At 39.6% G+C, this 103,005-nt stretch overlaps 2 protein-coding genes across 2 annotated transcripts; one reads left to right on the forward strand and one right to left on the reverse strand.

Annotated features, from left to right (window-relative positions):
- Window positions 1–14,841: 14,841 nt before the first annotated feature.
- On the forward strand, window positions 14,842–88,741 carry DYTN (dystrotelin). The gene is given in 13 exon segments (XM_065928926.1): window positions 14,842–14,860; window positions 29,349–29,423; window positions 32,249–32,450; window positions 34,330–34,415; window positions 34,938–35,038; window positions 40,194–40,265; window positions 40,528–40,691; window positions 46,916–47,027; window positions 48,437–48,585; window positions 72,156–72,236; window positions 72,238–72,307; window positions 74,464–74,977; window positions 88,638–88,741. Coding segments are annotated over 13 exon segments (1,749 nt in total).
- Window positions 88,742–91,736: 2,995 nt separating this feature from the next.
- FAM237A (family with sequence similarity 237 member A) lies at window positions 91,737–96,098 on the reverse strand. The gene is made up of 2 exons (XM_065930959.1): window positions 95,687–96,098; window positions 91,737–91,876 (listed from the first exon to the last, which is right to left on the reverse strand). The coding sequence occupies exons 1-2, from the start codon at window positions 96,096–96,098 to the stop codon at window positions 91,737–91,739; spliced, it is 552 nt and encodes a 183-aa protein (XP_065787031.1).
- Window positions 96,099–103,005: the final 6,907 nt, after the last annotated feature.

Raw genomic sequence — 103,005 nt, forward strand, 5'->3', positions numbered from 1 at the left:
GGCTACAGTCCATGGGATCACAAAGAGTCGGACACAATGAGAGACTAGCACTTTGACTTTCATATCCTTTCATTAACTTCCTTTCACAGGCAAGGCTATGGAACAGTAACAGATCAAATCAGGCCAATTATAAGATTATTTGGTAGCATAATAAATACAGAAAGACTATCAGTATCTATATTTTGTTGTTGTGTAGTCGCCAAGTCCTGTCCAACTCTTTCCGACCCCATGGACTGTAGCCCATCAGGCTCCTCTGTTGATGGCATTTTCCAGGCAAGAATTCTGGAGTGAGTTGTCATTTCCTTCTCCAGGGAATCTTCCTGGCCCAGGGATCAAACCCATGTCTCCTGCACTGGCAGGCAGGTTCTTCACCACTGAAGCACCAAGGAAGTCTGAATATCTATATTCAGGAAAGAATAATTTGAAAGATTTACTTCAGTCTTTAGGTAATATTATGCTAGACAGTTCAGTATCAGTGACAGCACACACACAGTCAGTTCAATCATTTTGTATTACCTGGATCCATTGATATGTTTACTTGTTGCTGTCTCTGCTCTGCCCAGTCACTTCAATTGTGTCTGACTCTCTGTGACCCCATGGACTGTAGCCCGCCAAGCTCCTCTGTCTGTGGGATTTTCCTGGAAGAATACTGGAGTGGGTTGCTGTTTCTGTACTTTCTCCAAATAATTTGGTACCAACTGCTGTTTTTTGAACTACGCTAAAATAGAATTGTCAGTCATTGCATCCTTGCTTATACAGCCTGAAAGAACCTGTTCCTCCCACAGACCAACCTTGAGACATGGGCCTACGTGGCCACGTTTGCTCAAATGTCCTTACCACATCAGCCTCCCAAATGGACACACCCGACTCAAGGAGAAACAATCAGGGCTTTTTCTTGCTCTCTCAAGAAATTTGAACTCAGCAAAATGGATGAGTAGGTCGGTGTGTGAGTGATAGCAATGGTAGTGAACAGAAGGAGGCCACGAGGTTGTGTCTGTGAGGTCTGTAGATCTGGACAGGCTCACTGCCTTCATAAGACTCAGCTGGGCACTGTTTTCCTTGGTATAAGTATCATTATAACAAACCACACTCTTAGTCTAGATTGAATAGATTCTGTCTCTTGACACCACATGAAGCCAGGGTAAACTGCATTTTGAAAGAAAAGCACAATGTTAGACCTGGGCTTCCCAGGTGACACTAGCGGTAAAGAACCCGCCTGCCAATGCAGGAAACCTAAGAGATGCAGGTTCAAACCCTGAATTAGGAAGACCCCTGGAAGAGGGCATGGCAACCCACTCCAGTATTCTTGCCTGGAGAATCCCATGGACAAAGGAACATGGTGGGCTGCAGTCCATAGACTCGCAAAGAGTTGGACACGACTGAAGCGGTTTAGCGCACATGCATACCTTATAATTCTATGGTTTAAGAAAAATTACAGTCTTTTATCAAAGTAGTAGTAGTCATGCCAGTCTGCTCAGACAGTTCAAGCTTTTGTTGTTGCTTAGTTGCTAAGTGTCTGACTCTTTTGCGATTCCATGGAGTGTGGCCTGCAAGGCTTCTCTGTCCATGAGATTTCCCAGGCAAGAATGTTGGAGTGGGTTGCCATTTCCTTCTCCAGGGGATCTTCCCAACCCATTGATTTAACTTGCATCTCCTGTGCTGACAGGAGGATTCTTTAAGTTTTGAAACACCAAGATTCATGTTAAAAACTGCGGATACTTGTGCTTTCTCTGTAGTTTTAAATGGTGCTTAAGGTACAAATGACTCTCTGAAAACTCAGGGAGATTTCAGATGCTTCTATGATGCTTCTGTACTTTCATAATAAAATGTATGATTTTAAAACCATGGCTAATTTTGACTTTTTTTTTTTAAGTCAGCATCTCATTTATAGTGAAGAAAACTTAATGTTAAGGACTTCAAGTGAGGTCTTGTGCCCTAATCCTACCACTTCCCCTGCCTCTTCTCGTGGGGTTCTCAACCAAAGCAGCAAGACCACCAAGGACAGTAACTGGAGGAGAACTTGCCTGTCCTCAACACACAGTGAGGCATGTGAGAGTTGGCCCTCAACATGCAGGGTTTCTTCACGGTAAAGCTGAACTAGATTGGAACGTGGAACTCAGACTAAGAAACTGAAGCAGAGCGTCCTGTTCCATTCCCCTGGAGTCACTTTTGCCCATCAGTTATCAGCCAGAGCTAGGAGGGAAAGTCAGTGAATACAACCATGGACACACGCCACCTTTCAAGCTAGTGGCCCTGCCCTTTAGTGAGACTCTACCCAGTGGGTGTCAAGCACTAACCGATCAGATGATCAGCTGCTTCTCCAATAGGTGGACATCTAGGAAGGGGTGAGAGAGAGCCATGGGCAGAGCTTCTCTCTGGGGACACTTGTAGGAAACATTCAGCCTCATCTCCAGCAGGCTGTATTTCCCAGTATGAATCAGAACTATCACTTGTTTGAACCACTGTGGGGTGACGGGATGCTCTACGATAAACGCCTATAGGAGAAGAGAACAAAGTGATTTTAACCACTATACCTACTACCATACATCTGTTCAAAATTAATATAAGATACAGCATTATGGGAGGAGGAAAGTATTTGTGTTTGCTATTGGTTTAAAAGTAATCGTGCCATTTCAAAACTAATATCAGAGAATTACTATTTTGTTGTGTTTGTTTTTCAACTGCTGCACTGGTTCTCAGGGTAGCTTATTAGATGTAATGAACCATCTTGGAAAACTCTCAAGTCTGGTCTTCCCATTAGGAGTCACTTTAATATGAGATTATTAAAAGATAATTTCTCCATGTTATTAAAACTGTCCGATAAAGGCATGAGGGAAGAATATTTAGTTGGAATTTTGGAGTATGACTCAGATAAAGTCATTATATATATAAAGTGGTTACTTTATTGGTAACTGAAATATAGATTAAGTGTACATCCTTGTAACTGTAGCAGGCACTCTTAGTTGCCCTCTCTACAGCCCTGCTGCCTTTCTCCTGACTAGCTGAACTTTGATTTTGTTGGGATGGTCAATGGGCCCAACCTTCAGCTATGAATCTTGATAGATCTAATATAGTCTCATTTACCAGTGATTGGTCTAGGGGCAGGCATGTGACCCAGTTTTGTACCATGATACATGAGGAGAAGTTGTCTTCCAGAGGGGCCGTATGTGTGAAAGAGAGAGGGGTGAGGTGGGGTGGGGTATGGAGATGGGGAGGGCAGAGAGAAAGTGAATGCATGAATGATATGCAAGAAGAAAGCACTTTGACTTCCACCTACGTCCTTCCTGTTTAAAATGTTCTTCTACCAGAATGTAATGCTTGCAACTTGGAGAATCATTTTGTGGCAGTAAGGACAGACATCACTGGCAGGATACCACCAGGAGGGCAGAAGTGTAGAAGGAGGAAAAAACCTGATGCCTGAAACCAAGGCCTCAATGATGTCAAAAAGCCTCAGAGCCAACCCTGGATCAACTTCAGAGTTTCTATCAAACCAATGACAAATATCATTTAAGCCCCTGTTGTGGTTTCTGTCACTTAAACAGCCAAAAGCTATATAACTTGATAGGGAAATAGCTTTTATTTTGTTATTGTTATTGGGAATGAATAGGAAATATATTTAGATAATTTAGACAATTCTCCCACTCAGGTTCCAAAGCCGTATTGACTTTCATATTTTTAGTGTTCTCAGTTCCAGTTAGTAAATGTTACCAACCTAGTTCAGTCCTAGACCAGTAGTTTTCAGTGTTAGCATGAATCAGAATCATATGTCAAAAACACACTGCTGGGCCCCATCTGCAGAGTCTCTGATTCAGAAGGTCTTATGTGGGGCCTGAGAATCTGCATTCTTCACAAGTTCGCAAGCGGTGCTGATGTTGCTGATCTGGGGACCACACTTAGATAACCACTGCCCCAGCCAATGGAGCTTCCTAAATCAACTGCCTCCCCAATTCCCTTTATCCACACCTATAGTCCTGAAGCTGTGGTTTTTCCAATAGTCACATATGGATATGAGAGTTGGACTATACAGAAAGCTGAGCGCCCAAGAATTGATGAAGACTCTTTAGAGTCCCTTAGAGGGCAAGGAGATCCAACCAGTCCATCCTGAAGGAAATCAGTCCTGATTATTCATTGGAAGAACTGATGCTGAAGCTGAAACTCCAATATTTTGGCCACCTCATGCGAAGAACTGACTCATTGGAAAAGACCCTGATGCTGGGAAAGATTGAAGGCAGGAGGAGAAGGAGACAACAGAGGATGAGATGGTTGGATGGCATCACCAATGCAATGGACATGAGTTTGAGTAGGCTCCAGGAGTTGGTGATGGACAGGGAGGCCTGGTGTGCTACAGTCCATGGGGTCGCAAAGAGTCAGACACGACTGAGTGACTGAACTATAGTCTTGACACTCACTTTCTGGCCGAAGGATTCCTCCCCACACTGACCAGCCCAGTGTTTTAAGACTTCTTCATGACACCCAGACTGGTCCACCACAATCCTCTGAGCTTCAGTTTTGCAGCCTCCCCACGCTCTCACAGACCACTGGCCCTGCCTAGAGTCTTATCTCACTGAAGCCTCCTTGGGTCTGTCACAGTGGGGTGACCTTCCTTCTCCTGGACAAATCACTTTTTATCTCAGAAAGAAGGAAATTATGGAATTCCAACAGACAGAAATATATTAAAGAGGCTTTTCCGCCCTCTACTCCCTGCCAGGTGGGAAATAATGTTGTATACAACCTTCATTTGCTCCTTTGCTGGCCTTAACATGAGTGTCTTTACCTCTAAAATGGTCCTTGCCTAGAGCTGAATGCTTACTCATTCTGCAGAGGACATGGAAATGTTACCCACACTGACAACTGAGCTATTGGAAGCAGAGCCTGTAACCCTCCCAAGCCTGAGCAGCTGCTCTGTGCCTTAGATTAATTTCTTCTGGGAAGAAATTATAATCCTTCAGAGATCTCTGATCACAAGCTTCTCACTTCATTGGTCCAAGGAAGCATGATTTCTATACAAAGGGCCATAAGCAGGGTTTTGCAGAAGCGTGGTTTCCTTCTTTCCTGTAGGTACAATACCTGTCTCAGGGAAAGTGGCCCCAGATCCGAGTGTCTCTTGCCGAAGAACAGCAGGCAGTAGTCACTCAAGTAACGCCACCAAGTCAGGTTTTCATCCACAGCCCCCAGAAGTCACTGCGATGATTGAAAATTTTCATGATGCATCCTCAGTCCTCATACAGACTTGACCCATCAGCCGTGTTTGATGTGGTGGATCATTTCCCTCTCTTCGTATCACTTGCCTTCCGGGGCAGGGCACTCCCATGGTTTTCTTCATACTTTATCCCATGAGGTGCCCCAGTTTTTCTCTGTACTCTTTGCTCATTCCCCCTCTTCTCTTATAAGGTTGGAGTGCCCCAAGAGTCTATCCTTGGTTATCTTCTCTATCTACACTCATCTGTCAATAATTCCATTTAGTTCCATGGCTTTACATTCTTTCTGTGTGTAGGTAACTATCCAACCTATATCAGCAGACTTTCATCTCTTCCAAAGTTTACACTTCTCTATTTTTCTGCAAATTCCCGGTTAAATAGCAAGTAGGCAAGTAAATTGACAAGTCCCAAATTTCTCTTTTATTCCAACATCTCACACCTCAGACTTGTTCCTTCCACAAAATCTCAGTGAAGAGATTATCCAATTGCTCTAACCAAAATCACTGGAGTCATCCTTTACTTCTCGTTCCCTCACGTTCTACATCCAATCTCTTAAGAAATCCTATTGACTCTAACTCCGAAGTATGCTCCTGTAAATCAGATAGTACTGAAATGGATCTGGGTTGTATGGTCCTGGCCACCCCAGCATGTCTTCTGCCTGCCTTTTGTGAAAGAGTAAGTTTAATCAGAGAAGTGAGAAGTGCTGAGACAAAGGAAAACAGTCAAAGAAGACTAAATAATAATAATGTAGTCATTAAGCATAGTCAGGGGTGGCTACAGTCTGTGGGGCTACAAAGAGACAGACATGACTGAGCAAGTAATACACACACAAATATGTATACCAAGTGCAATTCAAACATACTTAGGGCTTCACTGTAGCTCAGTTGGTAAAGAATCTGCCTGCAGTACAGGAGACCCAGGTTCAATTCCTGGATCGGGAAGATCCTCTGGAGAAGGACATGGCAACCCACTCAAGTATTCTTCCCTGGAGAATCCCATGGACAGAGGAGCCTGACGGGCTACAGTCCATGGGGTCGCAGAGTTGGACACGACTTAGCGACCGAACCACCACCACTACCAGGGACCTTTAGCTCTTTCTCAAGGGCTGTAGATAATATTCTGGGCCATATCCTGTGAGCTGTCTTATAGATACCAAAACACCAGGTGGAGGGGTTCACTGCATGATGACCACACTGTACCCAGGACATGAGTGCCACAGTTCTGAGAATTGACCGCAAAGAAATGGGAACAAATGGACCCTGGAACTAAGGATTAACTGTACCTAAAACAGTCAAAATGATGCTGGTCAGACCACTGATGATCAATTTGAAGATGACTGTTCGAGATGACTGTGCTATTTCTTCATATAACCTCTCATCCCTGCCTATAAAAGCTCTCACTCCCTGCTTGTCGGGGGTGGGGGGGGTGGGGGAGGGAGGCTGGCCTTTGGACAGATGTCTGCCACCCTCCCCCCTCCCCTTTCCACCAACCTGTCCTGTTTATTGGCTTTTGAGGGCCAAGAGGCCAGACCCAGAAATTCCTTTTGGTAATAGTATTTCATCTATGTTTAAAAGTCTGTAGAGGCTGTCTGTTTACTTCAGAGAAAAGGTCAGAGGATGAGGTGGTTGGATGGCATCACTGGCTCAGTGAACATGAAACATTGAGTTTATGTCCGGGAAATGGTCAAGGACAGGGAAGCCTGGCGTGCTGCAGTCCATGGGGTCACAAAGTGTTGGACACGACAGAGTGACTGAACAGAAAGAAAAGGTCAGATCTTTACAATGGCCTCTCCCCATCCCCAATCTTACCTTCGCATCTCTCATCTCTCCTTGGAGAAGGAAATGACAACCCACTCCAGTATTCTTGCCTGGAAAATTCCATGAACAGAGAAGCCTGGCAGGTCATGGTCCATGGGGGTCACAAAAAATAGTCAGACATGACTGAACGACGAACATCTCTCCTATTTCTCTCTTCCAGGCTCTTCCCACTTGGCTCTGGCCACACTGGCCTCTTAACTACAAGTTACATCTGCCAAGAACTCTCCCTCGTCAGACTCTACCTGGCACACTCTTTCTCTAAATGATGCTTAGCCAACACCTTCACATCCTTCAAGTCTTTGCTCAACTTTGACTTACTGAATAGAGCCTACACATGCCACACTATTTAATACTGTCATACTCAGCAGTCTCAAATCTCTTTATCCTGCTCTACTTTTTATTATATTCTATGGCACTTGTAACAATCAGTATTATTATTTGTTCATGTATTGTTACTAATTATATTGTCCATCTCCCATACTAGGATGGCAGGGTCATCATCTGTTCTCTGATCTTTTCTAAGCACCTAGAATAATGCCTGAGACATAATTGTGACCAGTATATGTTTTTGTCCCTCTCTTATAAATTCTAATGGCAATCGTTACTATTTTTTGAAGTATATATAAAAAAGGAAAACCAGTAAATCCAAGGAAGTGAGCAGCTTTTCTTCCAGGGTGATATTACCTAGGTAGAATCCAGCACCAAAGCCTATCTTCATCCTTGCACAATAAGAAGTATAGTTCTGAGGCAATATTAATCATCCTCAAAAAAAACAACCAAAACTAATGATAGAACTAGAATGCCAATTTATAAGTCTTAGGTTTAAAATAGAACCATCCAGGATACCAGATGTCCACAGTCCTGAGAGTGAGTTTACTTCCTATGCAAGCTACATGGGGACACAGATTATAATCAGAAGACTTGGAGTCAGAACAAGGAAAAGTATTTAGATGAATTGGAAATCTGAAAACTTCAGACTCTAATTAACTTTATCTCCACAGTAGAGCCATATGCCATATGGAGTGTTTGAGACCACTGGCAGGGTACTCTCTTCCTACACAGTGCTAACTAGTCTCTCCTGACTGACTTATCCAACACATTTCTTGGGTGCTTACAACGGCTCATACAACATGGGAAACAAGTACGCAGGATACAAGGAATAACTCTGCTACCAGTTCTGATGTGCGGGGATCTTCCCCACCACTAAAATATTCTCTGAGATCAGCCACACGTCCTATGATTCAGCTCAGTTCTTAACGCTGTCCACCTGGAGATCGGCTCAGATCCCACAGGCTGAGAGCTCAGTCCCAACACACACACACACCCCACTTCAGACACCAATCAAAAGGTCAGATTGTCACCAGTGCTTCTGACCAACGGCTGTGTATCAGCAGTTCCAACGGCTCCCTCCTTGGGTGAGGTTGGTTTCTCTGGCAACCAGTCCCCAATCCTTAAGTGCTTTGGAAAGTCACCTCATTAACATAACCAAAGACAATTCCACATTCTCATCCCTTAGGAAATTCCAAGAGTTCAAGGAGCTCACTGCCAGGAGAACATTTGGAGGAGGAAATGTCAAGGTAGGCTGCAGTCCATAGTGTCACAGAGTCTGATACAACTAACCGACTGAGCGCTGAGCGTGCCAGGAAAGGAACAAAAGGACAAAACCCAAATGTGCACATTTCTCAGTATGAGTCACAGCATCACACAGAGAGGAACAAAAGACCTCTCATTCCTGCCTCTGAGGAGTTTGTTTTCTAGTAGAAGCCAATAGTAAGTTAACAAATAAAGAACCAAGATGACCACAGGTTGTGCTAATAGTTATGAATAAAATAGAGTTATGTGTTGAAGCTACTTCAGATCAGGTGTTCCTGGAAGACCTCAGGGCTTCCCTGGTAGCTCCATTAGTAAGGAATCCACCTGCAATGTGGGAGACTTGGGTTCAATCCCTTGGTAGGGAAGATACCCTGGAGGAGGGCATGGTAACCCACTCCAATATTCTTGCCTGGAGAATCCCCGTGGACAGAGGAGCCTGGCGGGCTGCAGTCCATGGAGTCACAAAGAGTCAGACACGACTGAGTGACTAACCACAGCATGGAAGACCTCAGGGAAGCCTGAAGAATGAGTTTGTACCCTTAGATCAATATCCCCCTTTCGCTGCACATGTCCTCCCAACCCTCCCGTCAGCCCCCAGCCTCTGTAACCATCACTCTACTTTCTGTTACAACGAGGTTGACTTTTTTCTTTTTAAATTCCACAGGTGAGATCATGTGACATTTGTCTTTCTGTGTCTGTCATTTCAAATTCACATAATATTCTCCAGGTTCATTCATATTTTCACAAATAGCAGGATTTCCTTCTTTCTTAAGGCTAAATAATATTCCATTGTATATATATACATCCCATTTTCTTTATCTATTCATCCATGGTTGAACGTTATTGTTGTTTCTGCATCTTGCCTGCTGTGAATAATGCTACAATTTACATGGAAGTTCAGATATCTCTTTAAGATATTGATTTTATCTCCTTTGGATATAAACCAGAAGTAGCATGGCTAGATAACAAGGTAGTTCTATTTTTAAACATATTGTTTTCCATAATGGCAGTACAAATTTATGTTCCCACCAACAATGCACAAAGGTTCTCTTTTCTCTACTTTTTCTTGAGTCAACTTCGGTAACTTTATTAAAAGAGTTCATTTTGTATGTAAATATGTATGTAAAATTATCCTGTAATTTATGTTAAGGGACTACCTACACATTTTAGTGTGTGATGTATCAAGGATCTTCCTTGTCTCTTGGGAGTTAGAGTCTTCAGATGTATGTATAAAGAGCTATCAGATATCAAACAGAATGTTGACTGCTTCAAAAAATAGTTTCCATCACAATAAGGAGCAGTCACCAGTTTCTGATTGGTGTGGAGTCTGTCCAAATCAGGGCAAGTTGTGATGGTACAGGCAGATGGAACCCTCTTCTCACCTGCTTCCTCACGGTGGAGCCGCTTTTTTCCGAAGGTAAAGACATTGTGAATTACAAACTTGTGATTTACAGGCACTACCACCACAGTGGGTTTCCCAGATGACAAGAGCAGTGAAGAACCTGCCTGCCAATGCAGGAGATGTTAGAGATGCAGGTTCGATCCCTGGATTAGAAAGATTCCCTGGAGGAGGGCAAGGTAACCCACTCCAGTAATGTTGCCTGGAGAATCTGATGGACAGAGGAGCCTAACAGGCTACAGTCCATGGGGTCACAAAGAGCCGGACATGACTGAAGCAACTTAGCATACACACGCGCACTGCCATACTAGTAAAAAAATGACAGCTTGTCAGTTATCTATAACGTTGAAAAAATATAATGACTTGTTTTGACTTATAACCCAAACAAAGTATGAAAAAGAAAAAATGTGACTAAGTCTATGTGAACTTGAACCAGGAGGTGCAACAGTAATTAAAAACTCCCAGTTAACAGAAGTAAGTGAAACTAAAACTGTCCTCGGACCTTTCATCTTAGCTATCCAAAACCATCCAGGCTCAGGACTATCAATTGCTGCTTAAATTACTTTCCAACATCCCCTAGTTCATTCTCATGTACTTAAACATTTCTCTATTCAATTATATCATTTGCCTGGAACTTCAGACTATCAGGCAACCTTCTTTTGGGGGGAGGGCAAGATTTTTGATCCATATAATCAATCAGTGCCAGAGATTGGCTCAAATCTCAACATGGCAGGATTCAGGGAAACATTTCAACCCTCCTCTTTTGCCAGGACCTCAAGTATTATGCTGTCTTGTTGCACATATAATGAAATTTAAAACCTTTAAAATCTGTTCTCAAATTTAAGTCTATATCACTCAAACAGATTTCCAGTGAGGCAGATTTTCTCTGGTCCTAAATTGTCTTATCTGCTCCCAGAAAATCAACAAAATTTGTATAGAGAAAAATAAATTATACACTTTCCTCTCTCTACTTTATCCCATTCTTGTCCCGTTACTAATCAATTTTCATTTTTCAAATGTCCCAAGTTTCTGATTTTACAAAACCAGTAGTGCCATACTAACACTTTTTGAGAAGAAAGGAATAAATTGGCTTTTGTTAGAGTTGATACTGATTTTTCTCATGGTGTCTTCTGAAGTGTATTGGTGACCACTTATTGTTGTACCCACGTGTTCCGGGAAACAAACTCACTCAGAAGGACAATGCAGACAGTGAAGTGCAATTTATTACACCGGCAGGCCCGTGGCAGAGTCTCCTCTTAACCAAGGACCAGTTTTTGTGAAAACCTTATATACCTTAAGCATAAGTGCCCAAACCCACCTCCCCAAATTCCCTGAAACTAGTCTGAACAAAGGAAAAAGAAAGATACAATCAAAGTTAACTCGTGATTCATATGCCTTAAGCCTAGGTGGTTAACAGTGGACAATTATCAATAGGCTTGTGGTCATACCCCAATAAGCATAATGGAATGTATTATTCTATTCGGTTACACAGATAATTCGGGTATTCTTTTAGGGGATGGAGGGCCCTGGGGCTCTTCCTTTCGGAGGTCTGGTTTTCCAGTTGGTATGTCGTTTCCATAGATACTGGGCATATAGCTCACAATCCGGTCCAAGATGGAGTTCTGCTTTCAAGATAGAGCCTGTTCTGTTTCCTCCTTCGTTATAATAATTGTCTTAGGAGCATCAATTGTGTTACAGGGAAGAGCCAATGCTGACTCTATCTTGGATCTGTTACTTTAGCCTTTGCTTCCTGTTGCTTTTGTTCACTAAAAGGGTACCGTTTATACATAATCTCCTGCCCCAGGGAACCCTACCCCTTTGCCTGAAAATTGATCCAAAGTGCCTTTGTTCAGGACCACATTCACCTGTGGATAGCTACAGGAAGGAAGAAATTAGCGCATCCCCTCCTGGAGGCTTGTCGTTCTAGGAGATATTTGTAAGATTAATAGCCTTTTTACTTTGTTTCCTCACCTCCCCCCATCTCCGTTCTATATAGGTGGTATCCAGACCCCTACAAGATGGTTGTTTTGAGAGATTCATGCTGAGAATGCGAATAAAGTCATATTCCATGCCTCAACACTTCACCTCTCAGAGCAGAGCGAGCTTGGACTCGGGGACAGTTGGGAGCGAGGACTCCCTGACGCTCTGGCTCTCCCGCACTGCTCTTAGAGTCATGTACCTGTGAGGCTGCCAGGGTTAATTCCATGACAGGCAGCCTGGATTAAGCTTTAGCTTCCCCCGAAGTGGTAAGATTCCCTACCCCCATCAGGTAACCTGGAGCCAGCCAATCAATATGCGCCCAGTAAGAAACAAAGGGAGAGCTGAAAAGCCCGCGAACGCCCAGGTTTGAAAAAGCCCGCGAAAGTCTGTACCAATAGAATTGCTTTGCAAACATGTAACCAATCCGCTTAAGCCAGCTACTAATTGTTTATGCATATCTTATAAATTTGCTAACAGCTTGGGCTCGGGGCTTTTCTGACCCTGCACCACTATGATGGGTGAGGCAGAAGGCCCTGGCTTGAGTCAGTAATAAACTTCCCTTTTTTTGCGAGTTGCATTGTCTTGGAAGCCTTCTCTCTTCCCGCTCGGGGATTCGGACATCGGGCATAACAGTACCATGCGTTGCATTCCACCCCTTCTGAAAGACAGGCCTCCAGTCGCCTGGTGACATTAATGGTAAAGTTCTAATACATTTGGGTTCTTATGACATCATTTTTAAAAACAAAACCTTATTAGGATTACAACAGATACATTTTTAATTTGAACTTAAAAAGTGTGTTTTCAGATTATACTTATAACTTAAGAGGACATGTGCATTCATAAATTATTATTATCCTTTTAAAGTCATATTTGGTGCCTTAAAAAAATCTATAGCTCTCTCTCTGTGTTCCTAAAAGAACTAATAATCAAATGAATTAGGTTCTATTCCTAGGTCACTCTTATTACCTGGGATGGTTAGTAAGGTGGCTCTTACCCAGGATGTGGGGCTGTTCTTATTGTCTCCTAATCTCTACGGTAACCCCTGCTCTGGACAGCACACAGTTGAAGTTTTACTTGTCTCTCCCCCACACACGAAATCAATATGAAATAGCCCTTTGAAACAGAGATGTAGGAGTGGCCTTAAATTATTCATCATCTTTATTACTAATGAATGCACCTCTGTGAGCCCTTAAAAACAGGGCAGCCTCAGCGTCAGTTTCTTGTGTCATTGCTGGGCAGTCAGAACAGGACATTGACTCTCCAAGGAATGCCACGTCTGGCAATGTTACTACTCAACTTGTCCTTCTTCCAAACCTGCTGAGTAACCACTGCAGAATGTTTGACTAAACTGAGTCCCCAAGGAAACTAAGGAAGGTAAGGACCTGGCAAGGAGGCAGATGCACTGTATTTCCAGGAGCATTGTTGATAGGATGGCAGGCTGGACCCTTCTGCACCTACCTGAGGACTTCAGGATGGGCTCAGGAGAACACCAAGAAGCGTTCTAACCTGATGGCCCTTGCTACAGCTTTTCAAAACAAGCTATATTTGGAACTTTCCTGGTTTGGGGCCAAATCTGGTATTATAACTGTTGCTATCATATTTTTAAAGAAATAATGTAAATCAATTTTGTTTTGGTATCTCTCTTTGTAAAGTGTTGCTTATCTGCCCAATAATTTGTACCTTAATTAATATACTCATTAGAAGTAGAAGTCCTTTCTAAACCTAATTATCATATAACTTTTAAAGACATTTTTCAACTGCTCATATTTAGAAATGTCTTACTCTTAAAACTGCTTAAGGTTTTATTATAAAATAACTTACTCTTTTTGTTGAAAACAAACTGATACTCCATATACACACACGCACATAAATGCACACACATATGCAATAATGTGTTCAAGTAGATAGTATTTTTCAGGTATTTATTTTTTATTTTTTTTTCAGGTATTTAATGTGTAGAATTATTTAATATAGTGCTATTAGAAATTCAAGCATTGAGAACTTCCAAATTTTGTCCTTCAAAATTCAAGTAAATTTCTACTTTCTTGAAGTGAGAATCTAGTCCACTCTTAAAATTATAATGTCTGAAAAGTTCTAAGTATTCACCTACAGCATGATGACTATAGCTAGCACTACTGTATCATTTTTGAAAGTTGCTAAGAGAGTAGATCTTAAAAGGTCTCATCACAAGAAAAAAAAATGTATAACTGAGTATGATAATGATGTTAAACCTATTGTGGTGATCATTTTGTAATATATACATTTATCAAATCATTATGTTATATACCTTGGATTAATATAATGTTGTACGTCAATTATATCTCAGTTTAAAAAAAAAGTTCCAAATATTCACCGTATTAGTTTAAGGATCTGTTTCCAGTTTCTGAGATACAGTTCGAAATCCCTAGAGATGCTGCTGTCGCTGGGCAGTCAGAACAGGACATTGACTCTCCATAGGAATGCCACGTCTGACAATGTTACTACTCAACTTGTCCTTCTTCCAAACCTGCTGAGTCCGACTCTGTGCAACCCCGTAGACGGCAACCCATCAGGCTCCCCCGTCCCTGGGATTCTCCAGGCAAGAGCACTGGAGTGGGCTGCCATTGCCTTCTCCGCCCTAGAGAGGGGGCCCATAGTAAAAACCATCCCCTGCTTTCCTATTTTTTATCCTCCAGGAGATTTCGGTCTCTCTGAACACCTTGTAGTCATTGCTGCACAGGTAAAAGGACTTTGCTTAGTTGTCTTTTTGCTTCCTATCCCACTTGAACCACTTCAAAACCTCCTGCTTAAAATATTGGTTTGCTTCCAGTTACACGGACCTTCTTCCCAATTGTCTTTCCAGGAAAGTCCTAAAATGAACCCAGATAAACAAGGTAAGTATTATTGTTAAGTCTCTGACCACAGTTCAAAACAACACAGATGTATTTTCAGACTTCCAAGTTGCAAAGGAGTGACATTTGGCAAATGCCTGGCTGATAAAGAAACTGTTGGGGATAGAGAAGATTTTTTCCTTTTTCTAAACAGAAATTCATAATATGTTGAGTATTTGGTCTGTGGCCCCCATAGCACCAAAAATAATTTAACAAAGACTTGATCTCAATGTAATTGCACTTTAAATTGCTATTCAAATACACAAAATAGCTCATCTCATTTATATATGTCTTAGTTTTTTATTATTAAAATGACATCATTGTAGGTATTTTAGTTTCACAGGTAAGTTTACAGTGCTACGTGAGGCCAACATTGGAAAACAGAGTTCCCTGGTGATCCAGTGGTTAACACTTCACCTTCCAAAGCAGGGGGTGTGGGTTCGATCCCTGGTTGGGGAGCTAAGATCCCACATGCCTCACAGCCAAAGAAACAAAACATAAAACAGAAACGATATTGTTAACCCACGCAATAGAGGCTTTAAAAATGGTCCACATCAAAAAAAAAAAAAAAATCTCAAAACAAAGTTGGGAGAAAAAAGCTCACAGCTGTTACTATATGAATATTTGACATTTGATATATGGACAGGGGGAAACTGATTCCCTCTGCTTCCAGCATCTCTGAATGCCAGGGTAGACCCACGATCAGCATGTGGTAGTTTTATTTCAGGATCTAGTAGCAGCCTTATTCCTCTGGCTAAAATCTAGATTAACTTGGCTGTTTTATGTAAAATTCTGCATGCTCCTAAGTTATTTATCTAAAACAGCATTCTGAATATTTCAAATTATCTTTGAATTTCTAAAATTGGGTCTTCATACTAGTTAAGCTTCACACAAAGCAGTAGATAATGTATTCAAAGCCCACTTTTCTCTCTCTAAAGGAGTTTTCCTACATGTAGTATGTCTGCATCAGAATCGCTGGAGGATTTGTTCAAATGCTGGGCTCTACCTCCAGTGTTTGTGACTCAGTAGACCCAGAGTGGGGACTGAGAACATGCATTTCTAACTAGTTCCCAGGACATGCTAATGCTGCCCACCTAGGACCACACTTGGAGGACAACCGGGCTAATATATCCTTGGATCATCCAACTACATGAGGGACTGCTGAAAGAAATTTTTATTCCATTCTTAGTATCTGTAGAAAATGACACATATTTATTTGGCTAAGTTAAAATATGAGTCGTTTAAAGCAAAACTTGTTCTCCAGTTAAATTGCTTCCATGAGCAAGACCATATGTAGCTTATGTTATTATTTCTTTGAACATTGCACATTATTTTGTTTATAGCTTTGGGTCTGATACATCCAGCAATTTCTCTTCTTTTCTTGAGTTTTCTCCTACCAGCAGGAGAAAAAAAAGAAAGAAAAAGCCTTGAGGAAGCAGGACTGCTGGTGAATCACCTGGGATACTCATTCATTTTCCCCACGTACTCTATCACAGCTTGCCATGTTATGCTGCATAGCTTCATCAGATGACACTGCAAAACATAATTTGACAGGAGTGTGATGGGCCAGATGGTGGAGTAGCCGTAGAATCACTCTTCCACCACGAGCAGCATCTGGGAACCTGCAGACTCCCTAGTTTCCTGATTCTTTGTGTTCATTTGGTGCATCTGAGAGGAATCAGGGCACGAAACTTGGCCACTTTCCAAAAGGAAAACCAATGTTGTACATTACATTTTTATAAGTCATTTCCACACGATGGTGGCTACTCTCCATGTGTTTTCCTTCTCCAGACATGGAGCAGAGAGGGGTGACTTCTTCCCTTCTCTAACACTGGACTCTTAACTGAAAGCTAAGCCTTTTTAAAACTTCAGGAAATAGTAAACAGAAGAGTTAAACTGTAGGTCTCTGATATGGTTATACCTGTTCAAAAAAGAATTTTAAAAATATGGAGGGTTTTAAAGTAAGCTATCTTGTTTAATGACAGTGTTAGGCACAGCCCACATTCCCCAGAGGTAGGTGTCTTTGGGACTTCCCTGGTGGCTTAGATAGTAAAGAATTTGCCTGCCATACAGGAGAACTGGGTTCGTTCCCTGGGTCAGGACTCATGATCGTATATTGATCATTGAATCAGTGTATGTTTAGAAACAGGTCAGAGGTGTGCTCCAAGGCCTCAAGAGTGGGTCTGACCTGGTTCAGTGCCATAACACCCTTGAGTGGCTTAGAATAGTGCCCAGCACTCAGTATCCACAGGTGGAACAGTTAGGACTTTAAGCCACACCACTCAAGGGCAAGAAACATCTGCTTGTTTGTTTGTTTTTTACTTTTTGGCCTCGCCCCATAGCATGTGGGGTCTTAGTTACCTGATCAGGGGCTGAACCCATGCCCCCTGCATTGGAATCATGGAGTCTTAACCACTGGGCCAGCAGGGAAGTCCTGAAACAGTCCTTTCTGAACCAAAATCAAATCATCGCTTGGTATGAAATTTAGACTGAGTTGTCTGGGAAACAGCCATCTTATAACAGAAATAACTCAGATTTTAATCCTGAAAATCTGGTCTCAAGTGTTCAAAACATCTGGTCTGAAGTGGCATCGTGGCTGCCACTCACCCTGCTCTTTGCCTTTGGAATCCACTTGAAGACATGGGACTCCATGTCAAGACTGGACACAGAAATCCTTGCCAAGCCTAGTGGCTGGTCTCCCTGGTGACACCACACAGTCATTCCCTCCACCCAGGAAACTGCTCATAATAGTAAGGGCAGCCCTGGAATCAGCCCACAGATTTTAACCCCAGTTAGGCATCTCCCACTTACCTGTCCAGCAGTTAGCTTCTTTCCCACCCCAGGGAAAAGAGAGTCATAGCTAGAACAACACTAACATCAAGATTGGTTTTCAAAGGCAAGGGAGATTCTAGAATGTCTGGATGTATATGGGTTAGGGCTGAGGGGCCAGGACAGTGGAAGAGGTTGAGATTCAGGCTGTGGGCGAACCAGCCAGGTGATATTTACCACAGAAAAGTCCCTCTCAGAGGCAACCTGCTCTGCTGACCGTCCTGCATCCAGTCAGTTTCTTCTGGTGAAGCAGTGCACCTATTTTCTTGTGGAAGAACAACATCCCCCTGCTCTTAGCCCATGTAATTGTAGTAGTGTTGATTCCAACTCTCCCGGGCGTGGATGGCATTGATTCTTGGATGGGCCTTTCATACTAAGGCCTGAGTGGGTTGAATTCGGGGTGGCCCCCTAAGCCCTGGCCCCTTAAAAGATGGTAAGGAGTAAAGAGAACTTAAGCCTCGGAACACACACAGAAATGGAGGTGGAAACATTGCCTTTTCATTCTTTTAATTCTCCCACTACTGTGAGAACAAGGAAGGAATTAAAATCACCATAATTTATCCTGCTACATGTTTTTGAACCAATGAAATCTCCCTCCTTCCCCCCAATAAGTCCTTGTTTTGTTTTGTTTAGCGCCTACTGTGTTTCTAGTCACAAACACTTCTCTAGCACACAGACCACTTATTCCCAACTGCCTGAGTTTTATAGTAATCAGCTGACAATACGTTTGAAAATAGCTTTATTTTCCTCAAGGCGTCTTCCCTTCAGCATAATCAATACAAGTCACTCCTGGACTCAAAGCTTGTGTGCATCTGAAATCTTGCCTGGCGGTTCTTTCCAAAGTGTGTGACTGGTCGCCTCTCTCAACGGCTGCCGCACCAATTTCAAATCTTCATCATTCCTCAAGTTTTCTGCTCACCGCCTCCTCCTAATTCTGAGTGAATTTGTTCCTCACCTCAAAAAGAAAACAGAAGCCCTTAGAATGCCCTCTTCTCCCTAGCCATCATCATCTCCATATATTTCTTCCTCTCAGGGAATGAGCTTCTCACCAGAGCTAATTCCTTCACCTATGTATCTTCTCCCAACCACTGCCTCTACCTCAGGGATTGTATCAGTTAGCTGTATTGCAATGGCTTGTGGGAGAAAACAGCTCAAAGAGGCCTTATTACCTTGTTTAATTAATGACCCAAGGGAGGACTAGCTTGCTCTGCTGCTTTCTTTGGCTTTCCCTTCTTGTCCTTCCTCTTGGGTTTCTCTTCCTCCTGTTACTTAAGTGATTATGTTTCTCAGGCATACTGTTACTTAGCCTAATTTTATCTTCACTTAAAGCATTTTTCTTAGACAGCCTAATAGTTGAACATGCTTTTGCCCAAAGCCAGCGCCGCTGACTCCTAAATTCTATCCCATCCCAAATAGCAACCCTGACCTCCAGACACAGAATCAAAAATCGAGGCCTGTTCAGCACCCTAAACAGCTCTCCTCGCCCAGCCAGTATTCTCGAAAACTGAGCTGTCAGCCTGGTAGCCACTAGCCACATGTAGCTATCAAGCCCTTGAAATATGGTTAGTCCAAAATGAGATGTGCTACAAGTGTAAAAAAGACAGGAACAATAGAAAATATCTTAATAATTTTTATGTTGGTTACATCAGTTCAGTCAGTCGCTCAGTCGTGTCCGACTCTTTGAGACCCCATGGACTGCAGCACGCCAGGCTTCCCTGTCCATCACCAACTCCCAGAGCTTGCTCAAACTCGTGTCCATCGAGTCAGTGATGCCATCCAGCCATCTCATCCTCTGTTGTCCCCTTCTCCTCCTGCCTTCAATCTTTCGCAGCATCAGGGTCTTTTCCAATGAGTCAGTTCTTCACATCAGGTGGCCAAAGTAATGGAGTTTCAGCTTCAGCATCAGCATGTTGGTCACATGTTAAATAATAACTTGATAGACTGCCTGCTTGCTTAGTCGTGTCTGAGTCTTTGTGACCCTTTGGACAGTAGCCCGCCAGGCTCATCTGTCCATGGTGTTTTCCAGGCAAGAATACTGAAGCGAGTTGCCAGTCCCTTCTCCAGGGGATATTTCTGACCCAGGGATCAAAACTGAATCTCCTGCATCTCCTGCATTGCAGGCAGATTCTTTACCCACTGAGCAAAGATTAGATCAAATGAAATACATTAAAATTAATCTCACCTGTTTCATCTTAAAATGTAGCTGCTAAAAATTTAAGCTGGCATATTTGACACATACTGTATTTCTCCTATTGGACAGCAATATTCTAAAAGGTTCTCATGGCTACTCATGATGCTAGGAAATCTCTTTAAGCTTCTTATTTTCCCCACCGTGTGGAACCTTCTGGCTGTAGCCCAGCATTCCCAGTTTCTGACCTGTTACCTTTCGCCTGGCCTCTGCTTGATCTCCAAGCCTTCTCAGAAAGACATCTTGACCGACATGTATACCTGATCTCTCAGATCACCTTAGTTCCAGGCTCTGCAGTTCAAGGACCATGCCCTGCATTTCAAGCCCAGGCCTCAGGGGCCAAGTCCATGTTCCACATTCCTGGATTCCCAAGTGTCTGAGAGGAGGTTCCAACTGCCTACTAGACATCCCCATTCAGCTGTCTTGTAGAAACCTCAAACTCAGAGGTTAAAAAATGAATCCCCCTTCCACCTCTATGTGCAAACTTTTTCCTCCCCCATTATTTCCTACACTTGAACTCCCTCCCACAATCAATCAGCCATAAATCCCTGTCAATTTCACTAGCAAATTATGCCTCATATTTCCCTGCAATTTTCTCTCACTAGCTCCATTCAGATCCCTATCATGTTACAGAAAGTAAAAAACTAAACCCTTCCCATAATGTACTCCTGTCCCCAGATAAATAAAGTTTGATAGAGAGTTTTACAAATTCATGTTTAACTCTGTAGTACATTCTGGTATTATTTTTGTTTATGATCTGAACTGTGGTACCTATATCATGTTTTTTGAAAGAGTTATACATCCGATAGTCTCAACATTATTATTAAATAAACTATCATTTCCTCATTGGTATAAACCACTGATATAAACCACCAATATAAAAGGAAGTTGTTGATTCTCATTGAGTTAAAATATCATATTTATCATATGCTAAAACCCTTTGTATACATAGGTCAGTTTCTGATTCCTTCCTATTCCATTACCCTATCTTTCCCTGAAATAAATACACATTGCATTTATTCTTACAGATTAATTTTATATTGTTTTGTCAAGTTCCAAATGATAACTGGAATTGGGGTTGGAATTGCCTTAAATTTTGGGTTTCCCTGGTGACTCAGTCAGTAAAGAATCTACCTGCAACGTAAGAGACTGCCTGCAATGCAGGAGATCTGGGTTCCATCCCTGAGTTGGGAGAAACCCCTGGAGAAGGAAATAGCAACCCACTCCAGTATTTTTGCCTGGGAAATCCCATGGACTGAGGAGCCTGGGGGGCCACAGCCCTTGAGGTCATAAGAGTTGAACACAATACAGGTACTAAACCACCAACCACTACATTAGTTTAAATTTATAGATTCATTTGGAGTAGAGTTCACATTTTTGTGATATTGAGCTTTCCTATCCAGGAATATCCAGGAATGGAGGAAGTAGATGTCTCCATGTATTCATATTATCTTTAATGTCTTTCAATAAAACTTTATAAGGTCTTGTACATTGTTTCCTGTACTTTAGACTTTTTTAGATGTTAAAATTACCTATTCTAATTATTGTTAGTTTAAAACAATAGTCCTCAAATTATAGTTCCAGGACTGAAAGCACAAGCATCGCCTGAGATTAGAAATGCAATTCCCAGACCCACTCCAGACTCTGGGGGTAAGATCAGCAATCTGAGGCAAGATAAATTTGAAAACCACTGATACAAAAGGAGCTCTTGATTCTCCAGCAATTGTCCTAAATCCAACCAACTTGCAGATGATCATCATGAATTATCTAAATAGAGATCATCCATAAATCTCTTCCTTCCCGAAATTCATAACTCTTTTTTTTTTATGTTTCTGTAGATTAGAATTCCAAAACAAGGACAGCAAATAAATTCCTACTCTATTATTACGTACCAGCTCCAATGGACTGATACTGACATTCTGGAGGGCTGTCCTTCAAGATCTACCCAGGAGACTCTGCCCCGTCTGGCACAGTGTGGAGGGCACAGAGGTGGCCCTGATGCCCTGAGGTTTGTCTCTCTGCTTCAGACTAGTACAGGCTCATAGTGGTGACATGGGCGTGGGGCCAATTCTTCTCCTAGTTGAACTGGGGTATCTTTTGTCTACCACATTTATTAAAATTTGTCTTTTATTTCTGACATTTTAAGTATGTTTCCTTCTCTTCTGAGATCATGTCCCATGTATCATGTATCAAGATCAGTTTTTAAAAATCAAAGTGGCTTTAACCAACATATTCTGAGAATTCACTGATTCAATAGGTTTTTTCCTTCTTTTAATATATAAACCAACTGTTGAATAAATTTTAAATTCCTAAAATAAATCTTTATATATACTGGAACATAATTTTTAATATGTTCTTGAAAATGTTTGATATGTTTATCTTTGCTTTCACCTTATATAAGATATGTTTTTTTTTTTTATATATCTGATTTAGGGGAAAGTTAGATGATACATTAGACTTTTGAGTTGATACTGGAACAATTCCATATTAGACAATTTTCCTTGGCCAGTTACACCAATTTCCTTCAAAGCTTCAACCCAGAATTTAATTCAGTTAAATTTTTCTCAGTTATAACAGTGTAATTTTTTCAATAAATCTTTATCAGATATTAGTATTACAGTTATGTCAGTGTCCTAAAATAAACTGGGAAATTTTCTGAGTATTTCCAGTTTTTAGAAGAGTTGTATAAAACTAATTCCCCAATTCCTTGAAAGTTTAAAGGAATTTGCCTGGAAAACCATCTCTTCTTATGGTTGTTTATCTTTGAAGGCTGTTTCTCCTTGTTAAAAATCTTCTGTAGTAACTAATCTTTCAACTATTTTTAGTGAATTTTGATGATGTCTATTTTCTATTGCATATATGTTTTCAAATTTGTTGGTATAAAATTATACAGAACTTCTTTCCATTTTAAAATATTATCTGTATCTGTAAATATAAAGATTTTCTCATTTCTAATGTTTTATATTTTTTCCTTCTCTATTCTTGTCAATTGTTTGCTTAATTTACTTTCCTTACCAAAAAAGTCAGTTCCTGTCTCCCCCAACCAATTCTATTACTATTCTGGTTTTGCAGCTTAGATACTTATAGTATTGAGAGTCATTTTTTTTTCATCTTTTTAGTCCCTAGATAGTGCTAAATTTCAACTTTGATTTCTAAATTGACCTCATGATATTTAGAAAAAGTTTAAAATATGTTTCACAATGACAACTTTAAAAAAAAATCTTTTCATTGATTATTTCTAGTTTTATTGCATTGTGGGCCAGAGAACGTGTCATTTCTCTAGTTCTGTAATATTTCTGCTACTTTTGAAATTCATTAACTTTTCCTTGTGGCTGAATTATGATCAATCCTATCATCTGGACCTGAGTCATTGAAATAAATTCTTATTTCTAATTTCACCAGTAATCTGTTCTTCACAGCTGATGGAGTGAGCTTTATAAAGTTTCTATCAATCCCCAGGAGGACTTCCTTGGTGACTCAGTGGTAAAGAATCTACCTGCCAATGCAGGAGATGCCGGTTCGATCCCTGGGTAAGGAAGATCCCCTGGAGAAGGAAATGGTAATCCACGCCAGTGTTCTTGCCTGGGAAATTCCATGGACAGAGGAGCCTGGGCAGGCTATAGTCCACAGGGACACATGACTTAATGACTAAATAACAACAGCATCAATCAATTCCATGCTTGCAAGAAAACTGCAAGCTCTTTAACGAACTCACACCAACCTACCCCATGCCATCCCTCCCCCAGTTCTCTGATCAGCCAGACTAATCTCCTTGGTCCCCATACACCTGTGCCTTTGCACCAGCTCTTCCTAGACCTGGAAAATGCCATTCCCCCAAACCCTTCACCTGACTTAATGCCCTGAAGATTTCCTATTTCTCCTTCAAGAGTCAGCTCTCACTTCATCTCCCCTGAGAAATCATCTGTCTGCACTCCTATGTGTTTAGTCCTATTATCAGTTCAGTTCAGTTGTGTCCAATTCTTTGCAAAACCATGGACTGTAGCATGCCAGGCTTCCCTGTCCATCACCAACTACCAGAGTTTGCTCAAACTCATGTCCATCGAGTCGGTGATGCCATCCAACCATCTCATCCTCTATCATCCCCTTCTCCTATTGCCATCAATCTTTCCCAGCATCAGGGTCTCTTCAAATGAGTCAGTTCTTCACATTATGTGGTCAAAATATTGGAGTCTCAGCTTCAGCATCAGTCCCTCAAATGAATATTCAGGACTGATTTCTTTAGGATGGACTGGTTGGATCTCCAAGGGACTCTCAAGAGTCTTCTCTAACACCACAGTTCAAAAGCATTAATTCTTTGGAACTTAGCTTTCTTTATAGTCCGACTCTCACATCCATGCATGACTACTGGAAAAACCATAGCTTTGACTAGATGGACCTTTGTTGGCAAAGTAATGTCTCTGCTTTTTAATATGCCATCCAGGTTGGTCATAGCTTTTCTTCCAAGGAGCAACAGTCTTTTAATCTCATGGCAGCAGTCACCATCTGCAGACCAAAAAAGAAAGTCTGTCACTGTTTTCATTGTTTCCCCATCTATTTGTCATGAAGTGATGGGACTGGATACCATGATCTTAGTTTTCTGAATGTTGGGTTTTAAATCAACTTTTTCACTCTCCTCTTTCACTTTCATCAAGAGGCTCTTTAGTTCTTCTTTACTATCTTCCATAAGGGTGGTGTCATCTGCATATCTGAGGTTACTGATATTTCTCCCGGCGATTTTGATTCCAGCTTGTGCTTCATCCAGCCCACCATTTCTCATGATGTACTCTGCATATAAGTTTAAAAAGTAAGGTAACAATATACAGTCTAGACGTACTCCTTTCCCAATTTGGAATCAGTCTGTTGTTCCATGTCCAGTTCTAACTGTTCCTTCTTGACCTGCATACAGATTTCTCAGGAGGCAGGTCAGGTGGTCTGGTATTCCATTCTGTTTGAGAATTTTCCACAGTGTATTGTGATCCACACAGTCAAAGGCTTTGGCGTAATCAATAAAGCAGAAATAGATGTTTTTCTGGAACTCTCTTGCTTTTTCTATGATCCAACGGATGTTGGCAATTTGATCTCTGCTTCCTCTGCCTTTTCTAAATCTATCTTGAACATCTGGAATTCCACAGTCCATGTACTGTTGAAGGCTGCCTTGGAGTATTTTAAGCATTATTTAGAAGCGTGTGAAATGAGTGCAATTATGCGGTAAATTGAACTTTCTTTGTCATTGCCTTTCTTTGGAATTGGGATGAAAACTGACCTTTTCCAGTCCTGTGGCCACTGCTGAGTTTTCCAAATTTGCTGACATATTGAGTGCAGCATTTTAACAGCATCATCTTTTAGGATTTGAAATAGCTCAACTGGAATTCCATCACCTCCACTAGTTTTGTTTATAGTGATGCTTCCTAAGGTCCACTTGACTTTGCATTCCAGGTTGTCTGGCTCTAAATGAGTGATCACATCATTGTGGTTATCTGGGTCAAGAAGATCTTTTTTGTATAGTTCTTCTGTGTATTTTTGCCACCTCTTCTTAATGTCATCTGCTTCTGTTAGGTGCATACCATTTCTGTGCTTTATTGAACCCATCTTTGCATGAAATATTCCCTTGATATCTCTAATTTTCTTGAAGAGATCTCTAATCTTTCCCATTCTATTGTTTTCCTCTATTTCTTTGCATTGATCGCTGAGGAAGGCTTTGTTTTAATCTCTCCTTGCTGTTCTTTGGAACTCTGCATCAGATGGGTATATCTTTCCTTTTCTCCTTTGCCTTTAGCTTCTCTTATTTTCTCAGCTATTTGTAAGGCCTCCTCAGACAGCCATTTTGCCTTTTTGCATTTCTTTTTCTTGGAGATGGTCTTGATCACTGCTTCCGTGAACCTCCGTCCATAGTTCTTCAGGCACTCTGTTTATCAGATCTAATCCCTTGAATCTATTTCTCACTTCCACTGTATAATCGTAAGGGATTTAATTTAGGTCATACCTGAATGGTCTAGTGGTTTTCCCTACTTTCTTCAATTTAAGTCTGATTTTGGCAGTAAGGAGTTCATGATCTGAGCCACAGTCAGCTCCTGGTCTTGTTTTTGCTGACTGTATAGAGCTTCTACATCTTTGACTGCAAAGAATATAATCAATCTGATTTCGGTGTTGACCATCTGGTGATGTCCATGTGTAGAGTCTTCTTTTGTGTTGTTGGAAGAGGGTGTTTTCTATGACCAATGTGTTCTCTTGGCAAAACTCTGTTAGCCTTTGCCCTGCTTCATTTTGTACTCCAAGGCCAAATTTGCCTGTTACTCCAGGTATTTCTTGACTTCCTACTTTTGCATTCCAGTCACCTGTAATGAAAAGGACATCTTTTTAGGGTGTTAGTTCTAAAGGTCTTGTAGGTCTTCACAGAACTGTTCAACTTCAGCTTTTTCAGCGTTACTGGTTGGGGCATAGACTTGGATTACTGTGATATTGAATGGTTTGCCTTGGAAATGAACAGAGATCATTCTGTTGTTTTTTAGATTGCACCCAAGTACTGCATTTCAGACTCTCCTATTGACTTTAATGGCTACTCCATTTCTTCTAAGGGTTTCTTGCCCATGGTAGTAGATATAATGGTCATCTGAGTTAAATTCACTCATTTCAGTCCATTTTAGCTCACTGATTCCTAAAATGTTGTTGTTCACTTTTTGTATCTCCTGTTATAACCCTATTATAAACCTATATATTTTGTTTCTCTCTTGACATTGAGAACTCCTGTTTTTCTGTAATGCCCTCAGTACCCAGCATAATACCTAGGACCTCATAGTCACTCAAATCTTGGGTATTTTGTGTACACGAGAGGGGGACAAATTAATGAATATATAAACAAATATGAATAGCTATTTTATGTTGCCTTAACTACAGATGTCTCTATAAGCAAGCTTTCACACATAGTAGAAACTTGAGAGATACTTTCTAAATTTGTGGTGTTTTTTTCTACAACTATTCCTTCAGACATTCATTTAACAAATATATATCATCTATTCCTTTGAAGACACAGATGATTCAAGCAAGAAGATCCCATCAAAGATTGGCCACTAGAGAGAAATGAGCATAAGGCAAAATAGAGAAGGCCATGGGCTGGGAGAGAGGTCAGCTGTGGCAGTGTGGGAGTGCCGAGTCAGAGAAAGAATAATCATGGGCTTTCATGGGTCGCCACCACCATTTCTACCAGCATCATCTAAAATGATAGCAAGCACCTGTAACGTCCAAGTGTGACTTGCAACCCATTTATGTGTCATGAAATCAGTTTAAATGGTTAAACTAGAACTTTTTTTTTTCATGTTTATGTAGGTTATTTATTTATTTATTCTAAATTTGAGAATTTTAAGTCTAGATAATATGAATTCAGTGGTCAGTGGCATTCTTTTAGATTTTCCTTTTTCTAGAAATGAAGACTAATCATTTCAGTCTCAACCAATCAAAAGTTCTATTTTGAGGTTGTTATATGTCTCTTAAACAAAATTCAAATTTGAAAGATCAGTGAAACAAATTAAATTGTAAGTCTTCAGCAGAAGTAAGAGAGATGATTATCTGTATTTTCTTTTTTAAATCATGTGAATACCCTAGGAGGAGAGTAATGTGATCCCTGTTAATCTGATGAATACACTGAAGATCAAAGTAAACTAGTTTCCCCAAAGAAAAAAGGAAAGAATGGACCTAGATATGGCTCCAGCACTTTCTCTTCTCCACACTGTGAAAGGGGTGAATACATACTCAGTGCCTGGTAAGTGCTCAGAAATGCTAGCCACTTTTGTAGTGATGCTGGTGGTGTTAAAAGAAGGTATATTAATAATTCTTTTCTGATTATAAAAGTAACATGTGCTCTTCACCAAAAATTTAGGTAATATTGACAAGTAGGAAGAAAATAACCAAGAATTCTAGCACTCACAGATACAGTGTTAACAATTTTGATGAATGCCACTAGAAATTAAGCTCCTTGTGGCAAGAATTTTTATCTGTTAACTGCTATGTTCAAGAGCCTGGACTTCTGCCAGGGTCATATAGCAAGAACTCAAAAAAATATGCTAAATGAATGGATGGATAGGTTTTTAGTCATTTTCATAGGTGCATAAATATGTGTGTACATATGAGTAGAATATGCTAACAATTTATATTCTACAGATAGTTTTTTGTCTTATTGTTTTGTTTCACAAGGTCATTTTATTTTTATATAAAAAGCGGATGGCTTCATAGAGGAGCCCTCCTCGTTGGGGGATTGCTTACTTAATGTGGGGCACTGAGGTTGCTCTCTAGAGCCACCTGCAGCCTAGGATAGTGTTGCTGTTTAAGTCGCTAAATTGAACCTATGGAGCATATAGCTCACCAGGCTCCTCTGTCCTTGGGATTTCCCAGGCAAGCATGCTGGAGTGGGTTGCCATGTTACAGGTGTTTGCTATCATTTTAGATGATGCTGGTAGAAATGGTGATGGTGACCCATGAAAGCCCACGATTACTCTTTCTCCAGGGGGTCTTCCTGACCAAGGGATTGAATCCATGTCTCTTATTTCTCCTGCATTGGCGGGAGGGTTCTTTACTGCTAACACCCCCTGGAAACCTTTTTTTTTTTTTTTTGGATCGCACCTCATAACTTTTTGGAGAAGGAAATGGCAACCCACTCCAGTACTCTTGCCTGGAAAATTCCATGGATGGAGGAGCCTGGTGCACTACCGTCCATGGGGTTGCAAAGAGTCAAACACGACTAAGCAACTTCACTTTCTTTCTTTTCTTTCATAACTTATGGGATCTTAGTTTCCTGACCTGGAATCGAACCTGGGCCCTCAGCAGTGAAAGCACAGAGTCATAACCACTGGACCACCAGAGAATTCAAGGATACTGTAGAACATTATTATTTGCTCCCAGGTAGGAAAGAGCAATGGGCTTCCCTGACGGCTCAGTGCTAAAGAATCTGCCTGCAATGCAGGAGCTGCAGGAGACACGAGTTCAGTCCCTGGGTGGGGATGATCCCCTGGAGGAGGGCGTGGCAACTCTCTTCCAGTATTCTCGCCTGGAGAATCCCATGGACAGAGGAGCCCGGTGGTCTACAGTCCACAGGATTGCAAAGAGTCAGACATGACTGAAGCGACTTAGTACCAGGAAAGAGCAATAGCCCTTGTTTTCCTCACTTGCAAAATAAAGCAGGGCTACATGCTCTCTTGCCTTTCCAGGTGGCTCAGTGGTGAAGAATCTACCTTCCAATGCAGGAGATATGAGTTCAATTCCTGGGCAGGGACGATCCCCTGGAGAAGAAAATGGCAACCCACTCCAGTATTCTTGCCTGGGAAATCCCATGAACAGAGGAGCCTGGGGGGCAGGGGGTACAGTCCACCAAGAGTCAGATATGATTTAGTGACTATGCAGCGTAACATGCTTGCTAGGATTTCCTTGCAAGATTTATCTTATGGGAGAGTCCTTTATCTATGATATTTCATGTTTTCTTTACAGATGCCCTTAATAGTATTGAGAATTCCACTTATAGAACGGCCTTCAAATTACAATCACTGCAAACCCTGTGTCAATGTAAGTACAGGCTTTCTTGAAACATTGAAATAATCTGACCCTGATACATAAAGTAAAATGCACAGAGAACCAAAAATTCCCTCATGTGAGTGACTGCTGAATCCAGAAGGTTGGACCTGTGCATGTACCCCCCTTGTAACAGAGAAGATGAAGTTGGTAAGATACTCCTGTGTATTCAGACTACATGCAGCTTTGCTAATTGTTTGTGGATGAGAATTTTAATTCTTAAAAAAATTTTTCCTACTTGTTTCTGGAATTTTTTTTTTTTTTTTGGTTTATTTTTCAGGATACCATTACGGATACAAAATAAAATCACAAAATAACTTAAACTTGTAGATTCAAATATAAACATTTCTAAATTCCTCCTACCACTTAAAATTTGCATTTTTAAGCTGTTCCTCCTATCTCTTTCTGAACCTGCAAAAGTAAGTTTGGAGGAATAATCCTCAAGCCATAAAGTTTAAAATTTTCTTGAGAATTTTCTGAACTGCTCTTTTGCATCAAATTTTATCTGATTGAATGTCACCATTTCTTCTCCTATATGGTTATAACTAGGTAAAACATGGTAAAATATAGTAAAATGTTTATCCTGTAAGAATTCTCCAAAACAAAATGACTTGGGTCCTGACTATGAAAAACAGGCATTCAGCATATCTAAAGTGTTGATTTCTAATAAGTTTTATATTGCATTTAAAAATCACTTCATGTGAAATGATTTATGACATTTATTATAGCAGATCTAAATGAAATTTTTTTACATATATATATATGTGTATATATAAAGGTTGAAATTTTTTTATATATTGCTTTCTGCCTAATAGGTTAGATAGACTAGTGGTTTCCAAACTGCTTCAGAGTGGACATGGGTGTGAAGTAGGATAAGAAAGTGTCAGCAAAGCAGGAAAAGGAAGTACAGGCAAGCCAAGAAAACCCAAAAGACCAACAAAAGTTGTTCCTGCACCAGAAAAATTCTGTTTTTCTCTATCCTTCATACTGCACTTCTGTGAAAGAATCCCTTTGAAGGAGGAATTCTTGGCCTAAAATTTTTTTATTCATGGATATAGATAAATCACTAATTCCAGAAATTCACAAAAGACAGAATACGCTCAATAAAAAATTCACCCTCAATTATGCTGTTTTCCTGGAGATTGTCTCCTAGTAAAGAAATTTAGCAGCCAGTGTTATACGAGCCTTCATCATTAATGCCTGTAACTGATGCAGTGTAATCTGAGGATGTACCTTTTTCAACTTTTTATTATACCTGGCATCAGAAACAGTGAGTATAAATAATACTCATGGGAAATAGTAACAGTACACACAGGAAGAAGCTGGAAACTTCTACCTATAGAAGATAGCCACACAAAAAATGGAAAACAAAAAGAAAAGTCCCAGACACCAAGATAAAGTGTATCGTGAGCTCCAGGCGGCAGGATCTGGGGAGCTAGAGAGCGTTGCTGCCCAAATCTGGTGGTGAGATGAATGGGCACCACTATTATCTGTTTTGCTGTAGTATAGAACTCTCTGCGGAAGACGCAGCCTCCTGTGTACTGAAAGCCAGGCTGAGGTGATAGGTTTTGCGATTGAATAATGATAAAAGAGTTTGCAGCCTCCACCACCTACAGCCAGGTTTTTATTAAAGTCACATCCCCAAACCTACCCCCTCACTTCCTTAGACTCTCCCCTTAAAAGCGATATCAGAGAGCAAATAAAAAATTTTATTATACTTGCTAGATTTCTCATCTGTGAGGTTGATTTACGAAGTAGACAGAAACGCGGGGTTTTATCACTGCACAAGCTGAAGCATTTTAAATGCCAGCAGCTCTTGGTGCCACTGACATCCCCATCTCTCAGATGGCACGAGTGGGTGTTTATTCATTTTGTCTGTCATTCTCCATCTGCAAGAAACCATAGGGTTAGTTCTATTTCATTCTCCCTTATCTTCATTGCCTTGTAACATTTTTAGGAGAATGTGATAAAAAATAATATGTAAGAAATAAACCATTATTTTTTGTAAGCAACCTTGGTTTTATTAAGTGCCTTCCAGGGTAGTAATACTAACGGGACCAAGAGCAAAAAAAATAAATATTACTAAGGCAAGAGTGAGACCTAAAGAGTCTGATAATTCAGCAACTGTTCTCTTATAAAGATCACTGGGTTTTTTAAGTAATACAAGTGTGTTTTAACACACAATATTCCTTCTCGAGCTAGGCTATGCACCAAGAAAAAAAGTTATGTAAACATGAAAGGTGAATTTTCTCAATCCACTTAATAAAGAGTATAAAAAATGCTTTCCCCAACTTATCACCAGTATTCTAATTTCCTCAGAAAGCTGTTTTTAAGCTTTTCATTTCTTTACCTTTTAATTTCCTACTTTAAAGTCACATCTTAGAGGTTATACTGGGAATATTGTTCTAACTTTCCTTCGCTAACAAACGCACTTTTCCAAAATCAAATCAACTGTCAGCATAGGAATGCCTTAATTATGTACAAGATGGTGACTCAGATGGTGAAGAATCTGCCTGCAATGTAGGAAGCCCAGGTTTGATCCCTGGGTGGAGAAGATCCCCTGGAGAAGGAAATGCATTCCAGTATTCTTGCCTGGAGAATCCCATGGAGAGAGGAGTGTGGCAGGCTTAGTCCATGGGGTCACAAAGAGTCTGACAGGACTAAGCGGTTAATACACTGTATCCAAATTGTGGTCATATGTAACTCCCTTAAAAACTAGCTGCCATAAAGGAATGTCTTATAGACTAGATGCTGTTTACTTTTTTTGAAGCCTTTTGTTCCCATCATAGATGACGCAGTGTTTTCTTTGCTTCCTGCAGTGGACCTGATTGGCAGTTCTCTGATTCAGCATGTCCTACTACGTCGGCGTCTCTGGGAGGCAGGAGAAAGCACCCTCTCTCTGCAGCAGCTTTTTCAGGCTCTGCAGGAGATGTTCCAGAAAGTCAGAGTGGAAAAACCAGGACAGGTGCACCCCAGGGCTTCGGAACTCACTCTGAGCCTTCTCACTACGATGTTTGACAGGTGAGAGATCAAGCTGTGATCTAACAGGGGATGTGCAGTTGCCTCCGGTCATTGACCAGCTGAGGATGTCTAATATTTGCTCAGGGTTTGAGGTCTAAGAAAGCTTCTTTGTTTTCCTCAAATGTATTATTCATTCAGAAGGGGAACAAAGAAGTCCATGCTTAACAACCTCACTAACATAAATGACTCATGCAAAGCAATAAGGAGGAAAATCCACATTTTTCATAAAAACTGCATTTCCACTCTAGAGAAGCATGCACACCTTTTTCTAAGGCAGTTACGCATCTATAGATACTAAAAATTACACTTTTTCTTGTTCAGTCACTAAGTCGTGCCTAACACCTTGTGACCCCATGAACTGCAGCATGCCAGGCTTCCCTGTCCTTCATTATCTCCTGGAACTTGCTTGAACTGATGTCCATTGAGTCAGTGATGCCATTCAAGCGTCTCATCCTTTTTCCCTCCCTTCTCCTCTTGCCTTCAATCTTTCCCAGCATGAGTTCCCGGTAATTTACTTCTTTGTTTATTTCTTTATAACCATTTGTTAGTTTCTGTTTGTGGGATAAGGTTGAATAACTCGCGCATAAATGGCTAACCTCTGTCTTAGTCTGCTTGGGTTGCTATACAAAAATATCATAGACCAGGTGACTTAACAGACATCTGTTTCTCACAGTTCTGGAGGCTAGGAAGTCTAAGATCAAAGGCAGCTGCAGACACTTGGGTCTGGTGAGAAACCACTTGCAGGCACTCAGAGGTCCGTCTTCTGGCTGTGTCTTCACGTGGTGGAAGAGAATGAAAGAGCTTTTGGGGTCTCTTTTATAGTAAGAGTAATCTAGTTCATGAGAGTTCCACCTTTGTGACCTAGTCATCTCCCCAAATCCTACCTCTAAACAGCCTCTCCCTGGGAGCTAGGATTTCAACATATGACTTGGAGAGGGAAGGTACATAAACATTTCCACCTTGTCAAAGGCTTGATTGTGCATGCTCTGGAGTCAGTGATGTTGTGTGTGTGTGAGTGTATATGTGTTTCACTGAACCCGAGTTTATCACTTTTTTGCTCCACTTCAACTCTGTTTATCTATGTGGTCTTGACCCAGTTGGCTTCATCTTGTAGAATGGACTTTTAAAAACTCGCAGTGAATATAAAACAATTGGAAAGTGCAGAAAAGTGTAAGGAAGAAGCAATATCACCCCAAAGCCTGCATCCTAGAGACAAGGACAGTTTAACCATTTGGCAAATTCCTTACTAGTTTATTGTTTATTTTTTGTCGTGCAAATAATATATAAGTATGTCCTCAAGTGATTTTTTTTTTTTCTTGATTTCAGCCTCCTTAAGTATTAAGCTTTTGGCTGTCCTTTCTATATTCAATGCCTGCCTCTAACAACCCACCTGCCTCTGATACATTGTTCTGCAACTTTCGGAACTGCATAGCTGGTGGGTGCAGGCTGATGAGGCTCTAGGTAGTGACCTGAGAAGAGGCAGATTTTTCTAACATAAAGGTTTGCTCATTCTGCCTCCCCTTTGGTCTTTGTCTCTCTTGTTTGTTTTCTGGGCCCATGAACCCTAAAGAAAATGAGAGCACCTGGTCAAGGAAGAGAGGGTGCACCCCTGGGTCCCCAGCGCCTAGGCTAGTGCTTTGTACCGAGAAAGCACCCAATAAACATTTGTTGAACACATGAATGGATAAATAATGGAGGATGAAATATTTCTATTCAATTCTTAGTCCTGTCAAATTCAAGACATAGGAAAACAGACCATGAAGAGCGCGAACTTGTAACATGATGTCAGAAATGTTCATTCATAGTCATGGTTTTTAGAGAATAACCCTGCCTTTCCTATCCTTGCCTCTGTTGTTTTTTTGTTGTTGTTGCCATGCAGCACAGGAACGGGTTTTCTCAAGCTTGCACCTGCAGCCGCCGCTCTGATCACCCTCTCAGGGGACAGTCCTCTTACGAAATACAGAGGTAACATAAGTAGGAGTTTAGAGTGTCTGAAGTGTGGTGACCACCAGACCTCTCCAACACATGACCGTCTTCACTCACTCCTGTATCCTCACTGCCGCATGACTCTGGTTCAGCTTGTACCCAGCAAAACTCAGAATTTTCCAAAATGTTGATCTGTGTGTTCTAACTGTTCATAATTTGGTTATCCTTGATATTTATTTGTATAGAGATTATTCAGACACCAGTAGTTCTTATTCTCTTAAAGCAGTCCCTACTCCCATCACCATTCACCAAACTCGTGGTCTTTGCCATCGATGTGCTCAATTATAAAAAATTAGAAATGTAAGTGGATCTTCATTACTTTTCAAGTTACTTAGTTTGGGAAGCCTTCAAAATAGCAAGCGGATAATCAAGAATTATAACTTACCCCTCTTTCCCCCATTAGACCCTAAAAATTAAGTGTTTAGGATTCAAAGCACATACTCTTCAAAGATAAATGGCAAGTATTCAATTAAAGGTTTCTCTTCCCCCTTATATGTCTAGCTCTTTTTCAGCTCTATGCAGAAAATAACAGGGGAGGTCACGATTTGGGGGCACGCATGACTCGAAGGGTTTTGAGAAACCTACTAACAGATCTACAACAGGTAAATCTCTAATGCTCAAGAGTTCTAAATGTGTTCCAGTTATATTTGTCATATTAATTATTAAAGGATCTTATTCTTTCAGCGTCGATTCTACCTTGATATAGTTCTCCAAGCAATCTCTCTCTTCTCTAGCCACTGGTAATATCTGAATGTAGTCTGACCTATTGCAATTATTTTCTAACTGGTTTGCCCAACTCAAGCCTCTCCTTTCTCCAACTCTTCCTCCACACAGCAGCTAGTGACTCTTCCAAATGTCAATGTAAATGCCTAAAATTCCTCACTGGCCATTTCTGGCTATAGAATAAAACCTAAATTCCTTAGTATCACAAGCAAAGCTTTCTCCAATCTTATATTTTCAAAAAGAGGTAAAATCATGATACTTATACACATTTAAATGAATGCAAGCAAATAAATATTTGTAACTCAAATATGGGTAACTTAAAAGTAAATAAATATAAAAATGTATTCAATTTTTTATTTATTAACTATAAGAGGGCTCCAGTAAGATGTCACAACAAGTTGAAAGAAATAACTAAAGAGCAAACTGATAGATTAAGAATGTTGTAATGAATTTGCAGGTGGACCCAAGAGTGGCTTGGGTAGGGGTGGGAGTTGTCACTCAACCAGGAGAGAATTCATTTGCATGTCCATAAATAGGAATTATTTGCATTGCGATCAGTTGTCAACAAGTTGACATTAATCTCTATAAAATTATAAGGTAGCCTAGTCAAAGAGAGTGATGCACATCTCTATAGGTTCAGATAACCCTCAATGAAAAGATATCCAGTGGTTTCCTTTGTGTATTAATTTTTCCTTAAACTCCTTCCAGCTTTGTCTCTCCTGCATATCAAAATCCTTACTGTACCTGACATGCTCCACTCCTGGCTTGTGCAGGTACATCTATCCACAACACACTGCCTCTCCTTTACTTGACAAATACTGTTTGTCTTTCCAGTTTACTCAAAATATTAGTCTCCTCATCACTGAAAACTTCTTAAACTCCTTGCATATAACTTTGTTATAGCACTTGTCAAATTTTGTTGCAATCATGCCTTAGATATGTGCTTTTCCCACTGGGCTGCTTCTCAAGGGCAATGATTATATCTCAGTGATCTTTATGTCTCCAATAGCTTGAAAAGAGCTTGACACTAAAGTCTTCACGTGTGCATACATATGTGCTAAGTCGTGTCTGATTCTTTGCAATCCAGTGGACAGTAGCCCACCAGGCTCCTCTGTCCATGGGATTTTCCAGACAAGATTACTGGAGTGGGTTGCCATGCCCTCCTCCAGGGGATCTTCCTGACCCAGGGATCGAAACTGCATCTCCTGAAGCTTCTGCGTTGCAGGCAGATTCTTTACCTATGAGCCACCAGGGAAGCCTACTAAGGCCTTTAACAAGTGCTTAATGAAGACATAGATGAAATGCAGCCCTGAAAACTCGATAGTTGATTTCCATCATTTCCTATGCTTTAAGAATGTGCAAATATAACATTGTTTTCATCCAATTAATAAGGAATCTAACCTCCTTAATGTAAATGTGCTTCTTAATTGTAAAAAATGATGTAACCAAGCAAGGTCTTCTGCAAATGGGTTATGTAGGCTCTGGATTATTTTGTGTACAAGTGATTACTGTCTCTATATATTTTACCCCTGCTTTAAGGATGTTTCTATTATTCTTCAAGCCCCTGTGAAATCCTCAAACTAGGTTTTCTGCACTGTGGAACTATAGTAATTTTCTGTCCTTTTCCCCCTGGTTCTGAACTGTAGGGAAGAAAAAAATTCTTTTTCCCTTACCCATCTTAAGTTCTGTGTCTGGGGCCCTGTAAATTAGACGTTTAAAAGAATTAACAAGAGAAAAACAAACCAAAGTTTATTCACATGTATGGTGCATGGGAACACCCAATGGTGAGTAACTCAAAGAAGTAGATACAACTCAGGCTTGTAAGCTATTTTACAGTAAACAAAGGAAAGGGGACTCTGGGCTTCTAGGTCGGGGAGGCAAGTTTATGAGAAGATGATCAGGAAATAGATGGTGAACAAGGGTTGTTTAGTAGGGTTTGTTTGTTATGCACATTTAAGTCTGTGATTTCTCCACTAACAAGGGTTGTTAAGAGTCCTCCTCTTCCTAGTAGGTAGAGGCAGACACTATTGGTAAAAACAAATTTCCTGTATAAATGTAAGTTACCTTTACAAAAGGAAAACCTGTGTCCTATTTTTAGAGCTTTTTCTGCTTCTATTGGCTCTCAATGACTTTTAGTTCAAAATAATACAAATGCCCAGGAGGTTTATTTGGGGGTGGCATATTCTGGTACACTGGAGAACCAAGGATTCTGAACAGGGGATTATTACAGTAAGAGTGGGAGGTGGATAAGGAGAAAGATTATCAGCAAGGAATATGATTTAGGAAAACCTATCCAAATTACCTTACTTCCCTGGTGGTCCAGTGGTTAAGACTCCACACTTCCACTGCGGGGGATGGGTTTGATCTCTGGTCGGGTATATCCTGCATGCCTGGCATGCATTGCAGGCCATGCAGTGTTGCCAAAAAATAAAATTAAATAAATAAAATATAATTACTTTTCCCCAAAACAATAAAAATTTTAAAAGTTACCCTTACTTTGATTCGGTCTTAATATTAAAGAGTTTATGTTCATACTGATTGCAATAATTAGTATTTAATTTATTCTGTAAATTTTAAACATTTAAGATGCTCATATTTCTTAAGTGGAGCAATGATCTTTTTTCATTTCTAAGGTTCAAACCTCAGATGTAGTTTTCAAAGAGCTCTTCTGGTGGTTGCCCCAGCACATGGATCCTGTCACCAGTTTTCTACTGACTCTCAGGCGTATCTTAAGAAGCTACTACCCCAATAATCCCCGCATTTGGGGGGGAGACTGGGAAAATCTGCCCATCCATTTATGCAATCAGTCTAGTTAGACTGAAGTGGTGAAGTGGATGTGATGAAAGAAGGTGGACGGAGGGGCATCTTCCTTCTGAAATCCTATGCCACTTCCTCACTAGTACAGCTGGCCCCAGGCTGGCTCCCCACCCAAGAGGCCCTAAAAATCTGCCCTTGTTTCAGGCTCAACCAAGGTCAACGAGCTGCTGAAATGGCAGCTCCTGCTGCGCTGTCTCCCCCTCATGCATCAGTAGGCTTCTGAGAAAGCTGTTAGGAAGCTGGAGATTTGCATAGTAAATTATCATCCCATTGACTTCCATTAAGAACACCGAGATGGGTTCCCATAGAAGACTCCGGGGCCCCTCTGTGTGATCCCACCCCCTCCCCCGAGAACCCTAATTATCATTTCAAGTGCTGTTCTGCCTATGCTGCAGGCCCTCTAGCCACATTTAATTCTTCCTTAGATTATCTGCAAGAAATTAGTCAAATGGGCATAAAATCTTTGTGCACACACTTAAGAGCCAAAAATGTAGGTTAAAACCCACAACAGAAGTAAATTTTCTTTTGACTGATATCAGAATCCCAGAACTGGCTAGTGGATCCTCTCTGATTCACTTTCCTTACTGTACAAATGAGGCTAAACCTCTTTTCCAGGGCTCAAGATACCATCCAAATAAGCGGTTCAGTTAGTTCATCAGTATTCACAGGCCAAAGTAGGGGTAATGAGTTATTTTTTCAGACAAAAGCCAAATAACACATCATGTTTAGTTCAGCTGGTGATGGGGTTATTATTAATTTAAAGTACAAGCCATCTTGTCACGATTACACAAATGTTTGTTGACTTCTGCCTGGCTAATTGTCAGCAAAGTGGTTCTAAGTGCCACTTTCCTGATTAGAAGAATGTTTATTCGAGTTGATGGACTCAGCAGGGGGGTCTTTGAAATTACTTCTGAGCTTGGGAGCAATGCCTGCTGACAATCTGCTGTAGAAGGCATCAGACATGAAATTAGGACACGTGACCAAATGGGCATAAATGGAGGTGACAGGTACGTGTATCTGTGCATATAGTTAATGTCAGGGCCAAGTCCCTGGCCATCTCAGCAGTCACAGGGTGTTCTCGGTCCCTTAGTTAAACTCCTTTATGTGGCTGAGTGAAAGATGGAAACCACTGAGTGAGGTAGTGTTAAATCAAGCCACTGGAATACATATCAGGTCCAGGTGTGACAAAGCTTTGGGAGAACCCCTCAGCAGAGTAGAGTCTTGGAGGGAGATCTCATTTGTATAGTAATTCAAATCTATTTTGTTTGTTTGTTTTACCTTGAGCAAAATATCAGATCTCAATTATTTCTTGTTGTAAACAAGGATAATAATAGCCCGGCCTCAAAAATTGGCACTTATTAAAATGAGATGATGTGTGTTTGAAATGATTTTCCTTAAAACTGCCCTGAACTTTAATATGGTATCGTTGTTATATGTAACTCGTAGGTGAACGAGGGCAAGTTCAGTTCAGTTCAGTCACTCAGTCATGTCCGATTCTTTGAGACCCCATGGACCACAACACGCCAGGCCTCCTTGTCCATCACCAACTTCCAGAGTTTACTCAAACTCATGTCCATTGAGTCAGTGATGCCATCCAACCATCTCATCCTCTGTCATCCCCTTCTCCTCCTGCCTTCAATCTTTCCCAGCATCAGGGTCTTTTCCAGTGAATCAGTCCTTCACATCAGGTGGCCAAAGGTTTGGAGTTTCAGCTTCAGCATCAGTCCTTCCAATGAATACTCAGGACTGATTTCCTTTAGGATGGACTGGTTGGATCTCCCTGCAGTCCAAGCAAAGAAAGGTTAAATAATTTAACTGGGATCACAAGAGAAACATGGAAGCCCTCCCTGTATTGCCCTCATTGCCAGAACTTCTTACTCTCCTCGTCCCAGCAGTCCAACGGCAAAGAAAGGTTAAATAATTTAACTGGGATCACAAGAGAAACATGGAAGCCCTCCCTGTATTGCCCTCATTGCCAGAACTTCTTACTCTCCTCGTCCCAGCCCCATTTCTCCCCACTTGTTCATTCTTTGTCTCTATTCATACACTGCACAAAATCCACACACGTCTTGTTTGCCTAATTGAAACAGTTCATCCAGCCTCAGACACCAGATATGTGTGACTCTTTGGCCATAAGTGCCACTGCTCAGGTGTGACTAGCGGCCACCCACTTCTCCATTTCTTAATCACTGACACAGGGTTTCTTGCTTCTTGTAGATTCCAACTGTCGTTGGGGAAAGTCGTGCTCTGTGCTCTGTGGAGAGTGCTACACGCAGCTGTTTCCAAGGGGTGAGTGCCACGCACATGTCCTTGGGAACTGGGGGCAGACACAGCTGCTGACCCATTTCAATCACAGACCTACTACTCCACACGCATCCCAGACAACCTAATTCAGGAGGTAAATTCACCTAATTCACCTTTGCATGAGATAAACTTCTTCAGCAGAGTCAACAGAAGCAGAGCCAGAAGAGAAGATGAAAACACATTTTTATCTCTTCAAGAGACTGCAGTCCTGCTTGGACACATATTTGACTGTGCCACTGTTTTTCAGGTGTTGAGCCCAGTAATCAAAGAAGAGAAATTCCTGTCTTGGTTGCAGTCTGAGCCTCCCATCCTCTTATGGATCCCAACCTGCTACCGACTGTCAGCCACTGAAATGGCCACTCACCCTGTTCGCTGTAGAATCTGCAGGAACTTTCCCATCACAGGACTGAGGTACAGTCACTCATCACTGTTACACAGACCATCACTCTCCAAATGGATCTAGAGTTGGAGCTTCTTCTCTCCAGATTCTTTTGGTTGTCTAACTCACACTTTTAGAACTCAACTAATTTGGTGGGGGTGGATAATAATTTTCTGTATGAATGATCCTGCCTATATTTTATTTTGCTTTCTATAATTAATGGAATATTAAGTTCTAGTGACACACATTCAGACCACTAGATGTTTTTATTCCTTAAAGGGAAAATGTTTTGCCTTTTGCTACCAAAACTCTTTTAAATATTTTATAGTTAACCATAACAATAACAATAGTTTACATTTTTTGTTCTTTAAAAATATTTTTGAAGTATAATTGATTTACAGGGTTGTGTTAACTTCGGCTGTACAGTAAAGTGGTTCAGTTATACATACATGCATTCTTTTACATATTCTTTTCCATTATGGTTTATCATAGGATATTGACTATGATTCCCTGTGCTATAGGACCTTGTTTACGCTTGCTAAATGTTCAACAAATATTAGGTTGTGTGGTTCACATGGATCATTTGTGGAAAACGTTATAACTCCATATAAAAATGGTGTTATTATGCCTAATGGCGGTATTATTATTTTTTAGCAGAGAAGCTAAGTAACCTAAGCTTAAGCTCACATGTTTAGCAAGTGGCTGAGACTGCGGCCCGAATCCAGAGTCCCTGCTCTGCAACCGTGATGCTCTGCTGCCTCCTTGTGCGGACAACTGAGAACATTCCTTGAAACCGAAGAAATGATGAGGCTTTATGGGAGCTGCTCATGTCAGAGCTTCTCTTTTCCTGGAGGAAAAGGCAGATTTGAAAGCTAGGTTTGGACATAGGAAATTCAGATCTTTCCATGGTTTTGAGATGACAGTCAAAATCCCATCTTAGGAAAAGGGTGTTGTAGGTTTCCTCTAAATAAAACAATAAAGAAGTAAAATTTGAGATATTATTAAAGATGGGGAGAGAGAAGGAAGCCAGCAAGCAAGGGCCAGGCAAGTGGGTGACCATCACCATGGTGGATGAACACAGGTATAACAGGGGCTAGTGATGTGGTGGAACTGATGAGCTAGGACAACCTGGGAACTCAAAACTGGTTTTAAAAGGGGGTATGCGCAGAAGGGGCAGGAAAAGTGACATAAAATACGTCTGATATAAAATAGGTCTGTTGAGCTCACTCAGAACTGGAAATCAGGTTTTAATTTTGCTGAGGAAGTGAATTGATTTTGCAGAGAATTCTGAGGACACAATGAAATTTCACTCATAGAAATTCTTCACAAATAACACAAGTTGAAACAAAAAAACATACCAATGACCCCAACTGTTGGTAACCAAGCAAGCTAAACCAAAGAAATATCCACACTACAATGAAAAGTAAATTCTTTTTTTAATTGGGCAGTGGGAAAACATTAATATGATTTTTCTTATTACAAGTATATCATAATCATTTACTCAATAAACAAGCATTACATAAGCGGTTACACTGTGTCCTGTACTGGGCCAGAGACAGAATTCGTTTTTGCAGTTACATAAAATACAACTTTAACATTGACATATTTTTTTCAAAATCATTATGTATAACATAAAGCATGTATTATTATTTTTATTTTTTCAAGGAGTCTTAGAATGTGAATGACTTGCTTAGGTCATTCAAAAAAAAAAAAAATAGCAAAAGCATGGGGCCAAATATGCCATATTGTAAGTTTTAGGTTGTGTCCCTACCTACTAAGAGTAAGATTAAACTTCTTTTTAGAAATGCCTCTGTGTGACCCATCTTTCCTCCTAGAAATCTAAGGCAATGTACAGTTCTCCTATATGCAGGCAGCCGAGTCATCTGGGCATGACCTCAAGCTTCTCTAGACCACAGTTTCTTTGTAAGCAAGAGAAGGATAGGTGAATCAAAGGATGACTTAGGCTTCTCTTAGCTGTAATCATCTGAGCTTATTAGAAAGTGCTTGAATACATTACAGGTCTAACCTTAAACCTGTGGTTTTGACTCTCAGAAAACCCCAGCTATGGCATCAAGGCTTTTAGTTTCAGTGAGAGTCATAAAGTCATCTTAAGCAGAAGTGTTCACAGATCTGGAGTTAGCAAGAAGAGGCAAGACTTGGCCTCCTAAAGTCGGAGGGAAAGACCAGAGATTGTTCCTAAACTGAGGGTCCAATTTTAGCAGGATGTGTCACACTTATACTCCTGAATAGCCATATAAGTTTGAAATGAGATTGGGGGAAATAACGTGGTCCTTTGTGAGTAAAAGCATCAACAACAGACCAGCTCATCCACACTGCACCCTTTCTCATGCCTCTGTCGGTAGTTTCAGAGCATGGAGGAAATAAGCCAAGGTTAGGATCACCATATTGTCCTAAGGAATCAACTGCAACCATACAGTAAAGTCAAATAAAGCAGCCAGTACAGATGGCTTATCAAATCATCTTAGTAGAAAATACTTCATGTTATACACATCACGTCTCCCCGAGTACGCATGTTGAATAATTTTCAAAGTTTTGTAAAACTTTACAAAGGCCTCGGCTTCCCTGGTAGCTCAGACGGTAAAGCGTCTCCCTGCAATGCGAGAGACCCAGGTTCAATCCCTGTGTCGGGAAGATCCCCTGAAGAAAGAAATGGCAACCTACTCCAGTACTCTAGCCTGGAAAATTCCATGGACTGAGGAGCCTGGTGACTACAGTCCATGGGGTCGCAAAGAGTTGGACACGACTGCGCGACTTCACACTCTTACAAGGCCTAGAGGTCAGGATTTACTAGCCCCATTTTCCTCCCTGAAGAAACGAAGTCATTCATTTAACTCAATCAATAAATGCTTATTGAAAACCTACCATGTGCCAGGTATCTTCAATGAACTTAAGTTTCTGTTTCAAGGTCATCTTGTAATAGTGACATGTGACTCTAACCAAGTCTCCTGCCTTGGTATTCTATTTTATATATACATTTGGTGGTGGTTTGGTGGTTCAGTTTGCTAAGTTGTATCTGACTTTGTGTGACCCCATGGACTGTAGCCCACCAGGCTCCTCTGTCCATGGGATTCTCCAGGCAAGAATACTGGAGTGGGTTGTCATTTCCTTATTCAGGGGATCTTCCCAACCCAGAATTCAAACCCAGGTCTCCTGCCCCTGCAGGCAGATTCTGTACCAACTGAGCTATAAGGGAAGCCCTTGTATATACATGTATTTATTTATCGTTTACTTACTTGGTTTAAGCAGGTCTTAGTTTCAGCACACAGGATCTTTTAGTTGCAGCATGTGATCTCACAGTTGCAGCACATGGGATCTAGTTCCCCAACCAGGGATTGAACCCAGGTCTCCTCCATTGGGAGTGTGTGGTCTTAGCCACAGGACCACCAGGGAAATCTCCCCTTGGTGGTCTATTACATGGGTTAAAATAGCTGGCTCTCCATTCAGATGGTATCCCTGGGCTCAAAGCCTAATTAAACCATTACCAAGTCATCGTGTAACTTTGTGTGTTTGCTTAAGATGTCTTTGAGTTTTAAGAACTGATTTAAAGAAATCAGTTTCTTCAAATGAGGGTAACAATAAGAATGCCTTCCCTTAAAGAACTTTCATGGGGATTAACTATGTCAATGCATGTCCCCTGCCAGCTGCATAGTGAGGGCTCAAAAATGTTTTCTATGCTACTGTGATAGCCCTTCAACACTCTATTAATACCCCCACTGTGAGTCTAGGTGTCAGGGACAGCAGTGAACAAGGGCCGTGAGAGCTGGCCTCATGGCCCTTGATTTCTTCTGCTTTGCCTTCCAATGACTTTGTTCAAAAACCCGTCTGCCATCTGGCCTCAGGAACATTCCAACTTTTTATTCCTCTGTTCTCCAGAGTTATCTGTAGGTCTGATAGATCTGACAAGCTCTAAACCCTTCTTCACCCCAGTCTGCATTACCTCATACCTCCTCTTCTTTCCACCTGGGATTTCCTTCACCTTAATCTCCCACCCAGCGTTCTACACTCAGCACAAGCCTCACTTCTTCCATGAAGGCTAATCAGACCATCCCATCCCCGGGTGTCTTCGCCTCTCTCTCCTCCTGCATTTATTTTCCATGCCTCTCACTCTGCATTTCATCACACAGTACTTAATTTTGCTAGTTAGTATACCTCAAGCTTCCCCATCATGTCTTTGCATCAAGATACAAAACTTGTATAGGAATCTTGTCATAGTTTTTACTTTTGTAACTTTGGAAACAGGAATTGAAAATTGTTCTGGGGCAAGACGAGTATATAAATGAGGGGAAGATGCTAGGGAGGAACTGTCCTAAAGGAATAGCTGCCACTTTGCCCTCGCCCATTGTTGCCACTGATGGGGAAGACACAACTTTATGTCACAGAATCTGTAGTTGAATATCAGTTAAAATATCGGGAAAAAGGTATAGATAGAGAAGGGAACCTTCCTACACTGTAGGTGGGAATGCATATTGATATAACCATTATAGAGAACAGTATGGAGGTTTCATAAAAAACTAAAAATAGAGCTACCAAATGACCCTGCAATCCTGGTCCTGAGCATATATCTGGAGAAAAACATGTTACAAAAGGATTACATGCACCCCAATGTTCTTTGCAACACTGTTTACAATAGCCAAGACATGGAAGCAACCTAAGCATCCATTCACAGAGGAATGGATAAAGATATTTTGTGTGCATATATACATATAATATAATGGAATATTATTTATATAATGGAATATTATATATATAATTGAATATTATATATATATTCCATATATAATGAAATATTATTCAGCCATTAAAAAGAATGAAATTATGCCATTTGCAACAACATGGATGTACCTAGAGATTGTCATACTGAGTTGAAGTAAGTTAGATAGAGGAGAAATATTGTATGACATCCCTTACATGCAGAATCTAAAAAGAAATGATACAAATGAGAATTCCATGGACAGAGGAGCCTGGCAGGCTACAGTCCATGGAGTCGCAAAGAGTCGGACACAACTGAGCGATTTTCACTTTTGGGAGATACATGTACACACTGCTATATATAAAATGGATAACCAACAAGGTCCTACTGTATAGCACAGGGAACTCTGCTCAATGTTATGTGGCAGCTTGTTGGGAGAGGAGTTTGGGAGAGAGTGGATACATGTATGTGTATGTCTGACTCCTTGTCCACCTGAAACAGTCACAACATTGTTAATCATCTATACCCAAATACAAAATAAAAAGCTTTTTTGGAAAAAGTATAGATCCTTGATATTTTACAAATGGTATGATCCTATTCATCCTTGAAAGTTGCTAATTCTTGATTGTGTGGTCTCACCAGCAACGCTCCTGAAAAGCACGACATTTTCCCTGAGTGCCTAGAGACACCCTTCCTTAGCAGAATGTCTCAAGATCTCCTCTCCTCTGACAGGTGATTTAAGATTGTAACTGTTCATAATAGAGAGTCTGCAGAGCTGATGTGTTAACAAACTTGGCTGTGTTTGTCACTCAGTCTTGGCTGTTCGAGAAGGAAATGGCAACCCCCTCCAGTACCTTTGCCTGGAAAATCCCATGGACGGAGGAGCCTGGTAGGCTGCAGTCCATGGGGTCGCAAACAGTTGGACAGGACTGAGCGGCTTCACTTGGACTTGGACCTTGGCTGATGGGGAACTCCCACTCTTCACTGTATTCCTTCCTGCATGCAAATTTCTAAAAAATGACACATTTATTTTAGACACATTTATTTTATCTATGATTTTATTTTCCCCAATACCACACAGGAATGCAGGCCCAATATCATCACATCTCACAAATTATCAAGAGAATTTAGAATTCTAACTTTTTGGAAATCTCCCAGGTTTCTTTAAGTTGGCAATTACATTGAAATTGCTCGAACATTTTGTGCAGCTACCCAAAATGTGGCCGCAGACTTCAGAGTGTATCCTAAGAGTTGTTGCACACAGTCCCATGCGTATAAAAGACACTTGGTATTTTTTGGTGGGGGAGAGGATAAATCAGGCCTCTTTACTATAGTTTGTTGACAAAATTATATTCATTTAATGTCATATTATAAAAATGACAAAATAAAATGAATGATAAAAAGAAGATCTAACTGTACACTCACTCAATAGCTCAGATCCTCAGATATCTCTTATTTATCTTAGGATGCTCCTTCTTCTGACTAATATTTTCTTTGCTCACCTATGAATAGTGATGTAAGTCACACTTCCACTTTAATTGGCAGATACCGCTGTCTGAAGTGTCTCAACTTTGACATCTGCCAAGTGTGTTTCTTATCTAGTCTTCAGGGCGAGTCCCACCAGAAGCCTCATCCTGTGGTTGAGAACTGCATCCAGGTAACATTTAACGCAATGTACCAAGCTATTCATAAGTCTTATCAGTGAGAGCTACGGCAATGAAAAAAACATTCCCATCAGGAAGACCACAGATTCTACTCCTTTCATACATTACAATATTTAAGATTAAAGAAGTGGCAAGCTCAACCTTAAATATCTCTCAATATACTTATACTTTACACTGTAGATTTTAATAAAACCTTTTGGAGACAATGGGCCAGAGTCTAATCCGAAGCCACTGACCGGTACTACGTGTAAGAAAATATCTGAGGAATAAGAGCGGAGAGTCATCGGAAATAGATACAGATTAAAAATTTAAAAACTCTCATTTGGTTAAAAAAAAAAAAAAACGATGCAATGAGGCCTCTAGTTGCTAGTGCATTTCAGGATAAGTTTTCTCTTTTAACATGTCTTTTCCTCGGCACTAAAATTCAAGTATATTTTCCTTAGTAAAAACAAAAGAGAAAGATTACTATCTCAGTTTTGACTGGAGCCAGTATAAAACTAGACTTTACAGCTGACTTTCAAAAAAAATTTAAAGAAAACTATAAATATGCAGGAAGAGAATTCAGCTCATGGTAATAACAAAGAGAAATAGGATACTTTTAAGGCAGAGAGCATTTAAGATTTTCCAGAAATCTCTTAGTAGAAATCAGTTTCTCCATGCAGTTGGTCTCACTCTCAAATTCCAAATAGTAAAAGCTGTTGACTAATTACCTTTATTGAGGACAATTTTCCCTCATGATCTCTTTACCATGAATGGTCCACCAAAGTCAAGTGCCTTAATCTTGCCAAATAATTTTCAGAGGATATTGCTGTACTAAACTTTATTAACTCAGATTCTCAGGTTTATTAGCATATGATCCTCCCACCTAGGGGAAAATAGGACTTATCGATGTTAGACTGACACCATGTGGTCATTTTGTTATTACACTTTAGATTTCAAGAGTTGAACATTCTAAAACTTCTCATTACTTTGTTTCTTTTTGACTTACATGTGGGGTCCATGGATGGACTTCAGGTGGCCTGTGAATCCACTGAACTTTTACGGAAAATTTAATTTATAGGCATTTTTCTGGAAATAAATTTCCAAAGAATCCCTCCAATTAGCATCCATAGACACAGTTCTCTTTCACATTCTCTTTTAGCTTTAGAATTCCACATTCCAGAAGAGGAGTTATTGTGGAAGTTAGGGGGTATTTAATTTGGAAATAGATATTATATGTATGTGAATAGAGAGAGAATGTGAAGAAGTTCAGATAGGACGGAAGTAAGATGATTTTTCTGTGGACATAAAAATTAGTGAAATAATCTCAGAAACTTTCATGGCGGCCAGTCCACCCAAGTAAGGAAAGAAGATCACGTTTAAGCTGATCTGATGCCCTTTGTACTGTTGGTCATCCCAGCAGATGTCAGCAAAGGACAATACAAAACTCATCCTCAAGACCCTCAGAAACAACCTGCTCCAATGGCGCTGTAGGAGGAAAGAAGCTGCGAGAAGGCAATGGCTCCTGGACAAGATGAATCCAAAGGATGTGGCTAACTGTGCACGGGCCAGGTGAGTGGATTCCTGCAGGGTGGCAACCCGAAGCCTGGTACTGGGGTTATGCAGCCAGCCCAGGGCATCTGCAGCAGCGGAAGGGGTAAGATGCTGTTCCCCTCTAGAAACAACCTTTAATTTTAAAGTAGAACAAGAGACAAAACTACCTTTAAGTGGCCCATTCCATCATTTAGTTATCCCAGCTGAAGACCTCAGACAGATTTTTAATATTAGGATTTGAATAACTTTCTCCAACATCTTTCTTTTTCATTGGTTTACTTCGGAAAGCCTAATTCAGAATTAATATTTTCTTTTAAAAAAGGAAAAGAAAGACACATTCCATCACTCACAACCATATGCTGTTCACATTTCAGTATTACCAAATCAGGAATTAGGCTGTAGATACAGATTTTCATTCTTTTTTCCATATACATTAAATAGAGAGCATTTGTCCCGTCATTAGTGGTGCTAGTGGTAAAGAACCCACCAGCCAATGCAGGAGACAAAAGAGAGGTGGGTTCAATCCCTGGGTCAGGAAGATCCCCAGAAGTAGGAAATGACAACCCACTCCAGTATTCTTGCCTAGAGAACCCCATGGACAGAGGAGCCTGGTGGACTATAGTCCGTAGGGTCGCGGAGTCATACAAAACTGAAGCAACTTGACATGTAGCTTCCATCATTTCAATGACCACACTCTCATCCTTATAAAGAAGTGCCATAATTTAGAAGCAATCCCTTAACATTTTGATTCTTTTCAAATTTTGCCCCCCACTAAAATTCTGTAGTCAATATCCCTATATGTGCATTTTCCTATATGTTTAATACTTCATTAAAATAAACTCACCCAAGTAAAACAGTTGCATTAAATGTTGTGAATTTTGTTAATCCGCAAAATTCAGAATGCCAATCTGTGTTCCAGAGGGCTACTCAAAGGACACCCATCACCCTGGTAACTGAGATCATCCATCACACACCTGAGTACCAGCCTAAAGATGACCTTTTAAAAGTCATCATGACCTGAAAGTTTGAAGTCACTATTTCTTTATAATTTAAAACTCCAGAAGATACAGAAAGAGGCACTATTTCCATGGGCTTATGATCATGAAACTTTTGGGAGGAAAGCAGCCAGAATAATCCATGCACTCTTATTTTATCTACCAGAAGTGTAAAAATAGATCACTTTAATCAAATTGATATTAATTTGTTAATTTCTTCTGTAATTCCCTAAACTTTTCTCAGACATCTATCATATTATGTCTCAATCCTAGACCCTATTTGTGTGGTCATTTTGTCACTTTATAGTTTGGTGTAATTTCATTTATTTTTATAGCTCTCTGAAAGGAAAAATACATATTGACCTGGAAATTAGATACCATGCCTACACCTGTACCACACTTACCTAGCAGGTGGTTATCACCGGACTCATAAAGTTAGAGAATTTGGCTAACTCCAGTTCATCTTCTCTTTGGCTGCGCTGGGTCTTGGCTGCTTTTGCGGGCTTTCTCTGGTTGCGGTGAGTGGGGGCTCTTGGTTGTGGTGTGCGGGGCTCTCATCGTGGCGGCTTCTCTTGCCGTGGAGTACAGGCTGTGGCTCTCCGGCCCAGTCGTTGTAGCATGGGGTTTAGCTGCGCAGAAGCATATGGAATCTTCCTGGACCGGAGATCAAACCCATGTCCCCTGCACTGGCAGGCAGATTCTTATCCACTGCGCCATCAGGGAAGTCCTGGCTATTATCTTGATGTATATCTTCAACATAGCACAAATAATTTAAATTTAAAAATAAAAGCAAAGAAATCAGGTAGCAACTCATCTGTCATCTTCAAGCCATTTATTTCACCTTTCCCTAGCAGAGTAACACTAAACTCTGACAATTAGTCAGCTGGATTTATTGCATACTTGAAATCTTCTCCAGATCCCTCCATTCTCATAGTTAGAACTCCAAGATTGATGCTCTTATTTGCATTTCTTTTGGCCACAGAAGCCTGGCTGATCTTTAAAAAAAAAAAACAAAATAAGATGGTATTCCTCACGCATTCATTTCTCCCAAACTTACTGTAGGCCTTAAGCCCCTCCATTAGCTTCGCATTGTTTTTAAGCTAAAGACTGAACATTGTAAGATGACTTAGAAAACTCCTGCGTGTTTGAACCACCCTGGGAACCTCTCCAGGTCCATTCTCCCCTCCACACCTCTGTTCTCCGGTTCTGCTCCTCCCTCCTCACCATAGGACTAAGCCGTAGCCCCCAATCTCACAATTAAAACCTTTACTTTAAAGAATTGGTATCCTTAGACCGCCTCTTTGCATGGCTGGACTGCTTACCTCTTAAATACTCGCAAAAGGTCTAGTCAGATGTCATCTCATCCTTAAGGCCCTGCCTGACTACCTATTTACCATTTTATCCCCTGTCCCCACGCTGACACTCCCAAACTCCCTCCCTTGTTTTATTTCTCTTCAAAAGTATCTCATCAGCATCTGATGTTCTATATACTCACTTTGTTCGCTTTAATGGAAACTCCATCAGGGGAGGGAACTTTTATTGTTTCCAGTTGTATTACCAGAATTTACAGCAGCATCTCAGTATGATAAATGCACAATAAATATTTGCTGAATACTCATGGACTGAATAATAAAATGAGTGGATGCATGATAGAGGTATTGATGGATGGTTGGATTGATAACATGGGTCTCTTAAAATGGAGTATGAAGTGTCACAAGGAGTAATTAATTATCCAATGTTGGAAGACATTCAGTTCAGTTCAGTCACTCAGTCGTGTCTGACTCTTTGCGACCCCATGAATCCCATCATGCCAGGCCTCCCTGTCCATCACAAACTCCCGGAGTTTACTCAAATTCATGTCCATTGAGTCGGTGATGCCATCCAGCCATCTCATTCTCTGTCGTCCCCTTCTCCTCCTGCCCCCAATCCCTCCCAGCATCAAGGTCTTTTCCAATGAGTCAACTCTTCATATGAGGTGGTCAAAGTATTGGAGTTTCAGCTTCAGCATCTGTCCTTCCAATAAACACCCAGGACTGATCTCCTTTAGGACGGACTGGCTGGATCTCCTTGCAGTCCAAGGGACTCTCAAGAGTCTTCTCCATAACCACAGTTCAAAAGCATCAATTCTTCGGTGCTCAGTTTTCTTCACAGTCCAACTCTCACATCCATACATGACCACTGGAAAAATCATAGCCGTGACCAAATGGACCTTTGTTGGTAAAGTAATGTCTCTGCTTTTTAATAAGCTACTCAGGTTGGTCATAACTTTCCTTCCAAGGAGTAAGCGTATTTTAATTTCATGGCTGCAGTCACCATCTGAACTGATTTTGGAGCCCAAAAAAATAAAGTCTGACACTGTTTCCACTGTCTCCCCATCTACTTCCCATGAGGTAATGGGACCAGATGCCATGATATTAGTTTTCTGAATGTTAAGCTTTAAGCCAACTTTTTCACTCTCCTCTTTCACTTTCATCAAGAGGCTTTTTAGTTCCTCTTCATTTTCTGCCATAAAGGTGGTGTCATCTGCATATCTGAGGTTATTGATATTTCTCCCGGCAATCTTGACTCCAGCTTGTGCTTCCTCCAGCCGAGCATTTCTCATGATGTACTCTGCATATAAGTTAAATAAGCAGGGTGACAATACACAGCCTTGACGTACTCCTTTTCCTATTTGGGACCAGTCTGTTGTTCCATGTCCAGCTCTAACTGTTGCTTCCTGACCTGCATACAGGTTTCTCAAGAGGCAGGTCAGATGGTCTGGTATTCTCATCTCTTTGAGAATTTTCCACATTTTATTGTGATCCACGCAGTCGAAGGCTTTGGCATAGTCAATAAAGCAGAAATAGATGTTTTTCTGGAACTCTCTTGCTTTTTCGATGATCCAGCGGATACTGGCAATTTGATCTCTGGTTCCTCTGCCTTGTCTAAAACCAGCTTGAACATCTGGAAGTTCACAGTTCACGTATTGCTGAAGCCTGGCTTGGAGAATTTTGAGCATTACTTTACAAGCATGTGAGATGAGTGCAATTGTGCGGTAGTTTGAGCATTCTTTGGGATTGCCTTTGTTAGGGATTGGAATGAAAACTGACCTTTTCCAGTCCTGTGGCCACTGCTGAGTTTTCCAAATTTGCTGGCATATTGAGTGCAGCACTTTGACAGCATCATCTTTTAGGATTTGAAATAGCTCAACTGGAATTCCATCACCTCCACTAGCTTTGTTCTAGTGACATTTAAACCTGGGACAGAAAGACAAAGAAGTCTTGTTCTTATCCAGTGAGTGGCCTCGGGGAATGTTTCTAAGACTTTGTTTTTTTCACCTGATGACAGAGATAACTTGTTCTTCCTACTCCCAGAGTAGTGTTTGTGGAGATAAGATGAAAAAAAGGGAATTGTAAGCCCTATGCAAAGCTAGGACTTGCCAATATCCATTGGATCATAGAAAAAGGAAGAAAATTCCAGAAAAACACCTACTTTTGCTTCATTGACTAAGCTAAATCCTTTGACTGTGTGCATCACAACAAACTGTGGAAAATTCTTAAAGACATGATACCAGACCACCTTACCTGCCCCCTGAGAAACCTGTATGCAGGTCAAGAAGCCAACAGTTAGGACCAGGCATGGAACAGTAGACTGGTTCAAAATTGGGAAAGAACTCTATACATCTGTATACAACTTTATACATCAAGACTGTATATTGTCACCCTGCTTATTTAACTTATATGCAGAGTTCATCATGTGAAATGCTGGATTGATGAAGCACAAGCTGGAATCAAGATTGCCTGAGGAAATATCATAACCTCAGATATGCAGATGAAACCATCCTTATGGCAGAAAGTGAAGAGGACCCTCTTGATAAACGTGAAAGAGGAGAGTGAAAAAGCTGGCTCAGTATTCAAAAAATGAAGATCATGGCATCCTGTCCCATCACTTCATGGCAAATAGGTAGGGAAACAATGGAAACAGTGACAGATTTTATTTTCTTGGGCTCCATAATCACTGCAGATGGTGACTGCAGCTATGAAGTTAAAGGACACTTGCTTCTTGGGAAAAAAAACTATGACAAACCTAGACAGCATATTAAAAAGCAGAAACATTACTTTTCAGCAGTCATCTAGTAAAAGCTATGGTTTTTCCAGTAGTCATGTATGGATATGAGAATTGGACTGTAAAGAAAGTTGAATGCTGAGGAATTGATGCTTTTGAGCTGTAGTGTTGGAGAAGACTCTTGAGAGTCCCTTGGACTTCAAGGAGATCCAACCAGTCTATCGGAAAAGAAATCAATCCTGAATATTCATTGGAAGGACTGATGCTGAAGCTGAAGTTCCAATATTTTGGCCACCTTATGCAAAGAGCTGGTTCATTAGAAAAGACCCTGATGCTGGGAAAGATTGAAGGAAGGAGGAGAAGGGGATGATAGAGGACAAGATGGTTGGATGGCATCAATGACTTGGTGGACATGAGTTGAGCAAGCTCTGGGAGTTGGTGAAGGACAGGAAGCCTGGCATGTTGCAGTCCGTGGGGTTTCAGAGTCAGACACGAGTGAGCAACTGAACAACAGCAACATGCAGAGCTAAAGGTTCTTAAAATGTCATTGTGTTATATTCTGTTCACCAGAAAGTGTCGGCCCCGTAAACACACAAGTGCAGTGTACCACAGAGTAATCACTTATTTTCTTATACTGTAATTGCATTCTGTAAAAATAAGTGCACTATGTCAGAAATGATTGTATTTGTCTGTTCATTAGACATAAATTCTCTATGAGCAGGGAGTTCTCTTGTTTTTTTTTTAAGTCTTTTTTGTCTGCAATAACTCAAGATGGTAAGATACTTTAAATAGTTTTTGAATGAGGGAATGAAATTAAATGCAGTTGTATAAAACGAAATATGCCTGGCCGTAAACTACTCTACTCTATGCTCTTTTAGCTATGTTGGTAATAAACACATGTCTGCACTTACCCCTAGTGTCTGACCTGGACAGGATGACCTGGGAGATTTTCTGTAGTCATCCCTGAACTTCTTTACATTTCTAGATTATCAAGAGGGAAGGGAATGGAAGTTTTGTTCCTCTTGTTGGTTAATTAGCTCCATATCAACTAAGTCGTTGAAAGAGAGAGAGAGCACAGAGAAAAAGCTGAACTACTCTGTTGTTATTTTTTTTATATTAGATTTAATAACCGACTTAACATTTTCTAACAAGATTCTCCTCAGTGTCACACCTGATCATTAAAACTTGTTACAACCTCTCATAAAATTCTACTTTTATAACAGGCTCTCCATTCAGTGTAATAGATCTGAAGTACCAATGCATGAGTGTACAACTGAACCAGTAGAAATAGCAGCCTCAGAGACCTTCAAACAAAAGCTTCAAAGACTATCTCAGGCTCAGCAAACCAATGGCAGCAACCCACATCATCAGGTGAGACCAAAGAGGAAAAGAACAATCAAAGCACAATTAATCTGGACTTGCATTGGTGTGGTGAACTGCCATGGGCCATTCCTTAATTTAGGGAATATTTTCAAGCTGCTAATATGATCAAAGAAAAATCTAGGAGCGTCTTTCTTTTTTGAAGCTCATTATAAGCTGTTTTTATTGTCATTCAAGCTTCAAAATGATCACCACAGCTAAGAACTAGGTCAGTAGGTTTTCCTTCTTCTAATCCACCATTAGGAATGTATTTCTTAAAATAGCTTATTTCCAGTCATAAAGTGCTACATATTTATTGTAAAGTTTGGAAAATTCAGAGACGAGCAAAGAGCAAAATTAAAACTGCAATCAATCTCTAACTATTGTTAATATTTTTGATTTCTCATTTTCTCTGCAAATATTTCAAATATAACTTACATCATACTGCAGAATGTGTTGATCATATAGTTCTATAACTGTAAGTTATATTGTGGGTGTTTTCCCAATGCTGTTACAATTCTTCAAGAACATCTTAATGGTTGTATATTTTTTACTTAAATGGACTGAGCCATATTTATCTAACCCCTCCTCTGTTGTTGGATATTTGGATTATTTCCAACTTTTGCTATAATTTCTACGTTTACTACTGAAATCTTCATACCTTAATCTTTGTACATGGCTCCCCACTTAGTTCATGAGTGTATATTTTGTAAAGTGGAATCACTAAGTGAGAAGTGGGAACATTTTAAAGACTCTCCATACAAAATTGCTATTTAGAAAGGATATACCAAATTACACTCCCAGTGAGTTCAAGTAACTCTCTGAATCTTTGTTAATATTAACAATTTTAAATTTTGTTAATTTTATGAGGAGGATATAGTTTATTTGCCATAATTTCTGTTTCTCTGATTAAGGGTGAAATGAAACTTCCTTTTCCCCACATAGTTTAGAAGGTAGTTATATTTCCTTTCTGCTATTTGCTGCTTATTTGTACTGATGCATAAACTTGATTTATTAATGGATTTTAACTTTTTAAATGTTAAGCTTAACTGTGCAGAACCATTCTTTATAGTTATTTTCTTTAATCTTATTTATAATATGTCTTGTTATATAGACATTTTCAATTCTTATGAAAGTGCTCTCAATCTTAACATTCCTGACTTTTTACACAGCTTTATGCTAGGAAAGTTTTTACCATTAAGAAATCAAATGACTTTTAACTGTATTTGTTTTAACACTATTTGATTGCTTTTTAACATTTAAAGTTTAAATATACCTGGCTGTTATTTTGATACATATTAGAAAGTGAGGATATTCCCTTACTCTTACTTTGCATTTAAATAGCCAGTTTTCTCTGACTTCAAATTAATCTTTTCCTTTTTTTAAATTCTATGTAGTGGTTTATTTAGTATATATTATAAATTTTACCATTTTAGAATGTATTTTATTGCCATCTATTTGGCTCAATTGCTTTTATTTTTAACACAAGAATATTTTTTAATCATTCTAGCTTTAATGGCAACCCACTCCAGTGTTCTTGCCTTGAGAATCCCAGGGACGGGGGAGCCTGGTGGGCTGCCACCTATGGGGTCGCACAGGGTCGGACACGACTGAAGTGACTTAGCAGCAGTAGCAGCTTTATGATACCATTAGCATATTATAGAACAAATTTGTTTTCTTTAATTCAAAATGCTTTCATTATGATCTTTCACACCATCAGTTTAACTCACATGGGATAATTCACAAAGTAACCCAAAGTTGATAGTTTCCATTTTTGTTTGTTTGTTTTCCCTATTGAGATATAATTGATATATAACGTTACATTAGTTGCAGATGTACAGCGTAATAATTCAATGTATGTACAACTGTGTTATGCTCACCATTAGTCTAGTCAATGTCCTCCACCACACATAGTTACAAACAGTTTTTCTTTCAATAAGAATGTTTAAGATCAACTCTCTTAGTAACTTTTGAATATACAACTAACTATATTAGTAACTATAGTCACCATGCTGTATCAGAGCTTATTTATTTTTTAACTGGAACTTTGCATCTTCTGATCACCTTCATCGGTTTTGTCTACCTCCTACATCCTGCTTCAGCAATCACTGGTCTATTTTTGTATCTATGTGCTCAGTTTTTTTGTTTGGGAGTGTTTTTGCTGTTGTTGTTTTTTTTTAATTCCACATACAAGTTAGATCATGCGGTATTACTCTTCCTCTGTCTAAACTATTTCAAAGAAAATAATGCCTTCAAGGTCCATCCACGTTGTTGCAAATGGAAAAATTTCCTCCTTCTTATGGTTCATTTATATATTTTATATATACACAGATAGATATAGATATATCACATTTTCTTTATCCACTCATTCATTGGTGGACATTTATGTTGCTTCCATGTCTTGGCTATTGTAAACAATGCTGCAGTGAAAATGGGTGTGAGACTATCTTTTTGAGTTACTGTTCTTGTTTCCTTTGGATAAGTATTCAGAAATGGACTTTATGAATCATTTGATAGTTCTATCTCTGATTTTTTGAGGAATCTCCAAACTGTTTTCCATAGTGGCTGCATCAATCTACATTCCCATCAATAGTGCACAATGGTTTCCTTTTCTGCACATCCTCACCAACACTTGTTACTTCTTGTGTTTTTGATAATAGATGTTCTAATAGGAATGAAGTGATATCTCATTGTGGTTTTAATTTGCAAGTTCCTGATGAGTGTCTTCTCATGTTCCTGTTGGCCATTTGTATGTCTTCTTTGGAAAAGTGTCTATTTGTAGAAATTCTGTTCATTTTAAAAATTAGGTTATTTGTAGTTTTTGTTAGTTATAGGACATGTGTATGTATCTGTCTGTCTATCTATATGTCTGTGTGTCTGTGTACATTTTTTTTTTTTTGACCTTTGTGTTAGTTCAAACTGCTGTCTTTGTTTTCTGTGTTCCCTAGGCATCTAAAATGCAAAAGTAGGAAGTCAAGAAACACCTGGAGTAACAGGCAAATTTGGCCTTGGAGTACAGAATGAAGCAAGGCAAAGGCTAACAGAGTTTTCCAAGAGAAAGCACTGGTCATAGCAAACACCCTTTTCCAACAACACAAGAGAAGACTCTACACATGGACATCATCAGATGGCCAACACTGAAATCAGGCTGATTATATTCTTTGCAGCCAAAGATGGAGACGCTCTATACAATCACCAAAAACAAGACTGGGAGCTGACTGTGAGTTCCTTATTGCCAAATTCAGACTTAAATTGAAGAAAGTAGGGAAAACCACTAGACCATTCAGGTATGACCTAAATCAAATCCCTTAGGATTATACAGTGGAAATGACAAATAGATTCAAGGGATTAGATCTGATAGACACAGTGCCTGCAGAACTATGGATGGAGGTTCGTGACATTGTACAGGAGGCAGGGATCAAGACCATACCCAAGAAAAAGAAATGCAAAAAGGCAAAATGGTTGTCTGAGGAGGCCTAACAAACAGCTGTGAAAAGAAGAGAAGTGAAAAGCAAAGGAGAAAAGGAAAGATATACCCATTTGAATGCAGAGTTCCAAAGAATAGCAAGGAGAGATAAGAAAGCCTTCCTCAGTGATCAATCCAAAGAAATAGAGGAAAACCATAGAATGGGAAAGACTAGAGATCTCTTCAATAAAATCAGAAATACCAAGGGAATATTTCATGCAAAGATGGGCACAATAAAGGACTGAAGTGGTATGGATTTAACAGAAGCAGAAGATATTAAGAAGAGGTGACAAGAATACACAGAAGAACTATACAAAAAAGATGTTCATGATCCAGATAATGATGATGGTGCGATCATTCACCTAGAGTCAGACATCCTAGAATGCGAAGTCAAGTGGGCCTTAGGAAGCATCACTATGAAGCTAGTGGAGGTGATGGAATTCCAGTTGAGCTATTTCAAATCCTAAAAAATGATGTTTTTAAAGTGCTTCACTCAATATTCCAGCAAATTTGGAAAACTCGGCAGTGGCCACAGGACTGGAAAAGATCAGTTTTCATCCCAATCCCAAAGAAAGGCAAACTCAAACTACTGCACAATTGCACTCATCTCACATGCTAGCAGAGTAATGCTCAAAATTCTCCAAGCCAGGCTTCAACAGTAGGTGAACTATGAACTTCCAGATGTTCAAGCTGGATTTAGAAAAGACAGAGGAACCAGAGATCAAATTGCCAACATCTGTTGGATCATTGAAAAAGCAACAGAGTTCCAGAAAAACATCTATTTCTGCTATTGACTATGCCAAAGCCTTTGACTGTGTGGATCACAACAAACTGTGGAAAATTCTCAAAGAGATGGGACTACCAGAACTCCTGACCTGCCTCTTGAGAAATCCGTATGCAAGTCAAGAAGCAACAGTTAGAATTGGACATGGAACAACAGACTAGTTCCAAATTGGGAAAGGAGTAAATCAAGGCTGTATATTGTCACCCTGCTTATTTAACTTATATGCAGAGTACATCATGAGAAATGGTGGGCTGGATGAAGCAGAAGCTGGAATCAATGCTGCCGAGAGAAATATCAATAACCTCAGACATACAGATGATACCACCCTTATGGCAGAAAGTGAAGAACTCAAGAGCCTCTTGATGAAAGTGAAAGAGCAGAGTGAAAAAGTTGGCCTAAAACCCAACATTCAGAAAACTAAGATCATGGCATCTGGTCCCATCACTTCATGGCAAATAGATGGGAAATAGTGACAGACTTTATTTTGGGGGGCTCCAAAATCACTGCAGATTGTGACTGCAGCCATGAAATTAAAAGATGCTTACTCCTTGGAAGAAAAGTTATGACCAACCTGAGCAACTTATTAAAAAGCAGAGACATTACTTTGCCAACAAAGGTCCATCTAGTCAAAGCTATGGTTTTTCCAGTGGTCATGTATGGATGTGAGAGTTGGACTATAAAGAAAGCTGAGCACCGAAGAATTGATGCTTTTCAACTGCGATGTTGGAGAAGACTCATGAGAGTCCCTTGGACTGCAAGGAGATCCAACTAGTCCATCCTAAAGGAAATCAGTCCTGAATACCCATTGGAAGGACTGATGCTGAAGCTGAAACTCCAGTACTTTGGCCACCTGATGAGAAGAACTGACTCACTGGAAAAGACCCTGATGCTGGGAAAGATTGAAGATGGGAGGAGAAAGGGGACAGCAGAGGATGAGATGGTTGGATGGCATCACTGACTCAATGGACATGTGTTTGAGTAAACTCTGGGAGTTGGTGATGGACAGGGTGGCCAGGCATGCTGCAGTCCATGGGGTCGCAAAGAGTCGGACAGGACTGAGCGCTGAACTGAAGACATCTAGAATGTGATGAGACAGGTTAGACAGAAGCCACTGCATTAGACAGAAAAAAATCAGAATAGTGTTCTGTGGTCCAGACCTTTCCTTTCTTCTCCAGGCAGAAGCCGAATTGTTCTTGTGTTGTAGTTCAGTCACTGTATCTTGATGGGAAGGAGGATCCAGGGCTTGCTTTTCCACCATCTTGATAGCATTCCTCTTATTTTTAAAGTGTTGTTCAGTCACTCAGTTGTGTCTGACTCTTTGCAACCCCACGGACTGCAGCATGCCAGGCTTCCCTGTCCTTCACCATCTCTTGGAGCTTGCTCAAACTCATGTCCATTGAGTCAGTACTATTATTAAACAATTATTCTTCTAGGAAATCTTTAAAATCATTTGTAAGGTGCCAAATTAGTCAGTTAGTATTTCATTTAGACTTGCATTAAACCTATATGTTGTTGTGAGAATATCTGTCATCTTTGTGGTATTTAGGTCTCTACTTTTTTCAGCTCTTATTCTAGTTCTCAGTAAAAGGTTATATGTAGCTTACTTCTTATCATTCTGTGTTTCTCACTGGGGACACCCTGGGTATCACATATTTATTGCTATTGTGAATAAAGGTTTTTCTAATTTTACCTTTTTCGTAGCTAGATCGACGACGGTTATGGATTTCTGAATTGGTATCTTGTAAAGAAAAACCTTTCTGAACTCTTAGTAATTTCAAATATTGGTTTAGCTTGAATCTCTTGCTTCTAGGTAGGCAATCAAAAGGTTTGTTTCAGTCTCTTTCTTTCTAGTATCTAAACCTCTCATTTCTCTTTCATGTCTTCATTCCTGGGAGGCTCCAGATCTTTCACAACAAAATTGAGCAATGCAAGAGATGATGGGGCTTGTATCAGATATCTTAAATTGGATCAACTTTAATGGAGTGTTCTTCTAGTATTTCTTCATTAAATACTATGGTGTTAGTTGTCTGTTTGATATTCCTTCTAGTATGGGGAAAGTCATTTTCTTTTTCTTTTTTAAGAAGTTTTTTGGAGGTATGCAGTCAGAATTGATTTTGAATTTATTTGTTTTATATCCCATGTTTTCTCTTCTTGAAAGCATTGTACTAATAACATCCCTGATAGTAAATATTCCTGGAATTGTGGGGACTAAAAGCTAAACCTGTTGATAGTGAATTATTCTCTAACTACACTTTAGATTTTATTTGCTCATTTTTTATTTAGAATTGCATTATTTATGAATCAGAATAGTCTCTTTTTCTCTCTCAATATGATTTTTGTTGGTTTTGATCATTTGAGATTTGGTAGCTACATGTTAGCTACTAGTTATTATTCATCTTAACAATTTTTCTAACATAAGGACCATTTATTTCTTTAGACCAAGTTCAAGAGTAAAAGCTTAGGACATGGGGACCTTTATAATATTTAGATAAAATTTTCAGTTCACAGTTCAAGAGTTAAATAGACACAATTCAAGAAGACCCGAGGACACTGGAATCTTTATAGTATTTAGATAATGTTTCCTGTTTCTTCAAGCTTAGTAATCTCTTCATACTTCTTCATACTTTCTTCAGTTAACTTTGATAATTTAATTTTCTTGAAAAAATTATCTACTTCACGATTTTCAAATTTAATAAAGAAAGATATTTTAAACTTATCATTTCATTCATTTTTCAAATCTTCAAATTTCTTTTAATTCAACTCAAATATTCTCAGCTTTTACCCCAAGAGAAAAAAGTGGCATTTGTATCAGAAGGGTCAAACTAAATATGTTAGGAAAACCTGTAATACACTCAAAATACAAAACTGCGTATCTGTCTTTGGCCTATTTAATACACTTAATTGCATAACTTTTCCTGAAGATAATAGATCAGGTTAATCTGATGTTCGCAAGGATCAAGTACATCATAACTTTTCTATCCAGTTAAGAACTATGAATAAATGACAATAGCGGTATATGCAATTAATTACAGTATAATTTGTATTGCCCATTTGCAGTATTTTTAGAAGACTGCATAGTGCATCCTTAAGCAGATACAAACCTGTCCTCATTTCCATGTAGCTGAGGAACATAAATGTTCTCTTACCTGTTGCCCCCTAAAGAGTGAGCAGTTCCAATCCCAACACACGCTACCTCTGACGTACAACTGTCATGTTCACTGCCTTAGTAGATAAAGTTTAACTTTGAGAGGACTCTGCCTATTCAAGTTTGATATCTTTAAATTACTCCAGTGTCCATAGATAATAAGTCTCCTCCCAAAACTTCAAAATAAAGCTTACATACAGACAAGGCTTTCTTCTGCCCACAATTCCTTAATTTGACAACTCAGTATCCTAAGATTCTATGTATTATAATTTAAAAGTCGGGGAAGGGGGGAAATTAGTTCATCTGTACATAAAGAATGGAGAAGGCAATGGCACCCCACTCCAGTACTCTTGCCTGCAAAATCCCATGGACGGAGGAGCCTGGTAGGCTGCAGTCCATGGGGTCGAGAAGAGTCAGACACGACTGAGCGACTTCACTTTCACTTTTCACTTTCATGCACTAGAGAAGGAAATGGCAACCCACTCCAGTGTTCTTGCCTGGAGAATCCCAGGGACGGGGGAGCCTGGTGGGCTGCCGTCCTTGGAGTCGCATAGAGTCGGACACGACTGAAGCGACTTAGCAGCAGCAGCAGTACATAAAGAAAATGTTCAGGAGTTTTCAAAGGGAAGAGTTGAGACAGGAAAGTGAAAGAAACATAAAAGAGAGGAAACTTAAAAAAGCAAAATCCCAGTGAAATATTTTTCATCAAAGGGATTAGAAATGCTTCCTGTTTTTTTTTTTTAAAGTGTACATTCTGCAACTACTTTATCATGTTTCAATCAGTTGTTGATTTGCCCTCCCATGTGTAACTCCACTTGTAGGCGTTCCTTTCATCATCGTAATCAGTACAGTCAGATCCTAAGGAAGGTCTTCAAAATATGATCATCTGTGATGTTTTTCAATCAAAGAGAAATTAGAGTTCCCATATTGCAGTTGCTCTGGGTAGCAGCGCGGGTGGAGAGGAAGCCTTGTGACCACCCAGGAGGGGGCTGTGCCGCTGCCTCTGGGCGATGGCCTTTCAGATCCGCGTGCGTTTTCAGCAGCAGCTCAGGCAGCCGAGCCCCTGACTGCCTCACCTCACACCCAGCAAGGCTTCTGGCTGGAGTTAGGCATGGGGGCGACCAACGAGGAGCTGCTCCACTTCCCACATTGAATAAAAGCGGAAGAAAAGTCATTTTCACTAAGCAGTTTGTTTCACTTTTTAAATTTTTATCTTTTTTTAATTGGAGCATAATAGCTTTATAATGTTTTGTTCCTTTCTGCTGTACAATGGAGTAAATCAGTTATATGTTTACATAAATCTCCTCCCTCTAGAGCCTCCCTCCCACCCCTGCCCCATCTCAGCCCTCCAGGTCATCTCAGAGCCCTGAGCTGAACTCTGTTCTATACGGCAACTTCTCACCAGCTATCTGTTGTACTCATGGTCATGTATATATCTGAAGAAGGGAATGGCAACCCACTCCAGTATTTTTTCTGAAAGTCCATGGACAGAGAAGCCTGGTGGACTACAGCCCATGGGATCGCAAAGGGTCGAAACACTAACACTTTCACTTTTCAGTGTATATGTATCAGTCCTACTCTCCCAATTCATCTCACCCATCCCCTACTGTGTCCACACATCCATTCTCTACGTCTGCACCTCTATTCCTGCCCTGAAAACATTTAAAATTATACAAATAAGACTTGAATCTGTTTGCCTTGTATTTTAAAACAGTTAAAATATTACAGATAAGGGTAAAGTCCTTTTCAGCCATAATTCCCAGCCCAAATCTGGTCCCTAGTTTTCTAGAGGTTATCGGTTTGGGGTATATCTTGCAGACACATACAACTATTCAAATATTCATTTGTGTGTGTGTGTGCCCAAAGGAGACAAATAGCTTTTATCTATTAAACTTAATATCTTGGGGAAAAAACTTAAAACCTGGAACTTGCACATATATGCACAAGAAGGTGTGAACCACTTTGTTCACTGAAACACTGCTTATTAATTCTGAAAAGTTGGAAACAGAAGAAAAGTTGGAAACAGGAAATATCCTTCCATTGCCAATGACTAAGTCATGTTGCCTGTTCTCTGGATATACCATGATACATCCATATGTGCTAACCTTTAATGCTTCTCAATTGCAGGACGGTATGTACCATATGATAACATTGATATTAATGATGTAGATTTCGCTGATTCACCATGACCTATGCTAGGCATGTAGAAATTGTTTGAATATTTGAATGAAGAGGTAGACAGGCACGAGTCACTCAGAAGGGCCACAAAGAGCAGGTACCCAACCAGACAATGTGACTTCAAGTCTGTAGCTCACTTTTTTTCCCTGCCCCACCCTCTTTCTCTTGTAGGCTATTCTATGGAAGAACGTTCCCCAAGTGCCCAGTCCCTCTTCAGATTATTAATAGGGAGGAGAGAAGGCCACAGAGCATAGCCACAGCTGCCTATCAATGTAGAATAATGAAATCTAATCTCCCATACAGACCTGTGGGCTGGTACATGGTGCCCCAGGAGCCTGGGCCAGGCTGGGTCAGGTCAGGACTTGCTCTTAGGGTGCAGTTCAGGAAGCAGCTAAGTTTGGTGAGAAAAATCCTGTATGAGAACTGAGCTGATGATTATTAACTCAAAGAGACTCGGTGAATGCCAAGAGAAATGATGAATCTCAATGCACAAGAAATGGAAAGATAAGAAACTTTCAATAGAAGGTACAAGTGAAAGATTTCTTGAGCCAAGAGAAATAAAATAATCCAGCTGCTTTTTGCAGATGCCTTTGGGGAAGGTGTTCTGGGCAGCAACGAAACTCAGGCAAAAGACTATTGTGACTTATTTTTAAAACCTAAAAGTTTTACTCATGTTTGTATATCTTTAAAGAGAAGTGTCTCATGTAAAAATGAGATGATGTGATTGCACTTTGAGCATACAAACACTCGTCACTTTTTGAAAAAGAACATTTTTGAAATATCATTATCATGTTATTATGAATTTTTAGGAATATGAATTAAATTCAAATCAAAGACTTATTTTCTCTATTTCTTGCTTCTCTAGACCATAGTCAGCATTAGGAATGAACTGTGGAGGACCCACAAATCCACTAATGCTCTCCACAGAGACAGAAAGTAGGAACCACATGTATGTGGACAAATACTAACAGCAGAGACACATCACTAGCATCACACTTTGCTTTTATAGAAAAAAATTTTGCAAAGTTTTTACTGCATTGCTTCTAATCTGGAAATAGTCCTTAAATGGAGAAATCTTGTGATTCCATATGAAGGTAATGGCGAGATTTGAGTGGTTAAGCATGACAAAAACCACTTGGATAGTTAGATTAAGTTTTAGGTTTTAATTTATTTATTCCTTGAAATTTGCTTAAGCATTTTCAGTGAGGTATTCTGTGTGTCTCTTGTGTGTCTTATCTGCTTCTATAGAAATCAGTATACCTTCTCTAGCAGCATCTTTCTCGAAGGTTTATTAGGTTGGTTGGAAACTGTTTACCATCTTATTGTGTCTCAAAGGCAGATCATTCTTTGAGTCCCTGTATCCTGTTGTCCTTCCTTTAGAAGACAGAATTCCTGGCCCTCAATAAGAAGGACGATCTGAGGGAAGATCTTTGTTTGCAGGCACAATACTTAGTATCTAGTAGATGCTCAGTAAAGCAATGTATAAATATATGTTAATAAATATGTATTAAAATAAAAATGCTGTCAATAAATTTATTGAACATTTAATATAGCTTCATCATACATATACCCATAATGAGATGGGTATATACATACATATATATACATAATGAGATGTGCTTCATAATCTAAAAATATGATAGATAAGGAACATTTAAAAATTCTATAATAATTCATGAAAAGAAGCTTAACAACACTTTTTAAAATAATTTAATGTTAAAAGCAATGTTGATCTTTTTTAGACCAATACATAGAAAACTATAAAACACTGATGAAAGAAATCAAAGAGGACACAAACAGATGGAGAAACATACCGAGTTCATGGATTGGAAGAATCAATATTGTCAAAATGGCTATTCTATCCAAAGCAATCTATAGATTTAATGCAATCCCTATCAAGCTACCAACGGTATTTTTCACAGAACTAGAGCAAATAATTTCACAATTTGTATGGAAATACAAAAAACCTCGAATAGTCAAAGTAATCTTGAGAAAGAAGAATGGAACTGGAGGAATCAACCTGCCTGACTTCAGACACTACTACAAAGCCACAGTCATCAAGACAGTATGGTACTGGCACAAAGACAGAAATATAGATCAATGGAACAGAATAGAAAGCCCAGAGATAAATCCACGAACCTATGGACACCTTATCTTTGGCAAAGGAGGCAAGGATATACAATGGAAAAAAGACAACCTCTTTAACAAGTGGTGCTGGTAAACCACTTGTAAAAGAATGAAACTAGAACACTTTCTAACACCATACACAAAAATAAACTCAAAATGGATTAAAGATCTAAATGTAAGACCAGAAACTATAAAACTCCTAGAGGATAACATAGGCAAAACACTCTCCGACATAAATCTCAGCAAGATCCTCTATGACCCACCTCCCAGAATATTGGAAATAAAAGCAAAACTAAACAAATGGGACCTAATGAAACTTAAAAGCTTCTGCACTACAAAGGAAACTATAAGTAAGGTGAAAAGACAGCCCTCAGATTGGGAGAAAATAATAGCAAATGAAGAAACAGATAAAGGATTAATCTCAAAAATATACAAGCAACTCCTGAAGCTCAATTCCAGAAAAATAAACAACCCAATCAAAAAATGGGCCAAAGAGCTAAACAGACATTTCTCCAAAGAAGACATACAGATGGATAATAAACACATGAAAAGATGCTCAACATCACTCATTATTAGAGAAATGCAAATCAAAACCACAATGAGGTACCATTACACGCCAGTCAGGATGGCTGCTATCCAAAAGTCTACAAGCAATAAATGCTGGAGAGGGTGTGGAGAAAAGGGAACCCTTTTACGCTGTTGGTGGGAATGCAAACTAGTACAGCCACTATGGAAAACAGTGTGGAGATTTCTTAAAAAACTGGAAATAGAACTGCCATATGACCCAGCAATCCCACTTCTGGGCATACACACTGAGGAAACCAGATCTGAAAGAGACACGTGCACCCCAATTTTCATTGCAGCACTGTTTATAATAGCCAGGACATGGAAGCCACCTAGATGCCCATCAGCAGAAGAATGGATAAGGAAGCTGTGGTACATATACATCATGGAATATTACTCAGCCATTAAAAAGAATTCATTTGAATCAGTTCTAATGAGATGGATGAAACTGGACCCCATTATACAGAGTGAAGTAAGTCACAAAGATAAAGATCATTACAGCATACTAACACATATATATGGAATTTAGAAAGATGGTAACGATAACCCTATATGCAAAACAGAAAAAGAGACACAGAAGTACAGAACAGACTTTTTAACTCTGTGGGAGAAGGTGAGGGTGGGATATTTCGAAAGAACAGCATGTATATTATCTATGGTGAAAAAGATCACCAGCCCAGGTGGGATGCATGAAACAAGTGCTCAGGCCTGGTGCACTGGGAGGACCCAGAGAAGTCGGGTGGAGAGGGAGGTGGAAGAGGGGATTGGGATGGGGAATACGTGTAACTCTATGGCTGATTCATGTCGATGTATGACAAAACCCACTGAAATGCTGTGAAGTAATTAGCCTCCAACTAATAAAAAAAATTAAAAAAAAAAACAATGTTGATCTTTTTTATCTTTTTTGTGATGTCATTTCAGTTCCATTTAGTCTCTCAGTCATGTCTGACTCTTTGTGACCCCATGGACTGCAGCGTGCCAGGCCTCCCTGTCCATCACCAATTCCTGGAGCTTGCTCAAACTCATGTCCATCGAGTCAGTGATGCCATCTCATCCTCTGTTGTCCCTTTCTCCTCCCACTTCCAATCTTTCCCAGCATCAGGGTCTTTTCCAATGAGTCAGTTCTTCACATCAGGTGGCCAAAGTATCAGAACTTCAGCTTCAGCATCAGTCCTTCCAATGGACATTCAGGAATGATTTCCTTTAGGATGGACTAGTTGGATCTCCTTGCAGTCCAAGGGACTCTCAAGAGTCTTCTCCAACACCACTGCTCAAAAGCATCAGTTCCTTGGTGCTCAGTTTTCTTTACAGTCCACCTCTCACATCCACACATGACTACTGGAAAAACCATAGCTTTGACTAGATGGACCTTGGTTAGCAAAGTAATGTCTCTGCTTTCTAATATGTGTCTAGGTTGGTCATAACTTTTCTTCCAAGGAGCAAGCATCTTCTAATTTCATGGTGGCAGTCACCATCTACAGTGATTTTGGAGCCCCCCAAAATAAAGTCTCTCACTGTTTCCATTGTTTCCCCATCTATTTGCCATGAAGGGATGGGACCAGATGTCATGATCTTAGTTTTCTGAATGTTGAGTTTTAAGCCACCTTTTTCACCCTCCTTTTTCACTTTCCTCAGGAAGCTCTTTAGTTCTTCTTAACTTTCTGCCATCAGGGTGGTATCATCTCCATATCTGACATTATTGATATTTCTCCTGGCAATCTTGATTCCAGCTTGTGCTTCATCCATCCTGGCATTTCTCATGGTGTACTCTGCAAATAAGTTAAATAAGCAGGTTGACAATATACAGCCTTGACATACTCCTTCCCCAATTTGGAACCAATCTGTTGTTCCATGTCCAGTTCTGCTGTTGCTTCTTGACCTGCATACAGGTTTCTCAAGAGGCAGGTCAGGTGGTCTGGTATTCCCATCTCTTTGAGAATTTTCCAGTTTGTTGTGATCCACACAGTCAAAGGTTTTGGCATAGTCTATAAAGCAGTAGATGTTTTTCTGGAACTCTCTTGCTTTTTCAGTGATCCAACAGATGTTGGCAATTTGATCTCTGGTTCCTCTGCCTTTTCTAAATCCAGCTCGAATATCTGGAAGATACAGAAAGTAAATTAGAAATAAACTTAAGGAAAATAGTATAGAAATAAAAAGGCATTTTTGAAACACAAAATGTAGAAATAAAAAGGAAACTTTGAAATTTAATTCTTAAAATAACTGAGCCAAGAATTCTGTATTAAGGAATGACAATAGGGTATAGAAACACAGGGAATGGTTTGTCCTTTGGAACACATTAAAAGTATTTCAAGCTATTGTTTTAAACTAACTGATTCCATTTTATATACTTCATACCCACTAAATACACCTTTGGTCTCCTAGTAAAGTCTTTATCAACACAAAGAATACCGGTGTGAAGTTAACTAATGGGTAAAATCTATGTGAAGGCTTTATCTTTGTTCCTATCTACACCATTGTGTTCACCAAAGATTTGGATAAAATAGTAGACAGCATACTTCACAAATATGTGTGACATGATACCAAAAGGCATAAATAATAAGTCAAAATAGAGTCTTAAGTCTCTAAGATGCTGCAGTCTGGAATAGTGGGGCAATTAATAAAGACTAAATTTTAAAAGATTAAATGTAAATCCTATAATTATAGGCCCAGTTTCACAGTAAATAGTGTGGAAAGGCCTGAGATAAATTAGCCAATTCTAAGTTTCATAACAGCCCACATTGTGTCACTGATTATTTAAAAAGCAATGTAGTCTCAGGCTACATTACAAAAAAGAGTATCATTCAATTACTAGTTGTCTATTTGTCACTCTCTACTAGGTATTGATCAAGGAAAGTAACTATCACTACTCTGTACATGATTGATTTGCCTTGTGAATATTTGTGTTCTGTTTGAAGGCCTCCTACATGGGAGATTCAAGCTCCTTAACCTCAGAAAGCAGAATTACATATAAAGATCTAATTTATAAAGACAGATTTCAGATCACTTGAAAGGAATTATTTCTCAAATAATCTGAACCACGTTAGCAGTGAATATTTGCCTGGAAATATGGACACTAGGTAAGTTATGTTCACCAGAAACTGTTTATGATAATTTCTCCATTAAAAAAAAGAGAGAGAGAGAGTCAGAAAAGAAATGCAGGCTTCCCCTGCTTTCTCCTGGATTGTCAAAGATGGGAACGTGTGTCTAGGAGGCGTTCAAACATGGTGGATGAGCCAGAGAGGAGGAAGGGGACGGTGGTGACAGGCAGTACAGCAGAAAATGGATGTCATTACTGGACATAACAAACAAAGCACTCTACTTATAGAAAATACTGTCTGGAGAAGCTTTTGGAGAATGCTTCTTTGTTGTCTGCTATATAAAAATCTCTCAGCTGACTCTTTTCTGAAAAGTCCATCATAAAGATGTACTTGAAATTCTAATTACAATCAAAGATGTTAAAGTCAGACTCTTGTTCCACCTGTGTGGCTATCTGGAAGTTTGAGGGCCATCTTTTAGAGATGCCTGCTTTGGATATGAACCCCAGCTAAATTCCAAGACCTCTCCAAGATCTGTGGCAATTAAAATTTTCAATGGCTCTAACACTGAAAATGTTTCTTTTGTTTCCTACCAGGGAGCCAATTCCCACAAATTCCACAAATAGAACAGTACTGGTCAAAGAATAAGACTGTACTTTAAAGAGCCAATTTTAGTTGTATATGTACTTTGTAACAGGAACTGTTTTAGGCCTGGGTTTGGGGATATGACAAGAAACAAAATAGAAAAAAAAAAAAAAAAGTTGCCAGAATAAAGACACAATAAATAATTATTAAGTAATAGAATAAGTAAAATAGGAGTGAAGTAACAAGTAAAGCAGGTAGTGTGTCTTAAAAGTGACTATCCAGAAGTCTGAAGGCTAGAAACTAAGTCAAAATCTAGGATTGTGTCTTGTTCTGTAGCAATTAGATGTGGCAAAAATCCACGGAGACAAGGAGATGGGAAGGACTAGGGAAGGAGATGGGAGATGATGGAGGTGAGGTTGGGGGTTCTGGTTTGCAGTTTCAAGTAGAGCAGTGAGGGAGAGCCTCACTCAGGGTAAGATGGCAAGAGGAAGCTTAAAGATGATGGGATGAGTTGAGCAAAAACCTAGGGAAGGAGAATTCCAGACAGAGGGGCCCAAAAGAGCCAGCTCTGAGGGGAGTTCAAGCAGTTACCAAGAGTTCTGTGTGGCTGAAGGGTAGTCAGTGAGCAGGAGAAGTTAGAGATGAGGTCAAGGAGGGAAGGGAGATCCTGGCCATCTTATCAAGTTTTGGCTGCCTCTGTAAGGACTTTGGTTTATTCTAAATAAAGAGAGGGAAACACTGGAGGACTTTTAGCAGAGGAGCAACATAACCTCCCTCATGTTATGAAAGAATTACTCTGACTACTTGATTCATTCTGAAACCAATGAACAACGAGACTTAGGATGAGAAGCCAAGATAGACCCAGAATTCACTAATTGCTTGATTGCCCCTTCCCTTGTGGTCTTGGTCAGATGTTAGGTATTTAGCCATGACATGCATGCCGTCATTCTAAATGGAGTATTTATGGACAGAAGGATGATGAATAAAGTCAATATTCACATGTAAGGAGCTGCTGAAGGTATGCTGTCAAAAATAGTCCATAACAGGCATGATGAATTTCTGAAAACACCTCTAAAAACACTGAAATTCTTGGGATAATTGTGTGTATAGGAGACATGAGAAACAGTGGTACAGGGTGAACAGGTTAAAGCAGGACTGATGAATGTTAGGTGTTATCAGTCAAGTCCAGGCTTCTCCAGCATCTTCTCCCACAGAGAGGATCCGGAGTACATTTCGCTAGGGCTCTTGCATCTTGCTATACTGGTGTCTTGCCCTTCCAAGCCACTCAGACCTGTCCTCTCTGCAGGCTCCTTAAAAAGCAGTTAAACCGACACAAAGACAAGCTGCAAGCCATATACGCCTACCAGGAAGAAAAAAGTTGCAGATATGATTCACAAACTCACAATCAATCAGGACAGTCTGTGGACCAAGCTGCAGCTAATGGGACAGGATCTACAGGTATAGAATGCGGGAGACACTAGTCATCTGGACCATCTGGAGGTCTGACCTAGAATCCTCGGACTGAGGGTGGGCTGCAGCCTGAGGCTCTTGCACCTCACTCTGATCAGCCTTCTCCCTTTCCCACTTTTCTCCATACCCTGATCAACTCCCCCTTTCTTTGGCCAGATGATATCTTCCACTTTCCTGAAGGTAGTGCCATTGGGAGACAACAGCATGGGTACCATTTACAAACAGTAGACTTGGGGCAAAGAGGTACTTTATAGCATTGATTCTTAAACCTTTAGTCTTAGCATCCCTTTCAGATTCTTATAATTTTTTGAGGGTCCCAGAGAGCTTTTGTGGGTTATATCTATTGCTATTTACCCTAATCAAAATTAAGACTGATAAGTGGTTTTAAAATAAATTTAACTAATTTGAAAATGAAAATAATAAACCTATTATATAATGTTTTAAACAGTAATTAAATATTCTTGTGTGTGTGTGTGTGTGTGTTTGTGTGTGGTAGTTGCTCAGTCGTGTCCAACTCTTTGCAACCCCGTGGACTATAGCCCACCAGGCTCCCCTGTCCATGGAATTCTCCAGGCAAAAATAGTGGAATGGGTAGCCATGCTCTTCTCCAGGGGATCTTCCCAACCCAGGGATTGAATCCAGGTCTCCTGCATTACAGGTGGATTCTTTACCATCTGAGCCACCAGGGAAGCCCATATATTCTTATATATGTATTTAATTAGAAGACTGGCATTGTTTTATGTTTTTTTACAAATCTATTTAATGTCTGGCTTCACAAAGACAGTTGAATTTTTCCTGCTTCAGCATTCAGTCTGCTGCAAGATGTTTTGGCTGAAGTATGTGAGGAAATCTGGCCTCACACAGATTTGCAGATGAAAAAGAAAGGAGCATTTTAGTAGCCTTTTCAGATAATTGGAGATCTTCCTTGATACCAAATCAAAACATAATAAATGATTTATTGTTTCTTAAGAGAATGGTTGCAATATTGAATCTGAAACCAGATGTCTTTTGCACCCTGTTTCATTAAGACACAATATTCTGTTGTGCTTTTTGAATGAATCTTCTAACTAGGCATGATTTTGTACCATGATACATTGGTCAGTTGGAAATTTACCAAGCTATGCTGAACTTCCTAATGCTCACCCATTTCATTATACAAGATTTTAAAAATCATATTCATTAATATTACCATGAATCTTGTCAGAAAAGTCTTTAAGAATTGGGATGGAGGCAAGCTCATGGTAGTGGATGCAAGTTTTACAAAATTCTAATGTTTGCTTAAAAGCTCAGCTATTAAAATTGTCTTCAGAAAGCATTGTTTTCCTTACTGTAATAGTCTCACTTCATTCATTTTTGAAAAAGATGTTTGCCAAATACCAAAGTCTAATTCTTTTGCATAAAAGACAGTTTTTATATTTCAGTAAACATCAGAAATGTTTTATGCATACATCACATTTCAGCAAGTACAATATTAAAGAGACATGTTACTGAGAAAAACAAGAATTTTTGCTATACCTTTAAGGATATTCTTTTTTTCTTTTTTATAGGAGAATAGTTGATATACAATGTTGTGTTAATTTCAAGTATACAGCAAAGTGATTCAGTTATACATAAATACATATATTCCTTTTCAGATTCTTTTCCATAAAGGTTATTACAAGATATTGAATATAGTTCCTTGTGCTATAGAAAGGGTCTCAGGGACCTCCAGGAATCTGTGCACCACACTTAGAGACCTGTGCTTCATAGGCTGCACACTCCCTAGATTTTATACCTATGGCTTATTTTGAAACCTACCTAAGTAGATCATTATGAACTTTTTATTGTAATATTTTTATCTATCAATCCAAAATATCATGACATTTTCAGATATTCCTTTGATATTTTGGAACTTAAACTTTCAGAACCTAGAGTTTTCCAAAATTCCTTATGATTATTCCCTGTGATCTTTTTAGAATCTACACTGTTCTAACTTTTGTAGATAGTTTTAGGGTGACATGGAATTAGTAGCATAAAATAAAATTGCAATATTGTAGAGACAATAAAGAAAGTATGGCATTAAAATTTCCTATTGAAATATTGAAATTTAACACATAATGAAAAAATAAGAAAAATGTTAATTTCTTCATAAATAAAATACCCAGGCAATGTTGCAGCCCCTCCATCCTTCATCTTTTTCCTGGCAAAATGTGACTGCCAAGGGTGACCACGGAAAGGGTGAAGAAAGATTTCAGAACAGGGGAGGAGATTCTTCCCGGATCAAGGGTTCCACTGAGGATGGTTCACAACAGGAAACACTTCCTAAGTCCACCGTGATTAATGGAAGCCACAGAGGTCCAGCGCCTGCAAGACATGCTCTACCAAACTCAGAATTACCAGAGGCCACCTCAAAGCAGAGGCCGGCGCAAAGCCCCAGGGTGCAAAGCCAAGCACAGAAGACCTCAAAGGAAACCTCTAGCGCCCTGCCCAGTTCCCAGGAAGGACGGCTGCAGGACATCCCAAAAATTCCTCCTGTTGAAATAACTGGTCTTGCTCTGGCACCAGGGGAAAAGAAAGGGGCAATGAACATCCAGGAGGGGAAGGATGAGCTAGAGGAAGAAGAACTGCAAGAACTGTTGTCAAAACTCACAGATGCCTTCACTCTGGAAGTGCCTTCTGGTAAGATTCTTACAATCACTAGAGATAATGATGACCAGGGGATCAGGCTGCCTTTTAAAACAATTGAGTTCATAATATTAGCCCAATAGCTGTAATTCATCTAGTGAGTAACAGAATTGTGAGTCTTTTGGATATTAATAGCTTCTTTAATGGAGTAGGAAATGGCAACCCACTCCTGTATGCTTGTCTGGAGAATTCCATGGATAGAGAAGCCTGATGGGCTCCAGTCCATGGGGTTGCAAACAGTTGGATACAACTGAGCGACTTGAGCACTCTTTGAATTGATTTCTAGCATTGCCTAATTGATGGTGTTATTGTGAGCCTTAGAGGTGATAAGCCATATGAGATTTTATTATAGCACCTGGCACATAACAAGAGTTCAATAAATGCCTATTATTTTGTTGTGGCAATTGTCATTATCAATAGTACTAAAACACATATATCTGGGCAGCCTGATGTGACCCTTTTAAAATGAGAGTAAGAATGACAGTCTTTCTCTGGAGGATAATTGATGAATGTTTCTACAAGTAACACCGTCATCATCATCACCCTTATAAGCTGTGTCTTGTTGCTAAATCCGAGGGTTCTTTTTATTAATACTTCTTTATTATAGCTATTTCTTCTGTTTTGCAGTGACATTGTCTTATTTATAGACGATTTTGTCATCTTAATATATCTATGTTTGTGTTTACATCCTTTTCTTTTTAAGATCTTTTATGTTGGAATGAGTCATCTAGAGACCAGCGATAAAACAAAGGTTAATGTTCTCATATGTTCTTGCATCAGAGAAGACCTTCCCCAAATATTTCCGAGTTGATGTATTAGCTTACTAGGACTGCCGTAATGAAGAATCACAGATCAGGTGGATTAAACAATCAAATATTTTTCCTCACACTTCTGGATGCTAGAAGCTGGAGATCAAGGTATAAGCAGCATCGGTGTTCTAAGGCCTCTCTCTTGGCTTGTCAATGACTGTCTTCTCCTTGTGTTTTCACACCATTTCCCTCCATGCATGTCTCTATAATGGGCTTCCCAGGTGGCTCAGTAGTAAAGAAACTGATGGGTTTTGATCTCTGAGTCAGGAATATCTTTGGGAAAGGGAATGGCAACCTGCTCCAGTGTTCTTACCTGGAAAATTCCATGAACAGAGAAGCCTGGCGAGCTACAGTCCCAGCCCATGGGTTCCCCAAAAGAGTCAAACACAAGTAAGTGACAAAACAACAAAATGTCTCTGTCCAAATTTCTTCTTTTTTATAAGTCCATTGCTCATATTGGGTTAGGATCCAGCCACACAAAGTTCATTTAATTTAATTAACTCTTTAAAGACTCTACCTAGAAATATAGTCACATTTGGAGATAGTGGAAGTGGAACTTCAGTATAAGAATTTAGGAAGGGAAATATGATAACAGGTGGTGAGCTGTAAGATGGGAACATGATAATGTCAGTTAACTTGGTAGAGCCAAGTCAAAGAAGTAATTACCAGGTAATTCTAAAAATATCTACTATGAAGAGAGCTGGAGTTATAATCCTGTATTAGAGAAAGTAAAATCACAAAAATGCCAGAAGTATGCTCAGACGGCCTGAGATAAAGACTAGACGAGAACTCCTTGTTCCTGATTCTTAGGCCAACACAAGATTACACCCACTTATTTCCATCCAGACATCACTGGGGTCATGATGAGTATTCCAAAATAAAGTCAATATCCACTAGACCTTTTCAGGAAAATTTCACATAAAAATGTGGTTTTATTTTGGAAACTCTTCTAGGATTTCACATACTCATCCCATTTTTATTTATTTATTTTTCTCCAATTGAATTTATGAAAGCTATTGATTTTTAAAATACTAAAAATATTGGGTTAGCCCTCACAAATGTGGTTCATTTCAGATTCTTAACAGACTACATCTGCTACACATATTTGGGTGACAATATCCCAGCACTGTATACTGGTGTAAGATGGAATAGAAGAAGGACATGTGCTCATCTTCTCTTGCGAGAACTCCGAAACTAAAACTCGCAGCTGAACAACCATTGACTGGAGAATGTTGGATCTTGCCAAAAAAGATACTCCACACTGAAGGGCAAAGGAGAAGCCTCAGCAAGATGGTTGGAGGGGTGAAATCACATTTAAAATCAAACCCCTTACCCATCAGAAATGCTCAGAGGGCTCAAACAAATCCTGGGCCCACCAAGACCCAGAGACCCCACAGAGACCGAGCCAGAACTGGGTCTGAGCGTCTCCTGCAAAGGTGCGGGTCAGCAGTGGCCTGTACAGGGGCAGGGGTTCTGGGTGCAGCAGACCTGGGTGTGGCATAAGCCCTCTTGGAGGAGGTCACTATTAATCCCAGCACAGAGCCACCAGAACTTACACAGGAAACAGACTCTTGGACAGCACAAACAGAACCTTGTATGCACCAGGACCCAGGAGGAAGGAGCAGTGATCCCACAAGAGACTGACCCAGACTTGCCCGTGAGTGTCCAGGAGCCTCTAGCAGAGGTGTGGGTCGGCGGTGGCCAGCTGCAGGGTCGGGGGTGCTGAGTGTAGCAGTGACTGCATGGACCTTTTGAAGGGGGTCACCCTTATCTTCATCACCTCCACCATAGTTTGGCCTCAGGTCAAACAACAGGGAGGGAACACAGCCTGCACATCAACAGAAAATTAGATTAAAGATTTACTGAGCATGGCCCCGCCCATCAGAACAAGACCAAGTTTTCCCCTCAGTCAGTCTCTTTCATCAGGAAGCTTCCATAAGCCTCTTATCCTTATCAGTCAGAGGGCAGACAGAATGAAACCCACTACAGAAAACTAACCAAACTGCTCACACGAACCACAGCCTTGACTAACTCAATGAAATTATGAGCCATGCCATGTAGGGCCACCCAAGACAGATGGGTCATGGGAGAGTTCTGACAAAATGTGGTCCACCGGAGAAGGGAATGGCAAACCACTTCAGTATTCTTACCTTGAGAACCCCATGAACATCATGAAAAGGCAAAAAGATAGGACACTGAAAGGTGAACTCCCCAGGTCGGTAGGTGCCCAATATGCTATGGGAGATCAGTGGAGAAATACTCCACAAAGAATGAAGAGACGGAGCCAAAGCAACAACAACAACCAGTTCTGGATGTGACTGTGATGGAAGTGAAGTCCGATGCTGTGAAGAGCAGTACTGCATAGGAACCTGGAATGTCAGGTCCATGAATCAAGGGAAATTGGAAGTGGTCAAGCAGGAGATTACTAGAGTGAACATAGACAGTTTTGAATCAGTGAACTAAGATGGGCTGGAATGGGTGAATTTAACTCAGATGACCATTATATCTACTACTGAGGGCAGGAATCCCTTAGAAGAAATGGAGTAGCCCTCATAATCAACAAAAGAATCCAAAATGCAGTACTTGGATGCAATCTCAAAAACAACAGAATGATCTCTGTTCATTTCCAAGGCAAACCATTCAACATCACAGTAATCCAAGTCTGTGCCCCAACCAGGAATGCTCAAGAAGCTGAAGTGGAATGGTTCTATGAAGACCTACAAGACCTTCTAGAACTAACACCCAAAACAGATGTCTTTTTCATTAGACAGGACTGGAGTGCAAAAGTAGGAAGTCAAGAGATACCTGGAGTAACAGGCAAATTTGACCTTGGAGTATAAAACGAAGCAAGTCAAAGGCTAACAGAGTTTTGCCAAGAGAATGCACTGGTCATAGAAAACACCCTCTTCCAACAACACAAGAGAAGTCTCTACACATGAACCTCACCAGATAGTCAATACTGAAATCAGATTGATTGTATTCTTTGCAGCCAGAAATGGAGAAGCTCTATACAGTTAACAAAAACAAGACCAGGAGCTGACTGTGGCTCAGATCATGAACTCCTTATTGCCAAATTCAGACTTAAATTGAAGAAAATAGGGAAAACCACTAGACCACTCAGGTATGACCTAAATCAAATCCCTTACAATTATACAGGGGAAGTGACAAATAGATTCAAGATCTGATTGACAGAGTGCCTGAAGAACTATGGACAGAGGTTTGTGACATTGTACAAGAGGCAGTGATCAAGACCATCCCCAAGAAAAAGAAATGCAAAAAGGCAAAATGGCTGTCTGAGGAGGCCTTACAAATAGCTGAGAAAAGAAGAGAAGTGAAAGGCAAAGGAGAAAAAGGAAGATATACCCATCTGAATGAAGTGTTCCAAAGAATAGCCAGGAGAGATAAAAAAGACTTCCTCAGTGATCAATGCAATGAAATAGAGGAAAACAATAGAATGGGAAAGACTAGAGATCTCTTCAAGAAAATTAGAGATACCAAGGGAACATTTTATGCAAATATATGCACAATAAAGGACAGAAATGGTATGGACCTAACAGAAACAGAAGATATTAAGAAGAGGTGGCAAGAATACATAGAAAAATTATACAAAAAAAGATCTCCATGACCCAGATAACCACAATGATGTGATCACTCATCTAGAGCCAGACATTCTGGAGTCTGAAGTCAGGTGGGCCTTAGGAAGCATCACTATGAACAAAGCTAGTATACGTGGTGGAATTACAGTTGAGCTACTTCAAATCCTAAAAGATGATGCTGTGAAAGTGCTGCACTCAATATATCAACAAATTTGGAAAACTCAGCAGTGACCACAGGACTGGAAAAGATCAGTTTTCATTCCAATCCCCAAAAACGGCAATGCCAAAGAATGTTCGAACTACCTCACAACTGCACTCATCTCACATGCTAGCAAAGTAATGCTCAAACTTCTACAAGCCAGGCTTCAACAGTAGGTGAACTGTGAACTTCCAGATGTTCAAGTTGGATTTAGAAAAGGCAGAAGAACCAGAGATCAAATTGCCAGCATTGGCTGAATCATAGAAAAAGCAAGAGAGTTCCAAAAAAACATCTACTTCTGCTTTACTGATGATGCTAAAGCCTTTGACTGTGTGGATCACAACAAACTGGAAAATTCTTAAAGAGATGGGACTACCAGACCACCTGACCTGCCTCCTGAGAAATCTGTATGTAGGTCAAGAAGGAACAGTTAGAACTGGACACAGAACAACAGACTGGTTCCAAATAGGTAAAGGAGTGCGTCAAGGCTGTATATTGTCACCCTGCTTATTTAACTTATATGCAGAGTACCTCATGAGAAATGCTGGGCTGGATGAAGCACAAGCTGGAATCAAGATTGCTGAAAGAAATATCAATAACCTCAGACACACAGATGACACCACCCTTATGGCAGAAAGTGAAGAAGAACTAAAGAGCCTCTTGATGAAAGTGAAAGAGGAGAGTGAAAAAGTTGGCTTAAAACTCAACATTCAGAAAACTAAGATCATGGCATCTGGTCCCATCACTTCATGGCAAATAGATGGGGAAGCAATGGAAACAGTGAGAGACTTTATTTTGGGGGCACTAAAATCATTGTAGATGGTGACTGCCACCATGAAATCAGAAGATGCTTGCTCCTTGGAAGAAAAGTTATGACCAACCTAGACACATATTAGAAAGCAGAGACATTACTTTGCTAACCAAGGTCCATCTAGTCAAAACTGTAGTTTTTCCAGTAGTCATGTGTGGATGTGAGAGGTGGACTGTAATGAAAACTGAGCACCAAAGAATTGATGCTTTTGAGCAGTGGTGTTGGAGAAGACTCTTGAGAGTCCCTTGGACTGCAAGGAGATCCAACCAGTCCATCCTAAAGGAAATCATTCCTGAATATCCATTGGAAGGACTGATGCTGAAGCTGAAGTTCCGATACTTTGGTCACGTGATGTGAAGAACTGACTCATTGGAAAAGACCCTGATGCTGGGAAAGATTGGAGGCGTGAGAAGGGGACGACAGAGGATGAGATGGTTGGATGGCATCACTGACTCGATGGACATGAGTTTGAATAAACTCCGGGAGTTGGTGATGGACAGGGAAGTCTCGTGTGCAACAGTCCATAGGGTCGCAAAGAGTAGAACATGCTGAGCAACTGAACTGAATTGACTGATCACAGCACTGTATGCAGTTTGATACCTAAAAGTTCCGTGATATTTTAAGTAGCTTTACCAAGGTCTATACATATAAATGGAGCTTCCCTAGTAGTCCAGCTAGTAAAGAATCCACCTGCAGTGTAAGAGATTCCAGTTCAATTTCTGGGTTGGTAAGTTCCCCTGGAGAAGGGATAGGCTACCCACTCCAGTATTCTTGGATTTCCCTTGTGGTTCAGATGGTAAAGAATCCGCCTGCAATTCTTGAGACCTGGCTTTGATCCCTGGGTTGGGAAGATCCCCTGGAGGAGGGCATGACAACCCACTTCAGTATTCTTGTCTGGAGAATCCCCGTGGACAATGGAGCCTGGCAGGCTATAGTCCATGGTGTCACAAAGAGTTGGAAATGTCTGAGTGGCTAAGCACATACACATAAATGGAGACTTCCCTGGTGGTTCAGTAGAACATCAGCCTCAGTGCAGGAGACGCAGGAGGCACCCGTGAGACAGATCCCCCGGAGAAGGGAATGTCCGCCCACTCCAGTGATCTTGCTGGGAAACCCCATAGACAGAGGAGCCTGGCAGGCTGCAGACCATGGAGTCCCAAAGGGTCAGACATGACTTAGCGATTAAACAGCAGCATATATATATATATATATATATATATACACACACACACACATATATATGTATATATATGTATATATTGATATATCTATATATACACCCATCATTAGATCATTAAAAGGGATATCATGAAAAGGTAAAGTTTATTTTTAAATTTAGATGATGCAATAATGTAAAAAGATACGATTAGCATTATCCAATCTTGTAGATAATATAAAAAATATATATATCTCAAAAAATTTACCTGTTTCCATTTACAGTAGCACCATTGAGCTGCTTCTGCAGAAAGCATGCATTATTAGACACACATGCTTAGGATATTAGCAGAAAAGTACACCTTTCCCTTTTTGTTATTCTATTGCATTGTATACTTTGTGATAATTCAGCAAGTACTAACTGTGAGGTTTAAATTTATTGTTTCATTTCTTTTACATCAATTTAATTTCTTTGAGGTCTTTAAGCATAGGATCTATGTATACCTTCATGGCTACTTTTTACATTTATTTAACACTGCCATTATTTTTTTTTTCTTCTTTTTTCATTTATTTTAATTGGAAGCTAATTACTTTATAATATTGTAGTGGTTTTTGCCATACATTCACATGAATCAGCCATGGGTGTACATGTGTTCCCCATCCTGGTCCTCCCTCCCACCTCCCTCCACATCCCATCCCTCAGGGTCGTCCCAGTGCACCAGCCCTGAGCACCCTGTCTCATGCATTGAACCTGGACTGGCGATCTATTTCACATATGATAATATACATGTTTCAGTGCTATTCTTTCAAATCATCCCTCCCTCACCTTCTCCTGCAGAATCCAAAAATCTGTTATTTACATCTGTGTCTCTTTTGCTGTCTCGCATATAAGGTTAATGTTACCATCTTTCTAAAGTCCATATATATGCATTAATATACTGTTTTGGTGTTTTTCTTTCTGACTTACTTCACTCTGTATAATAGGCTCCAGTTTTATCCACCTCTTTAGAACTGATTCAGATGCATTTTTTTAATAGCTGAGTAATATTCCATTGTGTATATGTACCACAGCTTTCTTATCCATTTGTCTGCCAATGGGCATCTAGGTTGCTTCCATGTCCTGGCTATTGTAAACAGTGCTGCGATGAACATTGGGGTACACATGTCTCTTTCAATTCTGGTTTCCTCGATGCGTATGCCCAGCAGTGGGATTGTTGGGTCATATGGCAGTTCTATTTCCAGTTTTTTAAGGAATCTCCACACTGCTCTCCATAGTGAACACTGTCATTCTTTACTCAAATGTTTCTTATTAATTTTGTATCCTCATTCAGTGATGAATATAATCCTGTTTGTAAACTCAACTTAGCCATTGTTGATATGGATTATAAAAATACCCCCTGTAATTTGTACATAACCTATGCATGCCTACCAAAATCACACCAAATGTAATCAGAGACAGAAATGTGGTAACCACATTTATGAAGATGTGGAAAGGCAAACAAACTAAATTAAGGTATTGGTCATTTTTATTTTATTTCCATCTCTGTTACAGATGCATCAGATAACGGCAGGAAGTTTCTAATCATTTTACTGCCCCAATTTTTTAATTTTTTTATTTGAGAATTGTTAGAAAAACCAGAAAGATCTATAGTTTGTAACATACTGATTTACTCAGACTATCAATATATTTACTCAGTGTTGTGATTATCCTGGTAGCTGACTAGCCTTCTGAGTTGGAGCTTTGCTAAGAAGTCAACATAGTTTGGAAATTAAGATGAACTGTATATGACTATATGACTCGGGCTTCCTGGATGGTGCTGCTAATGTAAAGAATACACCTGCCAATGCAGGAGATGCAACAAAAATGGTGAGTTTCATGGTCAGTTTGGGCATAGTTGTTGACATAACTGAATAGAGTCATTCAGTATCAAGATCTAGGATAATAGAATTTCAGGAGACTCTGAGAACTTACTGGAAAAGAAGAAGTGTATAGAAGGGTCTCCCCAAACCTCTTTAAATTCCAAATGTTAGATTGAAAATCAGTGGCAAATGATTTGTTCAAACTTGAAGTAAAGAAATTAGATTTGAAGGAGCATCTAACACTATTTTTATGGTGACAAAAAAAGGGCAGCATACTCTAGTCTTACTTTCTCATTAAATTATTTTCTTTCCATTTATGAGTGAAATTTCCAGTGTAAAGCTATGAAATCCTTTCCTCTGCTCCTCTTCCATCTCTTTGGCTTCTGTTTAACACAGCATGTTTCAAGGATGAGAAGGCGAGGGAGTGATGAGAGGGTTAGGAGGCGAGGTTAAGGGAGATGTGGGAGCATTATTCCATTTCCTTTCTTTCCTATCTGGAACCGTCATCTAAACTATTATGTTAAATAATCAGAAAATGAAGCTTGAATTTCAGCAGACTGTAGAAAAATAAAGAGCAGTGCTTAAGCAACACTGGATCTTTATCTCAATTATTTATAAAGTAGACTTCTCAAAAGTAGACATGAAGGTATACATAGATATGCTGCCTAGGAATCCTAAATGTATGTACTGAAGTCTTAGTCTTTCTCTCTTTGTCATATATACATGTACACATATATATGCACATATATGGAAATCATTGGTAGGAAATGGTACACAGAATTCTAGCATTAAGCTCCACGAAGGTAGAAAAAAATGTGTCTAGTTGGTTCATCATTCATTCATTCAACAAATAGTAATTGAACTTTATGTGCTAAGAGCTGTGTTGGATCCTGGGCATTCATTCAGAAAGGGGTAGATTTATGTTTTTCCAAAACTGACATTGTGTGGAAAATGACTTGAAGAAGGACAAGAGGGTTTGTAAACAGACTGGATGAGAGTCTATTGTAGTCTAGGCAAATGACAGTGGCTTAGCCTGGGTAAAAGGTTATATACTTATTGCAATGAGGAAGGCTGGGAAAGCTAAGACAGAGGTCAACACATCAGGAGTTCTGTCTTGAACACATTAAGTGTGAATTGCTTGGAAATAACCAAATAGAAATATCAGAAACAATTAACATGTACAATCTGGAGCTCAAGAGAGAGGTCTTAGTCCAGAGAAGATATTTACTATATACTGGTTTGCCTGATTAATTATTCTTGTAAGGAAGGCATGGGATCAGTATTTCCATTGCCAGAAGACTAATGCAGACTAGATAATCTAATATGCTTAAACCTCTGTACCCATTATTTTGATAGCCTTCTCTCACATCCTTAATTCATTCAGAGCCCAGATTGATTGTTAGTTACAGTCAAGTGAATTATTTTCCAATTGCAGTTTCCTCCAGACTGTTGGGTGATACTAGTGGTAAAGAATCCACCTGCCAATGCAGGAGATGTAAGAGACACAGATTCAATCCCTGGGTCAGGTAGATCACCTACAGGAGGGTATGGCAACCTATTCCATGGTGAGTTGCCTGGAGAATTCCATGGACAGACGAGCCTGACAGGCTACAGTCCATAGGGTCACAAAGAGCTGGACCCGACTGAAACAACTTAGCATGCACCCATGCACACTGATTTCACAGGTGTTCCTGTTACAGGAAGGGGGACCCCTTCCAGGGCCCAAAAGTGGGCTCTTGTATAACACATGGAAGTGAATTGTCTAAGGAGACACACATGCCGACAAAGCAAAAGACTTTATTGGAAAAAGGTGCCCGGGCAGAGAGCAGGAGGGTAAAGGAACCCAGGAGAACTGCTCTGCCATATGGCTCACAGTCTTGGGTTTTATGGTGATGGGATTAGTTTCTGGGTTGTCTCTTGCCAATCATTCTGACTCAGGATCCTTCCTGGTGGCACATGCATTGCTCAGTCAAGATGGATTCCAACAAGAAGGATTTGGGGAGGTGGCAGGACACGTGGCCTCTCCTTTTGCTCCTACCTGAACAGCCTTGAAGAGCTCCTTTCCCAATTTTGAACCAGTCTATTGTTCCATGACCAGCTCTAACTGTTGCTTCTTAACCTGCACACAGGTTTCTCAGGAGGCAGGTAAGGTGGTCTGATATTCCCATCTTTTTAAGAACTTTCCACAGTTTTTTGTAAACTGGCTTTAGCATAGTCAATGAGGCAGAAGTAGATGTTTCTCTGGAATTCCTTTGCTTTTTCTATGATCCAACAGATACTGGTGATTTAATCTCTGGTTCCTTGGTCTTTTCTAAGTCCAGCTTGTACATCTGGAAGTTCTCAGTTCACATACTGTTGAAGCCTAGCTTGAAGGATTTCGACATTACCTTGCTAACATGTGAAATGAGCACAGTTGTGCAGTAGTTTGGACATTCTTTGGCACTGACCTTCTTTGGGGTTGGAATGAACCCTTTCCAGTCCTGTGGCCACTGTTGAGTTTTCCAAATTTGCTGGTGTATTGAGAGCAGCACTTTCACAGCATCATCTTTTAGGATTTGAAATAGCTCAGCTGGAATTCCATCACCTCCACTAACTTTGTTCGTAGTATTGCTTCCTAAGGCCCACTTGACTTCACATTCCAGGATATCTGGCTCTAGGTGAATGATCACACCATCATGGTTATCCAAGTCATTAAAGCTTTTTTCATGCAGGTCTTCTATGTATTCTTGCCACCTCTCCTTCATATCTTCTGCTTTTGTTAGGTCCTTACCGTTTCTGTCCTTTATCGTGCTCATCCTTTCACAAAATATTCCCTTGATATCTCCAGTTTTCTTGAAGCAGTCTCTAGTCTTTCCCATAACATTTTTTTCCTCTGCTTCTTTGTACTGTTCATTTAAGAAGACCTTTTACATCTCCTTGTTATTCTCTGGAACTCTGCATCCAGTTAGATATATCTTTTCCTTTCTCCCTTGCTTTTTGCTTCTCTTCTTTCCTTAGCTATGTGTAAAGCCTCCTTAGACAACCACTTTGCCTTCTTGCATTTCTTTTTCTACTGGATGGTTTTGGTCACTGCCTCCTGTACAATGTTATGAACTTCTGTCCATAATTCCTCATGCACTCTGTGTACCAGATCTAATCCCTTGAATCTTTTTGTCACTTCCACTGTATAAACATAAAAGCTTTGGTTTAGGTCATACTCGACTGGCCTAGTGATTTTCCTTACTTTCTTCACATTAAGCCTGAATTTTGCAAGAAGGAGCTGATGATCTGAGCCACAGTCAGCTCTAGGTGCATATCTTTGGCTATTTTAACATTTCAGGGGACTGGAACTTAAAAAATATAACAACTAAATTTTTAAAAATGTATGAAATGGAGGGTTGTTTCTCTATTTTTTATTACTGTAGTTAAAGTTTTTACAACTATGGACTGAGAAACAGAATATTCTAAAATAAATTTCCTCTGGACAAGATTTTATTCTGGCAATAGAATATTATTTATTCAAGGTTCTTGTAGTTCTGGAGCAGTGTTAGAGAATAAACATTAAAAATAGGCATGAACCCTCTCCTAAGGTTCAACAGAAAACAGCACAGATGGAGCCAAAATAAATCATGTAACTGAAGTGTATAACTAACAAAATAAGCCTTTCCAAGTTTTTATTTCCTGCGATCTTATTTTTATTAATTACACAAACAAGAAAAATAATTGCACAAACAATATTATACAACATACTCATCGTAAAATTAAAATGACCAAGTGCACATGCTTTTTAAAAATGAATTCACCATCATGACATGGCACCTATTTCTCAGAAGTAAGCACTGTTTGCAGTTTTGTGAATTTTTCTTCAGACTTTTTTTCTTTGCATGTATGTGTCTCTACTTTCTCAACATAAATTAGATTGTACTTGTTTTTGCTCTTTTCACTTGCCAATATACCTTAGACATTGAGCAATGTCATTTTTAAAGTGCTACATAATATCCCACAGTATAAATATACAATAATTTACTTATTAGTGTGTAATTAAGTTGCTCCCAATTTTTTATTATCATAAGAATGTTTTGGTGAGTATTCTTATAGCATATATATTTGTACTCATATGTAAATATGTTTGTAGGATCAATTCCTAGAAGTGGAACTTTAAGCTTAAAGTATGCAAATCCATTTTTTGGTTGATAACTGCCAAACTGAAGATCTTTCTACAGCACGATTCCTATTACAATAGATCACACGGGACCACTCAAACCATTAGTCAGTATCTATAGAGCAGAGGTCTCAAAGCATCGTCCCTAGGCCAGCAACATCAGTATCACCCAGGAACCTATTAGGAACACAGTTTCTTGGGTCCCATCCCTGATATGCTATAGCAGTCTAAGTTCTCCAGAACTGATGTCTCCTTTCGAGTCCAAAAGCAAAAGAAAATTGATGTCTCTGCTGGAAAACAATCAGGCAGAAGGAATTCTCTCACTCAGACCTTTTCTATTCAAGCCTTCAATTGATTGGAAGGCACTCTGCTCTGCTCAGCCTACTCATTCAAATGTTAATCTCATCCAGAAACACCTGCACAGACACACCCAGAAAAATGTTTTACTAAATATCCAAGCACCACACTCTATTCAAATTGACACATAAAATTAACCCTTGTGTATACTGAATCTGAACTCTGAGTCTGTGACCTAGCAATCTGTTTTAATACTCACAAGGTGATTTTAGGTTTTCTTTGGTGGCTCAGATGATACAGAATCTGCCTGCAGTACAGGAGACCCGGCTTCGATCCCTGGGTCGGAAAGATCCCCTGGAGAAGGAAATGGCAACCAACTCCAGTATTTTTGTTTGGAGAATTCCAATGAAGGGGAGAATGGCAGGCTACAGTCCATGTGATCATAAAGAGTCAGAAATGACTGAGTAACTAACAGAACAAACAAAGGCGATTTCAACATACACCAGAGTTTGAAAACCACTGCTCGAGAGTGTGCTTTCTGGCTACTCAGAATGCTGCTTGGACCTATGGGAAAATTCTCTTTAAGAACCACAACTTGTCTCGACTGGTAATTGATCAAGGTAAATGATACCCATCTCATTTGCAGGCTAGCTTAGAGAAAGGGCATTGCCACCAGAAACTGAAGAGAGATGAATTTTAGTTCTTCTCTGTGCTAGAACTTTATTCAGATCAGTTTAAGGACCTACAGGTGCTTTCTCTGAAGGACTTTCCTTCTGTTGATTTCAGACCTGCAATCTTCAGTAAACCTGGACCTGTATTGTGGAGCTGAGCGAGCGTGCAGGGCCTTCCCTGCCCTTGTTGATCAGATCACCTTGACCAACCTGAAGTGAAAAGGAACTCAGATTCCAAGGCCCCTTAAGGTGATGACGAAACATGTTTTCAAAATCTGTACTGACCACACTAAACCTTCTACCTCTTTCTTGATAGTCTGGTATGAAGCATGATGCAAATTTTATTTTTTAATCTCTCTACTCTTGTGACTTAGTTCTTCAGAGTAAAGCCTTGGGAGTGAGGAGGGGTAGAGGGAAATGGAAAGAAGAGGCAATTCAAATCTAGTTGTGCTGTACTTCCAACAGAGGCCCTTTCTTTGAATATATTGGTAGTCGTATTCAAGCGTATGGTCTACAGGCATTTGTGCAACTATCTTCTTCAATATCTAAATTTCCTTATTGATGACCTAATTTTTTGTCCCGATACTTCTGCTGAAGAACAGGCTTGGGAAAGAACAAAATAAACACACGCAAGTGCATGCAGAACCGGTCAGATCTGAATAAACCCTGCGGATTCTATCAATGTCAATTCTCTGGTTGTGTTATTGTACTGTAGTTATGCAAGATGTTATTACGGAGGGAACCTGGATGAAGGGTAAATAGGATGTCTCTGTATTATCTCTTACAATGTGTATGACTCAGCAATTATCTCAAAATAAATTTATTCTAAAACATAAATGTTTCTTACTAAAATCCCACATTCAGTGAATCTGATCAAAGTACTTCTGTGCTTTCCTCTGTATGTATGACTAGGGTATTTAACTGAACAAAGTTCAAAGTAGTAACTAACATTTTTTAACTGTGAGAGTGTTTAGCTTCTACACACCATATATGTACTAGCTCATTTAGACCTCACAACAAACATAGTAAATAGATATCTCATTTTATAAGAAAATTAAGGCACAAAGATGATCAGTAACTTGTCCAAAGTTGTCACTACCTGATGAACTTGATCCTCGAACCCAGCTCTTGAGCCTGTACTCTAACCACTGCTTTCAACTTTGAATAAAAATTGCTTTGGTTCCATTATTTCACCTATTGTCTGGATATGCAGTTCATATTACATTTAGAGAGACTGTGTGCTCTTTTTCATATGATCCATAACTTCTAGTAATGTTTCCAAAGTGAAATTATGTCCAACTGGGTAGCATTAAGACTATGTTACTCCTGTTCAATCTCATCCTAATCTTTTTGAATCTGCTTTTCAGCCTAACAGGATTTTTTTTGTTTGTTTGTTTTGTTTTGTTATTCAGCATATTCACTCTTTCTTACTTCCTCCCAGCTTATTCCTTACAAGTTTGATAAGGATGCCCCAGAGCACCGGTCAGCAAACTACAGCCCACCGGTCAGATCTGCCCACTGCCAGTTTTGTGCTGGCTGTGCTTAAAGAGAGGTTATTACATTAAAAAATAATAATAATAACTGGAAAACGTCAAATGAAGAATAATGTTTTCTAACACTTGAAAGTGACTTGGAGTCAAATTTCAGTGTCCACAAGCCAAGTTTTATTGGAACACTGCCATGTTCATGTATTTACATGTTGTCTACAGCTGCTTGCCTTCTACAAAGACAGAACTGATTAATTGCACCAGAGACTAGATGGCTCACAAAGCATCAGAAAAAACTGGCAGCCCCTCTCGTGTAGGACCGAGGTGTAGGAGGAGTAAGGGGCAAGCCGTGCAAGAATGGCATCTCTTCAACGATGTATAACAGATAATGAGTTTATGTGATACTTTTTAAGAAATTGATATAAGACATTAGTGAAAGTAGCACAAAAGTAAACCCTTGACCCTCTGTAGAAATGGTAGTCAAAGAATGGCAGCTCTTAATGTGCTCATTCTTCTAATCAAGTTAAAGCTGAGGCTGGGCCCCCTTCTCACTTCCTTCCCCAGACTTCCTTCCCCTATTGTCAGGATTTGGTGAATCATCAGATGCAGCTGTGTCTTTTAATATTAACCCTTTGGATAAGATTTATCATTTAAAGGAGACCCTAAATCTTCAGTGAAGAGAGTTCCTTACTGAGACTTCCTTTGGATCTAGGAAAGCAAGTGAATTGCTAACATAGCTGAAATTCACTCTGGTTTTCAACCACCAGTTATAATAGTCAGAATGATTGGCAAGATGAACATAATTAGAGATAAAAATAGCATTATGTCTGGAACTCAAATAAATTTGCTAATTGGACTTCTTTGCAATGAACCTTATTCAGGCCTGGTCATTTTGAGGAAAAATATTTTTATGGGTTCTTTTCTTATAATGCTGCTTTTATTTTTAGTTTGATTTTCAAAGCAAATTGTTATCAATTATAGTCATAATATTTAATCCAATAGAAAATAAACTAATTGGAGAAAAAAATTATACTTACTACTATTTTGTTAGAGTTTGGATTATCATTAATGGTAACACTGAATACTTAAATAAAAAGACTTCAAGAACATTACTTGGGGTCCAGAGCTTTTATTAATCTTGTTTCTGTTAGTAGAATTGCTTCATTTTGTTTTTCGCATCACTCAGTTCAAAATATTCAAAAATATTCTTCCAAACAAAATTCAGGCAATTAATAAGTATAGTATCATATGCCTGTGCATAAGCAATTCAGTGATTGATGTCTTTGAAGCCATGCAGTGTATTCAAATTAAATGTCTAGCACTCCAGTTCATTAACAATGTCAAGCATCCCAAAACAATGACCAAAATGAACATAAAGAATCTGAGTAGCCCCATCCAACCCCCTCCAGTATTCTTGCCTGGAGAATCCCATAGGCAGAGGAGTCTGGGGGCTACAGTTCATTGGGTCGCAAAGAGTCAGACAAAACTGAAGCAACTTAGCAAGCACAGGTCCTCTCTTTCAGACAGTGGGATGATCTGACAGCAGTGTCACCATTTGAAGGAACGTGCCAGCAGCCTAAAAGACTGAAGCTAAGTACTCCAAGGGAATGTGGTTTAATATTTATCTTTTTACACTCCCATCATTTCAAGTAAATGAATGATCAATAGTCAAGAAAAATATATATATTTGTTTAAATGCCAAGATGTGCGTAGCTCTGAGGTTAGATTTATTTTCTCTTTATTTCCAGGCCACTGGTCACTTTTCCAATGAACTTTGATCTGCTACTATGCACATGCATGCTTATCAAGTCTTCAATCAACTCTTTCTTCTTTAGGGAAGGGGTTCTTGGTTGCTGAGAAAAGGCACCTGAAAGTAGAAAAAAGGAACTAATCGTTAGATCACCAAAATATTTTCAGGCTGATTAAACATCAATGACTTGGTTTTAAAAAGAAAATTTTCTGCCACTCTATTTCTGCTACTCTGCTATTAAGGTTCTGTACAAATTTATTGCAAAGGTATATGTGTAAATTTTTATTTATGCAAAATTTTGTGTTCTATAAAGTTTAATTATGTAATATGAATTAAGTAGATTATAAGAAATACATTTCCTATTGGATTAATATGTATTAAAATATACTTTTCTGACTAGAAAAGTAAAAAATTGTTATATAATATAAAAATTTAAAAAATACTTTAAACCATCTATAGTATAATCTTCCAAAGAGAATCATAATACATACTTTATGCCATAATTTAATTTATCATTACCCAACTATGGGACATTTAGATTATTTCCAATTTTCTGTTACTATAAATAATATTGCAGTGAAGAAACTTGTATTGCAAAATTGACTACAGCTCCAAATGTTTATTTAGAAAGATTTCTAGATAAGTAATTTCTGAATATGCTACTTAAAAAATTTCTTATAGTGAGTAAAGCAGAAAATCAAGCATTTGTAAATCTAATTTGTATTTCTAAAGCATTGTTTTGTCTTCTGCTTAGTGTTTAAAAAATAAGCACTATGAACATTTGTCAGCTAGTTAGACACCAACTGCAAACATCATCAAATTCTAAATCTAAATGTTAATTTTCATGTCAAAGAGGAAAGCAAAGACTCACAATTTTCCTAGACCATTAAAACTACCAAGCTCTGGAAGGCAAGTTTTTCTGTTCCTCTCAGGGGCAGAGCAAGATTTGTTGAAGCAAGGAATCATCATTTTTGATACAAACAAGGATATGCTTAAAAATCCTTTCATTTGTATTGAAGCCTTTACTAACCCATGAGTTAACCTCAACTTTGTTATTTTCTACTTGGGAGACATTATCAGCTTACACTTTTCCTAAATCAATTTATCATTTTCTCTCTCATTGTCTCTGCCTATCTGCCTACACAGAATCCATCATAATTTAGTACTTAAGCCTGGGTATAACTTCTTCAGTCTTCTGAATATTTCAGCATTCAGTTTAGCTCGTATTTTTCTAGACAAATTAATGATGCTCTTCTGAGTCTTTTCTCAAACAATGATATCTTTAGGTCTCAGAATTTTGGCAATTTTCATTTCTGGATCACCTCTGTTCCTGCTTATCATAATTATAAAGCACCACAGTGTCTAGATCATCACTAAGCTCAGGAAGTTATCATTGGAGTAAAAAGCTCTTTCAGATTCTTCTATAGGTAAATCCATGCTTTTCATACATTTATTTTTTATAAGATCACAGAACATCAGAACATAGAACCTTAAGATACATTATGGGTCTTCTAATTTTTTCCATATCCCTCTTTTTCAGATGAAGAAACTAAGGGTTAAATAAGTCAATTAGATTGCCTAAGGTTATATAGCTATTTGATATCTCTTGTTTTTATATTTGCTGACTCAATATTAATAAATATATTTTAAAAAACAAGTATATTAACATACAAAGTTATATAGAAGTTCTGTGTTTTTAATAAGGCATGATTCATTGCAACATTATTCAAGTGTATTTAAACTATTTAACTTGAAGACATCAAAATAGCAAGAACCTTTTTGTGTATTATGGAGACACTTATTTTAGTTCTTCTCTTCTGCTCTGATGATGTAATTTTCCTGAGAACTATGGGGACAAACACCTCTTCACTCTCACCCCATCCCAACCTGATAGAATACTAATTCCCTGGGGACAAAAAAAAATTAGTAGAGAATCTGTGCAGGTACATCCAGAGTCTAGTTGAGCCACTAGAGATTTAATCAAGCCTCTTGAGATAAAATCTCAATGTTCCCGCAACTATTTAGCTTTAAAACATGGTGTCTCCTTGACCCAAGACCCTCTTTGACTGTGACTATACAGTGTAAAAGGAAAGTCTTATTTCCTGATATGCAACAATTGATTATGTCAAACATTAAAATAACTTCAATAAAGTAAGATGTTTAGTCCTACTGCTTGCAAAGTTTTCAGATCAGCTGGGTCAATAGCATCTCTGTAGCAAGATGAAGGAAGTGACTTCCAATGCTGAAGACAAATCCACCAGTTTTTTTTAAAGATAGAAATGTTGAAGTGTGCTCAGAAAATTACATGTAGTCTCAGACTATTTTGATAGCCTATTGCAAACAAGCAAACTGAAAGTATTGTTTGAGATTCTATGTATATCTACATAATTATAATATAGAAGTATAGTACATAATATATAATTATAATATCATTATATGTGATATATTTATATATTATTTTCATGTTAAGTTGAACACAAATATTATTATTTTCATTTATTCTATAGATAAAGTAATTCAAAGTGAGTGTAAAATACAAAACCAAGAAATACTGGTAGTAATTTGAGTATGACAGCTATATAGGAAAAGAGTGGTGGGATAAAAAGTCTACAATACACATGAAGAAAATATACAGTGCTTACTAATGTCAATATCTGGGCAGCCTCTGTTCAAAATATTTTCAAAATATTGGCAACCAATATTTATAGACACTCATTTTGTACTTCTGCTTTAGTAACTAAGCTGGTGAAAGAATATTTCTGCTAGGAAGTGAAATTGGCTTAAGTGACAATAACATTTGTCAAAACAATAAATTTATGTATAAATAATACCAGTGGATTATCTGGTTTTATGGATCAGTTAATCATATCTTTTGTTATTGAGATTAAAACAAATTAAATATTTAAATGTTCTACAATATCTTGAGAAAAGATTTATCTAGAACTATCACTGTTAGTTGCTATTTTAATAGATTTTTCCATTTTACAATTATATAACAATTCTCACAACAAAATGTGCAAATGAAAAAATTATTTTATTTTTCAGTTTTCCACTACTTCATAAACAGTTAGTGCCACTCAAACAGCCCTTTTTGCAAGCTTTAGAAGTTCATTGGTTGAAAACAACACAGAAAAAGGAACAAAGACAGTGTGAATAAGGCTGTTATCTCTCAGCTTACTCACAGTGTTTCATTCACCCTCATTCTAATTCTATAAAGGAAATTTTTTTCTAGTGCCCCCAGAGAAGACTGATATGTGTAAGACTGAAGATTATATTTATTCAATGAAAAATCTAAATTTGTAGGAAGTCCAAGATTTCTAAAAATTAATTACTCAGCTTGCTGGAAGTAATTTGAGATTTGTTCAGAAAACAAGGAAGAGTGAATTTGCAAGTCAGCTGATTTTTCTACCATTTATAGCATCAACTAAGTGAATTTCAAGGAGTCCTTCCATTTATATGAAAACATTTGGGTTATTTTTTCTATTTAAAAGGGGTAAGAGTGCGTGTGCTGTAGGTGTTCCTCAGGCTTATATTCAAACTTCTTGATTCCATAGCAAATAAACACAGGTTATGACTACCAATGTTGAAGCTAATTGGAAAAAAAATGTAAATTTTGGGGCATCCCTTTATACCTCGATATTGTGTTTTAGGAATCATGTCTTTTCTTACTTGTCTATCTGATTCTTCTTTGCTGCTATTTACCAGAAGTATGAAGATGAGGACAATATGTTGATTTTTTAAAAGCTACCACAAATTACAAAAGGAAGTGTTAAGTATCTTCCTATCACTTGTGTGTTCTTTGGGTTCACCCCCAAGAGGACTATGTGTGGCAATGGATTCCCCCAAAGCCATTTCCCTGTTCCTCACAATTCAGCACTTTCACGCTTGGTTACCCTTTCAAGAGACATGGGGCCTGGGGTTGACCACCTTTTTTTCTCCCTGTGTGCTGTGGATGCACTGCTGAGATCTTCACTTCCTCTCCAGTCAATTGTCTTCTTCCTAAGCCATGGTTTCTGGAGAGAACACAGTCCACATAGATGTCCCAGAAGAGTTGGGCCAGATCCCAAAACAATGCCCCATGCTGCAAGTTTTCAGATGACTTCAGGTAGATCATAAAATCCCAGAAACCTGAAACAGTGTTAGAGATTCGAGGCTTCCGCATTTCCAGGAGGAGCACTGAAGAAGATTCCCAGCACTGAGGATCAGCTTGGTTAAGAGCCAGCAGATCTGTCTGGCTATGACAAAAGAAAGGACACACACAGCACATTCCCACAATGAGCAGGGAGCAGGTGAGACTCAAGGGGTGGTAGATCCTTCCTCTGCTTCCAGGATTGGCCATGACCTTGAAACTGCACAAGATGGAAATATTTCATATGAGTCCCTACTTGTGCTCTATTCGGTAAAGAAAATAATTATGTCCTTTAAGAACCGTGGTGCCAGCAATGGAAACATACCAGTATCTCTAGGAAAAGTCTTATCCTACCTCCCACAAGCCCCACTCTATCTAAAATGATGCATTGTCAAGTCAGGTAGCCTAAAACAATGATATTTAGATTAAGAAAGATTTACTCTTAACAAATGCTCCTTTGTAAGATAAATAAAGCTGTTTTTCCCTAGTACTGAGAAATGTAGTTTAAAGGAGTATTAAGTGAAATTTTTCAGTCTTGCTACTTGGCTTTATTATTCTATAATACCATAATTTAGCCTAGCTATCCTAAACTAAGACTCCCAAGCAATTAAGAATTTGAACATATTTTACCTTTGAATGCTTTCTTATTCTGTTTCCTTTCATTATTAAAAAAGGTATATGAATTGTAAAATGTTATAAATAAAAACAAATACAAGACAGTGTGTTAAAAGTATGGGATATATACTTATCTATATACTTATAGAATATATACACATATATATTCAACCCACTAGAACAGAATTAATAAACAAATAATGTAAAATTAATTTTACAAACATCTAAAATGTGCAATTTTTACATAATTTTCACAAAAATGATATTTTCTCATTTTTCTCTTCTTGCTATAAATCTCAAGTATTTTAACAAAAATTATTTGTCTCTTGTTCAACTTTTCTGGCTTTCAAAGCCTGTTGCAATAAAACCAAGACATCCCTACACACTTTGAAAATACTTTTAACTTCAGACAAGTCCAATGAGAAATGATGTACTTAACATAATAATTTGTCCCTGAAAATGACTTATCTGAATCTTCACAGACTATATCACACTTAGGCAACCCTAAAGAAAAAGCAGGAAATTATATACAGCTCACTTTCACTTTTATCTTATATTTCCAAATATTTAGATGTTAGTATAATGAAGACATGCCAGGCACAGCTCATGGGACTACTCTTGAGGATATGTCTATATTAGAATACTTAATGATAACACCATAAGATGAATCTTTCTTTTCTGTACAACAGCAAAACATGTTGTTTAGTCACTAAGTCGTATCCGACTTTTTATGATCCCATAGACTGTAGCCCGCCATGCTCCTCTGACCATGGAATTTCCCAGGGGCAAGAATACTGGAGTGGGTTGTCATTTCTTTCTCCAGGGGATCTCCTTTAAATCAATATTTCAGAAACTGTCTTTGAATAGACACTTTCCTCAAGAGGCATATTGAGATACAAGGCTATTCAAAAACATTTCCTCTGTATTTCATATTATTTACACAGGATATTGACATGAACAAAATCAAACTCTTCTGAACTAAAATACTAAAGTCGAGGAGATGCAAAGTTAATTTTTCCTCAGTCAAAACCGTGTGTCAATGCTAAGTTTATCAGAAGACCAGCGGCGGGACACTGTCCAGGGTGCTGAAGTCGGCGAGTCCAGGATTCGCTGTCTGCTAGCGCCACAGCGCTCACCTCGGCTTCGTCGGGTTCCCTTCCCTTTCGAGTCTTCCCCGAGCCTTGAAGTTCCCCAGCCCTGGGGTCCCGCGTGTGTCTTGCTACAAGCCTCGCGGTGTGCTCCCCACGTCTCGATCCTGAGCCTGGTTCTACCGTCTCTCCCTCCTCAGGGCGGAGCTGCCTGGGACACTCGCCCTCTTGTGCCCCATGAGACTCCTTACTCCGCGGCTTTACTCCCAGGGGGCAGAAGGGCGCCCCTCCTCACTTACCTTTGCAGCGCTCTCTGGATTCCTCGGAGTGCGTGGAGAGGAAACGCTCAGACTGCTCCCCGAGCAAGCGACGGTCCCCAGCTCCGGCGTCCTGGCGGCCTCGGCGTCTCTTCTTAAGCAGTGGGAGTGCTCCGCGCCTCTTCAAGTCTACGTCAAAACGCCCCGGGAAACGGCCGGCACCTCTCGCCCCCAACTCCATCTCCCACACCCTCTTCTTCTCTCCCTCCCCTTAAGATTTCGCTTCAGGAAACCAGCAGGCTTAGCGGCACACACTTCATTGACTCTGACCCACACCCACCCTGCACCAGCTCAATTGAGCATTTGTGCGATTGGCTTCCGGGTCCTACCTTGGGAGGCGAAACACGGCCGGCCGAAACTGGAAAGTTGCGACCCAGTTCCGCGCCCGCCTAGGAGCGAGTGGGGCTCCCCAGATCTCTACTCTCCAGATGTGCCTTGTTTGAGAACAAAGTGATGGCTGGGAAGACCCAGGACCCCTAGGGTGGGAGACTGCTGTTCGGCGCCCGCCCAGGTGTCAGTCAGTCAGGGCTCAGAGGAGAGGAAGGTGCCTCAGGGAGACGCCCTGAGTGTGAATATCTCCTGCTCGCCTGTGGTCCTGGGCTGCGAAAAGAAACACACTCTTGGGGCAAGAATGTGGGTGTGGACAAGTTGCCCTTGGAAGCGCCCTTTGACCGGGAACAGGAGACCTGTAGTCTCCAGACTCTGTGTCTTGGATCACCCCAGGAACCCAGGATTTCTGCTGGTATTGCTTGTGTCAGTCAACACTCTGCTTCAGATTTCACAGAGGGGGTCCTGCTTTCCAAGAAGAGGAGATGTCTGGGATTCTCTTCGGTTTTCAACTCAAAGCTAGTTAATATCATAGTCGGACCTGTCACCTTTTAGGGACTCTGCTGAGTTTTAGGGCCCACCCTAAATGAAATACATCCAGACCAGGAGTCCAAGGCAAAGGTCTTACCTTTGTCAGTGTTTCCAGGCTTTTTCCCTTCACCCCAAAACTCTCTAGGCATCCTGAAAACCACTTGTAGCCTCCACTAACTGAAGGCTTTTGTGCCAGCTCAAAACCAGTATCCATGGTTACCTTCCAGAGGGGCACAGGGTGGAACCCAGGCTTATAGCAAAGTTTACCAAAGATGAGAGGAATGTTCCCCTCTATCCAAGTGATAGGAATCAAGGGCTCTCGAGAGGATTCCTGAGGGGTTCTGGACTGTTTCTCCTCCTCTGAAATTAATTTCTCAATCTGTGAACCAGGCATACTAATGTTTGTTTCTATTTATCTTCTGAGGAAGTTGGAAGAGGTCATGGGTGAAGGCTTCAATTTGCTTCCTGAATTTCAAGGAGCTCTCGGCTTCTTGGAGAAAATAATTAGAGAAGCATAGTGCGTGAGCATGAGGGACAGCAACCGGCATGGGAGAACCCTGAGAAAGGAAAGGGGGAAGGAAGGGGCAGAGATGGCATCTTTGAGGGAGTGACTGGTGAGCTTCTTAGAGAGGAGTTATACAGGTGTCCTGGAGCCATTGGGGTGGGAGATGGTCTCCTCCAGGCAGAGAAGTTAGCATGAGCAAAGGCATGGAGGGACTGCTCAAAGAAATTCTGTGCTTTTGGGGAGCAGAGTCAAGGGAAGGAGTGTAGAAAGAGAAAGGAGAACCGAGGTAAGGATGTGGAAGGTTAATTCTAGTTTTAGACATCTTGAAAGTCACATTACCATTGACAATATTGGCGTGTAATAAATAGGCAGTGCTTACTTTATTTTCAAGTGCCTGTGTGTCAGATACTATTCTAGATGCTGTGTACACAGAAGGAGCAAAACAAAATCCTTATACTCATAGAACTTACACTGTAGTGGTGGTGGGAGAGGAAAATTTACATCTTAATTTAAAAATTAAATATATAATGATCTGTGTTTCTAGTTTCTATGTTAAGTGATGAGCTTATAGCTATGCATCAAAAACAAACAGACAACTGGCTAATTAAATAAACAAATATGCCATGAGTCAATAATAAGAGTTTAGTATTCTAAAACCCAAGGAAAAAGTATATGTGTAATATGTCAGTGATGGTAAGAAAAAACAAAAAGTCACCAATAAAAAGTAAAGTGGGACTAGGAAAGGATGATGGGGAAGAGTTATTTTATATAGAATACTGAGAAGTCCTTCCTGATAAGAGATAGTTACCTAAAGATTTATTAACATGAAAGAGTCATGCACATACATGTGACAGAATGCTCCAGGAGGAACATAAGAGAAGCATAATGGCCTTGGAACATATGTGGTGTCATAAAAATGTTTTCTGGGTACAGTGGCAGGAGATCAGGTCAGAAAGGTGGCCAGGAATCCACTCCGGTTGCTCAATAGAGAAGAGACTAGAGGGGAGCAACGATAGAAGTAGAGAGTCCGAGTAGAAGTTACTGAAATAATCCAGATGAGATGTGCTAGCAGCTTAGAGAAGGATGAGTGTGTACACGCTAAGGTGCTTCAGTTGTGTCAAACTCTGAGACACTGTGGACTGGCGCCCTCCAGGCTCCTCTATCCATGGGGTTCTCCAGGCAAGAATACTGGAGTGGGTTGCCATGCCCTCCTCCAGGTACATAAGGATGGTAGCAGTGCAACTGATGAAAGTGATCAGACTCTGAATATATTCTAATGATAGAAAGGACAGGATTTATTGATAGATTGGATGTAGTGTACAAGAAAATAATTCAAGATGATGCTACATTTTGGGCACTCAGCAAATGGAAGATTGGAACCATGAGTTAAAACAGAAAAAATGATTTGAGGAGTAGGTTTGGGGAGGAGGACTCAAGAATTTGTTTTTCTACAGGGATATATTTACAGCACAGGAAATGGAGCCAATATTTTATAGTTACTTTAAATGGACTGTAATCTATGAACATTTTGAACCACCATATTGTACATCTAAAATTAATGTAATATTGTAAATTAGCCATACTCCAATTGAAAAAAATAATTTGCTTTTCAACATGTTAAGTTTGAGATGAGTGTCATCCAAATGGATAGGCTGAACAGGCAAGGAAGAAGAGGGGACTGAAGATGTATACTTATCTAGCACTCGGGTGGGGGGAATGTCTAGATTTGGGATTTTGTCAACCTATGGGCAATAATTAAAAACCTCATAAGCTTAATTGTACTAAAGTGGGTACAATAGTAGCCTAAGGAGAGGACCTGGAAAATGCCAATATTTAAGTGCTTAAGAAAAAGAGCTAAGAGAAACAGGGGAATGTGGTGCCTTGGAAACCAATGAGATTAAGATTTTCATGAAGAGTGAAGGAACAAACCACAGCACACAGATTTAGAAAAGGGGGTCAATCAAATGAAGACAAAGTATTTTCCATTGGAAAATAGAAGATCACCAAATTGCTCATTGAGAAACATTCTGACTGAGGTTGGGGGGAGAAGTGGTGAGCTGAGGCAGAAAAGGAAAGCAAGGAAATGCAGACAGCCCCCGGGAAGCACTTTCTATGAAGTTTAGAATAGCAGGGGAAGAAGAATTGGAACAGGAGGCGAGTGTTGGGTCTTAGTCATGTTTACAGGCTGAGGCAGAGAGGCCCACAGAAAAGGAGGAGTTGAAATTCAAAGGTGAACAACTAGCAATCTCAGAAGATACAGAAGCAATAGGATAAGGGAATAAGGAGGAGCCAGCATTTCATAGAAAGGATAGCTTGCTCTCTGAACAAGGAGAAAGAAAGGCTCCCTCTGGTTATGGATACATTTGTGTATAGCATTAAGATGGGGGAACAGGAGTTGAGAGAGATGATGGAGCATGGTCTCAATTTTCTTAATGAAGTAAGGTCCATAATCATTAAAAAAATTAACAGAAAGACATATTAACTAAGGAAATTAAGATTCTTTACCAACTGAGCTACCAATCTGTACTATAATAATAATAAGTATAATAAGATAATGAATTGAAATGGTTACCCAGCTTTATAGCAGCTGAGAGTGGGTAACATTGCATCACAACCAGAAAGACTAGGACAACTCTTACCAATGGGAGCTAAGACTTTAAAAATAAATATTTCTAAAAGCCTAGTTATTGTCTGCTTGTATACTTTTTCATTTTCAATATAATTACTTGGAACTGGAAGTTTTGACCTTCAGTAAAATTTTTTATAATGCCAGAATGGAAACATTTATCATTTAAGAGTTTACCAACTTTCACTTAAAATTTAAGTAGTCATCTTATGAATATTTTTCTTTAGAAGATCCTAATAACTATATACTCTGTTGTATACATACATTTATAACTTCCTTGGTTAGGGCACCTTAGAGAGATTCTTTGGAAAGAAATATGTATCTTTAATCTAAAACTTACTAACAATTGCAAGAGCAAAGTGTCACACTAATTCTTATACTTCAGTTATAAGAAAGCCACCATCAAATCATTTGAATGAAACATTTAATACTCTGTTAAACATATACAGATACTTAGGTTGATATCTTATCCCCGTGGTTTCATTTCCACAGACTAGATGCTCTCTGACGATGACACACATTTGATCAGCATCTCCGTTTTATAGAACGCTATTTTCATTATACATGGTCTCACATTTTACTCTCTTTTCCTCCAGTTTGCTGTTAAGGGATTTTCCTTGAGTCAGTTAGTCGGTAAGAATTAGAACATGATTCTGTTTCCAAAGCTTAGCTTTATTCACTGACATTTACCTATCCTAAACAGCATGCTTACACAAACATAGAGACTGTCACTCTATTCTCTTCACAGTGGTCTATCCTTATTGCCCTATTGTTTCCCCCAAAACAAGCATATGGCAGGTACAACTTACAGAGAGAATAATTTTCACAAGTTATATCTGGAATCAATCCATTACATCACCATTCTGACTGATTAAAAAATATTCGGGAAACCAATGGGTCATTTAAAATTACATGATGCTAAATAACTGGCTTGACTGGCATTTGTTAACCAGAGAGTTGTTCCAGTTTTGTGCAGTTGCAGCCCAGGGCGAGAGAATGACTAGTGGAAAAGTAAATTGCAATTAGCTGAATATGCCCCATGGGCAGATTTGCTGATTTTTGCCACTTGAAGCAGTTCTCAAAGACATTAAAAAGGACTTCTGATTAA

Source organism: Muntiacus reevesi, chromosome 3, assembly GCF_963930625.1.
Source record: "Muntiacus reevesi chromosome 3, mMunRee1.1, whole genome shotgun sequence".
NCBI classification, from domain to species: Eukaryota; Metazoa; Chordata; class Mammalia; order Artiodactyla; family Cervidae; genus Muntiacus; species Muntiacus reevesi.

Coding starts and splice junctions, on each gene's coding strand:
- FAM237A (XM_065930959.1), bottom strand. CDS start 96,098: ATGGCCAATCCTGGAAGCAGAGGAAGGATCTACCACCCCTTGAGTCTC. Junction 91,877..95,686: donor GCACACAGGGAGAAAAAAAG/GTGGTCAACCCC, acceptor TTCTACTTTCAG/GTGCCTTTTCTCAGCAACCA.